This window comes from Mus musculus, chromosome 1 (assembly GCF_000001635.26).
Source record: "Mus musculus strain C57BL/6J chromosome 1, GRCm38.p6 C57BL/6J".
Lineage (NCBI taxonomy): Eukaryota > Metazoa > Chordata > Mammalia > Rodentia > Muridae > Mus > Mus musculus.
In genome coordinates this window covers 66,966,975-67,111,153 of record NC_000067.6, presented here as the reverse complement: position 1 = coordinate 67,111,153, position 144,179 = coordinate 66,966,975, and the positions used below count along the sequence as shown (strand labels likewise).

Here is a 144,179-nt window from a genome sequence, read left to right as displayed (position 1 = left end):
GGTAGATAGATAGATAGATAGATAGATAGATAGATAGATAGATAGATAGATAGTAGGTAAGAAGGTATGTAGACAGATAGATAGATTTCACCTTTCCTTGAGAAAACTGAGATCATGAGATATCAATGATCATGGAGAAATACTCTGTATCCTAACCATGATCTCCCCAGATCTGTGTGTAAAGGAGGAACGGCTACCGTTGTACATTTCAGAATGGAGATAGCGGTGTCATAGATATAATATAAAGTCAGTCCATAGATGCTTTTTTTTGACTGATAGTGAGTAGGCAAACACATTATACTAGTCAACAAGTAGAGGTTAGCTTTCTCGTAGCTTCATTCTCCTCTTAGCCAAGTCAATTAGTGAGCATAGAGCCTAGCTTTTCTAAAAGCTGAACAAATCTACTAGGCGACAATTGCAGTAATACAAAAGTTTCAGAGATAATGTCTATCACATCCTGTGATCTAAGGAGTAAACATAATTTATATAGAAAATGGGCAATGGGTAACAAAGCCATTACTGTTACTATACCTGAAAAATCTGGAATTGACTCTGGAGCTATATGATGGGCAGTAGTTAGAAGAGTCTAGAAGAGAAGACTAGAAAAGGCATACAGGGATTCTGGTGGAAGGCACAGATAAATGGAAGCCTTGGAACTGAGATGGCTCATCAAAAAGAGGATCCTATTGAAAATGAGGAAAAAGCTAGCCCTACATAGTTCCATACCAAATAACTTGACTGCATTGGACTCATGCCCGAAGACTCTGGAAGGCCAAACTTAAAAGCAATAGAGTACTTTTTCCACTAGAATTAGCAACCAATCACTTGGGTATAAACATGGTTATTATTTACCACGCTTAATTAGACTAGTAGTGAGCTCCAAGAGCAAGATAAAACAGAGGAGAAACATTTGAAATTTGCACAGCCTGCCTAGGGAAAGAAGGGGAAAAGGCATATTCTGGAGAATGAAGCTCTGGTCATCCCAGTGACTCATTGTGCCAAAGAAATTAGCACAGATTAAAAGGGAGTCATTAGCTAACCTTCAGTAGGACTGGAAAGGCCTCCAGTGCATTTTAGAAATCTTCAACAGAATCAGTATTGGTGCCATGCTTTTGAATCTTCTGAACCATTAGGGAAGTGATTTCATTTCCGCATAAACTGCTGTATTTTGTTACAGTAACAGAAAACAGTATTACATGAGGATTTCATTGTATTAAGAGAGTTACTAAAGTCACGCTCCATATTGTATGTGATTATAAACACTATAATACTATAAATACTACACAAGGAAATGCATAGTAGAAGGAGTGAAATTTATATGAGTGGCTAGAGGCATATGGAGTGGGGTGGGACATAATAATTAAATGGGTATTGTGGAAAGGAAATCACTCCAGCTAGAAGGAAAATCGTGTGTAAAGGGGGTTTGAACTGAAAATTGATGGCACCTTCCAGGAACTGTTTGATGGGACAGAAGATGTCAAACAAAGCAGGCAATGTTATCAGGATATCTCTGAGAGGAGTCAATCCCAGGTCCTAGAGGGACTGGTGGGATACAGTTAAGAGGTTGATACGTCATTCAGAGTATAGTAAGAAGATATGGAAGGATTTTAGCTTGGGAAGTAAAATTCTTCTGTTTATATTATGAAATTTTAGAAAATATTAACGATGGCTGCATAGTGACGCATTGTCTGTTGTCCAGTGAGTTCATGAAAGAAGATAACTACATAAACCTGTGAGTGCTCAGCACAGATCTCTTTTCTAAGCCAATGAACTCATCCCCAAGCCACCATGAGTACTGGTGCTAAATACTCACCTACGGCACCTGTTCCCTAGAAAAGTGTTTCCTTCTTCCACTCCAAAGGCAAAAAAGGCTTAACCCCTCTACCATATGGCAAACCTTCCCTGTGATCTGTGCTCAAGATATATCCTCTGTAGACCAAGTCAAGGCCATACTTACATTGTGACTGTCAGATATTCAGGCTAAGTGATAGAGGTAGATGTCTTATTCAAGCATATGAAATATTAAACACACACACATATACACACACACCACACACACACATACACATATCACATGCCACACACACATACACATGCATACTCATGCACTACATACACACCACACATTCCACACACACACACACACAGACATAGACACACATACACACACATACACATATATACCACACACATACCACACACATACATACACCATACATACAGCACACAACACACATACATACACATGTGCATACATACACACACCACATGCACACAAGCACATATACAGATACATGCATGTACACACATATTCACTCATATACACACACACATGCACACACATACACACACCATATATACCACATACATACTACACACCACATAGACTCACACCATACACACACAACACACATACATGTACAGTTACTGTTGGGAGCCGCCCTCACATTTGCCATTATAAGATGGCGCTGACAGCTGTGTTCTAAGTGGTAAACATAATCTGCACACGTGCAGGGGCAGTTTTCCTGCCATGTGTTCTGCCTTTCTCGTGATGACAACTGGGCCGATGGGCTGCAGCCAATCAGGGAGTAATACGTCCTAGGCGGAGGATAATTCTCCTTAAAAGGGACGGGGTTTTGCCATGCTTTTTCTCTCTCTCTTGTTCTTGCTTTTTCTCTCTCTTGTTCTTGCTTTTTCTCTCTCTTGTTCTTGCTTTTTCTCTCTCTTGTTCTTGCTTTTTCTCTCTCTTGCTCTTGTTGTTCTTCTTGCTCTTGTTCTTTTTCTTTCTCTTGCTTTCTTGTTCTTTCTCTTGCTTTCTTGTTCTTGTTCTTTTTCTCTCTCTTGCTCTTGCTCTTGCACTCTTGCTCTCTGGCTCTCTGGCTCTCTGGCTCTCTTGCTCCTAAAGATGTAAGCAATAAAGTTTTGCCGCAGAAGATTCCGGTTTGTTGCGTTCTTCCTGGCCGGTCGCGAGAACGCGTGTAAGAGTTGGTGCCGAAACCCGGGACGGGACGAGAAGACCTGGGACGAGAAGACCTGGGACGAGAAGACCTGGGACGAGAAGACCCGGGACGAGAAGACCTGGGACGAGAAGACCTGGGACGAGAAAACCCGGGACGAGAAGACCTGGGACGAGAAGACCTGGGACGAGAAGACCCAGGACGAGAAGACCTGGGACGAGAAGACCTGGGACGAGAAAACCCAGGACAAGAAGACCTGGGACAAGAAAACCTGGGACGGTTACCATCACCGGTGCAAGGAAGATCCCTCATTCCGGAACCAGAACTGCGGGTCATGGTAATGAAGTGTTCCCGTAAAACAGACTGTTGAGAAGGATTCAACTGCGTGAATTCAGAACTCTTCAGCTGAGGAACGGTGGTAATAAAGTGTTCCCACAACACAGACTGTTGAGAAGGATTCAACTGCGTGAATTCAGAACTCTTCAGCTGGGGAACAGGGTACCCGTAAGTATAGCTTTACAAGGTAAGTCTGGTCTTGAACTTTCTAACGAAATTCAAGACAGTCTATCAGAAGTAAAGTGGGAAATAGCTTTACAAGGTAAGTCTGGCCTTGAACTTTCTAACGAAATTCAAGACAGTCTATCAGAAGTAAAGTGGGAAATAGCTTTACAAGGTATGTTTGGCCTTGAACTTTTTCTAGTGTTAGGAGCCTTTTTGTTCCTTTTCACGTGTTATCAAGTGGTTAAGGCAGGGCTGAAAATTCTGGATGAAATTCAGGGCAATCTATCAGAAGTAAAGCGGGGAGAGAGAGTAGGAGCAAAGAGGAAATATGGTACACAAAATAAGTATACAGGCCTTTCCACGGGTCTTGAACCTGAGGAAAAGTTTAGGTCAGGTAAGAATACCTGGGGAGAGATTAGAAGGAAGGAAAAGAAAAAAGATCAATTAGCGGAGGTCTCTAGGAGAAGGAGACTATACTCATCACTAGATGAGCTCAAGGAGCCAGTTTTTAATAGTTCTGAATCAGATGAAAAGGCTATTAGGGCCTGGAAGGCGCTTTCCCAAGCAGGTGAAGCCACTGGACAACTAACAAAGATCGTCCAGAGACCACAGGAGTCATTCTCAGATTTTGTGGCCAGAATGACAGAGGCAGCAGAGCGTATTTTTGGAGATTCAGAGCAAGCCGCACCTCTGGTAGAATAGCTCATTTATGAGCAAGCCACACAGGAGTGCCAAGCGGCCATAGCCCCAAGAAAGAACAAAGGTTTACAAGACTGGCTCAGGGTTTGTCGGGAGCTTGGTGGACCTCTTACCAATGCAGGCTTAGCGGCCGCCATCCTCCGATCCCAAAAACGCTCCATGGGCAGAAATGAATCAACGCATAGATCTTGTCCAGGAACAAGTAGATGTATTATGGCAAATAGCTCAGCTGGGATGTGAACAAAAGTTTCCGGGATTGTGCGTTACTTCCATTCAGTATGAGAAATTTACTAGGGCAGCTAATTTGTCAAAAAGTCTTTCTCAGTATATGTTACAGAATTGGACGGCTGAATTTGAACAGACCCTTCGGGAATTGAGACTTGCCATCATTCAGGTCAACTCCACGCGCTTGGACCTGTCCCTGACCAAAGGATTACCCAATTGGATCTCCTCAGCATTTTCCTTCTTTAAAGAATGGGTGGGATTGATATTATTTGGAGATATACTTTGCTGTGGATTAGTGTTGCTTCTTTGGTTGGTCTGTAAGCTTAAGGCCTAAACTAAGAAAGACAAGGTGGTTATTGCCCAGGCACTTGCAGCTCTAGAACATGGTGCTTCCCCTGATATATGGTTACCTATGCTTAAGCAATAGGTCGCTGGCCATTCAGCTCTTGCACCCCACGAGGCTAGTCTCATTGCACGGGATAGAGTGAGTGTGCTTCAGCAGCCCGAGAGAGTTGCACGGCTAAGCACTGCAGTAGAAGGGCTCTGCGGCATATATGAGCCTATTCTAGGGAGACATGTCATTTTTCAAGAAGGTTGAGTGTCCAAGTGTCCTTCTTCCCAGGAAAAACGACACGGGAGCAGGTCAGGGTTGCTCTGGGTAAAAGCCTGTGAGCCTAAGAGCTAATCCTGTACATGGCTCCTTTACCTGCACACTGGGGATTTGACCTCTATCTCCACTCTCATTAATATGGGTGTCCTATTGCTCTTATTTTCTTATTAAAAGAAAAGGGGGACACAGACACACACATAAATATATACAAACACATGCACACACACATACATATATACACACATGTACATACACTCCAAGATGTTTTGATGAAAAAGGCAGTTATAAATTAGAATCTGGATGAGAATCAAGCCAGGCAGGTTTTATTTCTTGCTATCTGTTGGTTTGGTTTTACTTGGGTTTGGAGACTAGGGCTGTGTTTTGAGATGGGAGACAATGAACAAATATCTGGATATTTACCTGGAAAGTGGAGTTGTAAATTTTTATGATAGAAAGGGTATAACCAAGGAGTAAAGACTCAAAGAGTGGCCAAAGGGGGGATATGAAGAAGATGGAAAGTAAGTCATTTCTGATCTGCCAGACATACTTCCACTAGTATAACTGGAAGGCAGAAGGACTAGACAACCTTTCCTTCCTGCAAGTTGATAAATTCAGTAGTGTAAAGAGTAGAGCACAGCCATCTCATGACTTCCATTTTTCAGTGATGTGGGGTGCAGTTTTTCACTGAAGGTTGCAAGGATGCAAACCCTTTAAAGGATTTGACCTGTGATAGGCTGCCCATGACCCAGTAGATGCCCTGTACCTATGCTCATACTGGCAGCACTAAGTAAACTCAGTGAGTTTAAAAAACAAAACGAAATATAAAGCTTTGGGAGGGAGGGGATGGTGGTGGGCAGGAAGGAGGAGTTGGAGAGGGGAGAATGGAAGGAGACTAGATCAAAACATGTTATGTGCCTGAATGAATTCTCAAACAGTAACAAAAGAAAACTCCTTAGGAGTAAACTAGATCAAAACATGTTATGTGCATTCATGAATTCCCAAACAGTAACAAAAGAAAAGTCTCAGGAAACTAGGGCCATGTTCTCCTTACAGTAAGATCCTCAGTAGTATCAGATTTTCACCCGCGATAGCAATGGTGAATTCATATGACATCAGAATGTACATGAATATGGCTTTCTCCAGCTATTTTCAAAAACAAGTGTGCAGCCTAGCAGGTGGCATATTACTCACCGAGAGTTCAAGCATTACCTAGCAATATAGGAAGAAATGGGGTGTGAAATATGAGACTCTAGAAAGAAATAACTACAATAGTAGACCCTAAATTCTAAGACAAATGAAAAGATTGCTCAAAAGTGAGGAGATGTCTCAGTCAGTGGTGGCACATACCTTTAATCCCAGCACCCTAGAGGCAGGGGAATCTCTGAGTTCGAGGACAGACAAGTAAGTCTCCAGAGCAAGTTCTGGGACAGCCAAGGCTACACAGAGAATCCCTGACACATGCATGTGCACATATGTACCTACGTGTACACACCACACACACACACACACACACACACACACACACACAAAAATCACAGCTCTAAAAACTACTGAGGCAGATTCTGAAAGATCCATACAGTAAATATATGAATTCAAAAAATAGGAAAAAAGATGAGAAAACTAAGACATTTGGATTTTAAAGGTGGCTCTGTTTCTGATAAAGATCATCTGGGAGTTGGGGGGGGCATAATTAAGCTGTTACGCTGACAATCTTTTTTCATTTCACACAATTCTACCTCTCTGTGGTCAACCAACACAGTCCAAATACTATGAATCCTGTTTATAAGGCATAACCACCATCAATATGAGAAAATCATAATAAACAAAGCAAATTTCTTTCCTTTCTTTAGGCAAAATTGAACATCACAGAAATATTAGTATAAATAAAGTTCTAAGAGTAATCTTTGTTGAGATTTTCTTTTTTCATTTTACAGGGTTAATAGCACTCATGTGGCCTTGAACCTCTCTATGCCAGTACAATTGATCAATCAGCATTTCACCGATTGCTTCACTCCTCCTTCTCCCCATAAGAGGAGAGAAACCCTTGCAAAACGTGTTTGTTCTGTTTGTTATTCTGGATAAAGCCGATAACGAGTTGCAGCTGCTGAACAGGGTGTACTGCTTGCCGAGGCCACGGCTGTAACTTATAGATAGAACAGAGCAGCCAAAGATGTGCCTCGGGCTGGAGCCAGCTCTGCAAATAGGCCACACTCTGGGCTATGATACATGCATTTCATTAGCTGACAATTTACTCCTGGAGAAGCTTGATTGGCGACAGACTCAAAAAGAGAGAATTTGAAATATCACTCCTCAGCTCAAAGTGTTTTTCTCTGTTTCTGACCTGAAGGATTGGCTTATGTCAGTCTCAATCAAGATGCCTTTAGTAGTACTTGAGGCTGACTTGGAACAATATGGGTCCCTCTGGACAGAGTGTACACCTGATGATTCGTGTCTTGGGGCAATGCCTGAGGCCGCACAGTCCCTAGTGCTGAAACTGAGCTCACGCCCAACTCAACTGAGTTTTGTGCCTCTTCCCTGTGTACTTAAGGGCTGTGGGCCAAAAAGACATGCAGCCAACAATCTGCCCTGAACCATTAAACAGCTCTCTAAACCGAGCTGATGGGGAACAGAGTATCATTGTCCATTATTTATAATGTGATCTTCTACTTTTATCCTCAATTATTAAGACACAAGGAAAACAAGAACAGTCAACATTATAAGGATTGGGTCAAAATGAATACATGCTTTGAGCATAAACCAGAATCAAGATAACTCTTGTGCTTGCTTGAAAAAAGTTTTCAAGCCTTCATCCTTTAGCAAGTTGCTCTGACTCCTCAGACCTCTGTTTGTTCACAGGTAGAATGGGAATGATCCTCACAGCTGTGGAGGGTTATCCAGAGACTTCTGATAAAGTAAGTTATATGAAATGTCTACCATTAGCAAGGAATACTCTAAAGTTGTCTAGCAGAAATGACGAGCAGGTTCAGCCAGTCAAGGTTCCTGTCACCAAGCCTGAAGACTAACTTCATCCCCGGGATCCACATAATGGAAGGAGAGTGAGAACCCCACAGTTGTCCTCTACATACACACACGCACATACACCACAAAATAAGATGTAATAAAATATGTTCTAATGCAATTTTTCATTATATAGTGGAATATCAATTGTGTATATCCTATAGTAATTGTACTTTTCAATATGTAACTTAAAGAGATACAAAAATGTGTGCAAAAATTATATATGTTTTTACAATAAGAATATATATATATACACACTGTGCCATTAATGAATCAAGCCAAATAACATTTTAATGTATTAGTGTTCTTTTCTGTTTTGAAAGTCATCTTACTGGCCTTGCCCGCTTATATGTTTGAACTCCTTTTGGATTATTGTAACTGGAAAACAATGTGAGGTCTGGGATCCAGATAAAAAGACTCCCTGAGGCAGATTACTCCACACACCTAAGTATCACATGGCTGAACCAGTATCCAGTACCACACTCAGTGAACAGACTGAGCAGCAAACAAGGCGCTGAGGGCCAATACAGGGCCCCCAACAATTCATCCCTCTGCAGAAATCATGGATGGTCCAGAGCACACCACTGGTCCCTACCACCTTTCCCCTCTCTACCACCCAATCAATCACATGAGCTAAACAACTGTCTTGAATTGGAATGGCGAGCCAGTTCCCTAAATGGAGGGCTTGGACCGCAGAGCTGCACCTAAGAAGAGAATTTAGCTCGTTAAATGAAAGATGTGTTTCCAGTCAATGAAATAGATCAGGTTAATTATTTAAAAATCTCCAGCTTCATTGCACATGTGAGTCGACTGCAGGGAATTCGAAACCTTGCTGCAAAGTAATCAATAGAGATATTTCTAGGCAAAAAAAAAAAAAGTATGTTGGTGAGCATGGTGGCACACGCCTTTAATCCCAGCAGTCAGGAGGCAAGTGGAGCCATGAGTGCGAGGCCAGCCTGATCTACAGAGTGAGTTCTGGGACAGCCAGGACTACACAGAGACACCATCTCAAAAAATAATAATAATAACAACAATAATAATAAAAGTATTTGGACCACAGGCTGCACGTCTCTCTCACAAGATCAGAGTGACCTGGCACAGTGTCACTGCATAACAGCTCTGGTCTGAGGGTTTCAAAGACATTAACTGGTATCATGCATAATGCAAGATAGATGCTGTTGTTCTTTCCATTACACATATAAGGGAACTGAAGCAGAGACTCCCTTAAGTTGTCTTCTCAAGGTTTCCCTATTTATTTATGATGGGGCTTAAATTGAAAAAGTCCTAAGGCACACAGATGTGTCTTTTTTTTAAGCAATTATACAGAGCAATGCATCTCTTCAAACGTTAGTAATGCAGACACATGCCGGCATTTCATAGTTTCATTAGCAAATGACTAGGACAAAATCTAAAGAAATATTGTAAAGTTCATCATGATGCTTCCCTCTGCACTTAAAAATATTATCACTTCATAGGGAGGTTTGTTTTTAAGTTTATCTCTGATAATTTAATTATCTCACTTTGGAAATATGGCAATGTACTGCTCATTTGACTAAAATTGGATAAAATAAATGAAGCTAAGAAGGATGGTATGGTAATATTAGCAATAGTTTGTACTTTATTTGAAATACGTTTGTATTATAGAAATAAAAGTAAACATGGGGAAGTATGTTAGATGCTGTTGAAAAACAGTGCCACATTGTTTCCCTAACATTCCCAGTGATTGTCAAAGAGCTGCTTTCTAATTATAGAATAGTATTTAAATAGGGACCAATGACATTCTAAAGAACACTAATAGAAAGTAGTTATTATTCTCCTGTATTTCTTTAATAATAATAGCTACTTTCTATTAGTGTTCTTTAGAATAGAACCTTGGTTGAGTGGTTACTCTGGTCAGTCTACCCTTGATTTTCTGTCTTGGATGAGTTTGCGTTGTGTGTCTACAAAAAAATCTCACAAACAGCAGCATATGAGGAATCACATTAAAACTTCTTTGAAAAAAGAAAGTATTTATTATAAGCAACATAATTTCCATTGAAAAGTAAAAGAATGGAAAGTCAATTTCTAAAATTAAATACATAAGGATAACTCACTTCAATAAATTGAGTAAGTTTTGCAATTATAGAATTATATTTTCCTAAATTCTCATGAAGAAGTAAACATCTGTAATTCCAGAACTTGGGAAGCTAAACCAAGAAAATCATGAGTTTGGAGCTAACCTGAACTTCATAGTCACCCTGACTCAAAACAAAAGTTCTGATTCCTGATAAAGAGCAATTTGATACTCATTCTATATGGGTTCTATTATGCAATCTTTAATATACAAAACAGAATACTTTAAAATGACATTATTATTGTGAATTGATGGAAAAAATAGACAAAGCTTTATTATAAAATTAAATATAAGTTTGTATGAAATTCATAATGTCCTTTAAAATGTGAATGACATATTAGAAAAAAAGTCACCTTATCAACTGTGAATCTAATTTTATATATAGTTACATTATCTTTATAACTGTTTTAAGTCCTGTCAGAAAAAAATGTATAATTAATGAAAGATGATGACTGACAGCACCATCTCTCAGATCAGGAAAACCAGCTCAGATGAAATGAGAAAAGAATACAATGTTCACTACCAAAAAATCTATATCAGGTAGTTTATTTATTTAGATTTTTAACATTGTTCCTGGTCTATATATCAAGGTGATGCAGATAGATAGATAGATAGATAGATAGATAGATAGATAGATAGATAGATGATTAATAGATGATAAATACATAGATACATAGATGACTGGTAAAGATGACAGATAATAGATAGATGGATAGATATATGATAGACAAGATAGATGTATGATAGATGAATAGATAAAATTAGATAGAAGATAGATAGATGATAGATAGATAGATAGATAGATAGATAGATAGATGATAGATAGATAGATAGATAGATAGATAGATAGATAGATAGATATGAGTGTTACTCTTTCAGACAGAAAATAGGAGGAGTTCTGAGGAGCAGTGCAGAAGAAGAAACAGCAGCTGTTTGATAGGTGAGTAAATTGCTTTAGTTCCCATACAAGGCCAGACTCAGTATAAGTACATCATCTGCAAACAGTAGCTATCAGTTACATAAATTCTGACTTTAAAATAATTTAATAATTCCAGTATAAAATGCCACACTATTTAGGGAAGTGTGGCAGCTTGCCACAAGTTGGAGACATAGACCCACATCTTTAAATCGGGTATCATATTTTATTAAGACTGCGGTTGAACAGCAATTGAACAATGATGCTGTAACACCTAGAGAACAGTTTGATGTGCCAACGCTCAGGGTTTTCAAGTGCTGCTTTGGCAGGTGTTATTTGTGTTCCTTATATGTGGCAGACAGCACTGGTGGAACATGACAGTTCCTTTGACAAGAGGCCTACCAGCCTAAACATCCAGCTTTTACCTATCATTCCATCCAGACTGAACTAGGAAACTGCCATCCCTCTAGAATACATAGAAAACGTGAAAGAAAAATTATTCACATGAAAAGACTTTTAACGGTTATAATTGCTTTTCTTTTTCCTTTTAACACTAACCTTTCTTGCCACTCATTGGTTTGAAAATTAACCCCTTAGCAAAGTACTATAATTGAACCTTTTGGTGACTTGAGGAAATAAAAATCCAAAACTGGTATTTGCCTTTAGATAACAGATAATGCACCTTAGCAACTTATCAGCAGTTCAAAGGTCAAAAGCTGAAGAAATTCCCACCAAAATGCTTCTGGTATGACTAGCAAGGATAGTGAATGCTGGAGTTTTCTGTTTTCTAGCATGCTCATCAATATGATTTAAATTTATCACATACTTTCAACCACCATTATTTTTTGTGGTGAAATGATGAAACAGAGAACTTGCCTTATGAATGTTTCTCTTCCTGTGTTCATTTGCCTTGTGCTATTTAGCTTTAGTTTGCAGCATAATCCAAAAGTCAATTAAGGCCCCAGTCAGTGATTCATTTTTGTTTCTTTCTCTTTTACTCTTGTTTCCTTACTTGATAGACATAAAGTCTATCCAGTAAATTACTTTATTTGCTACAAAAATATTATGGCATAAAATACCCTCACTTGGGTTCCAGTACTAATAAGGGGATCACTAATTCACTGAGCTTACATCATATCACTATTTAACCCTAAATATATATACATATATTTAAATTGAGGTTCTTAGTACTAAAGAATAATTTTTCTTTTAAATTTTGAAAGGTATATGCAGTTTAAAGACTGTGTGTGTATAAGACCCTGGTGTGGAAATGCATCCTTCCTGGGATATATTCAGGAAGTCTTTGGTTAATTCCATTCAGAAGGGACACAGAATTACAATGGGAATGATAACATAGTTTCGGCAGGTAAGAAAACCTTGGACAAATCAGTTTTCTCTACTTCTTTTAGGAAGTAGAGACTATAACAGCCTACCCTAGATAATCTATAGCAGGGCAGACCTAAGCCAATAATGAAGAAGTTTCGATGTCATCAAGAAATGAAAAAACGGGGCCTGGGTTCAGTGGGCAAGAACACTTACTAATCAAGCATGAAGAGTTAACTTCGGACCCCCAGCCCCCATGTATTAAAAGAAAAGAATCTATAACTCCAGTGCTCGGTGCACAGGTGAGGAGGACTGCGGGACTTACTGGCTTCCCGACTAATCAAAGGATGGTGAGCTCCAGATTCCCTGAGGAATTCTGTCTCCAAGGAGTAGGATGGGAAGCCATAGAGGAAGATATCCTGGATCTCCTCTGACCACACACACACATGTGCACAGAAAAGGAAAACAGGGAGCGTCTCAATTGTTATTAAGTGTGTGCAGTAAAAAATCATAGTAATAAATTCTTTATAGCTGAATACTATTTTTTAAAGAGTAACAAATGTGCTCTAGTCCCAGTGAGGACCGTGTTTCGTAATCTACCCATTGGATGAAATAGCAACAATACGTATTTCCTGGAGACAGTAAATGCAGCCAAGAGCCACACTGTCGTGTCACAGCTTTGACATTAAAATCTGACTCTTTAAAACCAGTGACTAAGATAAAAGTGTAGAAAGCAAGACTTTCAGGTATTATAAAAAAATGGGTTTGTAAATTCCAATTGGCCAGAACTCGGATGACTTAGTATGGTGTTTTAAAGCATTAAACTTGAAGCAAGAAGAAAAGGGGATATAATCCAACCCTTAAAACTACATAAAAGTCCTTGTACAGAGAGCCAGGATAACGTTGGTATAAGAAAGTTAAGAGATTGGGTATATTGGATTATGCTAATGTGGGCAGATACTGACTACTGTACACACATCTGCCCTTCCCATGTTGGAAGACATCTCAAACACTTAGAGGAATCGAATACTTTGTATCCCAGTACAGCCCAGAAGGCACTGAGGGCTCTTAGGAAAGCTGTTCATTTGACACAGCTTCAGAGCAATGTTGTGTGAAAGCCGTCATGGTGTTGGGAAGATCCTGAAATGCTGAGCTAGGAGATGCTTCTTGGAGGTCCAGAGTTCACTTTCTACACCAAAAACAAGCACATATTCCCGAGTCCCCTTAAGAAAAAGCAAGAGGGTATTCAGAGGGTGAGTCTACAAAAGACAGCCAGAGTTTGGGCATGAGGTGCTAGACATCTAGACCAGAGACCAAGCCAAGTTCATATGCACAAAACTACCAAATGCTGCCTAAAAAGCTGAATGGATGCTCTGTGGTTCAATAAAGTTTAAAAAAAAAAGTCAGAGGAGGCAGAAAGAACAGCACACTCTCCCAAACGCAAGTGTGGCCTGGAAAGTGACAATGTGTGTCTCCTCTAAAGACTGTCAAAGGACAAAGAAGAAAGCTTAGCATGTGCCTGGACAAATTGAAAGTAACTAAATAAAGTCACACTAGCAAGAGGAACTATTTTCAGCCCAGCAGGCAGAGAGGGAAATGAGTGAGGTTCAATGATAGTTTCTCTTACATAGCAATGAGTTAGATCTGTAAATTCAAAAGCCAATGTGACATCTCGCTACATCAGGCAACTTCATCCACTAAAATCTTAGTATCCCACCTTCCTAGATACTCACAAGTGAACAAAAGCATATAGTCAAGTCATATACCAGAGTCAATAATTGCCATTGTGAAATAGTACTAGAAATGTACACATTCATTCTACAGGATGAAGTGAAGGTCTAAGGTAGTTGCTACAAGAGTGGGCACTCACATGCCCTTCAAGAATGAGTATGCACTGAACGACGAGAGATGCAATGATTACTACAGCTCTTCGCCTTCCAAAGGTGCCCTTGGTTCCTCTCCCAGCACCAGTGAAAGTACATCTGGAGGGAGCTGAGTGCCCATCAATCACTCCCAGGCTGGCTGTGTGCCTAAGCAACATGTGTAACGGCAGGCAGCCCCTCCATGAGCAGCCTATTTGCAATAAAAACATGGCTTATTTCCCCTACAGGATATCATGATGCTCCTTTTAAGTGGCGGTGTGACAACATCAACATGCTCACTCAACAGAACGTGTGGCAGCAACATCCAACATGGCTCGCCCACTCAACTTACACTTTGACTGGTGGAGGAGCTGCTAGGAAAGGTCAGCAGAGGGCAGGAAATGAATTGAAAAGTCACCAGCTGATCAAACCACGGGGAGCAGGGGAAAAATGTTAGCTAGCTGCCTGTTCTTCAATAGCTCTCCTTAATGAACGAGAGGGACAAATGATCACTTCCTGAAAAAAGATAGCTTCCTGTGAATTCTTTAATAATAATTTCACTGATCTCCCTGGCCAAGCCCTTATCTGTCCCAAGACCCCTGAGCTCTCTTCTTAGAAGTAAATGCATACGGAGCATCCAAGAAACCCCCACATTTCAAGCTAGAGTCTTTTTTTTTTAAGATTAGAACTTATTTTATCGAGAGTTGATACAAAACCTGTTCTGACATGACCACGGTTGTGAATGCAGAAGGGCAAAAAGTTAATTGATCCATACTTAAGAAACTTGATCTGGGAGATGGCTGTCAAAAAAGTGCTTGCTGTGTGAGCATGAGGTGGTCCTGAATTTGAATCTTCACACAATGATTGGTTGTGGACACATGCCTATAATCTCAGTGTTCAGTAGGCAGAACTAGGAGGATCCCTCAGGATTCCTGGCTAGCTAACATAGCTGAATCAGCAAGCTCTGGAATCAGTGGGAAACACTAAAAAGTAAAGTGCAGGATATTTGATCATGCTTGCTAGTTTTATGTCAACCTGACACAAGCTAGAGTCACTGGAGAAGAGGGAGTCTCAATTGAGGAGTTGCCTTCATTCAACTGGGCTACAGGCAAGCCTGTAGGATATTTTCTTAATTAGTGATTGATGTGAGAGGACATGGTCCATTGTGTGTGTGGTACCCCTTGAAGTGGTGGTCCTGGGTTCTATGAGATACCAGGCAGAGCAAGACAGGGTGATTAAACCAATAAGCAGCACCTACCATGGCCTCTATGTCAGCTCCTCTGTGTCAGGTTCCTACCCTGTCTGAGATCATGTCCTAACATCCTTCCTTGATGAACACTGATGTGGAAGTGTTGAATAAACATTTTCCTTGCCAAGTTTCTTTGGTCATGGTGTTTTATCACAGTAATAGTAACCCTAACTAAGGCAGCAAGACAGATATCTCCCATCAATATCTGGCCTCCACACAAGATGTGCAAACACATCTTCATGCATGTGCACACATTCCCATGTGCATGTACTAACATACCACATACACACAGTGAGAGGGAGAGGGAGAGAGGGAGAGAGGGAGAGAGAGGGGAAAAGAGAGAGAAAGAGAGAGAGAATGTAGCCTCACTATCTAGTTCATATCCTGGTTCACCCATTTATTAAATATGTGAACTTAGAAAATTTGGCTAATGTCCTTTAGTATACCTGATCCATATAACTAAAATAAGAACTTATTTACATCCAGGTCTCAATGAAGATGGGTGAGAGACATCTGCATAGCCTGACACAGCTCTGCCTACCTTGCAGGAAATCCCATGGGCACCATAGCTTCTCTTTAGCATTATTATTGTTAGTGTTTCCATTTTCAAAACTCTTTGTTCATGAGATTTCAGTTTTTCAACCTCATATCTAACTCTCAGCATTTGGAAAGCTGAATAATTTGCCATGACTTAGGGGGCTCACCATTTATACAGAATACTGTGGGGGAGATGTCACCAGTGGTGTGAGAGCTGGAGGCCAGTTCTGTCTTTCACGGTTAGTAGTTCTCCAAAGAATCCTGACAACCATAAGTGACTTTCTTCTCCTCTTTGCATTGCTCTTCAAGCTTTTCTCAATTTAATTGGCCACTTGCTCTTACACTTGTTCTACACATTAGCCCGATGATAGCAAAGATTGTTCTTAAGGCTAAAGATTTATAAATCACCACCAGAAAAGGAGTTCTTACAATTTGCTAAACACATGAAACTCAAGAAGAATGAAGACTGAAGTGTGGAAACCATGCCCCTCCCTAGAATTGGGAACAAAACACCCATGGAAGGAGTTACAGAGACAAAGTTTGGAGCTGTGACGAAAGGATGGACCATCTAGAGACTGCCATATCCAGGGATCCACCCCATAATCAGCTTCCAAACGCTGACACCATTGCACACACTAGCAAGATTTTGCTGAAAGGACCCTGATATAGCTGTCTCTTGTGAGACTATGCCGGGGCCTAGCAAACACAGAAGTGGATGCTCACAGTCAGCTAGTGGATGGATCACAGGGCCCCCAATGGAGGAGCTAGAGAAAGTACCCAAGGAGCTAAAGGGAACTGCAACCCTATAGGTGGAACAACATTATGAACTAACCAGTACCCCCCCCCCCGGAGCTCCTGACTCTAGCTGCATATGTATCAAAAGATGGCCTAGTCGGCCATCAGTGGAAAGAGAGGCCCATTGGTCATGAAAACTTTATATGCCCCAGTACAGGGGAATGCCAGGGCCAAAAAAAAAAAAATGGGAATGGGTGGGTAGGGAAGTGGGGGGGAGGGTATGGGGGACTTTGGGGATAGCATTGGAAATGTAATTGAGGAAAATATGTAATAAAAAAAAAAAAGATGAGTCCTGGGGGCAGAGGGATGACTCGGCCAGGAATGCACGTGGCTTCTAAGCATGAAAACCTGAATTTCACATACCCCTCTCCAAAACCTAGGTAACAAAGGCCAGGAATTGTGGCACATATTTATGATCCCAGAAAGTGGACACAGGAGAATTCCTGGGGCTTACCTGCTAGCCTAGCCTAAGCACTTTTCCCCAGGTCCCAGTGAGCAACCCTAGCTCAAAAGAAGTAATTGATTGAGTTCTCAAGGATGATAACCTCTAGTCTCCACATGCATGTACACTCACACACACACACACACACACACACACACACACACACACACACAAACTGTGACCTTTATCCTACCCAATGCATCATCTCTCTTCCAGTTTGTACTGCAAGTTAACATGTGATCAATACTCTTTGCCAAATAGAAGGCACCATAAATAGGGATTGTTTCATTAACATTAAATTCCCTGGAAAATATATATGTTTTAGTGTTATTTTCTAGACCAAAGTTTTAAGTAGTTTTTTTGTTCAACTTTAAGCAGTAATTCTTTATTCTGTAGAACAATATAACATTATAAATATCAGAATTATGAGCATATGTATGTATGTATGTTTAAAAACATAACTGGGTAGTAAAGTGATAAATTAATTAATGGAAAGGGAAAAAAGAATCTTAAGCATTTGGATTTTTTTTGACCTAGCAACATTCAATCCTAAATGGCCAACGTAACTACCATCATGCTCAAGCATTCCTTAAAATTATTGCCTTAGTTTTAAGAGGAGATAGTGGAGGAAGACAGAAAAGTCTATCCATACTACATAATTACTTCACAACTATTTCAGAATAAGAAACTAATTCAGAACCAAAAAACACTACATGTAAAGGTTTTTACTTAGAATTTTACCCAGATATCTCCTTATTCTTTATATTTTTAATCTAATACTTTCAAAGTAACATCTTGCCTTCTAAATGACTCCAGAGTCCAAAAAGTAAGAATAATACTTAACCTTTTCACTTGAATTTGGGCAATAGTACAGATCTTGTTACCTCACATGTAAGTCTGAAGCTGTCTTTTATCATTCCCTAAAATTATTTCAACACTCACTAAATGGCCTTAGAGTTCTTTGTGACCACGACACTATGGGTGAAATGCTTGTGCTTTCATACAAGAGGTTCTCTACAGAAGGAGCAAAGCAGAGATGTCGAGACAATGTGGGGCTTAGCTACAAAAGACTCCTAAAGGCTTGTGGGATTGGCAGTGTCCACAGAAGCACACACTACCTTTGGAATGAGTTCAGTGGGAAGCAACAAGAAAACCATCTTTTCACTAGCTTATGAACTGAAAACTGCTAAATCAACATGGAGGTACACATTTCCCATTAAATAAATAAAAAAGGTTAAACCTGGTATGTCCCTTTCACAATCACTATGCACTCTAGAGAGCCCCATGCCAGGAAAGGAAAGGGAAAACTAGGTTACAGCTATCTTCTTCTGCATAAATTCTAATGTTTGAGCAATCTTTCACTTTTGCAGACATGTTACCACATTGTTCCCAAATTATTTTTGTTGTTGAATTATGAAGAACCTAAGGAAGTTACCTGTTTGAGGACTGCTGTATCTCAGACTTCTACCCCACAAACAACCTGTTTTCTGTGCTGGGGGTGTAGTTCTGTGAGAAAACACTTGCTTTTTGGTTAAGCCACGTGAACTAGAGCTTATAGGCATAACCTCTTCAAATTTGAACAAGTAATTGAAAGCAAAGCTTTAGGTTAGATCACCTCATTAAAATGTTCCCAATTGATTAGTTTTATTGTTCACATTCTCAGTAGGCACAGAATGATAAGTACCAAAGAAATAGGAATCCTAAAATAACTAGGAAATCACTTGACAATTGAGAGACCATTTGACAATGCTAAATAGAAACTGGGTGCTGACGGCTGGCAGAAGAGTGATGTTCAAGTTTATAAACTGATCAGAGAATGATGTGTTTTGCAGAGTTTGTAGTTTTTTCCCCTACTCTGTCTTTTCCCACTGTGGCTAAAACTGATTCCCTAGGACTTTCAGCCCCAAGGCCATGATCTTTCAACCTGCAGATAACTTATTCCTTTTGTCATCTGTCCTCCTGAAACAGAAACCCAAAAATGGAAATCACTTCCCAGAGAGTTCCCAGGCCTCATAGCTTTGTTACATGGTTGACATGAGAAGCATCTATGGGAGAACTTTATCAGTTATGTTTTTAAGCATACATACCAGACTTTCTCATGAACAGTTTCCTGATAGTAACAAAGGCAGCTCTAGTTCAAAAACTTACTGTATACATAATAGCTACAAGGAATGCTTGTTAGAAATGTAAAATTCTTGGGCCATGCATCAACGTTACTGACTCTAAACTACAACAATTAGTCAAGAATCTGCTCTTTTCTGTTGTTTCCTTGAGACAGGATTTCATGGCAGAGCCCAGTCTGCATTTGAACAAGAGATCATCTATCTCATTCTTCTAGATTCTCAGATTAGAGGCATAAGACACAAAGACTGACTTGGGGCTCTAAGTTTTTAGCAAAAAATAAAAATAAATATCCAGTTTTGATCCCAAAAGAGGTAGCTGTTAACTACATATTCAAGAGCTAGAAACTGAATAGAGATTAGACTACCAACAAAGAGATACAGTATTTGGGACAATGATTATTTGTCTGAGTCACCATGAATTACCTATATGAAGCTTCTGTGAGCTAGCCCTGTCTGTGTACTTCCTTATAAAAATCCAGCTTTAGAAAGGGCCTGGCTGGCTGGGCAGTGGTGGTGCACACCTTTAATCTCAGCACTTGGGAAGCAGAAGCAGGCGGATTTCTGAGTTTGAGGTCAGCCTAGTCTAGTCTACAGAGTGAGTTCCTGGACAATCAGGGCTACACAGAGAAAGCCTGTCTCAAAAAGAAAGAAAGAAAGAAAGAAAGAAAGAAAGAAAGAAAGAAAGAAAGAAAGAAAGAAAGAAAGAAAGAAGGAAGGAAGGAAGGAAGGAAGGAAGGAAGGAAGGAAGGAAGGAAGGAAGGAAGGAAGGAAGGAAGGAAGGAAGGAAGGAAGGAAGGAAGGAAGGAAGGAAAGAAAGAAAGAAAGAAAGAAAGAAAGAAAGAAAGAAAGAAAGAAAGAAAGAAAGAAAGAAAGAAAGAAAGGAAAAAAGAAAGGAAGGAAGAAAAGAGGAGAGGAGAAGAAAGGAGAAGAGGGGAGGGCAGGGGAGGGGAGGGGAGGGGAGGGGAGGGGAGGGAAGGGGAGGGGAGGAAAGGGAAGGGAAGGGAAGGGAAGGAAGGGAAGGGAAGGGAAGGGAAGGAAGGGAAGAGAAGAGAAGAGAAGAGAAGAGAAGAGAAGAGAAGAGAAGAGAAGAAGAGCCTGCCTAAGTCATAAGTCAGTTCAGTCAAAATCTCCCATTCTTGATCTCCCTTACTACCTGATTATGTTGGCCATTCTCCCCCAATCCCAGGCGACATTGTGTGATGCTGACTTATCTTAGGAGGTTCCTCTTGGGTCCCTATAGCCAGAAACCCCTTCTACTCCCCAGATTTTCATATGGATTTTCTAGACTCAGTATTGCACACTGCTCCTCACCTATAAGGTCCTACTTGCTCATGATAGTGTTAAAGTTGAGCACTGTCTTTGACTTCCACTACAAGACCTCTTTGAGATGGCCCCAATAGGTAGCTCAATGGTAAATAACACAGTCTTCCTCACTGTGCTTTAACAATTATCACTAGGTCATTGTGGGGTTATTGGGTGTCCCACATCTGCTCAGGGCCCAGGCAGCTCATGGAGGCAGGGATGTGCTTACCCCAAGATGGTATCAGGCTATGTGAAGCCACTGGACACTGCCCAGGGGTGGAGAGCATAGCCTGAGGTCCCTAGGGACTGAAGGAGCAAGCTCAGGGGTCCCCAGGCCTGCAGAGAGGCCGGGGCCATCTGGTTATCAGATTCTTGGGCACCTAAACTCCGCTGGGAGCCATGGAAGAGCTGAGAACAGAGTGGGGGAGTCCTCCAGGTTGGATCTAGCCTGGGGCTGAAGGGGAAAAGAGGGGAGCTCCGGCTGGGTCCCTGGCTTGTTCAGCAGGTGGCTTGGCTTGATGGAGGCTGTGGCTGGGAGCACTGAGAGGCCTTCTGCAGCACTACATGCTGCTCTTTAGACAAAAGCCTAGTCCACTGCTCCCCATGGAAGATCCCTATGTAAAGAGACAGTCCATGGTTTTAAGGCATTAATTGGCATGGTGGAGAGTGGCGATGAGTAAAACCATACCCCACTTCCTCAGGGCTGGCCCGAGGTTAAATACCTTTTGCAGGGAGGAGTGTCTGGGAAGGGGAGTTTCTTGGCTAAGCCTCCAAGTCTCTAGGTACCTCATTGGAATGGAGATCTGTCTTGAGGCTTCATGTCCTGTGGTCACATCGCCTACCTGTGGAGGGGCTTGGGGCATTGCCCTTACATGACTGATGACCACAAAATTATGGAGAGCTGCGGCCACATGTCAGGAGCCTGGTGTCCAGGAACGTGGAAAAACACCTATCATCACTTGCAGGGTCTTCAAGGTTTCCAACCTAGCTCAATCAGAAAGCAGGCTAACTTTAACAGTCCTACAGATCATCTTTTTGTTAAAATTTGTGATCCTGCTGGATGTTTTCAGAACTTGTATCAACAGCTACCTACTCACAGCTACTGTCTTAGGTTAACTCGTGCAAGTTCCTCAGTATCAGCTTACTTACCTGGAATAACGGTTTTATGGGTTGGTTAAGATACTGAAAACTCAACAGAAGACAGATACTATAATCCTGCCACCTCCTGAAGGAAACGCCACTGACAGCAGGTCAGAACAAAATAACTTACTCTACTACAAAAACAATGATATCTATCTTCCTGCCTTCTGTTAGCAAACCCAACACAACTACTTCAGAAATGAGAGTCAATTCTGGTTTTAAAAGAGAGGCGGCAGATTCAGAGTTATGATATCTGAATTTAAATTCCAATGCCACCATTTATTTGATAAAATTAACTGATGTTTATGTCGTTTGTTTCCTTCTTTTATAAATTAAATAAAGTGATGGATGGTGGTGATGGCAGACAGCTTTAGTCCCAGCACTCAGGAGACAGAGGCAGGCAGATCTCTTGAGCTTGAGGCCAGCTTGATCTAGAGAGTGAATTTCAGAACAGCCTGGGCTATACAGAGACCTTATCTCAATTAATTAATTAATTAATTAATTAATTAATTAAAGTAAGATTTGTAGTTTCCATGAAATAGAAATTACAAACATGGATTTTATGGAATAGAGTGAATAACTTTATTTGTTTATTTGAACATAGAAGTTTTTTTTGCATTTGGGATTTTTTTGGATATTTTATTTATTTACATTTCAAATGTTATCCCCTTTCTCAGTTTCCCCTCCGAAAAGCCCCTATCCAATCCTCCCTCTCCCTGCTTCCATGAGGGTACTCCCCACCCTCCCACCCACTGCTGCTTCCCTACCCTGACATTCCCCTAGACTAGGGCATTAAACCTTCCCAGAACCAAGGGCCTCTCCTCCCATTAATGCTCAACAAGGCCATCCTCTGCTACATATGCAGCTGGAGCCATGGGTCCCTCCATGTGTACTCTTTGGTTGTTGGTTCAATCCCTGGGAGCTCGGGGAGTGGGGGTGGGGGTCTGGTTGGTTGATATGGTTGTTCTTCCTATGGGTTGCAAACCCCTTAGCTCCTCAGTCCTTTCTCTACCTCCTCCCTTGGGGAGCCCGTTCTCAGTCCAATGGTTGACTGCAAGCATCCATCTCTATATTTGTCTGGCACTGGAAGAACCTCTCAGAGACAGCTCTATCAGGCACCTGTCAGCAAGCACTTGTTGGCATCCGCAATAGAGTCTGGGTTTGGTGGTTGTATATGGGATGGATCCCCAAGTGGGGCAGTCTCTGGATGCTCTTTTCTTCAGTCTCTGTTCCACACTTTGTCACCATATTTCCTCCCTTGAGTATTTTATTACCCCTTTTAAGAAGGACTGAAGCATCTACACTTTGGTCTTCCTTCTTCTTGAGCTTCATGTGATCTGTGAATTGTATATTGGGTATTCTGAACTTTTGAACTAATACTACTTATCAGTGAGTATATACTGTGTGTATTCTTTTGTGACTGGGATACCTCACTCAGGATGATATTTTCTAATTCCATCCATTTGCCTAATAATTTTATGAATTTATTGTTTTTAGTAACTGAGTAGTACTCCATTGTGTAAATGTACCATATTTTCTGTATCCATTCCTCTGTTGAGGGACATCTGGATTCTTTCCAGCTTCTGGCTATTATAAATAAGGCTGTTATAAACATAGTGGAACATGTGTCTTTATTATATGTTGGAGCATCTTCTGGGTATATGCCCAGGAGTGGTATAGCTGGGTCTTCTATACTATATAGTATAGTGGTAGTACTATGTCCAATTTTCTTAGGAACTGACAGACTAATTTCCACAGTGGTTGGACCAGCTTGCAATCCCACCAGCAATGGAGGAGTGTTCCTCTTTCTCCACATCCTTGCCAGCATCTTCTGTCACCTGAGTTTTTGATCTTAGCCATTCTGACTGGTGTGATGTGGAATCTCAGGGTTGTTTTGATTTGCATTTCCCTGATGACTAAGGATGTTGAACATTTTTTCATGTGCTTCTCAGCCATTCAGTATTCCTCAGTTGAAAATTCTTTGTTTAGCTCTGAGCCTCATTTTTAATAGGGTTATTTGGTTCTCTGGAATCTCTTTCAATTAAATGTTTAAAGCTGAAGATAATGAGTGGTTTAAATTCACTGAACTGTAGATACCTAAGAAGCAAAGACTTAGCTGATGACAAGATCTGAAAATATTTCTGACAGAAAGTGTCTGGCACAGTATTAATATTAACGTGTATATCTCAAGCTGAAATAGAACAGAACTGAACTGACACAGAGCAATGAGCAAAAAAAAAAAATGGAGAGAAAATAAACGCAGTTAAGATGAAAACAAATCGAATCTATATTTTATCCACAATGCTGCCTCTTCTTATCAGGATGTCTGACCTAGTTCCTACTTGAAATGTGAGGAAAGACGATCCGTACATGGCTGCTGGTTAAGTATTGATTAAGCAGTGAAGAGTAAGCAAGAATATTCTGGAATGCTGTCAGTCTAAAGTTTTGTTTTTCTTTTTTGTCTACAGTCAAAGGAAAACTCAAACATCTCTCTCTCTCTCTCTCTCTCTCTCTCTCCCTCCCTCCCTCCCTCCCTCCCTCCCTCCCTCTCTCTCTCTCTCTCTCTCTCTCTCTCTCTCTCTCTCTCTCTCTCTCTCTCTCTCTCTCTCTCTCTGTTTTCTCCCAAGATGCTAATGTTAAGGTTTAAGTACCTATAATGTAGTAAGTTCTATCTCAGGGGGAAGCAAATGAAAAGACACTTTCCTAACAGCACAAATCTACCTGGGGGAAGTAAATGGTGCAGGAAAGCAAAGGTTCCTATGCCAGGTTTGTTCTGACAGAGCCTTAATAACAAAGGCAAATGCTTGAACTGGTTCCTGAAGAAAGCTTGGTTTGTCTTTAGCATTCTACTTCTTTCTTGTCTAGGTTCAATTCAACCTAATGCTACATTAATCATTCTTGCACCTACTAAGTGCTAAATCTTAAAGGACTGAAAAAATGATCGAGATGTGGTTCCTATGTTTAAAGAAATGAGGAGTCAAGGTACATAAAATTAACTACAGAAAGAGTTATTCTATCACATTGGCTGTCCCAATACCACCTTAATATTCTAGCATGTCCCAATACCATCTTAGTAGTTCATTCCTCTAAAACATGATTCCCCTTGTTATTTGAGGAGGAAGCCCCAAACCCCCCACAATAGACTCATGTGTTTGAACAGTTAGTCTCCAGCTGTTTGGGAAAGTTGTGTCTGGATATAGGAAGAGCGTTCCTAGGTCCAGGTCATGAGATTTTTTTGAGTCTGGCCCCACTTCCTGTTTTCTCCCTCTGCTTCCTGAGTGTAGATGAAATGTGACGAGCCAGCCTCCTGCTCCTGACACCTTCCCTGACTAATTCTGTAACTTCTCTGTCATAATAAACTGCATTCACTCCTAACTGTAAGCCAGAACAAACTCATTTTCCCTTAAGTTGCTTTTATCAGAGGATTTTATCGCAGAATAGAAAACTATGGTATCCCTTTAAAGAATTTTACTTACACACACAAAACACACCACCATAGTGGTAAACTCACATACATACAAAACCAAACACAAAATGATTTCATAATGATTTTATATCCATTATGTGTGTGTGTGTGTGTGTGTACTTTGTAGTTCTGATGTACTCTACTTTCCCAATCTCCCAAAGCTCCAACTAATATTTCTTTTATTCAATCCTTTTATTTCTTGGCCTTATTCAATTAGCTATTAAATCCTACCAAATATCCCTGAGGAATTTACTCCATAAAAATAGTTTCCCCTCATAGGAACTCCACAGGACAACCAACAGAGTCAACTGACCTGGACTCTTGGGAGCTCTCAGAAACTGAACCACCAACCAAAGGGCATGCATGGGCTGACCTAGGTCCCCCTGCACATATGTAGGGGATGTGCAGCTCCAGCTTCATGCAGGTCCCCCAACAACTAGAGTGGGAGCTATTCCTAAAGCCTTTGTCTGTTGGTGGATCCCATTCCTCTAGCTGTTTTACCTTGTCTGGTCTCAATGGGAGAGGAGGTGCCTAGTCCTGCAGAGATTTGATGTCCCCGGGTAGGGGGATACCCACAAGGGCCTCTACACTCTCAGAGGAGAAGGAGAGGGAGGATGGAGGGACTGTGGAGGGCTCTGTGAATGGGATGTAAAGTGAAAAAATGAATGCATGATTGAATGAATGAATGAATGAATGAGTGAATGAATGAATGAAAAAATAGTTTCCCCTTAACTCCTACTACTGACCATATCATTTTTCATATTGCCTTTATCGTCAGTAGTAAGCAAAGTGACAGAGACCTACCTCACCCACAGCCCTGCCTAGTTCACAAGCTCCTTACTCCCCACTCATGTCTCAGCATAGCGCTGCTCCCACCTGTCACTTTAGCTTGGCCTTTCCTTATTTGAAAGACTATGGTGTATTTTCAATAAATTTCTTTCTTTAATTTATTGATTTCTGTTGCTTACAGTCAAAAGAGCCCTAATGGAAGTAAATAAGATTGAGACTAAACTATGTTAAATCAGCCTATAATAAGAGGACAGAGACTAGTTCTGTAACTGTGCTGAAGGTTACTTGGTGCTTCTGAAACAATAAAAGTTTTTCCAATGGTGGGTGAGAATGGCGCTTACCACAGGCAGGGATATCAGAGCACACTTCCCTGGGGAAACTCCATTAAAGCTAGTCATCAGAGGCAACTCCTCAGTTACATGCTACAAACCTTCCTTGCCATTGCAAACTAATGTTTAATAGAACCTCAACACTTTCATGTTGAAAATCTCCCCTAGAAGGAGAGCAGTTAAGCTCAGAGGCTGATCTACATGCACCACTGACTAGGTGATCTCTCGGCCCAAGAGACCTAGGCCTTTGTTATTCTTTTTCAGTGTGTTCAATCTTACTGGAGTTCTGCAGTTAATTGGATGTCCCTGACACATCTTCATGTAAGAAAATAAGTTACAAAGAATGTGCTGTTCTATTTGAAGGAAAATAAACAACAAATTAGTCTAGGTACTTTGCTTATATAGAGTTTTGTGTACAGAGATGGATATGTAGGCAGGGCAGGGGTTGGGGGACAGTCCAGGTGTTGGGAGTAGTTTCTAAAGGGAAGAAACAAGGCAGCAAGCAACAGTGAACACCAAGAGGCTGGAAATCATTGATGAATGATGGGGCTTAAGCAAAAGCTCAGATGAGCAACCCTGATCTAACTGAAAATCTATAAAAATTGAAAACAATATTTTGGTCTTCTCCAAATAGAAATATCACAGATAAACAACAATTTTGATTGATTATGTGACAAGATCATAATAATTTACACTATTAATATTTATTCTTTTTTAATAATTTGCTTGCAATTCAGTAACATCTGATTTTTATATGAATTTGGAAACAATTCTGCTTCCCAACTTCAAAGAATCTTTATCATTACATAACTTCTCTCTTCCATGCACATCACAGGTGCATGCACATTTCGTAAGAAACCTTCAGTTTCTTGGGGTTTTGTAGGGTTATGGGTCTCTGAGTCTGCTCTGCCACAGGACACAGTCCCAGGGGAGGCTGGACGTGGGAGTTGACAGCACTTACCACAAACTATCCCCTTGCAGGTGTTGGGCTGTAAGGAAGCCCCAGGACACCACTTGGGAGTGGGTTAGCATACTCTGAGATACAGACAGCTGGAGCTACCTCAGGGGTCTCCAGACATGCAACAAGGCTGGGGCCATCTGGTTCTCAGACTCTTGGACATTCCAGTGTTCCTGGAAGCCCTGGAAGAACTGAGAATGGAGTGCACCCTCCTCTCTCACCCCCCGCAGGCTGGATCTGGCTCAGGGTGTGTGTTGGGGGGGAAGTTCCAGCTGATCCCACAGGAGGCTGGGATCAGGGGGAGGAGTCCTTGGCTTGACAGCAACAGCATAGCTGGGAGTGCAGAGAAGCCTTCTATGGGAAATTAGACAGTGGCTCTATAGGCAAAGGCCATCTCCAGGGCTCCCCATAATGAATTCCGATGAGAAGAAGCAGCTCATCATTTAAGACATTTAATAACATAAAAATGACATCAATAATAACAGGGAGCAACAATCACTATTCCTTAATATCTCTTAACATCGATGAACTTAATTCCCCAGTAAAAAGACATAGAATAACAGACTGGATATGTAAGGGACCTCATAAAATTACAAAGCTTCTGTAAGGCAAAGGATACTGTCAATAGGACAAAATGGCAACCAACGAATTGGGAAAAAATCTTTATCAACCCTCCATCTGAAAGAAGGCTAATATCCAATATATACAGAGAACTCAAGAACTTAGACTCCAGAAAATCAAATAACCCCATTAAAAAATGGGGCTCAGAACTGAACAAAGAATTCTCACCTGAGGAATACCGAATGGCAGAGAAGCACCTGAAAAAATGTTCAACATCCTTAATCATCAGGGAAATGCAAATCAAAACAACCCTGAGATTCCACCTCACACCAGTCAGAATGGCTAAGATGAAAAATTCAGGTGACAGCAGATGCTGGCGTGGATGTGGAGAAAGAGGAACACTCCTCCATTGTTGGTGGGATTGCAGGCTTGTACAACCACTCTGGAAATCAGTCTGGCGGTTCCTCCGAAAATTGGACATAGTACTACCGGAGGATCCAGCAATACCTCTCCTGGGCATATATCCAGAAGATGCCCCAACTGGTAAGAAGGACACATGCTCCACTATGTTCATAGCAGCCCTATTTATAATAGCCAGAAGCTGGAAAGAACCCAGATGCCCCTCAACAGAGGAATGGATACAGAAAATGTGGTACATCTACACAATGGAGTACTACTCAGCTATTAAAAAGAATGAATTTATGAAATTCCTAGCCAAATGGATGGACCTGGAGGGCATCATCCTGAGTGAGGTAACACATTCACAAAGGAACTCACACAATATGTACTCACTGATAAGTGGATATTAGCCCAAAACCTAGTATACCCAAGATATAAGATACAATTTCCTAAACACATGAAACTCAAGAAAAATGAAGACTGAAGTGTGGACACTATGCCCCTCCTTAGAAGTGGGAACAAAACACCCTTGGAAGGAGTTACAGAGACAAAGTTTGGAGCTGAGATGAAAGGATGGACCATGTAGAGACTGTCATATCCAGGGATCCACCCCATAATCAGCATCCAAACGCTGACACCATTGCATACACTAGCAACATTTTATCGAAAGGACCCAGATGTAGCTGTCTCTTGTGTGACTATGCCGGGGCCTAGCAAACACAGAAGTGGATGCTCACAGTCAGCTAATGGATGGATCACAGGGCTCCCAATGGAGGAGCTAGAGAAAGTACCCAAGGAGCTAACGGAATCTGCAACCCTATAGGTGGAACAACATTATGAACTAACCAGTACCCCGGAGCTCTTGACTCTAGCTGCATATGTATCAAAAGATGGCCTAGTCGGCCATCACTGGAAAGAGAGGCCCATTGGACACGCAAATTTTATATGCCCCAGTACAGGGGAATGCCAGGGCCAAAAAGGGGGAGTGGGTGGGTAGGGGAGTGGGGGTGGGTGGGTATGGGGGACTTTTGGTATAGCATTGGAAATGTAAATGAGCTAAATACCTAATAAAAAATTAAAAAAAAAAAGAAATGAACAATAAAAAAAAAAGAAATGTAAAATTCTTGGGCCATGCATCAACGTTACTGACTCTAAACTACAACAATTAGTCAAGAATCTGCTCTTTTCTGTTGTTTCCTTGAGACAGGCAGGATTTCATGGCAGAGCCCAGTCTGCATTTGAACAAGAGATCATCTATCTCATTCTTCTAGATTCTCAGATTAGAGGCATAAGACACAAAGACTGACTTGGGGCTCTAAGTTTTTAGCAAAAAATAAAAATAAATATCCAGTTTTGATCCCAAAAGAGGTAGCTGTTAACTACATATTCAAGAGCTAGAAACTGAATAGAGATTAGACTACCAACAAAGAGATACAGCATTTGGGACAATGATTCTTTGTCTGAGTCACCATGAATTACCTATATGAAGCTACTGTGAGCTAGCCCTGTCTGTGTACTTCCTTATAAAAATCCAGCTTTAGAAAGGGCCTGGCTGGCTGGGCAGTGGTGGTGCACACCTTTAATCTCAGCACTTGGGAAGCAGAAGCAGGCAGATTTCTGAGTTTGAGGTCAGCCTAGTCTAGTCTACAGAGTGAGTTCCTGGACAATCAGGGCTACACAGAGAAAGCCTGTCTCAAAAAAAAAAAAAGAAAGAAAGAAAAAAAAAGAAAGAAAGAAAGAAAAAGAAAAGAAAAAGAAAAATGAAGGAAGAAAAGAGGAGAGGAGAAGAAAGGAGAAGAGGGGAGGGGAGGGAAGGGAAGGGAAGGGAAGGGAAGGGAAGGGAAGGGAAGGGAAGAAGAAGAAGGGAAGAGAAGGGAAGAGAAGGGAAGAGAAGAGAAGAGAATAAGAGCCTGCCTAAGTCATAAGTCAGTTCAGTCAAAATCTCCCATTCTTGATCTCCCTTACTACCTGATTATGTTGGCCATTCTCCCCCAATCCCAGGCGACATTGTGTGATGCTGACTTATCTTAGGAAGTTCCTCTTGGGTCCCTATAGCCAGAAACCCCTCCTACTCCCCAGATTTTCATATGGATTTTCTAGACTCAGTATTGCACACTGCTCCTCACCTATAAGGTCCTACTTGCTCATGATAGTGTTAAAGTTGGGCACTGTCTTTGACTTCTACTACAAGACCTCTTTGAGATGGCCCCAATAGGTAGCTCAATGGTAAATAACACAGTCTTCCTCACTGTGCTTTAACAATTATCACTAGGTCATTGTGGGGTTATTGGGTGTCCCACATTTGCTCAGGGCCCAGGCAGCTCATGGAGGCAGGGATGTGCTTACCCCAAGATGGTATCAGGCTATGTGAAGCCACTGGACACTGCCCAGGGGTGGATATCTTTTTATGGTTCCACAGGGTTTGTGATGGATTTTCAGGGTGTGAGGTTTGGAAGAAGGAGGACAGGTAAAAGCCCTTGATTTCTGCTGTGTGGTAGGTACTGTGCTAAGTGCTTTTGATTCAAAAGTCCATTTAGTCCTCTCAGTGACAGTAAGATGAGGTTTCTGCCACCTTCTCTTTTGTGTAGATAAGAACAGAGGTACGTCTCTTTCTTGGATTCACAGAGGCAAAGCTTCCGTTTTCACACAGGAGAGCAAGATGACAATGTTCCTTCTGGGTTTTTCTGTCTACCTGTTTCCTATGTCTGTCTCACCCAAGCCTCTTAGTGGACTTCACCCTAATCCTGTCAGCTATAGTGTGCTACTTGTTACAGGACAACATAACCCCCCCCACCCCAGCCTTCTTCTGTTTTTTTTTTCTTTTCTTTCTTCCTTTTCCTTTTCCTCTCCCTCCTTCCTTCTCTCTTGTTCTTATTCTTGCCTCTTCTCTGACCCTGTTTTTTTCCCATGTTGTTTCTTCCTCCTTCTTTATAACCTGCTCTTTTCCTTCCTTTCTTTCCTCCTCCCTCTATGATTTGGTATGTGCCATTACTGGTCACCTGTATAGTAAGCAAATTCCCACATCCTCCCAAAGGTCCAACCCAGCCGTTCTCTCCTTTTGTAGTCCATGTCTGACATGACATTCTCCAAATAGACTCAGATCTTTTCTATTGTTATGTTGTCATGGTTCTTGTCGAGTTCATCACTGCCCTGTTGCTTAGCCACTAGCTTACTTAATCTTCCCTTTCTCCAACCCAAAATGTACTCCTGTAGAACAATAACTAAATGGAGTTTCCCTTTGTCTTTTCAGAGTCTCATAGAGAATTTGGAATGGATCAGACACTTACTAAATTCATACTAAATGGAAGAATGGGTTCATTGTTCCTCAGAGTTTAATGTAGCAATCCAGAGCAACTTAAGAGACAGGTGGGAGAACAAGACAGAATGGACATGAGTTTGCCCTCTGTTCATGAACGATAACAGAGGCTTTAAGATAAGTTAACTGTCTGAGGGAGGCTTTGCATCAGAGTAATCAGCCCGATGGTACAAAGTCTCCCAGGCATAATACAGACTTACATACAGTAGGCTTTGCACGTTGCACCTGTAGAAGCGAACCTTAGCTCCCTGATAACCAGTCTCTCTAACGATCTTCTTATCCCTGGCATAGAACAAAGGCGGCCACAGTGGACACCTCAGAAACTGGCTACTGGTTCTCAGCCACGGAATCATAGAGGGGAATCCCCACTAAAGTTTCAATTTAATTTCTTACAAGCCCAGTGGATAAAAGGATAAGACAGTTGACTTGGAGAAATAAAGAAATGCTATGCTCTTTCCTTTGCCAAATTTAATGTATTAGAATAACTGGATTCCAGCCAACACAAAATTACACTTAAAATAACTTGCAAGAAACAGTGAAGATTTTGCATACAAGGAGTAGCCAAGGAAAGAGGCCTTTGGAACAAATAAGGACAAATGAGTCCCTGAGGACTAGGTGGCAGGAGTCAATGGCCTTTGTCAAAGAGCCATCTTTGAGTTGAACATAGTCCAATTATATTCAGTTTTCCTGAGAGTCTGATTGGACAAGCATGATCAGGTGTCTACAAGTTGGCAAAGAGAACGAGATTGGAGTAAGATCAAAGACTGTCCCACCAAGACATCAGTCAAACAGGGTAGCAAGTTTCCCACAAAATATCAGGATACAGGAATTAGAAAATGACGATGCATAAGATTTGGAGATACCATATCCATTATTCATTCATGGTCCCTACATTTCATTATAACATTTACAATACAAGTTCAGTGGAGGCAGAAAATTTTGTGTTGTTCCTTACTGTGCCCTTAGTCTTTCGTAGATTATAATAATCACTCATAGAACATTAGAAAGGCTAGGAATCAGCTCAGTGACAGAACAGTTACCTAGTCTGTGTGAGACATGAGGTTGATTCCTTAACACTATAATGAGTAAGTAAAGTTTAGTTACCTTATTACTTTGTCTCCAAATAAAGTCAGTGTGGTTATGATAGACATGTGTAAGTCCAAGAAGGAAAAGAAGCAGTTGGTAAATTTTATGTAAAGAAAAAGCTTACAAAAGAATCAAAGTCTGAAGCAGAATATAATTAAAAACATTAACTGTACAGAATACCATTGAATGGTTCTAGAGACTTACAATTGCTAAATAGCCATGCAGAAGAAGGCACAGAATGGCTGCTGTGAGGGAGGATGATAAAATGTCTACTTAGGGCAGCTGTTGTAAGCACTTTTGCATCTGCTGTCTCATTAAAATGGTGTGCCAAAACTCCAAGAAATATATAAAAAGTAATGATTATCACAGAATATGGACTTCTTTTGCTTCATAATCATGTTACAAGAGGCCCTTGACCTGAGGTACCCTCCACTAAATACACATTTGATTTGCACAGTGGGGTCATTGGCTCTGGCAAACAGCAGTGTCAACATTGCTAATCTGAAACAACAATCTCTCATGCCCCTCTCTGCCCCACCTTCAAACACACCCACAGCAAGTTCTGACAAACACTTTATATGTGCCGAACTGAGCATTCTTTATCACTTGAGTAGACATGACAACCAGCTAACCTTGCAGGAACGTCCCTCTCTCCTGGCTTCTTTCTAGTGAGAATGGAATCCAGCTCACCTTATCCTAAAATACTTGGTGTAGAACATGAAATTGTTTTGGAGTTTTCTTCATATATATTTAGATCTAGATAGAGCCCATGCTTATCTTAAGTTAACGAAAGAGAAATTCAAATTAAAACAAAAAAAAAAACAAACAAACAAACAATTGCTCAATCCCTCACACTTGTTAGCTCTGGGCCTGGTCTTTAACCCCGGTTTTCCATTTCTACTTTAGTTCTTTTCTCAGTCAGCAGGGTTTGCTAAGATTCATGCTTGCTTTACATTTTCTACAAAAGCCCAGAGACTGAAACCATGTGTTTTAAGTGGTTTTAACTCAAAATGTTCTTTTTTGCTTGTTGAGAACTCATAACCCAACTTGATAGAATGTTCTTTCTAATTATAAAGTATTGTAATGAGGTCCCTGTATCCAAGAAGCACCATTTAATGTCCGCTCTGATCTCTGAGGGTTTTATTTTTACATCAATCCAGTTCTGACCACCCAGACATGAAAGTGCCTTGGTCACTGAGCCAGCAGCACCCTCCAGTTGGCAAAAGCAAGGTCATGAGAAATGGTGACAAATTTCAGAGCTTCTTACTCCTCATTTGGATTCAAAGTCCCTAAAATGGAAATATAATTCTTTTACCACTTCTTGAACTACTCTATCAGGCAGGGTTCAAAAAATAAAATCCACTTTGAGAGTTTCTTTAAATAGTAACACCCTTAATAATATCAAAACATGATTTGCATAATTGCACTCTATTAACTAATATGAGTGTATTTCTTGTGAATAGTTATGTTGAAAAGACGTTCTTGGAAGCATCAAAAATATTAACTAAAATATTTAAAGAATGATTTAAGCTCCATCAAAATTTTAAAATGTTTACTCAAAAGATACTGTTAAGAAAGTGAAAAATAAGGCATAGACTTAAAAGCAAATATTCACAAATGATATTATTGGTAAAAAAAAAAAAAATTGTATCCAGGCCAGATCAAGAGCTTTTAGAAGTAGATAGCAAGATGAATGAGCCAACTTAAAATAAGCAGAATAGGAGCTGGAAAATGCTCAGTGGGAAAATGCTTGCTATGCAAACATGAGGATCAGATCTCAGATACCCAACACCCCTATAGCTCACAGCCAACAATTGGACTGAGCTCCAGGGGACCTGGATGGAGGAGATGGAGAAGGGATTGAAGGAGCTAGGGGTTTGCAGCCCCATGGAGGGAGCAAGAAGTGTCAACAGGCCAGATACCCTAGAGCTTCCAGGGACTGGATCAACCACCAAAGAATACACATGGAGCAGCCCATGGCGCTGGCCACATATGTGGCAGAAGATGGCCTGGTTGAACATCAGTGAGAGGAGAGGCCCTTGGGCCTGAAGGTGTTCAATGTCCCAGTGTAGGAGAATGCCAGGGAGGGAGAATGGGAGTGAGGGAGTCGGGGAGCACCCTCATAGAGGCATGGGAGGGGGAATGGGATAGGGGGTTCCGAAGAAGAGACCTGGAAAGGGGGAAACATTTGAAATGTAAACAAACAAACAAACAAACAAAAAGCTATTGCAGTAACACAAGCCTCTAGTTCCAGCACTGGGACATCAGGTGGGGCTGGGGTGGAGGACTTGCGAATATCTGACGTTTCCTCAGATCCAGCTAGTTCAACTGAGAGCTTCTGTTAATCAAGGCAAACATCGGCAGTTGGTCTACACACACACAGGTACAAAGATGCCACAGGTACATATACAAAACAAATAAATAGAATCAAATACTTAAAGTCTCCTAAATTATACAATATGTTTGTATAGCTTTATCACAAAAGAAAATATACTGGAGGCTAAAAGTCACAAAAAGAAAAGAATGTCTGACACCAGAAAGCACTACAGAATTGCACATTAAGCTGTAACAGGAAGCCTTCTAATGCCCATTATAAGAGTTGTAATAATGAGGCTAGGGAGAGAGGGCTCCATATGTTAAGTGTTAGCCATCCCACAGGCAAGAACAAATCCCTGACACTCTTAATGATACCTGGTTATGCTTGTAGACAGGAGCCTAGCATAACTGTCCCCTGAGAGGCTCCAACCAGCAGCCAATGGAACAGATGAGGAGACCCACAGCCAAGCATTAGATGGAGCTCAGGGAGTCTTGCAAAAGAGTTGGGAGACCTGAGGGACCCAAAGCAAATTGGGACTCCACAAGACCAACAGTCAACTAACTTGGACTCTTGGGGGCTCCCAGAGAGTGAACCACCAACCAAAGAGCACCTAGCACCACCACCACCCCGGCGTGTATGTAGCAAGTGTGCAGCTCGGTCTTCATGTGGGTCCTTCAACAACTGGAGCCAGCGCTGTTCCTGAATCTGTTGCCTGCCTGTTCCCTTACTTGGCCGCCTTGTCTGGCCTCAGCAGAGAGGATGTTCCAAGTCCTGAGGTGACTTGATGTCCCAGGTTGGGGTAATACCCAAGGGGTTCTCCCCTTTCTCAAAGGGGAATGGAAGGGGTATCTGGAAAGGGATTTGTGAGTAGAAGACAAAAGGGGTACTGCGATTGATTGATTGATTGATTAATTAATTAATTAATGAAAAAAGAGTGTTTACTACTGCTCTCCCAAAGTACCCAGTGTCAGTTCCCTGCTCCTACATTATGAAGCTCACAGACACTGTAATTCCGACTCCGGGGCAAGGGACAGGAATTCTACACACACAGCATGTGTGCGTGTGTGCATGTGTGCATGTGTGCATGTGCGTGCTTGTGTGTGTGTGTGTGTGTGTGTGTGTGTAATTTAAGCAAAAATCTTTATTTTTGACAAAAGAAAGACTATAATCAAAAATTAATAATAAGAAGCATTGGTGAGAAATTGGAAACGTTATACATTGCTACTGAGATGGTAACATAGTGCAGATTCTTTAAAATCTTTTTGCCAGTTTCTTAAAATGTAAATATAAATTTCTCACATGATTCAAAATTCTACCCTTATTTACTTGAAAAGTGAAATTCACAAATTATGTTCTCACAAAGATTTATATGTGTGTATCACAGAAACATTAATAAAATCAAGATAGAATTAAGCCAAATGTTTATAATAGGAACATAGATAAACAAAATATAGTAGATTAGTACAGAAGGCTATGACTCAGTAGTCATAAAAAAAAAAAAGGAAGAAGAAAAGAAATGGATAAACCTGGGAACCAAAATCCATCCTGACATAATGGAACCAGATACAAAAGGCCTACATATTACCTGATCCAGTTCAATAAAAATGTTTAGAATGGAGGCTAAAGTGTTAATTCAGTTAAGAACACTGCCTATTCTTCCAGAGGACTTGGGTTTGAGTCCCAACACCCATCAGGCATGCAGGTGGTTCGCAGACAAAAAAAAAATGCAAGCAAAGCATTTTTATACATTTTTTAAAGTTTAGAGTGGCAATTCCATGTAGAGTAAAATTCATAAGCCATCCAGGCTGGAAGGAAGCATATAATCTTTGGGAACTGATGGGAATACCCTAAACTCCAGATGCCAATGGTTGTGAAAATATGAGGATTTGCAAAAACAAAACAAAACAAACAAACAAACAAACAAAAAACACTGGACTATGCATTTGAAATGATAGATGTTATGATGTGCAAACTACAACTTCAAATGCATAGGACAAAGGGTAAGATCTCCCTTGTTCATTGAGAGTTAGAGGGACCATCTTCCCATGTGAAGTATCACCTAGAAATTATATAAGAGAATCAGCTTCTTTCAGTGTTTGATTAAACAGCTAGTGGTGACATCACAGACCTGATACAATGAGGCAGTCTTGAGCTCATCTCATCTTCATGGCTTGACTTTCAACCTTTGTCTCAGAGAAAAGGGACTGAGTCCAGTGGAGTAGCTGAATCTCAGATGTAGACGCTGAGGGCACAAAAGACAAACACATATTCTAATATCGAATAAAACCGACTTCCAACCCAAACTTATCAAAAAAGACAAGGAGGGGCACTTCATACTCATCAAAGGTAAAATCTACCAAGATGAACTCTCAATTCTAAATATCTATGCTCCAAATGCAAGGGCAGCCACATTCATTAAAGAAACTTTAGTAAAGCTCAAAGCACACACTTCACCTCAAACAATAATAGTGGGAGACTTCAACACCCCACTCTCACCAATGGACAGATCTTGGAAACAGAAACTAAACAGAGACACATGGACACTAACAGAAGTTATGAAACAAATGGATTTAGCAGATATCTACAGAACATTTTATCCTAAAACAAAAGGATATATCTTTTTCTCAGGACCTCATGGTACCTTCTCCAAAATTGACCATATAATTGGTCACAAAAAAGGCCTCAACAGACACAAAAATATTAAAATTATCCATGCATCCTATCAGATCACCATGGGACAAGGCTGATCTTCAGTAACAGCATAAATAATAGAAAGCCAACATTCACATAGAAACTGAACAGCACTCTACTCAATGATACCTTGGTCAAGGAAGAAAGAAAGAGAGAAAAGAAAGAAAGAAAGAAAGAAAGAAAGAAAGAAAGAAAGAAAGAAAGAAAGAAAGAAAGAAAGAAAGAAAGAAAGAAAGAAAGAAAGAAGTTAAAGACTTTTTAGAGTTTAATGAAAATGAAGCCACAACATACCCAAACTTATGGAACACAATGAAAGCAGTCCTAAGAGGAAAACTCATAGCCCTGAGTGCCTCCAAAAAGAAACTAGAGAGAGCATACACTAGGAGTCTGACAGCACACCTAGAAGCTCTAGAACGAAAAGGAAGCAAATTCACTCAAGAGGAGTAGACAGCAGGAAATAAACAAACTTAGGGCAGAAATCAACCAAGTGGAAACAAAAAGAACTATGCAAAGAATCAAGCAAACCAGGAGCTGGTTCTTTGAAAAAGTCAACAAGATAGATAAACCCTTAGCCAGACTAAATAGAGGGCACAGGGACAGTATCCTAATCAACAAAATCAGAAATGAAAAAGGAGACGTAACAACAGATCCTGAGGAAATCCAAAACATCATCAGATCCTACTACAAAAGGCTATACTCAAGAAAACTGGAAAGCCTGGATGAAATGGACAACTTCCTAGACAGATACCAAGTACCAAAGTTAAATCAGGGTCAGATTAACGATATTAACAGACCCATTTCCCCTAAAGAAATAGAAGCAGTCATTAATTGTCTCCCAACCAAAAAAAGCCCAGGACCAGATGGGTTTAGTGCAGAGTTCTATCAGACCTTCAAAGAAAACCTAATTCCAACTCTCCTCAAACTGTTCCACATAGAAACAAAAGGTACTCTATCCAATTCATTCTATGAAGCCACAATTACTCTGATACCTAAATCACACAAAGATCCAACAAAGAAAGAGAACTTCAAACCAATTTCCCTTATGAATATTGATGCAAAAATACTCAATAAAATCCTCGCAAACCGAATCCAAGAACACATCAAAACGATCATCCATCATGACCAAGTAGGCTTCATCCCAGGAATGGTTTAATATATAGAAATCCACCAACGTAATCCACTATATAAACAAAGTCAAAGACAAAAATCACATGATCATCTCTTTAGATGCTGAGAAAGCATTTGACAAAATCCAACACCCCCTCATGATAAAAGTCATGGAAAGATCAGGAATTCAAGGCCCATACCTAAACATAATAAAAAGTAATGTACAGCAAACCAGTAGCCAACATCAAAGTAAATGGAGAGAAGCTGGAAGCAATCCCACTAAAATCAGGAACTAGACAAAGCTGCCCACTTTCTCCCTACCTATTCAATTAGTACTTGAAGTCCTAGCCAGAGCAATTTGAGAACAAAAGGAGATCAAGGCGATACAAATTGGAAAAGAAGATGTCAAAATATCACTATTTGCAGGTGATATAATAGTATATATAAGTGACCCTAAAAATTCCACCAGAGAACACTTAAACCTGATAAACAGCATCAGCGCAATACTTGGATATAAAATTAACTCAAACAAATCAATTGCCTTTCTCTACACAAAGGATAAACAGGATGAGAAAGAAATTAGGGAAACAACATCCTTCACAATAGTCACAAATAATATAAAATACCTGGTGTGACTCTAACTAAGGAAGTGAGAGATCTGTATGAGAAGAACTTCAAGTCTCTGAAGAAAGAAATTGAAGAAAATCTCAGAAGATGGAACGATCTCCCATGCTCATGGATTGGCAGGATCAATATAGTAAAAATGGCTATCTTGCCAAAAGCAAGCTACAGATTCAATGCAATCCCCATCAAAATTCCAACTCAATTCTTCATCAAATTAGAAAGGGCAATTTGCAAATTCATCTGGAATAACAAAAAACCTAGAATAGCAAAAACTTTTCTCAACAATAAAAGAACCTCTGGGAGAATCACCATGCCTGACCTAAAGCTGTACTACAGAGCAATTGTGATAAAAACTTCATGGTACTGGTATAGCAACAGACAGGTAGACCAATGGAATAGAACTGAAGACCCAGAAATGAACCCACACACCTCTGGTCACGTGATCTTTGACAAGGGAGCTAAAGCCATCCAGTGGAAAAAAAGACAGCATCTTCAACAAATGGTGCTGGCACAACTGGCGGTTATCATGTAGAAGAATGCGAATTGATCCATTCTTATCTCCTTGTACAAAGCTCAAGTCTAAGTGGATCAAAGAATTCCACATAAAACCAGAGACACTGAAATTTATAGAGGAGAAAGTGGGGAAAACCTTCAAAGATATGGGCACAGGGGGAAAATTCCTAAACAGAACATCAATGGCCTGTGCTGGAAGATCAAGAATCGACAAATGGGTCCCCATAAAATTGCAAAGCTTCTGTAGGGCAAAAGATACTGTCAATAAGAAAAAAAGGCCACCACCAGGTTGGGAAAGAATTTTTACCAATCCTAAATCTGATAGGGGACTAATATCCAATATATACAAAGAGCTCAAGAGGCTGAACTCCAGAAATTCAAATAATCCCATTAAAAATGGGGTACAGAGCTAAACAAAGAATTTTCAACTGAGGAATACTGAATGGCTGAGAAGCACCTGAAAAAATGTGCAACATCCTTAGAAATGCAGGTAAATGCAAATTAAAACAACCCTGAGATTCCACCTCACACCAGTCAGAATGGCTAAGATCAAAAACTCAGGTGACAGAAGACGCTGGCAAGGATGTGAAGAAACAGGAACACTCCTCCATTGCTGGTGGGATTGCAAGCTTGTACAACTACTCTGGAAATCAGTCTGGCGGTTCCTCAGAAAACTGGACATAGTACTACCGGTAGATCCAGCAATACCTCTCTTGGGGAAGATTTTCCAACTGGTAATAAGGACACATGCTCCACTATGTTCATAGCAGCCCTATTTATGATAGCCAGAAGCTTGAAAGAACCCAGATGTTCCTCAACAGAGGAATGGATACAGAAAATGTGGTACATTTACACAATGGAGTACTACTCAGTTATTAAATACAATGTATTTATGAAATTCTTGGGCAAATGGATGTATCTGGAGGCTATCATCCTGAGTGAGATAACCCAATCACAAAAGAATTCACTTGATATGCACTCACTGATAAGTGGATATTAGCCCAGAAACCTAGAATACCCAAGATACAACTTCTAAAATACAAGAAAAGCAAGAAGGAAGACCAACTCATGGATACTTCATTCCTCCCTAGAATAGGGAATAAAATATCCGTGGAAGGAGTTGCAGAGACAAAGTTTGGAGCTAAGACGAAAGGATGGACCATCCAGAGACTGCCCCAACCGGGGATCCATCCCATAATCAGCTACCAAATGCAGACACTATTGCATATGCCAGCAAGATTTTGCTGAAACAACCCTGATATAGCTGTCTCGTGTGAGGCTATCCCAGTGCCTGGCAAACACAGAAGTGGATGCTCACAGTCATCTCTAGAACATTATAACCATTTTAAGTATGATGTCATATACATACATACATACATACATACATACATACATACATACACTTGTACGTATGTGTGTGTGTGACCAAACTTTTGAAGGTGAATATTATAATATCTGATGTTTAAGATGTACAACAAACTGGGTGTCACAGAATAAAATACCAATGAGTTCAAGAGTTTGAGGATTTAACTCAGTGGTAGAATAACTATTACAGCATGAAAGAAGGAAAGAAAGAAAGGGAGGGAGGGAGGGAGGGAGGGAGGGAGGGAGGGAGGGAGGGAGGAAGGAAGGAAGGAAGGAAGGAAGGAAGGAAGGAAGGAAGGAAGGAAGGAAGGAAGGAAGGAAGGAAAAAGGAAATCAAATAGTTCAACTCATTGTAGAAAGCAACTGAAACTACTAAAAATGAAAATGTAGAATAAAAAAAGTTTTAAAGAAATTATTAAAACACCAGTGAATCCCTCCCAGCCAGGGGCAAAGAGACATCTTATTGGTGGTGGTGTTTGTACATCAATCACGGGCAGAGAAGATGGCAGTCCTTTGTTCATCATAGCTTGATGGTAGGTTTGGTGGCTGTGAAAGTTTGTATATACTTGGCCCAGGGAGTGGCCCTATTAGGAGGTATAGTCTTGTTGGAGTGGGTGTGTCACTGTGCGTGTGGGCTTAAGACCCTCATCCTAGCTGCACGGAAGTCAGTATTGTGCTATCAGCCTTCAGATGGAGATGTAGAACCCTCAGCTCCTCCTGCATCATCTCTGCCTGGATGCTGCCATGCTCCCACCTTGATGATACTGGACTGAACCTCTGAACCTATAAGCCAGACCCAATTAAATGTTGTCCTTTATAAGACTTATCTTGGTCATGGTGTCTGTTCACAGCAATAAAATCCTAACTAAGACAGTGGCCAAAGCTGACTCATAAAAATCAAATCAGATCAAATCAAATGCAGGCAACACAGCACGGGAGGGATACAGAGATCTGTGGACTGCAATGCAATGTCACCCAACAGACCTGCTCTTCTGCAATCAGAACATACAGGCCAGGGGTGCCCACTTGCCTTCACATCATGCAAAAGGATAGATGTCACCCAGAGCCACCACAATGTGCATAATGTTCAGATGGGAGAGAAAGAGAAGTGGAGCAGCTTAAGCATTATGAAGAGAGATGGAACTGGAGACTTGAGAGTGGAGAGGAGGAACCTGCTGTGAGTGGCCAGTCTTTCCACCTGGGGCCATGGTGAGGTCCCAGCCCAACTTGCCACTGAGGGCCAAGCCTGATCCCACAGCTATGCAGTAGCTATTCAGTAGCAGGAGTTGTTGCCAATGTCCATGGCTCATATTATCACTAAACAATACAGGGATGTTCCTAGTTGGGGCAGCCACTGGGGATCACCTAGCTCTTCAGAAACTGTGCATAGCTGGCCCTGCCTCTCACTGTACAGCACTTCTGGAGAGCTAGCCCCATCTCTCATCACTGGCAGCACTTGGGAAAGTGGAACCTGCCCCTGCCCAAGCAGCACCGTGGACCTGGTCTTAGTGACAGGGGTGTGGGTGAGCTGGCCCCAAGGGTATAGATGTGGGAGAGCTGTACCTGCCCCTTGTCTGCTGTGATGTGGCAGAGGGCACAGAGATGATACTTTCCCACCTCTCACCATTTCTGACAGTCGGGAAGCCTGCCCATAGGGTCATAATCTCGGACCTGCAGCACTCAGGAGAGTTGATCCTGCACCTGTCCTGGACAACATAGCACAGCTGACCCTGGAAGTGGGGTACAGGTGAGTCAGTCCCAAGGCTGAGAGCATGGGAGAGCTAGCCCAACCACTTGCCTACCATGAGGGGACATGGATGCAGGGGTGATTCCCCACCTCCCACTCCTGCCCCTCAGCACCTGCAGCAGTAGAGTGCAGGTGAGCCAGCCCTAAGGGCAGGAGAGCAGGAGAGCTGAAGCTGCCTCCTTCTGATTGACCCAGGGCTCTGAATTGCCCCACTCCAAAATCTATATTATCTGATGTGGTTGGGATGTGTGAAAGGGCCAATCCTGCAGTTCCAAATTCAGGATCTCCATGACACAGGGCAGGAACAGGATAACTGGGAGGAGCCCTGATGAGGATCTGATATTGATGGTGTCACAGAACCCAGAGATCTCCAAACAGACCAATGACTCATTGCAATGAACATTTGCAAGTGAAGATATGTGGACAGAGGGATCTACTGTGGGACACACTGTGACACACCACAGCTTCCACGTTGAGATGTTTTCTATGCTTTGTTTGTTTGATGTTGTTGTTGTGTATGCTTGTGTTTTATTTGGTGGGTGAAGGTCACAAGGGTGAAAGGCAAATATGAGGGGACAGGGAAATGAGCAAGACTTCGGTGCATGACATGAAACTCACAAAGGATCAATACAAAGTTAAAAAAAAATTAGTAAATCATTAGAAAGTTCAAATGGTCTGATATAGAAGTATTTGTAATCCCCAAAGAGAAAAGAGCATGAAAAATAGAAAAATAATGGATAAGATATTCTAAATTTAGTACAGACTATAAGACCATAATTAAAGTAATTTCAACAATACACAAACAAAACACAAGAAAGCCCTACCAAGGCACATTAATTACTCAGACTTAGTGACAAAGAGGAAAGCCACTGGAATAAAAAGAAGCACCGGAGAGAAAAAGATGGCCAAAAGTGTCTTCTGAAAACAGCGTAAACACAGCAACATGTTTAAACTGCTGGAAAAAAAATAAATCTGTCAACCTGAAATTCTACAACACAGGTGCAGACTCCAAAAAGCACTCTTTGGAGAAATACAAGCTATAACTACAGCAAGCTGGTACTAAGGTGGCTGAAATTACAGTCAAATACAGTCAAGAGCTTGGAAGGGCTGGAAGCCATGTGTTCCTATTGGTCACGTAGACTACTGCAGTCAGTCCGGTGAACGCTTCAGAGTTGAACAAGAATTGTATGTAGTGTGCGCTTAATCACACGAACTACTCATTCAATTTCTTGAGTTTTACTCACAAGAAATAATATGTCCATATGGAGAAGTAAAAGCTATAGTTATTAGAAGCTCGTTTTTTAAACACCAGAACTTGGAAACACATCTAAATGACCTTGATAGTCACATCAGGGAATGATCAAAAGAAACTGTAGACTATCTATACGTTAGAACACGACCCCAGTAATGAGAAGACGTATGCTGTTGATTGCATACACCACAGTATGAATGAACCTGAACATAATTATACTTGTGAAAGAGGCTACACAAAAAAGAAGTCATAGTGTATATAATTCACCTTTATAAAATGCCATAAACTCAACTAATTCATAATGTCTGCGACAGTCAGCTTTATATTGCTATAATGAAATATTTGGGGAAGGATAATCTTATAAAGAAAAACTTACTTAGTTCATTTCATTGTGGAAAATAAAGAGGAGAGCACATACTGAGAGTAGCTACCACTTAGCATAAGTGTCTAAGACAAATGGCTCTGAAGTAGCATCTCTGCCACTTGAGACAGAAAGTGAACAGCATGACTAGAGAGATCATGTGACTGCAGCCTAATTGACCAAGCAGGAACGCCTTCACAGTCTTCAGTACATTACGCATCATTATTGACAAACAACTTACAAGACACACAGGTCACAGTCTATCAGAAAGTCAGAGTAATGCCTGTGACAAACTATCACAGCATGACTTCAGACCTTCTATCGGTTCACCCACTTTGTTCGTGGGCAAATGAACAGGCACCTGTCACAGGATATCATGTGCTGTCCTGGTGCTGACATTTAATTGTGTTATGAAGTTGACAAGGTGCCTTAATACCAAGCTCTCTACTTAGTCAAGTAGCTGTTAACTAACAAAATACACAATAGCCACAGTGAGATTCAGCAGATAAATTATTAAAGAACTTCTTCAAAAGCCTTATGTTTTTATTAGTCAGATACGAAAACTAAAAGAGAATTGGGAGAAACATCAATGAGGAGGAAAAAGGCTAAAGTGTGTAAATGGAATAAATGCTATCATTTTTCTTTGCCATTACCTTGGCAATAAACGGTTTCTATGGAAGCTCCTGATTTATGGCCCTTTCAAGGCAGTCACCGATGAACAAAGCCACATTGATTTCCCAAGATCCAAGGTGGGGCAGGTCAAGGCCTCTAACAATTGCAATTCACACTTCTATAGGTTGATATCTAGGAATTAAGCCTGACCCAGACCAAATTTATGAATGGGGCTGATCTTGGCCTACCCGTCTTATCACCAACAAATGGAAACTTTTACCTTACAGTAAGTCATGCACAGAAGGCACTCTGGACCTGTGAGCCAAGCCTGTGCAAGCACTCTGAAGAGGGGACCTTAAGACTCCCTTTGAAGATTATGCACCAATAAAGTGCATTAATCTTTGATAAAGATGAACCTTCAACGGCTGAGAACAAAGCTATCACAGTGAGACTAACAAAAGAACCACACAGAAAAAGTCCAATGTGTTTCTACTTGGTTTTCCTTATATGAGTTAAGTATTAAAATTGGTTTTGGAATATTTCTCCTTCATGGGACATTATAAGGTAAATATGCAAGTAAGATAAATAGATAAGAGACGAGAGCAAAAGTATGCCATATATATATATGTGCATGAAGAATAGAAAAAGAGAACACTAAACAGAGTGAAAAATCACTATTTCAGTAGGAAGAAAAGCCTGATCAAATAAAAAAAAATGGGGAAAAATGAAACACGGTGGGCAAGCTGAAAAAAATCTGTCTTAAGTGTACAGTTGGCATGGGCCATTATCAAGCTTTCTAGAGTAAGAGACTAGAGTGAGTTTGAACAGAAAAGTCCCAGGTAGCACAGAGGACAACTGTAAAGTGTCTTACAGCAGTAAACTGCCATGTGTTCTTTGAGCTCACTGAGAATCTGGCTCTGAAACTGAGATCGCACCCCCCTCCACACACACACACACACACACACTTCCCCATTTCAGACCTAAGTGCATTGCTTCAATATGTTTTCCAAGTCTACTTGCTTAGGGATAAGCTTTCCCCACCCAACCCAATTACAGGAAGGGAAGAGAATGACAGAAGAACCCAAGAGTAGAAGCAGTGTGCTTTTTGGAAACACCTAGAAGGTAAGCCATTTCCAACAGATGGTACTACTGTTTCTTCCACCGTGTAAAAGTGGAAGCTAGCAGCTCTGCCTTGGGAAACCCACCCATGGAGAGAAAGCTCAACCAGGAACTCATGGAAGCTGATGATGCCTCAACTCCCTCAGCTGATTGCTTCATTTAGGGTTATTAGCCCTGACTGTCTCAACAAAGCTTCCCTAGTCAATTTCTGTGAGGTGTTTTGAGCCTCAGTTTGATGGTTTGCCATCCATCCATCCCTTGCTATATATTGGCATTGGCTTTCTGTATACTCAGTAAGCCCACTCATTCAAAACTCCAAGTATGACTCTCATACATACCAGACAGAACAGTGCAAATGAAGACAGGAAGGTAAGCCTACAAGTCCAGGTGGGGAGCTGTATTCAGTAGGTAAGGTGGGTTTACAAAGGGAGCCAGGATGAAACCTCAGGGCTCTCCAGGGGAAGGTAGAGTTTCATTTTACCCTGAAAGCTCAGTTTAGCTGCTGAGAAATAATATCAGGTGTGCATCTTAGCAAAACCAATATACCAGAGGAGGTTATGTAGGAATGCGGTGAGAGAGGCAACCAGAAAGACAAAATTGATGGGACGTCACAACAGTTGAACTTATTGACATTTGAAAGGACAACATATAATGGGGTCCAAAAGCATTAGGCAATAGAGACTGTGGGCCTGGGGCAGCTGGCTTAATTTTCTCTGAAATATAGTCACTAGGAGAAAAAAAGAGGGCAGATGGAGAATTCCACTTTTATGATATTAGAATTGAAGAGTCTGTAGATGATCTGCTTAGGCAGAAAACTGAGTGAAGCATCGGAAGATTTTTCATTGGTGAGGCGGTGCCTCACACAGATTGAACTCTCTAACTGGAGTATTACACTGATATGAATATATCTGATGAAAATAGTTGAAACCAGAGGCCTTCAGCAAGTGCATACCACTCAAGGTTTAGTGTTGTCTCTGGTCCTTCTCATTAGGGAACTGCCAATGGCCCACGGCATTGTGAATCCAGGAGGAGCTTCTCTGACAGCCCTTCTAAGTTGCTCCACTGTTCTCTTTACCCATTAGGTTTAGACTACAGTGAGAGGTGAGCTTTGTTCTAACTTTTCAGTTTTGCTCTCTTTTTTTTCTGACTGTAGAACTCTCAGAGCCTGGGTAAGTGAACAAGTGTCTTTATTGTCGGAGCCCCATTGGCAAAACTGAATTTCCCTAGTCATCATTCAGTGAAAGAAATACTGTTGCCCATTTTCCTCATGCCAATATCGCATAAATAATATTAAGACCCTCCTCTCCTAGGCAGAGTAAAGGGCGGACTCTTCTGGTCTCTTGTTGGCTAAAGGGCCTAGGGCATAGCTAGTGGGAAACGTTCCTACATACCATATCTCAGGTTTGCCTATGTGCTGACCCCTTCCATGGCGCCGTTTAGATATAAGAAAATCATAAAATGTAGACATTGGCCATCCTCCTGAATTGCTAGCTCCCTAAGCACATTTATGATTGAACAGACATTGGACAATGTCAGTCACAGTAAGGAAGGCTGTTCTCCTCTCTTGATTGTGTCACCAGTAAGATGCATGTGTGTAGCAGTACACTTAGCTCCTGCAGAATGGTGAAGAACAGGGTTTGGAGCATTGCTCAGTCTTACACCAGAAGAAATACAACTGCATGAAAAATAGCCACACCCATTCCCAATGAGTATTCAAGAAGGGACTCTTATATTTAGTTCTGTATGACTTCAATGCATAACTCTTGGAATCAGGATGACTTCATTAAATTACCTGGACTGAGACCTTATGAGCTGTTAGACCTTGAGCAATTTAGTTAACCCTGTTTGTCGACAGTTTTCTCATCTGTAGATTGAAAATAATTGTAGGATTAAACTCGTGTCATGGAGGTGAGGATGGAGTGTCATGACACATCAAGAGTTTAATGCATAGCCTGCAGTAAGGTCTTGGCATACACTAAGAATTCAGTAAACCTTAGCCACGGGTACTGAAAAAGCTTCTTTCCTATATTTTGCTTGCTTTTCACATGGCTGAGGACTTGAGGATTTGGTGAGCTGTCTGTTTTCTTTTGGACTAATGACGATTAGAAATGGCTGCAGCCAGATGGAGAATGCCAAGGAGCAAACAAGGGATGTTCACACGTGGACACACACCTGTTTTGATCCAGTGTTCCAGGCAGTGACCCACCAGTAAATGTCACTAGGGAAGAGGAAAGCACCATGGAGCAGCCTGACAGCAAGAAAGTGGCATCTGCCTGGACCACATGCAAGGAGGGTATGGAATCTTTGAAAGAAAGAAAAAAAAAGAGGAAAAAACACATCTTCCTGTTTTGACAGTTCTAAGAGTTCAGAGAGGAAAGTCAACTTTGTAGAATAAAGCAATATGTGTGCCTTGAGACCTCCCAAGAAAAAGGAGAGAGAGGCAGCTTGTTACTGTGTGTGTGCTAAGAGCTTTGGCCCTCATCTGCACTGTGCTATACAGAGAGGATTTGAGTTGTTTTTTTCCTGATGTGGCATACAATTCTTCCTTCCTTCTTGGACTTGCCTTGTGCTGCTTCAGATACTAAGAACAAACATAGCATCGTCGAGCAGCAGTCCTGAACAATAATGCTCCATTTTACCCTGAATATCCTCCCCCTTCAAAGAATGTTGAGTTGGAGTCAAACATACAAATTCCTGAAAATTATAGCAACCACGGAGGTAACAGAATAAAAATGAACTCACCAATGCATTATACTGCCCATTATAAATAATAGTTACAGCAGAAACTGAAATAGGCAAAGGCAGGGGATGTACCAATAAGGAGTAAGAGAGAACACACCTGCCAGAGGAGAGAAGAAAGATGAGAACTGATATTTATGCAGAGGGTTCACCTCTCTCCCTTCAGACGCAAGAACGCTTATTTAATGAGTCTCTCTCTATCAACTTGTCAAGCAAAACAGCTGCACCTTATGAGTTAAAGTGACATGTCTCCACAAAGCTTCCCAAACAGAGCTTCAAGCTTACTGCACAGTGTAAAGGGAAACCCCACACAACCGTGCTCTCCCGCCTCCTAAGAATTGCCTGTGCCATCTAGTGGCAGCGTGTGATATAGCATCCAACTGGTTAAAGGATCCACTTCACCTTACTGCAGTTTACTGCAGAGTGTAGGAGGGAATTTTCACCGGTTCTCACCACTAGATAAAGAAATAAAGGCACCTAAGGGCTGCTTGGATATGTATATCCCAGCATACCTATGTGTGTTCCAATAATAAAGAAAAAGTGCTTATCAACTAGAGAATGGACCAAGAAACATGAAAGAGGCTGGAGCCAGAGAGCCTAGGAGTTAAAGGGAGAACAAAGAAAGGGGAAAGTGACATGATTCTATTTTAATTAAAATGCGTTTTAAAAAGACTTCAGTGTTCCACCTCATCACAGAATGTCTTCTGGAAAAACCTTACCTGATTATGGAACCAGTGGTCTCCTCTCTGTACAAAGGAATCATGTTGAGAGAGTTTTAAAATAGATCAATGCTGGATTTTTGTAAAACACACATCCCATCAGAATTTCTAGGACTCAGGCTCAAGGAATTGGTTAGTTTCTGTTAATTAATTTTGTTTTGTTTTAATTGGGGGAGGGGTTCTTCAGAGCATTTAGGTCCTCAACCTGTGGGTTGCAACCCCTTTGGGGCCCAACCAACATCTTAGAGGGGTCAGATATCTCATATATTACATATCAGATTGTAGGAGGAACAGCATGGCCACCTATGAATAAATGTCAGGGACCACACAGCTGCAAAGGCATCTCCTGCAGGAGGACCTAATTGAGGACTGCCTGAGAGACCAAGAATCGCTGACACTGACAGTCCCAGTCAAGTGGGAACTGCTGTTTAGAATAGATGCTTTCTTGGGACCAATGGGGTGTGGGTGGATGGTATTAAAGGAACTTGCACACCATTCAGATGAGCTTGCTGTGGTGTTTCTCAGCTGCTCCTATAGTCAGTGCCACTGATTCTGCACTATGTCACCTCCAACCCCCACGGGCAAGGGTCAACCCCAAGGGTCGGACAGCGGGTGGTCCATGGCACATGCAACATCATATATGTACACTGTGATTCATAATAGTAACAAAATTACAGTTATGAGGTAGCAACAGAAATAATGTTATGGTCAGGGGTCACCACATCCTGAGAAACTGTGTATGTTGAAGGGTCACAGCGTTAGGAAGGTTGAGAATCCCCTGCTTTAGAGCAGTCTGAGCTTTGAGAAAACAAAGCTAACTCAAGTCTTCCTTTTAAAAGTAGAGTAAGCATGGTAGAAGCAAAGGGACCCAAGATGTACTTCCCCCAAGGATGTAACACTCCTTTCCTTAAAACTCAACTGTAAAGTTGCTCAAACAAAAGCAACAAATGCAAGCTGTAGGCTTGGAAAGATGCTTTTTTATAATGAAACATTTGATCTTCCAAAGATAAATAGAATTTTTGCTATTTTTACTATATCTCATTTATTGAGGCAGTTATTAAACTTTTACTCTATGCTCTCAGATGTTCCCAGCATTAAGAGCTGAATTTTCTTTACCACTTGCCTTACTTTTTAAAAGATGTAAAACAAAAGTAGAGATAAAACAATAAAACTTTGTATAGGGTCTTGATTCAGAGCGAAAAATAAAAATAATCAAATAGTGCTGCATGTAATTTTAAAGGCCATGCTACCTCCTTGTCTAGGCCGCAGCCAGCACTCTTGGCTTAGCTCTGCCAATGGTGAGCTGGCGCCTTTCCCGGGGAGCTGCCCTAGCCCCTCCAGGCTAGCTTCACCGAGCAGCCAGCTATCGCCCACCTTAGGCCCTCGGAAGAAAAACACTAGACCACTTTATTATTTTAAAACTTGCCAGATAACACAATTGCTGAGCATAGAAATCTCTCACCCTCAACTTATCAGCTATCTTATATCAGCCATCTACGGTGATAGAGGACACTGGTTCTGGTTGCCCTAAGACCTTACATAGTTGTGCATCTTATTCTATTCGTTCCAAAGCCTGACTCAAAGAGCTCCCCTTCCCCCACTACACCCCCCACCCCACCCCCACCCCCGCAGCTGTTCTTGTTCCTCCTGGACCTGGAAGTCCCACCTTTTTCCTTTTGCCCAGCAATTGGCTTCCACCTTCTTTAATGACCAAATCAAGAACCAATGTGGGAAACAACACTTCCCCCTACAAAAGAGAAAGGTAAAATTAGAAAGACTTACCAGAGAGGAATGGATTCCTTATTATAGCCCACACAAATGTTGCTACACTGAAGAGAGCTAATGAATAGAGATGGAGAGATGATCAGTTACAAGATCTCTACTTCCTTTTGGTCAGTTGCTCAGAAGAAGAAGGATTTTCTTTGGTAGAAAGTAAGTAAGATAAACAAGCTACATTGTATCAAATGGTGACCCGCTCTGGGCTAAGAAAATGAAGCAAATGAGCAGGGGACATAGAGGTTAAGTATTAGGCTAGGAAAAAAAAAATGTTCCTGGGAAGATATAACCTGAGCCATGTCTTCTTGGAATCAGGCATCCTGAAGACACAGAATAGCAAACTCCTGAGGATAGCTTGTGCCTGTCATGTTGGAGGAACAGTAAAAAGTTAAATTAAATTAAAAAGCTAGTTTGAGAGTAGTTGCAACTAAGGTATAGTGTAAACGTAATTTCTATTCACCTGATGTAATTGTCTCCTCCGAGTCTTACTACTGAATAAACTCACCCTTTCTGGTTCTTTCTGACATCTGGCTGGCTGGTTCAACTCAGCTGTTTTGTCCTAATCTCTTCTCTAATCTGATTCAAACTGGCTTCTCTAAGCTTCTCACCGAATTGCTCTGCTTAGCCTCAAACCAACTCTGGCAATTTGTTCTAACCTTCTGGCCCCTTCTCCTTCCCTGGCTCATTCTGTCTTCACCTATTACTTGTTCTCTCTGCATCCTATCTCGATAAGACTGCCCCTGTGAAAACTGCCTCTGAACCCCAGGAATGGAAACCACTGCACTGCACTGCACTGCCTCTCAACTCACTGACTCAACTGGACTGACTGGACTTATCTGATTGCATCCCAATTAGATGTCACTATCAAACATGGCTGATCCTTCTACAAATTCACTTTAACTACGCTGTTTGGGATTAAAGGTGTGTACTAAAAGCCTGTCTGCATTCTAGTCAGAAGGGTTAAAGACGCGTCGTTCCAGCCACATCACACAGACCTAGGAGGTCTTTGGATGTGATCATTTTCCAGAGCATGTTTCTGGATTAAAATTCCTCTACAGTTAAGTCTTACTTAGATTATGTTACTTCTCTGTTCAGGATGCTCCAGCGCTTCCTGTCTCCTTCTGAGGAAGCAGCAAAGCCATTGCAATCATCTACAGCATCCTACAATATCGGCTTCCAAGAACCCTTACTTTGTGTAGTGCCAATGACTCATGAACACCGACATTCAGATGTGTCTTATACAGAGGAGCCTGGAGCTAAATTCCTGGCCAGTGTGAGAGGGGGGGTTCATTTAAGGGCCTGTTAGGAACAGAAACAAAACGTGTTGCTACAGTGTGGTGACTCCTCCTACAATAAGGTCTCAGCGATGCTAGAAGAGATAGGGGAAGGAGAAGATGCAAAAACACACAAACTCATCTTAAAGTCTTGAGTAGCTAATTATGGAACGGGAAAGTTGAATATTGTCTTATACAGTCATAGGTCCAAGGAGATGCCACGGGCTCTCCCGATGCATTCACACGAGGTTGAATGTTTCAATGATAAACTTGTATGAAAAATAATTGAGAGCTTCTTGGTTTGAGGACAGGACATAGTGACAGCAGAATCTAAACATCAGAGAAATGATAAAACTGTAAGGTGTTTGCCACCAATTTGTCTTTATTTTTCAAAAATAAAGAGGGAAGAAGAAGGAAGGAATTTATTTAGGGAGAAATAATTTATCTACTACATGCACATACACATGTATTCTTACACACACACACACACACACACACACACACACACCAGGAAGGTAGTGAATCTGTACACAATATACAGAGAAAGCAAAATAGAAAGTCACTTCCTTAACACTTTTTATATATTCGGGGTTTCTTTGTTTCTTTCTTTGTCTGAGTTTGAATTGATTGGCGTGCAGAAAGTAAAGAAGACTGCTGAATAGATCAACTATGCAAGACAGAAACATGAGAGGAGAAAAGGTTCCCTGCATGTATCTAAGATCTGCCCCCAACCAGGAAGTGTGTTGTCTGCATGTCTGGATTTTGGTGACTTTACACTATTACATGATTTGTATGATTCCTGAATTTAATGGCATCTCTAAGTCCAGATCTTAGTTCCTAAATGGGAGTACATAACAGAAAGAGAACAATGCTCCACCATATAAACTACACCACTGAAGACAGAGTGCCATGCTAACGGAATACTGGCATCTCACCAGAGAGATGATCTAAAATAAGAAATTTCTCTGATCCTCAAAAGTTTCAGTGTAAGAACTTTGAGCTCCAAAGAATGATTATTTATAGTAAAGTCACACTGAGTACTTTCAACACAAGCCAGACAGACCCCTGTCCACCCGCAGGATGTTCTAAATCAATTAATGGAATGTTAAGTCCCCATATTATTCTATTAGGTCATCAGTGCCAAAAGCCATTCCTTGAGCTATTCAGCATTAGTTCCACCTGCCATGGAAATTCTAAGAATTGGACTCAACTACTTCCCAGCCTTCCCTTCTTACACACCTTCAGAGTAAACTTCACAGATGTAAAAAAAAAAATTTAAAAAATGGAGCTCATGTTGAACACTAGAGAACATGGAGATATATTTTGCATATCAAATTTAAGAATTCTTCTTTAGGGGACCATAAAAGTACCTAAGTATGATTGCATCTCTGTGTGATCATTTTATTCAACTTCAATAAATAAACTTTTGTCAACACAAAAGTTAGAAAATAAACACATTTTCAAAATAAGAGGACACACAAAAAACTACATTTTAATGAAGTTAACCTATTATCATAGCTTGAGTATTTTCTCTGTGTATTTTAAATACCACGTGATAACAGGGGACATGGAGACATGCTTGTTTCTTAAGCTTAGAAATAAGTCCTTGTTCTCTATTTCATGTTGGCATGAGCCTGGGTTAGATTGACTTCCGTTTCCAAGACACTTAATATCTAGCTAACTATTGTTAGTTCAGTATTCTGTAGAACTGCAATGGCCCAGGATTACAGAAATGGTCTAGGAGAGAGTTTCAACACCAAATACCTCAGATGAGGATAGCAGAAGATATCTCTCTCCCCTGGAGCTACGAAGCTTACTGGCTCATTACCAGCCCCAGTAGGAATTTGTTACCCTGACAGTTATCAGGCTTCACTCCTTTCTTGGCCTTATAAGGTTTTTCCTCTGGACCATACAGCCCCCTGAGTATGCAAATGAAGCATCTTTCAACACCCCTGTCCTGACCAATTGTATGCATCCACCTAGACCTTGCCCCACAGATCCTGCCACCTCCCCATAAGTACACCTTCATCCCCCTCCCCCTATGCTCCATTAAACTAAATCAGTTCTCCCAAGGTGTTCCCAGGTCTGCATGTTCTTTGCCTGTCCTGATGAATTGTAGAAGGTCGCACAAACCTTGCCCCACCTCCCATAAAGACCTCTTTATCTCCACCCCCAATAAAACTGAACCAGTTCTTGGAAGCTGTTCCCGTTGTGCATGTTCTTTGCCCTTGGACTCACTGCCAACCACGATCCTGCCTGCACTCACCCAACCCCAGCTAAACTTCTCTCCTTCCAGTCCATCCCGGTGCGCTACCCTGAGGGACAAGCAGACATGGCCCGCAGTATTCAGCACCATGACACCATGATGAGAACACCTGTGAACCGGTTTACAACTTCAGACAGCTTTATTAACCCATCTGTTCGCTCATACGAATGAAATCATTCCTCTATAAACTACAAATGGCTATCACCTTAAATGACAGCAGCACAAATGAGAAGTTCAACCAGAAAGGGTATTCGCGCACCCTGGGGAAATGTGGCTGCCAGTGTAAGTAGAACCAAGAGCAAACGGAAAAGAACGACTTTCGACCTTTGTCAATTGAGACCTACAACTGACTGACAATAGTGAAGGGATCGGCCCATCTCTGTGATTGTGATGACTGAAAAGTGTCTGATTGAAAAAGCCAACAGCATCTCTTTGTACATGACCCAACTGGAAACACACACACACACACACACACACACACACACACACACACACACACACACCACTCCACCATGGGCACTAGTTTCCTTTGTTTTAAATAGCCTATCTACCGGGCTAATGCATTTTAACATCCATAATTAATGCAGTCATTTAAAGGCCATGTCAGTGTCACCAATGGTTACAACTAAAGGAATTGCTCCTATGACTTAGCCCAAGCACCTGATTTGGAGAACGAATGCTTGGGAAGCCAGATGAGAAGTTTATCCCTTTACAATTTGATCAGGATGTACCCAGCTTGCCTTCGCACCTACCCCATCTTCTATTGAACAAACCCACCAGCTCACCCCAGTTTTGAAGCTCCTATTTGAACAACAGCTTGGCGAAGCAACTGGTGAAGGATGATTTGAAAACCCAACAAAATAGTTCTAAGCTTTGAGCTCACAGAGAGCAGGTGGAGAAGTGGATTCTAAGGGACCATGTATGTGAATGGGGGGGGGGCAGTACCATCTATTTTAAGTAACATTTAGCCATTTTTAATAATCATTCTAACATAAATGCAAGAACTCAACCTTAGTAGTGTTATCTATGTGTGCAATTTCAAGGTAGAATTTACCTATATTTAAATTTCTCATTGCAGTGGTGCACATGCTGGGGGAGGGGGAGGAAATGTATGATTTATTTGGCTTTAGAATGATTATGTGATGGAATTCTGCAACCCTAGAACACATACTATTCTGTTGCAACATTTTAAATTATTATACAATATTTCAGTGTGTTGGGATTTTCTTTCCTTTTATTTTATATTGTACATTTCAAAGCATTGTTCTCAGAAGAGATAGATGGGTTTCACTACAGTGCCAATCATGATAGGAAAGGGCAAGAAATTTAAAAGTTACCTTTTCTCTTCTAGTAACTGGTGGTTAGATTTTTATGTGACTTCGAGACGTAATTTTTCTCATGGAAGTTTGTTTGTGAAGGCAGATATCCTGAACACTTCGTTCCAGGTAACACATTCAAAGCTACTTTCTGCAAATGGTCAAACAGCAAGAACATGGAATACTTTCATTTGTATGTCTTAGAGAAAGAAAAGAAACATTCCAGTGTACACTGAAGGTAGTCATCCTAATTCTAACGTGTTCAGTGCCTTGCTCAAGGACTATAGCTATTGGCTTAGCCTTTAGGAGATACTTCTTCCCTATATGTACAGAGCATAAAGATATATATATATATATATATATCTTTATACATATATATACATATATATATACACACACATACAAACACACACTATATATGCATATAGTATGTGTGTATGTATGTATATATAATATATGTATGTATATATAATATATAACATATAACATATATAACATATATAATATATATATATATATATGCCGTATAACTATGCCCAAGAGTTCTCCAGCTATTGCTTATAATGTCTTTCCACATGATGAATGTTATGACATCATAAAGTGGCATCATGCAGAAAATGACTTCTGTCAGAGTAAAGAATCCTTGTCTCTTGCAGGCCTGCTAGCCTCAGACTGAATGCTTACCCATCACCTTGTTTACCATAAGTTCCAGCACCACTTTCTTCTGCATCTGTTGTCCCCACCCATGTTGGCTGCTGCCAGTGTCTCACTGACACTTTACCCAGCTTCACCGTGTCCACGCTTGTCAATGAAACCTCTGTTAAGTTAGGAAGAGAAACCCCTTGCTGCTTCTCAAGTTAGCAGGCTTAAGGGAAGCCCTGATTGGCCAGCCAGTGTGAGACAGAAGACATCTAAAAGACTGGTAACTGAAACTCCTCATTGCTACCAGAAATCTCAAGGATCATACTGTTGGGTTTCAAACCCAGCACAATGGCATAGGTGCCTGTTTAACATATCCATGTGGACCTGGACACCAGGTTCTCCCTGCATCCCTCAGTCCCTGTTACAGGGTATAGCCAGCATCCTACCACGAACTCTCCAGTCCAAGGCACTGACAGGGCTGCCTTTCCCTATATAATTCAACCATTTTGGTCACCCACTCTCTTTGTATCTTTGAGCCTCCTGGCTTCTGCTCCTGGTTCCCCTCTCTCCCCTCTTCCTTCTCTTCCTCCTTTCTTCAAGTTGCTCCAGGTCATGTCCACTCTGAATTTTCCCAGGTGCCCCTGCCTCTGGCTATGCCTCCCTTTTATCTATAAGTTTCTCCTCTACCATAGGAGCAGGCATGTTTCTTTTCCTTTTTATTTATGTTTCATTTATCCACTGCCCAAACTCAAGCCAGTTATGTGGTTTCCTTTTCTTTTTCTTCTTTTTTTTTTTTCATTCACTTACAATTTCTTATGAAGAAAGAAGTATCTACTAGAAGCCTTAATCATAGATGTAAGCTGGTAAAGTCAAAGGTGGTCTATGACAACTTCCCATTGTCGGGAGACACTTAGACCACCACAGAGGACCAACTGAATCCAGGGAGATCCAAGCGTGTTTTTAATCAACCACATAACTCAGAATAGCCAATCCTGAAATCATGCCTGCAGGAACTCAACACAAGCAGTAATTAACACCTTCTGAAGAAACAAAACAAAAACACGTTTTCTTACAGTCAATTAAACACACTCAAGTCAATTATTCTAACGGTTCCTGCCAATATACAATTCAACCCTTCATTTCAAAAGAATTTGTTTGCAGGCCTAGTAATTGCCTCCAGATATTAGGAAGCAGGAGTTTGAAGGAACTTCTCTAACACCAGAGACTCATAAGGCAAAGACAAATCTAGACTCTGGTCTTAGTTTTGTTTCATGTTGCTAGGGAAAAATACTGACCAAAGTAACTTAATGGAAAGGGGGGTTATTTTGGATCCCAGCTCCACAGCATAGTCCATCATCAAGAGGCAGTCAAGGTAACAAGAACGTGAAGCAGCATGTAGCATTATGTCCACAATTGGAAAGCCAATCGTAATAAGTGCATAATGCTGTGGGCTCAATTTATACAGTGCAAGACTGAAGCCAGCAAATGATGCCACCCATAATGGGTACGTAGGTCTTCCCATCTTTATTAATGTAATCAAATCCAGAGGTCTACCACCCAAGTGATTATAGATTCTGTTGGGCTGACCATCACTGCTCCCAAGTGAGACTCTGTGGGCAGTATTGTTATCATACATATTAAGAAGAGGGAAAGGTTAAAAAGAAATGGTTTGCATTAATACTTGAAGAATTTCAAGATGTATATTTTTGGGGGAACACAAAGATTAAATGAAAGTTTGATAGAAAAAAAAAGGAGTAGTACTACTTTCTGTTTTCCAAGAAGTCGAGTCTTTTCAAGTTGTAGCCAGGGCTTGTTGGGTTCAGGGTGGAAGTGGAGAAAACATAAAGAAGCTTAAGAATTAAAGCTTTATTTTCTGAATGCTCAGGGAGATGGCCAGTTCGAGATCTGAATCAAGTCCCTGAAGGGAGATTATTCAACATTTTTATAGGATGGGAACACAAAGCAAGGGGGAGCGGGGTGGTTGCACTGACCAATCATATTTTGACACAAGGGATTGACCAAGGACGTTAACTCTGGTGACTGGGTCTCATCCAAGTCACCTGGTTTCTGTGTCTTTGATTCAGCTTTTGCAGTTAGGACACTGGCCTGGAATTTTAGAAGGATAGGGGAACAAAGGAGTTGGCAAGCAGCATGTGGCCAGTTAAATCAAGACAGACAGCACACGTATGAGCTGCACATTGTCTAAGTTTAGACAATGGGATAACATCATCTTCCCTCTTCACATCCTTGACTGGTTAACCGACAAACATGAAATATCTGAAGAAGCAGGACAAAAGTTGGGTTCCAGGACCTGGAAACATGAACTCAGTTTTTAATTCTTGCCAGCAAGGTGGAACTCGTTCCTGGGATAGATGAACTCAGGAAACTACTCCTAATGGGCTCACCATGAAAGAGTCTTCTACGTCTATCTTTAGTTTGTACTATCATCAATAACTAAATCAGTAATTTCACGTTTTCCTCTCCACAAGTATTCTAGAATCTTCTCTTGGCAGATGCAATGTTATTCTAAAATCAGTTAGGGCATAATTCTTGGGTTATTTATTAGACATGTATTAGATGTAAAATTGCTTTACACAACCAGTGTTGGAATTGATATTCTAAGGGAGTCACATAGATCTACATATATAAACCTACTGTGGATGAGCATGAAAGGAAAGAAAACCATATAGACAATACTAATCTATGATACGAGTCTATAAGCATTTAGATTGGTAAGATTATAGGAATATACACATATACATATGTATGTATATGTATCAGATTTATAAGCATCTATATGCCTCCGTAGACTTAGAGAATATTCTTAATGGCAATAAAGCTCTGGCTGTAGATTTCCTGAGTGGTGTCACTTAGTAACCACAGGTAATCCTGCTCATCATGAAATGCTCAATAACAGCTATGAAGCCACACACAAAGTGTAATGTCTCCCCTCTTTTTTCCTTATCTATTTTGTCCTCCCTCCTGTCTTCTTTTTCTCCTCTCCGCTTTCCTCTTTCTCACCCATTCCTGAGAGAGCATCATAAAAGTTTTACTATTGCAGTCAGGTAACTGCTTGGTAATGCCCGTCTCTCTATACTATAGTGTTGAGTTTAAATATATGTGTCTTTTAATGATCTCTACCTCACGTTGTAAACGTGCTCCTGCAACTACCAAACTGAAGATCTCAGAGAACCATCAGATGCATGTATTATGAAAGAAAACCATGCCCTGCTAGGCCAAATCTGTCCTGTCTCTGAATCATTTGACTGAAGTAGAGTTGATGTCCAATGATGAAAGTATTCATTCTTGAGCTGTATCTGGAAGGGCCAACTACCACCATGAATCAAGTCAAACTTCACCTGGCAAAACATTTGCTGTATTCTCCAAAATGTTCAGTAGGCAGAAATACAAAGCAAAGTCCAAAGAAGTTGCTGATCTTCCTTGCCATCTTTTGCATCTCTAATTTCCAAGGTGTATGTTAAAATAAAGATTAGAAAGACCTGTGAAAAGGTGTGAATCTGTAGTCCACTAAGACTTCCAAACTTGATAGGAAGATTTTGGTAATCCCAATTGGTAAAACTTCTTCACATCTTTTCTTATAGCCTATAAAAGTGTCCACTGTCTTACTAATGTCTCTAGATTTGAGATTCAAGTAGACATGAAAAATTACACAGATAAGGGTCACAAGAAAAGGAAGATAGACATTAGTTATAAACATAGGGTTTGTGAGGGTTTTTTTTTTTAAGCCACCATTCCCAGAGAAAAATACTGCTTTCCCAAAAGATCTTCCCATCATTGTGCAAAAGATGGGTAGAATTTGTACAGTTGAAGATAAATACATTCATTTATTTCTACTCAGTGTATCCCTAGTCTCCAAAGGCAGTGGTTCCTGTACACACAAAACAATCACTATCACAGCAGTCGCATTGAAAGCAGACAGAAGAGACAGGCAGCATGTTAATAAGGAGACCACTGACAAACTGCAATCTGCCAAGCCCTGGAAAAGAAGTGAGACCACAAACAGGCTAAGCCTACACTGGGAGGCAGAACTTTTCCATTGTGAGTCTGATGAAAGCTGGGATCCTGTGTAAGTTATCCTTGCTCACTTTTGGCATGTGAGATGTTTTAGCTTTGGCTACAGTGCTAGAGATGTAATAATAATTTGCACTGACAAGTGGATTGTCTCTCCTCCACAGCACAGGCATGTTCTTATCCCCAATGCAAAAGTAAAATCCTTCCCATAATCTGAAATGTATGAGTCATTCCCACTCTCTTCCCTTTTAACCTTGGAAGACAGCCAGTCTGTGTAGCTAAAAAAGAATACTGCAAGCAAGCCAAAGAAAAAGGTTGTGGGGCAAACCAGATATTTAATAAAGAGAGGAAAAAGGTCATTTCGATGCAGATTCAATTAGTTTCACATCTAAAGGTTTCCCATAGGTCCCTAACACAGACCTGTATGTAGGACTGAGTGAGATGAAGATGCCCTTTTTCTGAAGAACTGGGACATGTCCCCATGGTCCACGACACAGGCAGGAAAACTGATTTAGTGGCCTAATTCCATTCTCAAAATTTGAAACTCAAGTATTGCATTGGTGCCTTCTGGGTATTTTTCTGACATTTCACCGAGGCTAAATTGTTCTCTATTTCACTTTCTACAAATTGACATGTATGGCTGGGAGCACAAACATGTGTAAAGGTAAATTTACTATCCAAACGCTTGAATGAGTAAACCCAAACTATTGAGGGAAACAATTTGTAAAAGAGGAAAATCAGATTTAGTTATAAACTAAAAGAAGAGGAGGTGTCATGTTATAACAAACAACCCCAAAAGAGTACCAAAGAGAAATTAACAATCAACCGATGTCAGCAGACAACTTGGAGAGACAGGGCTGTGATTTTCATTCATCATCACCTGCCTTCATTCCTTAATAAACACATAAATGCTTTTATATCTTAGTAAAATCTCTAGCAAATACCTGTTCAGAGAACCCTAGTGTGTACTTCATCCCAAAACAGCCCTGGCCACTCCTATTAATAAATTACTGAGCTGTCACGAAATTCAGATGACTCAGAGGATTGAGTCTTCTACATATCAGGGCCCATCAATCATGTGTACTATCTAGATATGAGACAGCAAAGCAGTTCTTCCTACTTGCCCGAGTTAGTTTCAGCTAATAAGTTATCTGTGGGAGTCTCAACTGAGAGAGGGTCCAGATCAGATTGGACTATGGCCATGTCTATAAGAGGATCTCTTGATTGATGTCCACTGTAAGCGAGCATGTCAACCGCAAGGACCTGGAAGCAAGCACAGTAAAGAAGGAAGTGGGAAGTGACAGGATGCTAGCTGGGCTTTGAGATGGGTAAATATCAAGTATGTGTGAATAGGAGGTGAAGGAGGATATCCTGGAGGCCAGCCTGGGCTTTGATATGATGTTATGATGGCACATATATATTCCAATACAGAGTGACATGTCGCTTCTTCCAGAGACAAGGGAAATGACTCCTTTTGATGGATAAGAACACTTTTCACAAGTTCCTGAGGCATGCTGGCTTTTACCTAACCACCAGAAATCCTTCTATAGCCAAACTTGAGCTAAGACAAAGCACTCAATTTTGGACCAGGTTATTGGGCCTTCCCTTTTGAGTGAGGAAGGAAGAATTGGGTACCCTTTGGACATGACAAGTGTTTATCACGGTGACAGCAAGGGAAACTAGAACACTACTGAACATCTCAATGCCTGAGGGCACACGTGCCTGTAGGCTAGCAAGGAGCAGGTAGCGAGGAGTACCATAGCTAAAGTCCTAAAAAAGGAAATACGTAGAGTGTGGTTCTGAGAAATTTACATAGTGGCCTCTTAGGAAAAGGTGAAGATTAGAAGATTGGAAGCCATTCTGAGCCATTTCTGTGTCTTTTACTGTATACAGTGTATAATTCACATAAAGGGGAAGGAGTTAAAGTAAGCAAGAAGAACTGCAGCTCTGGTGTGGTTTTATGACCGGAACCTCACTCTGAACCCCCTTCAGCTCCCTAGTCTTTAAGGTCTCTTCAGAAAACAATCCAGACTACACAGAGAAGAATATAGTGTAGAAGATGGGCAACTTATTACAGAGCAAATGGGATGCCCCAAAGGTGTAGAAATAGGCAATGAGACATTATGTCAATCTACATTAAAGGCAGGCTTACAATGTCTAAGGACTCCAGACATGAACTTTTAGTGGTTGTGTATTAGGACACTTTCATCTGGATAATTGTTCCCTAAAAGTCCATGTGTTAAAGTCTTGATGCCCAGAGCAGTGCCTGGGGGAGGCCTTTAGGTCATTAGAAATGTGCCCTAGAAGAGTATCAGTGTATCCTAGGCTCTTAATCTTTGTGCCTATGACTCTATTCATAGCATAAACAATTGGCTCTGCTACATGTTCCCACCATAAAGGTTAAGTAATTTGAAGAGATGATGGTTAAGGGGGTGGATTTAAACCCCATCCTATTTCTGAAGCACCAGGTCTAAGATGTCAACCATAATTCTTTACAAAAAGAAGATGAAAAATAAGTCTGAAATGCAGAGAAGATAGGTTGGAAATCTTCCAACAGGTGGAAAAGAATAGAAGCCATATGCATAGGTGAATTCACCAGGGACAGAGTGGGCTGGACTGAGGACAGGGTGGAGCACAATTCTGCTATCTCCGAAGGAAGCTGAGAAAAAGAGGCGATTCCTCAAATCAAAATCTCAAGTCCAGGAACAGAATTGTGAGTTATTTGTCAAGAAGGCCCCAGAGTCCCTCAAATCAGCACATGCTATTGCCATTCCTCTTGGTTGCCTGCCAAAAGTAGATTGTAAAACCATATTGTTGAATATACCACATTCTTTGGTTGTGGAACAGAAAAATTAATACCAAGCATGGACCAGGAAACTCTCATTGCTGGTTAGATTTCATAGTGCAGGAAGATGCTATACAGAATTTATGATACATAAATGCTCTTTCCCAGTGTTGACCCAATTATGCCATATCACTGACCTGCAAGAAGTGCCCACTGGTAACTAACAGCCTTCTGATTGGATTCAAGGCTTGCTCCCTTGGCTGGAGAAGTCCTGGGTCCTAGGGAGAGTCTACCATTGTTTTCTTAAATGGCCATGTGGTCAAACTACCTTATATTTATGTTTATACCAAGAGATTTGTGCTGTTACTGGCTTACATCAGGGAAGCTTCTTTTTGCAGCAGGCAATAGTTAAAGCAGACTCATAACTGGCCAGAGTGCTGAGAATAGATGACTGTGAGTGCTCACACATGGATAGGGCATCTATATTAGCACCACATGTCTACGGGCTCAGGAGACACCTGAATAAGAATGCTATAAAGTACTGTCTTCTGGACATGACATATCACACTTATAAACTCAAAGCAGCTGTGCTTGTCTATAGAAAACCAAGCCAACTAAAACTCCAGCATAGATGGGGAAGAAACCTTGAGCCCCAGACCCTATCAGAGGAGCTATTGGCAGTTGATGGCTGCTTGGAAAATAGAGACCTTTTCTTTGGGAGTGTGGACAGTCACACTCCATGCACAAATGAGTTGTGCAGCTAAACTCAGACAGTTATCTAAAACTAACCCCCAACACACACACACAAAATAACCCATACAGTTGTTAAGGACGTAGTTTGGGAGAGTCCACAGGTAATAGAGGGTAGATAAAACCAAAACACGTTGAATACATGCATAAAATTTTCAAAGAATAAATAACACTGTTCACTATATATTATATTATATATGTTATTACATATTATACTATGTATTGTATTATATTGCGTATCATTGCATCATGTTATATATTATATAGTATATCATTGTTATATAATGTATATTAAATAATACATTATATATTATATGATGTGTATGTAAATAGATAATATAATGTAGATGCACATATACATGCATATATTATATAATATGTAATATATAATGTGTATATAATATATAAAACTATATTTATATATTATACAAATATATCAATGTATATGTATGTATGAAAATCAGTGAGAAAGAAGAAAAGGAACCAGGAATCTAAAGGGAGAGAGAGAGAGAGAGAGAGAGAGAGAGAGAGAGAGAGAGAGAGAGCTGTCTCCAAGAAACAAAAGCATGTAACTTCTTCTCAGCCTCATTCCTGCCTTTATGCTCTCAACAATGCTTAAGGAAAGGCATCATTGCTATACGCTGTAGTCACATGATAAGTGAGATCTTCTCTTGCTTCCAAGGACTTGAGGACCTAAGATTAACAGAAATAAATGCAAAAGCAGGTAGCAATTTCTGCAACAAAAGTAGGTCCAATTTCAGAGTTGAGGTTTAGAGAAAATGGCTAGATTAGAAGGGTTAGGGACTCGTTCCTATTGGAAGTCCATGTGTTCCCACTCACAGGTATCCCAATGTAATTATTCTACTTCAGTGCTAAGGACTAGGAAATTTAAAACTCCTGGATAATTCCTATGTGCAAGAAAAATTGACCACGACCACATCAGTGAGTAGTTGCTTTAATGAATCTGAAATAGCTACACATGGGGCTGTTTTAATGATGGCCACAAGTGGTTTACACAGAGTGCTTGGCATATAGACAAGGTCCTGTGAACACAAGCTGTTGTTATTAAGAAGGGGCCATGGACTATATCCCCTTCTTGGCCTTTTCATGTGCCTGCCAACCACAATGAATGCTCTGGAAGGTTTATGAGTGTTTGTATAAAGAGTGACAGCAAGCCTCCTGCTTCCCTCCCCAGCAACCTCTGGTTTGGCAGCAAAGAGATGTATTATGGGGCTCCAGTTCCACAATGGAAATGTGTGAAGTAGACTTGTTCTGCCTGGTGTCTAGAGAAAGCCACAGGACTCCTGGAAGACTTGTCCTGACTAGTTCTTCTCCACCCTGCTACAGACATGTTTGAACATATGGTTGAGAGACATGCTACATTGACGAGAGAAGTCCTGGGAAAGTGCAGGAGGGGTTAAAATTTACTTGATTGCCAAAAAAGAAAAGACAAGACAAGAAAAAGAAAAAGAAAAGAAAAAAAGAAAAAGAAAAAGAGGAATAGCCCATTTGGATAGTATCTAGGTAAAATATCCAAAATACTGCCTAGAAGCACAGGCTGGCTTAGGTCAAAGTAAGAATACAGGACCTTTCCCCCTCCCTTTATCCCTCCCTCCTTTCTCTCTCTGTCTCTCTCTCTCTCTCTGTCTGTCTCACTGTCTCTGCCCCTCTGTCTCTGCATCTCTCTCTCTCTCTCTCTCTCTCTCTCTCTCTCTCTCTCTCTCTCTCTCTCTCTCTCTCCACCCCACTCTGGTGCCTTCTCTTCAGGTCTTTTTCTTAGCTTTAGTCTAGAGCAGTGGTTCTCAACCTTCCTAATGCTAAGACCCTTTAATACAGTTCCTCATGTTGTGATAACACCCAACCATCATTTTTTATTGCTATGTTGTAACTGTATTTTTGCTACTGTTATGAATCATAACATAAATATCTGTGTCATGCAATGATCTTAGGTGACCTCTGTGAAACGGTCATTCCATCCCAGGTTGAGAACCATTGGTCCAGAGAATTATCTGAGGGACTGTGACATACCAGATGTAAGCTAGAAATCAATAATTCCCAGAATTCCAGCCATGGTTTTTAAATATTCGCACTATATTCTTTCATTGTCTTTTCTTCTCTAGAAGCAACCATACCAAACTCTAGACAGCAAGAGAATCACATAGCTATCTATCCAATTCTACAATTTTTGCCTACAAGAGATTCATATGAAGCTTTTCATTATGCAGAGCCAGCCCAATTTCCCTAAGACAGAGTGCTTGGCAGGAAATGGGGAAGTTTGTATTAACATGCGCTCCAGTGGTGACAATATGAGGGAGTCAGTCTTTGAGAAGAGCAAGTCTTGCATGATTCTTTGGAGTTCCGGTCCTCTCCTTTCCTTGGCCTGCCCAGAGCACAACCTTCATGCCAGGCTTTGTGGCTCAGCCCAGGCAATGTGTTGATAAGGGAGGAAGGACTTTCTGAAGCCCAGACCTGAGGGCCCTCACAGTCAGACAGAGACACTAAGTGTTCAAAACCAATGTGACAAGGTGGTAACAAGGTAACTAGTAGATTCTTAGGCCTCCTCCCTGGTCTAGGAGCTCTAATTCCAGATGTGTGTGGCCGTACTGAGGGACTGTCTTTGCCTTCTCGCTGTAAACCTTTGTGTTCCACAGTTACTCACCTTGACTTTGACCTCTCATTTCTCCCAGCAAAAAGAAAACATATATATATATATGAAGCATAAATAACACAGTTATTGGGAAAGCTGGGAATTTTTAATATTTTCCTTTTAATAACTTAAACTACCTATTGTGAGACAAATCTGTATATGACATGAGCATTGTAAATACTGGCACCTCCTTGTCAGGCAGTGGAACAGGCTGGTGGGAATCCCAAACTGGGGCAAACAAGGGTGAGTGTGTATCATCTCACTACATGCACTAGTGTATGCTTTGCGGCTGGGTGAGGACAGAAGCAAATGTAATTCATCTCATTAGGCATTTCTGGCGGCCCAAGATGTGGCTCAGTGAGTAAAGGCACTGCCAAACCTGACATCCGAGTTCAATCCCTAGGACCCACACAGTAGAAGTAGAAATTGTCCTGTAAGCTCCACACACAGCACATTCACCCCATAGCTAAATACAACAAAAAATTAAAATATATTCTTAAATGAAATGCTTTCTGACTTTGAACAGGATCCCAGATATAGGTGCAAGGACATGAGGTTTTTTATTGCTGACTTGCTTATAGATACCATGCACATAGGCAACAAGGATCTATGTAATCTTCACAATAGAGCGTAGGCCCACATTCTCAAAAACAAAAGAAAAAACCTCTCTTCTTGCTCCTAAAGACATGGGCTGTTGTGTTGATCAAGATCTATTCTCAAGGGTTAGAAGGAAATCGAGAAACCTGTTTAAATGTTTGAACATCTTTGACCAACTTTCTGTGCTTGAAATCTTTCTCATCTCCCAGAGAACGCCAGCACAGCTATAACGGGAGCATTTGCCCAGCAGTTACAGGTACCAAGAAATCTGTCAGCACACTAATAACAGTCCTGACAAGGCAAGGAGGTGGTGTCGTCTGTACCACAGCAAACACTGTCTCTAGGAAATTAAAAGTGAACCGCACTGTGTTTGGTGAATGTCTGTTTGCACGTCCGTTTCCTCTGCTGCCAAAGGCACTCCCAACCAGTGGGGTCAATACCATGGGCGAAACAGGAAATTGCTTCAGTTGTACATAGCCCCAACTGGATGTTAAACCAACAGGACAGTGACAGTAAAATCAGACTTAGACAGCTGCTACTTTATAACTTTTGTGCTGCAAAGAAAATAGGCTACTCTGAGTAGAAGGGGAAAAAATAAATAAATCAAAGTCATAGACTGCATGTGCTTTAGAGAAGATGTTTTTGGAATAATATAGAATCTCATGGTCTCTCTCCTCCCTAGTACAATGGCAGGATTAACAAAGTTCAAGAGGATTCACCATAAGCAGCAATGGTGCATTCAAGGAGGTCAGAGGCAAAGTGGGAACCTGTGTCCCCCTTATGCTAGCACACAGGTACTATCAGTTACTAGAACTTCCACGATGCATAGGAAGGAGACCACTACCCACCAAACCAGTTCACTCCTTCAGACATCAAAAACACACAGATTGGACCAGAAGATGACCTCATTTCATCCTCCTTGTGGCTTAATGGTCACAGCCATGTGGCTTAATTCTCACCAGTGGACATGTGAGGGAAGTGATGGATTCCTGTACCAGCCTGTGCATGCCTGAGTTTGCCTGGCTCCACAACTCCCTCAAGTCTGGGCACAGATGTACCTCTGATAGAGAGCCATGGTCATTGTGACCAGAGTAACACCCTGAGGAATGGAAGAGATCTACAATCCTGAAAGGTGATGAGGAACAAAGCTAACCTCGACTAAAAGAAGTGCTTTTCTCTCTGTTTCCACAATGTGCTTTAGGCCTCTTGGTGGCTGTGACCTCGCTGTCACCTCCCACATGCTCTGGCATTTGTAGATTGCCTTCTGCAAACCCAGAAACGGATAACAGAAAAACAAAAAGTAAATGCTACCAGCATCTCAGACTTTGGAACCTCCAGAACTGTCCGAAATCTAACTTTGTGTTGTCTCTTCTTCTTGGCAAGGGTGGGCTGTAGTGGCAGCTTTGGGGCATCCTCCTTGCAGCCTGTTAGTGGATAGACACACATAGCTTGAAGCCAAGTGTTTGAACCTTGATAACAAAATTGTGTAGGTTCTATTTAGATGAAAATTAGCAGGCAGGAAAATGTGGTCCTAATATCTGAAGCCAGAACTTCATAGCTGGAATGTACCTGCCAGGAGACCAAGAAAACCTGTCAACCGACAAGAAAATCATGCAAAAACAAACACAAAAATGAACATCCAAAGGTAACGCCCTGTTGTTTGGCACGTGTCTGAACAAAAGCCCAACACTATTCTCAACAAAACTTAAAAATAAAAATAAAAGTGTTTCAACATCTATGGAAATTTTATGCCATTCATTAACATGGTAAATTTAGAATACTAGACAATAAATGCTGGGCAGGAGGTGAGAACAAAAACTGATAGGTCCCAACAGAAAGGAGATAAACTAGTGCAGTGCTCCTAGAAAGCAGTGTAACAGTATTGGGGAATTAATAGTGAGGGAATTAATTTTGAGAATGTCCTATGATCCAGCAGTTGGCTTCTGGTATATATAAAATGGCTATATATAAAATAGGTAGATAGATAGATAGATAGATAGATAGATAGATAGATAGATAGATAGATAGATAGATAGACAGATAGACAGATCATGTGCCTTGGCCTGGAGAGATATCTGTGTGTGTAAGAGCTTACTGTAGAAGTATGAAGTGCTGAGTTCAGATCTCCAGCCCCCACATAAAAGCCAGATGTAATAGAAACCATAAACCCAGGTCTGAGGAGGACAGAGACAGGAGAATCACTGGGACTTAGCTTACTCCAGCCACGGAGAAAAACAGCAATGTCCAGGCTCACTGAGACACTGTGTCTGGAACAAGACAGATAGAGGACACCACAGACGCCTCTGACTTGCCTACACTTGTGCCTCTGTTCCCAATAGGAGCTCAGCATCTCATTATACTGTCCACATGGCACATCCTTCTCAGGTTTTTCAGCCACCAGCATGCTGCTTTCAAACTTCCAGACTTCCTCCATCCTGTGCTCCCCCCTACCCCTACCCCTGCCCTCCTGCCCCATCCTCCATCTTCCTGTCCACAGTCATCTGGTCAAGCATCATTGTCTGGTTAAGGTGAGTGTTCCACTATGCTCCCCCGAGTCGTTCCTTCCATACATCGTTAGTGTATTTAGGTATCACAGGAACTTCAATTGCTCATGGAAAGCCTGTGAGGGGACATCATGACACTGGGCTTGCAATAATAACATAATATGATTACAATAATACAATTATTATAAAATGCCTCTCACTCCTTTCCTTTCGTCTCTTCTGAGATGCTCCTCCACACCTCCATGTTTTCAGCTTCATAGTCACTAAAGACCTCTACTAACTCTGCATGAATATGCTGTGAGAACGGAACTAATGAATTTTCTGGGAGAACAAATGTTATTATAAAAAAACAAAAACAAACAAACAAACAAAAAAACCCCAGAACTTTTATGTTAGTCTAAAGCAACTTCTCAGGAGAGAACTGGGGTCAACATGATGAAGAGGGGGTTCAGGGGGAGCAGGAGGCCAGGAGTGGGTGTCTGAAGTATGTGCCCCTTAATCAAGAGAAAGGTGAAACGAACTGACATTTTATGATTTTTATTTTATTCATTCTGTCTCTCTCCTTCTCTTCTCCCCTCCCCTCTCCCTCCTTCCCTCTTTCCCTCCTGTGTGTGTGTGTGTGTGTGTGTGTGTGTGTGTGTGTGTGTGTGTGTGTGTGTGTGTTTGGGGTCGGGGTGTTTATGGACACCAGAAGACAGCATTGAATCAGCTGGAATTATGCTGATTGTAAGCAGCTCAAGGGTGCTGGGAATCAAACTCTGGACCTCCTGGAGAGCAGCAGGAGCTCTCAGCCCCTAGGCATCTCTCCTGCCCTTGACAGATGTGAACTAGACCCCCTATATTCTTTGAACAGAGAGGTCCCAATGCATCCCGGGTAGGATTTAATTTCCAACATAAAATTTTCAAACAAGAAGACTGTAAACACTGAAATGGCTCTCCAATCTTTGTCCTTTTTTTTTTTTTTTTTTAAGGGTTCAATATGTAGTATCAGAGTCTAATTTAGGCTACTGAGCGGACTAAATTTCCTAAGGGTTCTTTTGAGTTTTTGCATAGTTTCCCTGATGTTTTTATCATTTGGTGCCTTGCCCACACCCTCCTGAGCACCTTGAAGTAAAAAATGTCCCCAAAGTAGTTAGCATATTCTGTTTTTTGTAATGGTAGTGTGTTGGAGCTCACAGAGTCTGGTGGGGTTTGTTTGTTCTTTGAAACAGGGTTTCTGGTTTCTCAATAAAACTCTGGCTGTCCTGGAACTTACTCTGTAGACTAAGCTGACATTGAACTCAGAGATCTGCCTCCCTCTGCCTGGTCTTCCAAATGCTGAAATTAAAGTCTTGAACCACCACCACCACCAAACCCACGTGGCCAGCCAGGTGGTGGTGGTTGGGTTTGTTGTTTCCGTCACTGTCATTTCTGTGTCTCTTTTTCCCTCCTTTTAGAAACGTAATTAGAAGATGTAAAGGCAAACACACCCCCTACCCCCACCCCCTACACACACCAATTTCATTTTGTCAGTTAAGACTTCAGTGTGTAATTTCAGTTTGTAGTTAAGACTTCGGTGTGTAGACTTGAAAACGGTCCTTTCCCTTTGCAGGGAAAGGGGACTTCGAACTCCTGGAATCTAGAACTGAACTTTCTTTAACAAGGTGTTTATAAACGAGTGTCGGAAACCTGGAGCCCCACCACCGCTGCCCACCGGGAAAGCATCAGAAAGTGCGTTGTGTCTTTAAGAACTTGAAGGTGGGAGGCGGGCCTCTGCCTTCTCGTGCCCGTTGATTGGCCAGGCCTACAGGAAGTGGGCGGTAAACGCGCCGCATCTGTTATTGTCGCCGCTGCGCGGTTTGCGGAGCCGCTGGAGAGGCGTGCGGGTTCCATCATCTCCGTGTGCTCCCCACTCGTGGGCGTGGGACGTGGGTGAACAACGGGCTCCCTTCCTCCCGCGGGGCTCCGAGCAGCGGCCGCTGTCCCGCGCGCTTGCGGAGCGGCTGCCAGCCGGGGACCGCTCGGAGGGAAGGGGCTGTCAAAGGGCCTTCAGTCGCGTCCCAACCCCAGGTCCCAGCCCCCCTTGAGATCTCTCTTTCCCCTGTTCTGCAGGTTCGCTTGCGGCGTCATGGCTCAGAGGGCCTTTCCGAATCCTTATGCCGATTATAACAAGTCGCTGGCCGAAAACTACTTTGATTCTACTGGGAGGGTGAGTTGAGGCTTGCCTACCTACCCTCTCTCCCCCAGCTCCAGGGCTCCGAAGGACATCACTTCTGCCTAGATGATGGGGACGCCCATCTGTCCCCCGCCAAAGATGTGTGATTAGATCAGACTTACATAAGTATCTAAGTTGGGATACACTGCGTCCTAACATATTGGATAGAGAATAAAACCCATTGTCAACATCACTAACAGTGATGTCAGTTATAAAAATTGTCTTCCAAGTTCACTCCCTAAGTGGCATTAAGGGAGATGAGGAGCCAAGTTGTCTTCATAGGTGCCATGTTTTTCATTAGTGAGTGTGCGCAAGTTAGGACAGAGTCATGAGTGCAAACTAGAGCGTGGAGAGGACCACGTTAAAGGCATGGTGCTGACAGAAATGTATCCAACAGGCCCAAAATCATTTGTGATTTTACCATTTTTCGAAGCCTATAAAGCTGAGAGCGGTGAGCCAACGATTAGAAAAACCATTTGTACTTACACTGGTTTGCCCACCACCAGGCACTTAGAGAGGAGAGCCTGGAGGTGTGGCACCAGGGACCTGTTTTCTCATGCCTTCTGGGGAGTAGGATTATTATTATTGGAATAGAAACCTGGTTTTTGAGCCCTGAGAGAGAAACTAAAAAGTGTGCACTCACTGTGTAGCCCAGGCTGACCTTGAAATCACTATCCTCCTGCCTCAGCCTCCCCAGCACTGGGCGTAAAAGTGTATGCCAGTGGCCATACATTTTATCAACTTGTTTCTTTGAAATGCTATGACTGTGCAAAAAAAAGAAAGAAAGAAAGAAAGAAAGAAAGAAAGAAAGAAAGAAAGAAAGAAAGAAAGAAAGAAAGAAAAAAAGAAAAAAAGAAAAAAGAAAAGTGTTTTTAGGTAGCTGTGAAGAGTTCACAAATATGTCTGGCTTATGTGGTGTCAGCTCACCCCTGAAAACACCTTAGTTGGTCATGCAGTAGCAGGGAGGGACAGTGGAGGTGCAGTGTGGAAGGGTATCAAAGTGTATGGCCTCCTGGGACAAAGCTTTGTGTAATTGGAGCCCCAGGGTCCTTCTTGTCATCATGAGGGCCTGTGTTCTGCCTACCTCAGCAGATCTGAAGGTTTGAGTCAGTCCTGTGATCAGAGGGAGAGAGGAAGGTGTGCCTGCCACTTTGTGCTGACTTGGCAGAAGTGTCCTAATGATGGAACTTCAGTCTTAGGCTGTAGGATGCTCAGTTTACACAGTTAATTCTTATTCTTCTTATTATTATTATTATCTTTAGTTATTACCTTTTATTGCTTCAAAAAATTAATTTATACACTTCATGTGGGTGATGTGCAAGCCTGTACATGTTACGGCTGTGTAGAGTCCTTTCTTGCCTTGCCTTGTCGAGGCGCAGTCTATTTCTGCTACTATGCGGTGTACTCCAGGCTAGCTGGCCCACAGCCTGGGTGACTCTGCTCTCTGCCTGACATTTAGCTGTAGGAGCACTGGCATTAACATGTGTGTTGCTACATGCAGCTTTCTACATGCTCTGAGATCATGGCTGGGTAGTCATGTTTCACAACTAATACTTTTGTGTGCTGACACGTCTTGGCCTGCTTTCTTTGGGTTTTTGAAACGCTAACTAAAGCCCACACTGGCTGGCCTTTAGCTCCAAGTAATCTTCTTGCCTCAGCCTCCTGAGTACTAATACTATAGGTGTGAGCCACCATACCCAGCTGTCAAAATCAATCATCCATTCATTTCTTTTTTTTCTCAAGGCAGTGTCTCACCTTGTAGCTCTAGCTGGCTAGGAACTCACTCTGAAGTCCAGGGTACCCTCAAACTCAGCAGGCTCTGTCTTTGCCACCAGACCGGGTATAACTTTAATTCATTTCTAAGGGACAAAAAAAAGGACACCAATGCAAACTCTGATCCCAGATAACAAGGTGGTGTATGGTAGAACAGAGTTTGGAAATTGTACAGAGAAAGTGGCATCCATTTTTAAATCCTCTTGTTGAACCTGAAAGGTCAAGTCCTGGAGACCTGGCTGTGCTGCCTCCACATTCTCCACATTAAGGCAGCAATACAGAAGGAGCGTGTCTGTCTCCTGGCATCTTCCAGCACTCTTCACACTTCAGTGATGTGGTCTGCCACAAGCAGTCAGTATTCTCAGGCAGGTCACCTTTGTAAACATGTGTACCTAGCAGAAAGTGACTCCTGTCCCAGGGCTGAGGCACTCTCACTGTGGCCTCCTGATGTCAGGCCACCCAGGGCTGTGCATTACATGTGGCCTCTGTGCAGAAGATGGCCTGTGGCCATGTCGAGCTACTCCCCAAGTTCTGTGAGGCTTACAGACCTTTTTATATTAATATTGAAGTCCATCATATCTTACTAAATGCATCTCAAGTCACGTTGAAGACCTGACCTTCTGTCAGAGACTGTTAAATCCCAGGCGGCTGTCAAGCTGTGGATTCTGCATGGTGCTCAGTGCTGCAGTGGCCACAGTCCTCAGAGGGATGCTCCTCAGAGGTGAATCTTGGAACATTATTAGCGTTAGAACTTACGACACTGCCTTCTTCCAGTCTTACGTGCCTCTTTGCATGTGTGTGTAGGAGACATGCATGTGTGTCAGCGTCAAGGATAGTGTCCATTGCTCCCTGGGTGCTGTCTTTGTTTTCCAGACAAGACTTTCTGGCATGGAACTTGACAAGTAGGCCCAAGACTGGCTGTCCACCAAGCCCCAGGGATTGGCCTGTTTTTTCCTCCACAGCTCTAAGATAATAAGCACATGCCAGCATGTCCCCCTGTAAGCATGTGCCAGCTTGCCCCACTATAAGAACATGCCAGCTTGCCCCCCTATAAGCACAAGCCAATGTACCCCTCTTTTTAATATACTGGTTTAGAGGTCAAACTCAAGTTTCCTGCTTGCAAAGCAGGCACTTTACTATCAGAGCCATTTCCCTAACCTAAAGTGTTCCTCTTAAAAATGAGATTCTAGTGCTGTTGAGATGGCTCATCGGATGAATGCACTTGCAGGCCGGCTGGGGACGGAAGCGGAAGGAGAGAACGGACTCCTGACAGTTGACCTCTAACCTCTACCCAGGTGCCAGCAATGCATGCATGAGCAGACACTCACACAGACAGACTCTAGGGATGGCCAGTGTAGGCTTGAGAGTGCAGTCTTTTCATGATGAAACACCTGTCTGCACATGTGGTGGTCCTCAGCCCTGGGTGGAAATCTCATTGTGTTTTTGGAATTACAGTTTGGAGTTATAGCATGCTCCTGAAGAGTTGGTACGTTGATACCAGTCTTTAATACACGCAGTCATTTAGAGTGTACAGTGCTTGAAAACTACTTTACAGTTGCTTTATAAAGAGTATGACATGGCGGGGAGGGAGGCAGAAGACATGGCTACAATTGAGAGAACTTGTGCTTCACAGGACTGAAGTTGTATTCCCAGTACCCACATGGTAGCTCACAGCTGTCTATAACTCCAGTTTGAGGGGACCAGAATCCCGTTTTGGCCTCCCAAGGCACCAAACACACACATAGTACACAGACATACAAGCCATCAAAACACCCATACATAAAATAATAAAAAGGAAAAGAGATTTTCAAAGTAGTAATAGGATTATGACCTGTGGCCCTCATCTTGCCCATCGGTTTCATAAGCTATCACATGGGTGTCACTAACCTCAGGGTCTCAGCCTTAAGTGTACCCCTATGGCACAGAGTGGGTTTGACTTTAAGAAACCGTGGGGCAGGTGTTACTCTCCACTTCCAGGAAGGCAGCTGCAATATAAAGAAGTGGAGTTAATCTGGGCAGTGGTGGCCCACACCTTTATTTCCAGCACTTAGGAGGCAGAGGCAGGCCAATCTCTAGAGTTTGAAGACAGCCTGATACTCAGTTCAAGTTTCTGGACAGCCACGGATACACAGAGAAACCTTGTTTAAAATACCAGAAAGGAAGAAAATTACTTTCTTTTCTATTGAGACTAGGTCTGACTGTGTAGCCTAGGCTAGCCTCAAAAGTAGCAACCTCCTGCACCAGCCTCCCAAATGTTGGGATCAGAAGCGTGCACCACTATAACTTGGCTCACAGTAACTTTTTGAAATAAATGTGTTGTTTTAAATAGTGTGAGTTCCATATGTGGTTTCTGAAAAGCTACTTTAAGTTTTACATGATAATATCTTGTTTCCATGAATAAAAAAATGCCATTATAAGGTACTATTGATTGACTATTTACTCTTCGTAAAAATATTTTTTCTTAATTTCTGCAGCTGACTCCTGAGTTCTCACATCGCTTGACCAATAAGATCCGAGAGCTCCTTCAGCAAATGGAGAGAGGCCTAAAGTCTGCAGACCCTCGGGATGGCACTGGGTACACTGGCTGGGCAGGTACAGTGCACTGACTGAGCTAGCATACACACTGCTGAGAGTCAGGGCAGGACCTTTCCAGAACTGTGAGGTGTGAGTGCGTTCTGGGAGTGTGCAGCCCACGGGCAAGCACACTGTGGGTATTCATGCCTGGCGCTGGGCGTTTACTGTGAGGAGAAAGATTGTTTTCAGCATGATGTAGTTGATTGGAAGAGTTCCTGGAACAGAGGCAAAGACACTTCATCTTCATGGAATAAAACAAGTCTGTAAATGTTACCTAAAGCACCCATCCCAAAGCGTTGCTCTGTAAGGATCACAGTTAGTGCCAGTGTGAACGAACCTCCTCTGCTCTCCTTGCTGGTTGGTTTTCAAATGCTGTCTACCAGGCTCTACTGCTGATAGCCTGGAGGGGAAGAACTAGCCGCTGCTCTGGAGGGAAGAGAGGGGTGGGGAGGCTGAAGGAAGGCAGTTAGCCTCCTACTGCAGACGAGAGAGCACAGTCAGAATACTGAGGAAAGTGGTCTAGGGGCACAGAGTTTCCTTCACACGTGGATAGTTGAAGGCTCCATTTTGAGCTTCCAGACCTTGCAGGTTCCTGGGGCCCACAGCTGAGTTGCTTAGTGACTCATAAGCAGAATTCAGGAATAAGCATTTCACAAACAAACGTGGAAGCTAATCTGTGGGCTGCCGGGGAAGGAAAGCTGCCGTGTGAGAAAGACTGTCTGAGAGTAGGCTCCAGCCCTCTGCATGTGAGAACGCACATTTCCTCACGAGGTTCCATGTGAAATCTCTAGCATAATTGCAGGGGGAACAGGAAACCAATTTTTTTTTTCCTGACACATGGCCTCACTATGTAGCCTTGGTTGGCCTCGAACTCACTAAATAGATCAGGCTGTCTACAAACTCACAGTGATCCTCCACCTTCCAAGTGCTAGGATTAGGCAAGCTAACATTGGTTTGTACTTCTTAGAGTTGAGTTTTAAGTCTTACACGTATTTTAGAAGCTGACCATAAGAAACAGAAGAGGAAATGAAAAGGAAGCATTTGTGTCAAGAGGGAAGTAATCAGAGCGTCCTTTATTACCTACTGTAATTTCAGCTGTAGTGTAATGGACAGACTCATTAGTAACGAACCTTGCCGTCTTTATTTAAATTAACACCATTTGGAGAAAGCAGAACAAGTACTTACGCATGTCTTTCCCTGACAGGTTTTCCTTACAGAAGGCCTAGGCTTGGATCCCATCCTAAGACATTTGAAGTCTCTATTATTTTGCTACCTCTGACCAGAGAAAGAGGCACAGGCTGACCTGAGACACATGGCTAGCTAGTTCCAGAGCAGATTTCAAAGAGGGACTTACATCCCTAAGTCACCCATTCAGATAGACTCATGGTGTTATAGCGAACAGTGCTTGAGGCTGGGGGAGAAACGGCTTTAGATTCGAACGACTGACTTTACAATGTCAGGAAAAGCTGTCAAACAGCCTGAATTGCTAGCTAGCCGAGAAGCTAAAAGGCATACTCTCAGAGAAATGTTTACTCTAAGGTGAAGTGCACCTGGTGTAAGCTTTCTGGCTTCAGTCTATCTCTGGCACCATCTCCTTCAGCTGCCGGTACCTTACCCTTGAGCAGCTCGCTTCCAATGCTGGCTCTGTGTGGAGAGCAACTCCATGGCAGTTGTCTAAGGCCGACTGGCAGGCACACCGATCAGTTGAGGGTGTCTTCATTTGCTCTATGTTTCTGAAGAAGCTTAAAATCCTGTAGAAAAATTAGCTAATAGCTTTCGAGGCAAGGTTCCTAATATCCTCTCTTAAATGCTGTTAAAAGTGCCATTGTTTATGCATTAAATAAACTGTCTCTTTCAGCGATCTAATTCTTAAAAGACTGTCGTGGGCCAGTATTCAGTCAAAAAAACGTAAAGCTCTGAGTCCACTAAGCTAGAACGCTGATTCAGCCATAGGAAATCAAAACCTGTGAGCCTTCAGTAGCCTTACAACTTCATGACAGCTGCCATTTCATTATGAAGCACTGCATCCAGGAAGATCACAGTGGAATACCTGCTACCATGTGCCAAAGCAGTGGCTGCCTGACAGCTGGGACCTCTGTATGTAATTTGTGTACACCCAGGTAGCTTCCTAAAAAATTAATGTTTTTCTAAAAAAACAACGTACTTTCCTTTGGCTTTGCTCAGTATGAAATTTGGAGTTTGTGAACTTACCTTTACAAAGACTACCTTCTTCTTGCTCTTTTTGCTAATTTATCTGCTACTTTAGGAGATGCTATTTTGCTGTAGAAGACCTGTAAAGCTCCTTCCACACTGACATCTAGTGAGCATTTGTTGTCAGTGGATAGTGAAAGCTGTCACAACTTGTCGCTAGCTTACAGTGCGGTCTGTGTGAACCAAGGCTGTGATTACAGTTAATTAGAACTTTTAAGTTGGTAACTTCTTCCCCAGTAGAAATGTGGCTGATAGCCAGTGCTGATTCAGGGAGAATTAGGATTTGGAATGGAATCGCTTCATTAGTTTAAATAGCATAGTTTATGTTTCTCTCACAGCAGAGGCCTGGAGGGACAGCTGAAGGCTGACGTGGATGCCTTGGCCGGCAGCAGAGGCTCAGGTTCTCTTACTGCATTTTCAGTCCTCAGCACTAGTTCTAGCCCTCGGTCAAGATGGCTGCTAACAGCCAGCTATTATTTCAACAAGAGAAAGGTGTGTTCCCTTCCTTTAGAAAGACCTTGTGGATGCCTCACTCCGTGGTCAAGTTTCGGTCAGTGTATGTTGACTGTCACACAGTCACATGGTCACTGCTGTTACAAAGAAAGGGTGGGTCATGCAGTCCATTAGCTGGAGTTTCATTACTACAGAGCATGGACTTTCACATCAAGCCTATTAGTATCTCAGAGCTCCTATCTACAAGCAAAACTATCTTAATTCAGTGTTGTACAGCCAGTTGGTCATTTTTCCCCATCTATAAATTTTCTCTAATGTCTGTCCACTTGGGTCAGGATTTTTATAAGACTGAAGCCCTTTGCTAGGCTCTTAAAATATTTTTAAATCATGTAAGCTATATTTTTTCCTTTGTTCATTTCCAAAGGAACTCAAAACATTATTTTTTCTTTTTGAAAACAAAGTCTCATCTCACACATAGTGGGTTTTCCATGAAACCAGTTATGGAAAACTATTTCAGAACACAAAATCCTGGCCTGCCTGGTGCTCAGTGCACCTCCCCTCCAGGAGAGACCATAGCTGGTTCTGCACATGCTCCTGCCTTCTCTAACTGTTAACCTAGTTCTCCACTGTCTCCTTCTTGTCCTTCAAACCCCTGTTGGCTTTGAATGCCTTTGCTGGTGCTGTTCATACATTTGTCAGACATCACTAAACCCCACAGTCACACTATGTGCCCTCCATGATTCTGAAGGTTTACAGCTCCAGAATGAGGCTGCCAACTCCACGATGCCTGGTGTGTGCTGTCCACTTGCTCTGCTCATGGGGAAGATGCAAGGGTTTGGTGACGACAGTACCAAGTGTTTAGTGCTATCTGTGTACTTGTATGCAAACACATGGATACTGTAGCTTTTTCCAATCTCAGAGTTTCAGCTAAACCTGAGACTAATGGGGTCAAGGCACTTTGACTTCCTTCCCCGAGTGCCTCTATGTGATGCGTGCTTTGCAAGGTAACTATTGCAATTAGAAGTTTACCATCTGATTGATTATGTTTTTTTCACCCTAATAGTTATGTCTGGTAGTTACTTCTGGCTCAGATAAGAGTAAACTTTGACATAACCACATGTGTACAAAATATGTTATTAATAAGAGTTAATGTGTACATGGCTAAACAAGACTTAAAGTAAATAAGTGGCTGGCAAGATGGCTTAGGGTAGAGAGCTTACTACCCAGGTATGAGCACTGGAGTTCCCTAACACCCAGATAGAAACTGGGAGAGCTCAGCAGACCTCCTGTAATCCCGAACCCAGCACTCTCTTGTAATCCTAGCACAATGGCTGGCTAAACTAGCCAAGTCTGGGAACTTCAGGTTTAGCAAGAGTCCCTGTTAACAAGTACGGTATAAATTGAGCAAGGAAAACACCCAGCATCAGACACTGGCCTCCACATACGTAGGTCTCCATGTATGTGAACACATGCACACTACACACACAGGCACACTGCTCTGCAACAGGACCTATCTTGGTTTATTTTTCAGTAGCACTTGAGGATATTTTACAGAATGAGAGTGGTAATTGTGTGCTTTCAGTAGAATCTAAATGTGACACCTATGAGATGCTATCATTAGGCCTCGTACCCCTGGTATTTATCCTTTTACACCTGTGATGGATAAGCAGAATTCCGTGTTCCTGAGCAGAAAAGAGTACAGGTGACAGCACTGTCCATTAACAATCACTCTGATGTCCTTGTGACAGGAGTGAGTGTGTGTGCATGGACACCAGTGACTAGTGGGGAAGGCACACACCACGCTCAGTGCTTTCCTCTCATTTACTCCTCTGTGCCTCAGAACAATGCCGTAGTGTGGGGTCTACCCAGTTCCGTGTCTGTGTCTGTGTCACGGCTGAGAAACAGAAGCAGAGCAAGGCTTGAGTTCTTAGGTGACACAACCAGCAGGTGGGGACAGAAGGCCTCTGTCCAGCAAGCCTGGCTCCTGAGTCATGTCCTTTAGGTTTTGAGTGAGTCTGTGTGCATTCCTACTAACTACTGTATTTGTGTCTGTTGTCTATGTTTTGTAAGTGAAGATTTTCTTAAGATCTCTGATCTGGATACCTGTACTGTAAACATTTTAGAATTGCATATGGCCAATCAGAGTTCAGCATTTTTTGTAATTATAAAAAGAATGTAAAAAATGGAGAACTAAGCCTTAATCCCAAGACAGCAGAGGGAGGGGTGACTGCTGTGTGGCCTGGGAGGAGCTTGCTTAGGATTGAACACAAAGTAAATCCTGGAAGGTGTACTCAGCATTGCAGTCAGAAAACAGAGCTCTCTGGGATTCCTTTGGAAGAATTTGTTTTCTCATTTCCTGATCCTATAGTTACATTCAGGGTAGGTTCAGAATAAAACAGGGAGATTCTTCTCATAATGGCTCGCTGTGGAAAAGGGTTGGTGAGCTTCTTCTCAAGTGAGTTTTCATCCGTCATCATCTAAGGTCAGTTGGCAGCTGTTAGAAAGTGATAGTTCATATAAGCAGCCTCCGTTCCTTCACCAGAACCCACCTATACAATGTATTACAATGTAGGGCAATGCACAGCGATTACCCAGAGGCGCGTGCCTGCTGTGGCATTGCGTTCTTTGTCTACAGTCTCCATCCCTTCCCGGCAGATCAACAGGAGTTTGCGCTTACAGTTTTAGGACCAAGAGAAGCAGTCAGGTTACTTAGATACAGAAAACAATAGCAGTGGAGCCTTACAACCAATTCTGTGGCCAGCTGCTGGCTCTGTGATGGGTCCGGTGATGTACAGGACACTCTAGGGACTAGTGCTACCTGTCACTAAGCTGGGCTGCCTTTTGTTCTTAGGATGGCGTCCAGAGGTGAAGTCACAAAAGATGAGTAAGGAGTTATTGCTATAATTGGTTAATGGGCAAGGAAGTGTCTTTGTGTAAGTGTTTACTAGGAAACACTGCTTCTGACAGGTAACAGCAGAGAGAAATAAGCCTGAGGGAGGACTCCTCTCTGGTGTCTCTAGTGTGAGGAAAACTGCTAGCCTCCATGTTTCTCCACTCTACTGTGCTGACTCCTCAGAGAAATGGTGATCAACTTACACTTTAAAAGAGAAAAAGCCATGTGTATAAAGGGCTCAAGGGGATTCAGCTCTGAAAGACATGACCTAAGCTCTGGTAGCTAACTCAGGAAGTTAACGAGGCTAAGATTGGCATGCACGTCCTTTTCTCAAGTATTAGATAACGTTTTAAATAAGAAGAGCTACAGTGTGATCCCTAGAGTAATATTAACTTGGGCTCTAAATGCATGTCATTAGTGCTTCAAGATGCTATTCTCTGATCTGCCAAATGTATAGCTGTTAGCTGCCACATTAGTATGTGGGTCTCAGTTACTGCTGACACTAGATTTACTTGGAAGAAATCATTCTGGCCAGTTGTCTTCTCTTTGCAGTTCAGTCTCTCTTTATAAGAAGCTCCTGTTCTGGCGCCAGCATTTCAGTGTCTAATTTGAGCCCTGAGCAGATGTCCTCTTCACCTTCAGGAGAAACACCCATCCCTCCAAGCCTGCTTGGATGTGGACAGTGGGTTCCATGGAGCCCTTCTTAGCATCTACGGGAGAGATAACTATGCCAGGAGCTCTGTCTGCTCTCTTTCTGAGCTATACATCAAAGCATATGACGTTGAAGTCATTATATGTAGGCTATGTTACTAAAGTATGGGGTTTAGATTCCCGGAGTGTGCTTAGATGAAGCACAGAGAGCAGAAGGCAGTGTCTGTAAGCAGACAAGAACAAATGGTAGGAGGGAAACTGAGGAGATAGCTCAGTTGAGTAAAGTACTTGCCATACAAGGATGAGAAGAAGAGTTCAGATCCCTAGCACCCATGTAAATTCTGAGCTTGTGTGGTAGCTGCTGTAGAATGTATTCCAGCATTCTAAATGTATACACAAGATCTCCAAACCCAGGTAACTAGACTAGTTATGGGTTCAGTTAAGAAGTTCTGACTTCATGGTATGCATGTGTGCGCGCGATACACACACACAGAGAGACACACACACACACACACACACACACACACACACACACAGAAGAAATAGTAGAAAGGAAGTCAGACTGACCTAAGCAATGACCTTTACAGACACCACCAAAAGGCTGCAGCTGGACTTGGCATTCCCCTTCCAAATAACTTCTACTCAGCAGAATGTCATATGTATATCTGAAGGGCCTTTTGAACCTCTTTGTTTGGGGCTATATTAAATGGAAGGTGAAGAATCGGGCCTGCTTTCCTCCCAGATTGCCTGTGGAAAGCTGTGAGGGACTTGTGCAGTCAGCAGTCCACAGTAGACAGCTGTGAGCTCACAGCTGAGCAGATACCACCATGAGGGCTGGCCTGAAACCTCGGCTGGATGGGTTGAGCTGTGCACTGTAAAGTCATCACCAGGAAGAAACTGCTGCCCTAATGGTATCTAATTCTGTGGATGAAACGTGTGTGCATGTCCAGTTATTGACATAAGACTGAGGAATAGTTCTGCAATTATAGTAGAAAGCACCAACTTGATGCAGAAAGGCGGATGGGGGATGGGCATGGGAGTTCAGGGACTTTCAGGGACATTCCCCAGATTTGAAAGGAAGAAAGTATAGTAATTGATGCTGAGCTTTTAAAGTCTCAGCAAAGCAGCAGTCTTCACTTAGGTTGCAATTCTCCCTCCCCTCCCCTCTGCTTTAGTGATTCTGACATTCTAAACTCCTGGGTGCTTGTGGACCACCTCTCTGGTAGCTCCCTAATGGTCTACATTCTTAATGTGGCGCTGCCATAGCACCTGTGTCTTTGAGAAACCCTAGCCTGCAGGGAGCTGACGTCCTCCGACAAAGGTACCACTGCTGACCCATTATTGAATAAACAAAGCACTCTCGAGCATTACAGAGACACATGGAAGACTTTGGAAGGCCCATGTGTCTGGAGATTTTATCATCTCCGTATCCATTTGAAACATAGTGCAGTCCTGATTGGTCAAGAAGAATAGAACTAATGATCCCTCAGAAATGAGGGACTTAGTATTAATTACTTCCCCCAGCTGGCTGTCCTCACAGCAGTGCTGCGGATGGATCAGTAGCTGAGTAAGGAGATTGCAGATTTAGAAGTGTCCCTGGACAGTTGCCCTCTCTCCTCAGGGCCCTAGAGAGAAACTGCAGAGCAGGCCTGGGTTGGGTGCCTTGAAGAGAAGCTTTTTTGGCCTCACAGTGTTTTCTTGTCTTGTCTTTTCTTTGTTCTTAAAGTAAATTAGTTACAAACATGCAAATCCATGTTTACTCTGTGAGTTTGAGGCAGCCCCAGCCTTGCTCAGCTCCTTATACAGAGGAACATTGCTGTCACTTCGGCAGCCACCGGCCCAATGTAGTTGTTGAACATTTTGAGTGTAGGGGTGTAACTGAAACTTTGTTTCATGTTAATGAGTGTAAGTGTCTATAGTTGAGAGCAGAGACTGGCATCAGACGCTGTAGACAAGGCTGAGAGAACAGGTTTCTGGAGTGCTAATGTCACATGCTGCGTTTCTCTGGCCTCCCAGACCACATAGACTATAGCAAGTCCATTTGTTTTGCTTTGTTCTAAGGAAAGGCAACTCTCCAGTATTCTCCACTGCTCTTGACCCACACTGGAAATAATTGCCAACTTCGGTTACACAAAACTAAGATGTTTCCCCAAATGCTTACTGATCACATTTTATGACTAGGATTTACAAATAAATGTGTCTAACTACATCTTGCTTTTTCCACTTCTCTGAGTATGCCCTTCTCTTGGATTACACTCTCCTTTAAGATATTCACATGTTTTAGCCATTTATATGAGCAAAGCTAAAAAATATTACAAGCCAGAGACCTTACTTAACGACACTAGTTAAGGGTAGACCCACCATGTTAGAAATTGGTTCTACTTACCTTAAATGTTAGTGTTAACGTTGGCCCGGGAGATGGCACAGTGAGTGAAGGTGCTCGCCGCCAGGCCTCAGAACCTGATTGCCATCGCCTGGACCCACACGGGATAAGCAAGAAAGAACAGATGCCCACAAGTCACCCTCTGGCTCCACATATATGCCATGGCATACACTCACACTCAGACAAACAAAATGTGATTTTTTTTAAAAGAAAAAATGTTGAGATTTTTAAAGTTTTTTGTTTCATGAAAATGTCAAAATTTATCTGGATTCATGAAAAGAAGGCTTTTATATTTTTAAATAAAATATTTCTAAAATAGAAAAGGTACATGAGGCTTATTTTTCCAATTAAATACAATCAAAACTTAAATAATGTTTAAATATTTCCTTGCATGGTACAGAAAGTTAAAAGATAGAAAATGGAAGCATATCTCTGTTTTTGTAGCCCTTGCTTAGCAAATAGGGTGCAAAGTTCAGGCATAAACCAAAGAGCACACTTAATTACAAATGGCTGTTGTCTTATTTTAAAGAAGTGGTGTGTTCTATGATAGGTTTAAATTCTGACAGACACCACTCTGAACATCAGTTACTGACTGTACTGGCTAGCTTTGTGTCAACTTGACACAGCTGGAGTTATCACAGAGAAAGGAGCTTCAGTTGAGGAAATGCCTCCATGAGATCCAACTGTAAGGCATTTTCTCAATTAGTGATCAAGGGGGAGGGCCCTTGTGGGTGGGACCATCTCTGGGCTGGTAGTCTTGGGTTCTATAAGAGAGCAGGCTAAGCATGTCGGGGGAAGCAAGCCAGTAAGGAACATCCCTCCATGGCTTCTGCATCAGCTCCTGCTCCCTGACCTGCTTGAGTTCCAGTCCTGACTTCTTTCAGTGATGAACAGCAATGTGGAAATGTGAGCTGAATAAACCCTTTCCTCCCCAACTGCTTCATGATGTTTGTGCAGGAATAGAAACCCTGACCAAGACACTGACCAAGCCCCTTGCTCAGCTGTGTTAGCACACAAGCATTTTCCTGCTGAAATTCAGTGCCTTTTAAAGACCAGCAGTGTATTTAAAGATGGGTCTCTCTGTGGACACAGTGGTGTTCTGCCCTGAGAACCTGGCAGTTGCCTGTGCTGCCATGCTGCTGGTGCCCACAGAGCTGTGGACCTGGAACATGGAGGAGCCAGCAGGGTGTGTGCCTGTCACCCATCCACCACCACGTCCTACTGGGTTACCCCAGGCAGGTTCATTGCCACGGGGTCTCTGCTGCCCTGTTCTCACTCCTGCTCTTGTTGCACCCTCTAACTATCCTCTGGTGTCCACTGTTCCAACCGCAACAGGGCAGTGATAGTGATGTTTTTTTAAAAATACCATTATGTTGCTCTCTGCTCAAAATGATACATTTCGATTTGCATTTCTCTGATGACTAAGGATGTTGGAACATTTCTTTAGGTGCTTCTTGGCCATTCAGTATTCCTCAGTTGAAAATTCTTTGTTTAGCTCTGTACCCCATTTTTAATAGGGTTATTTGGTTCTCTGGAGTCTAACTTCTTGAGCTCTTTGTATATATTGGATAGTAGCCCTCTATTGGATATAGGATTGGTAAAGATCTTTTCCCCATCTGTTGGTTGCCTTTTTGTCCTCTTGACGGTGTCCTTTGCCTTACAGAACTTTGTAATTTTATGAGGTCCCATTTGTCAATTCTTGATCTTACAGCACAAGCCATTGCTGTTCTGTTCAGGAATTTTTCCCCTGTGCCCATGTGTTCGAGGCTCTTCCCCACTTTCTCCTGTATAAGTTTCAGTGTCTCTGGTTTTATGTGGAGGTCCTGGATCTACTTGGACTTGAGCTTTGTACAAGGAGCTAAGAATGGATCCTTTTGCATTCTTCTACTTGCTGACTGCCAGCTGAACCAGCACCGTTTGTTGAAAATGTTTTTTTCCACTGGATGGTTTTAGCTCCTTAGTCAAAGATCAAGTGACCATAGGTGTGTGGGTTCATTTCCGGATCTTCAATTCTGTTCCATTGATCTTCCTGCCTGTCTCTGTGCCAGTACCATGCAGTCTTTATCACTGTTGCTCTGCAGTACAGCCTGAGGTTATGGATGGTGATTCCCCCAGAGGTTCTTTTATTGTTGGCAGTAGTTTCCACTATCCTGAAACCACCACCACCAACTGACTAAACCTGAGCTTTGCTACTACCTCTCTAGCTTTACAAAGAGCTTTATTCTCTAGGACTGGTCTTAAGAGCATGTGGCAGTATACTTACATAGCAGTGGATTTTATAAGGCGTTTTCTCTCTCTTGTGTTAGTAGACAGCCTGGGGTCTGCCATGGCTGTAAGTTAGCTCTCAGGGGACTGGACTACCATCTCCGAGCATCACCAGCGTCCTATTGGCTTTCCCTTAGAAACTGGGAGGTAGGGAGTCAAACAGGAGATGACATCATTAAATGTAACCACCTTTGCAATGCAGGAGTAGGCAGAGGAAGGAGCCCAGTCTGTATGTACAGCCTTTCAGTGTTCTAAGATTTCCACTGTGCAGCCAAGGCCAGGCCTGATTGCCTGATCAGCAGGACTGCAGGCTACATCTTGGTTTCTACCTTCCCGACTATCTTTGAGTCTCTGATATCTGTGCAAAGAGGAAGGTATGTGTGCATTATCAGGGTTGGGGGAGGGGGGCTCTGAAGATTGGGCTCAGGACTTTAAGCCAGGGGTAGTTCATTTCCCCACTTTTTCTGTTACTGAATTTAAACATGTTGGTGAGAAATGAAATGTGTGTGACCTAAGCGTTTTGTCTATTCTCCTGCCCGAGCTGGGTTGTAAGGAGGTCCAAGGATATTGGCAGCAACATTCAGCACGTGAAGCCCTTTCCTTCCACGGTGCTTTGTGCAGGAAGAAATCGCACTCAGGGAACAGACTGCCTAATCAAAATATGGCATCAAGGCCCAGAACAGGAGGAAGAGGGAAATGGGCCTTGGGCCTATGGACTTCAGGAAGCTCAAGACATAGCTCTGTGCTCATCAGAAAAGAGCCAACCAAAAGATTCTACAGTTTTCACTAGGACTGTGTGAGGTCTTATAATTGTGAGACATAATAGGTTTTTGTTAACCGCTTAAGACAAAAGGAATTGTTGATCATGAGAGACAGGGAGGGGTCCAAAAGGGAGAGCTTCACTGGACTTGTAAGTAATCACACTCTGTTTTCCCAGATACGAATCGTGTCATCATCTGGCTTTGGTGCTAACATCACTTAATTGGGGGGTTGCAGCAGCAGTGGGAACAGGAGGGAAGTGGAAGGGCAGCAGTTTAAGTGGATTACCGGCAGGTGCGTGATGTGGGTGGCGATGAAGCCCATTAGGGAAGTAATTCTGGGAGAAGCTCTTGATGTTGATCATTTGTGAAAAGGAGGGCTTTCTTCCCCCGCCACGCACACGGTTCTGTACACTTGTCTACAAACCTTGAGCGTCCTTACATCTGCTCATCAACTTCTGGAATTACTAACACCACGAGCTTTGAAAGAGCAGACAAGGTTATTAACTTTGGCAAGAAATGAAAACTTGGCCTTAATATACATGTGAAATTGAATTGTCTGTAACACAAAGCTTTGGAGATTACCCATGCAAAATGAGAAAAGTATCTGAATTTAAAATTGTCCTCAGTACATTGAGAAGTAATTCTGCAGACGGCATTTTTAGTGCATTGAAATCCATGAAGAGATTGGCTCTATTAATTTAGATTTAAACATAGGCTCTGTGTCTCCTAAAAATGGTAAATGAGATGGAAAATTTACTTTACAGGAAAAAGTGTTTCTGGAAATGCTTTAGGCAGACAGACTTCTCCACATCTTTGGCTGCTTCCCACTGAGCTGGCTTCAGAGGGAGAGCTCTGTCCCCTGTGAGAGGCATTTGTATTAAGGATTTGCACACACTGCCTCAGTTACTGCCTAGGCTTTAGGGGAGGACAAGTTTCTAGGTGAGTAGGGACCACAGCAAAGTCATTGGCAGCTCTTACGTTAGTCTCCAAAGTAGTGCATTGGGAAGGGGGTGTCCTCGACAGGGGACCAGAGTCTAGGACTCAGTAACACAAACTAGCCTCTCACGGACAAAAAAGTTTACCTTTTGTTGAAAGAGAAGTTACCTTTTTCATCTGAATTGTTTTATGTCACAAAGATAATTATTCATTGTTCATTATTAATTAACAGAACAGCCATCGACCAAAAACACATTAGTTATAGCCAGTGTGTCTGTGTTTCTGCCTCGGCTAAGTCTTCAAAAGTCTTCACTACTTAACAGAGTTTTAACAGTGAGAAATACAAGGAAAAGTAAAGATTCTCTCTGCCTCATTCTTAGAGCTGAGGCTAGAAGAAAAGTCACTGGACCTTGCAGATGATATCACACAGCTCACAAACCTCAGCCCAGATATAAGACAATGACCCAGATGACTGAGTGAGTGGCCTGTCCTCATCCCCACGCCCTCTCTGCTTACATTCCAGGCATCGCTGTGCTTTACCTCCACCTCCACAATGTGTTTGGGGACCCAGCCTATCTACAGATGGCGCACAGCTATGTAAAGCAAAGCCTCAACTGTCTGAGCAGGCGTTCCATCACCTTCCTGTGTGGCGATGCGGGCCCCCTGGCTGTGGCTGCTGTGCTGTACCACAAGATGAACAGTGAGAAGCAGGCCGAGGAGTGCATCACACGGTAACCATGGTTGCTTATGAGGGTCGTTGCCTAGACATCGTTGCCTAGGATTCTGCATTACGTTAACACAAGAGCGTTTGACTGAGTTTGCTTTCCTCTCAGGGGTAAATCAGTCTCCTGCTTTTGGTCAGTTCTCATGTTCCTCTTATAGTTAAGGAATCGCCTTGTAATCCTTATCTTAGTACACAGTAGACCACACTGGTGTGGTCCAGATCAAATATCAATTCCCTGGGATCAAAGCCTTGATCATGGCATGACTTCGTGCTTCCCAGAATCCACATTTGGAAAGGAAGTGCCTCTTTGTAAACCAGGGACCAAAAATGTGAGGCTGCTATTCTAGCTGGGTTGGGGACACACCTGAAATCCCCCTTTGTAAGTTATTGAGCACTCTTTTGATCTCCTAAGAAGTTGGACTGGTATGCAGCCCCACAGAGGCTCATTCAGAGTCCTCACTGAGAACCTGTGTCAGCAGGTGGAGTTGCATTTCTAACATGATTGTCCCAGAGTCTCCTGTGGTTTTATATTCTCATTCTTCTTTCCTATAATTGCTGCGAGAAATGCATAGTTATCAATTTAGTTAGTTGAAGAATTCCTTCATTAATATATATTGTCCTTCCATACCCATGGGTTTCCATCCAGAGACTCAATCAACAATAACACAAAAGTGTTGGGCAAAAAGTTTGTGTTATTCCCTAAACACTGTGACTATATTTACAGAGCACTTTAAGTATAACCTGCTTCAAAGCATAAGTGAAGATATCTGTGGGTTTCATGTTAATCACCCATTTTATATGATGGATGTGGTTGTCACTATCTTTTAGTATCTTTGGGGTGCTAGAACCAGTCTCATGGATGCCTAACAAAAATTCTGGTCTGTGTGTGTAGTGCATCAGTAGGCTCTTTGTGCTGTTCAAGTTGTGCTTATGCTACAAAGAAGGAATTATTCATTCCTGTGTTGCTTGGTGGATGTATAACTTGCACATGTATGCACACAGAAGTTCTCCATTCTCCCCAGATTTTGTCCCATAAACTAGTACTTTCTCATTATAACAATTTTTTTTCCTATTGGAAATTATAACCACAGAAAGGAAGCGAAAGAATCTTTTGTTGTACCTATAACATTTTGTGAATCAATATAATAAATAATTTTCTGCATTGACATTTTTAATATAACTTTGCTTATATCTGTCAGAAGCCACAAATTATATAGTCCAACTTCAAATGAAAAGCCACATTATCTAGTATGTATAGAAAAAAAAAGAAACTTTGGTCAAGAATGACTTAATATAAAGCTACACAAGCTTTCTGCATTCTGGCTAGTCCTCATAGTGCTGGAAGATGCTGCTAGGAGGGGGTGACATTACGCAGCTATGAACCCTGTAGTTTGTACTACTGACCTCGGAGCAGGATATGCCCACTGGTGCAGTACAGGCAGGACTAATAGGGTAACCAACTGTTTCCTTACTGATTTGAGACCACTCATCAGGAGGAATTTTATGTCTGGTACTGTAAGCCTGGTCAGAAGCCCATGGCAGAAGAGGTCATATGCCCTGCTGGGGAAGCTACTGCTGTTGTCTTGCTAAAAGGACACGATGCACCTGTCAGATTACACCCAATTATTTATGTTGATGCCCACAGGTCAGTGCTATTGTCAGTTTTTGTCAGAAAAGCTGCTTTCTGCACTGGATGGCAGCTACTATACAGGCTTAAAACTGATCTAAGCATTGAAAATAAGTTCCTGTTAAGCATTTAGCCCTGAGAAGGCTTCATGTCACCCCTCCAGTCTCAGACAATATCAAGAGAACTAGAAAGGAGAGGTTAGGGAACCGCTGGAATCCTACCCTGTGGGTGTGGCATCCTACCCTGTGGGTGTGGCATAGCCATTGCTCCCTTGAACTCTTAGCAGCTGTGATTACCTACGAGAGCCCTGCACATCAGTCTTGCCAGCATCCTTTCATGGAGAGGGAAGGAGTAACAGGCTGCAGCAGCCCTGATCATCTTCTCAGTGGTCAATGGCTGCAGAGGGTGGGGGACAGCAGCTGATAAGATTCCCATGCATTTGTGACAACCAAGCCCATGTTCTTGAACCTTCATTAAACTCATGGGTGTACAAAAAATACAATTAAAATATGAATTTTAAAGAACTGTCACCAAGCTTGTTCAGAATGGTAGAGGATACAAAGCAATTATTTCTCTAAAAGTCTATGCAAAGTAAGTTTCTTCCATTGCAGTTTGCTGATACATGATTGGCCAGTGCAGAACTGTTGGATGCTTACTTAAGCCTGAAACATAGAACCTACCTTTCTTATGTGTTAAAGCCAGTTGGCATCTGAGCTCTCTAAGGCGGTATTCTTCAGTCTCACTCTGAATTCCTATCAGATACATAGTGGTTCCAGTATGTCACACACAAGGTCATCTTCCCTGAAATACAATGGCCAGGTAGTAACCTGCTTTGTTAAGAATTTTAATGGTATTTGGTGGAAATAAGGTGTTGAAACAGATTGGAGTTTGTGCTCGATACTGGTTACACAAATTTCCATGCATGCCTCTCCCTGTTTGCACATAGTCTCAGGAGCATGTGTGAAGGAATCCTACATCCTAGGCCAGAGCCATGTTCTCTTTCTAGTCATGTCAGCCTTCTCCTCTTATCCAAGGACCTGTCCTAAGAAACACTCCGGGAAATGGTAACAGAGGCCATGATTGCTTTATTAAAATTAAAATACTCCGAAGAGTAAGCTAAGACTTAGTTATTGTGTATTTGATACCTTGGTTATAAATACCTTTTGTGATGTACATATTTTTAAATATTTTTATGACACTTCAAGAATATTTTATTTATGGCCAGCAAGCTTGTTATGTACAGTTAAAATATAGAAGGTGAGATCAGGCATGACTCCCATCCATGATTCTAACACTTGGAAAGTTGAGGGAGGAGGATTTCTATAGATTCAAGGCCAATCTGGGCCATGTAGTAAGCTCTAGGCCAGGCTGGTCTATAGAGTAAGATTGTCTCAAAACAAAAGAGGTGTGTGTGTTTGTGGGGGGGTTATGCTTCTAGTCACGTGTATGTGAATATGCGTGTGAAAGGGACTTTGGGTCCCAGTTTTGACTGCCTAGCTTCTTTGTTTCATGGGCTCTGTTGGGAACTGCAGTGTTTGCTTAACCTTCTGCATCTCCTCCTCCTTTGTGGCAAAAATTCCTTTAGTTTCACTTTATACCATCAGATTGAGTGAGTGTGCTTGCTTACTCTGCTGCTTAATGAGCCATCGCCCTGTTGGCTCACACTCATTTCCTTCAGCAGTGTCTTTGTTGTGTCCCGGGGCCACACCACCCATTTTCCTTTCCAGCGTTTTTTGTTTTTTTTTTGTTTTTTTTGTTTTTTTTTTTGTTTTGTTTTTTGGTGGAATAGACTCTCAAAATCAGAATTTTGAGTTTGAAAGAGCAAACATGTTGTGGGAAATGTTAAAAAAAAAAAAAAAAAAAGGAACCGACGGGCTTCCTGTGCTACCACCAGCGACCAGCGGACCACATGGCTCCAGCTGGGTGATCTCAACTGGGCCGTCTCTCTATTGGCCGGAGCTCCTGGGTTCCTTGGCAGATCTTTGCCGCCAGGCCCACACAGTGTCCATCCACTCCATGGTCAGCCATCACAACATCCATTTACCTAGTAGAATCAGAACTCTTAAAACTTAAAACAAACCAATCGGATTTATGTACCAATAAATTTTCTATTTACAGGATGCCAATACAATAATTTCAGAGCCAGTTTGTCATAGTCAGGGTTTCTATTCCTGCACAAACATCATGACCAAGAAGCAAGTTGGGGAGGAAAGGGTTTATTCAGCTTATACTTCCATACTGCTGTTCATCACCAAGGAAGTCAGGACTGGAACTCAAGCAGGTCAGGGAGCAGGAGCTGATGCAGAGGCCATGGAGGAATGTTCATTACTGGCTTGCCTCCCCTGACTTGCTCAGCCTGCTCTCTTATAGAACCAAGACTACCAGCCCAGAGATGGTCCCACCCACAAGGGGCCTTTCCCCCTTGATCACTAATTGAGAAAATGCCTTACAGCTGGATCTCATGGAGGCATTTCCTCAACTGAAGCTCCTTTTTCTATGATAACACCAGCTGTGTCAAGTTGACACAAAACTAGCCAGTACACAGTTGATAATGATAAAAGTTTTATCCCAATTATTCTAACCTTATGATACCATATCTACCTGTGGGTGGTTCAAGCCACACTGATTCATGTCTGCCTCCATTCTCCCCCTCTTCAGAAGCTGTCTCTGCAACACTTAGCTCCGCCTCCCTTTTCCCTGTCCAATCACAGGCCTCCTCCTCACTAATGTACTTGGACAGGGAAATCCTTTGACTAATCATCCTTTCTGTTTAATTAAATTAAAAAAAAAAAACTTTTCTCTCAAAATATAAATTGAGCACAGCTATTACCATGTTGTAACGTATAAGGTATAAGATAGACCTAACACCCAGTCCAACATTTTTGTCAATAAAATAAAACCCTGTCCTCTATTCTAACTTAAAAGACTATAATTCTGCACCTGACTTCTGTCTTGATTTCAGATTGAATGCCATCTGAAAACTATGCTCTCAAATCTGTTCTCTCAAAGTAAATAGCCTGGGTTGGCTATGAGACTGTAAGTAGTTTTTCAACCCCGTCAGAAATCTGAGAAGGACCAACATATCTGAAGATATAGGAAGCCTAGCGCAGCTTCCAGAACTGAGACAAATTGCAGAGCCAGCTGCCCACCTATACAGCCCCAGTAAGTCAGGAAGTTGGAGCATCTGTCTGTCTTCAGCCTTCTGGCCCAGGATCATCTGACAGACCTTAGAGATAAAGGAATATTAAAGACTAGCCTACTCTGTCTCGGCAAAACTAAGCTGCTCTAACCCGTAAATTGTCTCCTTTCAAGAACAGTACAGGTCTGCAGGAGAGATTGGCAATTTTTTGCCCAGTGGCGACCTAGCCATAAATGTACAGCCTCACCTGGAGGTAAGATGCTCAGTTGTTTCTTTGAGTCTGGCTAGCTCAGTCAGTAGAGCATGGGTTTGTGCCTTGGCCCCATCTGTTGCAGAAAATATTTAAAAAAAGAACCGGCAGGCTTTCCGCACTACCACTGGCAACTGGACGGACCACATTGCTCCAGCCAGGTGATCTCAACTTGGCCATCTCACTCTTAGCTGGAGCTCCTGGGTCCATTGGTGGATCTTTGCCTTAAATATTAAAAAATAATAACAATGTTTTTATTAATAATAAAGAAACCAGCCAGGCATGGTGGCACACGCCTTTAATACCAGCACTCGGGAGGCAGAGTCAGGCAGATTTCAGAGTTCGAGGCCAGCCTGGTCTACAAAGTGAGTTCCAGGACAGCCAGGGCTACGCAGAGAAACTCTGTCTTGAAAAGCAAAAAAAAAAAAAAAAAGAAAGAAAGAAAGAAACAAAGAAAGAAAGAAACAAAGAAAGAAAGAAAGAAAGAAACCAGAATCCAAAGAAATCGATTTCCTTTAGATTTCCTAACCTTGCCTCTGGGGATCTTTAGCTTCCAGAAGTAGATTCATTTCAAGACATTCAAGACACTTTCAGAATGGATAGGACTTATACTTTTCAAATGGAGGCTAGAGGTCTCTAACTTCCACACGGGTGGAGAGATGAACGAGAACAGTGAGTACGAATGGCCTGCGTGGACGACAGAACTCTCACTGCTGCTCTCTGCTGTCTGGTAAATCCAGGTGAGCCTGCAGAGAGTTCTTGGTGTCTAAACGCACTTCTAAGGCATCACCTGTCTGCCACAGTAGGTGACCAGCCTGGCAGACAGAGCAGACCTTGGAGGCTGGTGGTTAGGGTGAGAAGGAGCTGTGTGTTTGGACAGAGAATGAGATGTGTGTTGTACTGAGATGAATTAGAAAAAGACTTCCCCGTTATAAGTCTTTGGACATAATCCAAGACAGAAGGTTCCATTAATGCCCTGGGGAAGTGTCAGTGTGTGCCTAGCAGGGCACTCTGGTCATTGTGTGTCTTTATTCTTCCTCAGTGACATTCGCTGATACACTGCTCTCTTCTAACAACGTGTTTCTATTAATGTCCCACCTAACAGATAAATGGAGCAGGGGAATACACTGCTGGTTTGAGAGTTTCCAAAAGGATACAAAACAACCTTTAGGATTTTCAAATGCACTTGTTATTTTAACTCCAGAATGTAGCATGTGAAGTGCCCGGCTGAGCCCCACCTTTAGTAAGTAGAAACACTAATAAGTGCTGATGAATTCTGATCTAGAATAGAAACGCCATGTTCCTTCTTAGCCTAAACTCTGCTGTTGGGAGATACTGGCTCTGCACAGCGTGTGTCTATAAACATTTAAACTGTATTCCATATTCTGCTATGACCAGCCCTAGTGCAAATGACTTTGGTTTAAAAATGTTAATTGTATATCACCACCTAGTGGTAGTGTAGGTGAAAACATTGTAGTTAAACTTTTTTGATAAGATCTTCATTGAACTGAATGCAATAATTGTTCATAATTATGTTTCCTAAGGCAGAAATGACACCAAAGTCTTCCTTTTTAAATAGTCCCTTCAGTTTCTTTGCAAAAGTAAATCAAGTTCATTTTGTTTCCAAAATCTGTAGGGTTGATGCATTTGTATTAATACTTGATTAACAATTCTTATCTGACCTTGAGGCAAGGGTTCTGGTCACTGCAGTTGCTAAGCTTGTATATAGTGGACAGATTTGTTTTTCTTAGCCCCAGTGTTACCTAGATACAAGTTATGTCATAAGGGAAAAAACAGAAGTATGGTTTTCTTAGCAAATATTTTTAAGTTCTTTGAAAATGAGGGGCTGACCAAGTTCCTCTGCCTGGGGCCATGTCGATTGCTCTTCCAGATCCTCTCAGAAGCACCTCTGAGAGCTGAAGGCTCTTCTGTGTGAAGTCTTCAGTTTCTGTAAATGTGTTTCAAAAGGAGAGTCTTCTGTAGCCCAAAATGACCAGGAACTGATCCTGCCTGCACCTCCCAGGTGCTAGCAGTGTATCTAGTGTGTTCCAGCTTGCTCGGCTTCTGTGACACCTCTTACTCCATGAAGAGTCTTGAACTGCCTGGTTACTCAGCATAGGTCATTGTAGCAAAACAAGGCACAAAAATCTTTATAGCACCCTTTGTAGAATCAGTCTGGAAAATGATTTAGAGTACATGTGCCGTCATTTGCATTCCTCAAAGACCTGCATATACTGAAAAACAACTGGATCAAAATTGTTGGATCACAAGGCATGTAAGACATCTTAGATTTCCCTCTAGAAGTAGTTTACCCTCCAAGAAACAGAAAACATTATATATAATTAAGTATATAATACATATTTTAAATAAAATATATATACATGAATATATGTGCGCATATATACATATATATGTGTATATATGTATGTATACATATCATCCCTTACAGCCTCGCCAATGCCAGTATTTACAGTATTAACCTGATTCAGTAGCCCCAAAGTGCAGTATCATTTTTTGATTTTAGTTTGTTACCACCAGGATTGACCTTGACTATAAAAGAAAAATTTATATTTATTAGCTACCTTTAATCCTAGCACTTGAGAGGCAAGGCAGGCAGATCTCCGTGAGTTTGAGGCCAGCCTGGTCTACAGAGCAAGTTCCAGAACAACCAGGACTACACAGGGAAACCCTTTCTTGAGAATAACAAAATAAAAACTAATAAGTGCTGCCATTTGTGACTTCTTTGAGTACAGGAGTAATTGGGGGCTGAGGATGTAAGTCAGAGTGGTCACTTGAGCATCCTGCCCATGACACTGTGGCCATTCTAGCCCTGCAACAATAGATGACAAGGAGGGAGGGAGTGTGAAAAATGACCATACCATGATATGCCATTCACACAGCCTGGTGGCATGAACGAAGCTTAAACAGAGTATTACAAGTAGATAAATGTCTGCCATGGTGACCCTGACCCTGAGACACTGTTTCGTTGCCAGCGTGTGTCCTGTCGTTGTGAAGGGGAATGAAGAAGGTGGGAGCTAGCCTTTACATACTTGGCTAATTGAGGTGCACCAGTCACTTGCAGCATGTCATTCTTCTATAAGCCTCTCTTTCTACCAAGGAGCAAGCAACCATAAAATACCCTTTATTCCATAAGTGGAGAGAGGGCCTGGGGATTAAGAGCAGAGCACTAATTGCTCTTGCAGAGGACCTAGGTTCAATTCCCAGCATCCACATGGTGACTCACAACCTCCATGTCTCCAGTTCCAGGGGATTCCAAACCTTCTCCCTGACCACTGCAGGACCAGGCACAGGTGTGCTGCAGTGCATCACTAAATGAAACACTCATGTAAAATATACAAAGAATAAATCTAGTTTTAAAATGTGTTTCATTTTTAAAAACAGGAATCCCTTACCTTTCCTCAGCCCTTGTTGCCTGTCCATCAGCTACTTTAAACACAGAGTCCTCTCATTCTGCTTACAGGAACAGGTCTTCATTTTAGGCACCAAGTGTGCCTCCCTCCCAGTAGATGATAGACCCGAGGTAGAGAAGGGAATGTGAGAGGAATATTTCCTTTCTCACAAATGCTATTCTGCCTAACTAGATCCTCTTTGCTGTGTGCACTGGTGTGCAGCTGGCCTGTTGGAACAGTTACCATGGTTTTGTGTGTCTGAGTTTCTTGTGGTTTTGATCTGGGTAAATACTCTTGGCCTGCAGGGGTTATGGCTATATGCTACCTTAGCTATGTGTGTTAAATAAAAGTATGGACAATGGCCTAGTTCTACCAAATGGGCAAATGTTTACTAGAAATAAGACCACATATGATGTGTTTCATAGCCTGCTCTTGTAGCTTAGAGAAAGCCCAAGGAAGGTGGTACACAGTCCACACCTGCAACCCTGTCAGCTCATTCCACCACGAAAGCCCTTTCCTGAAATTCCTTACTGCTTTTATTAACCAGTTCTTGGGATGGATTTTAGTAGAAAGTGTAAGTCACTGTACCTATTGATTCCATCCATCCTGTGTAATGCTGCCCATGCTGTTCAGCCATAGGCTGATGGTCCAATGCTGTTCAGCCATAGGCTGATGGTCCAAAAAGGAGTTTTCAGCCTGACAGCAAACAGGATTTTACAGTCAGAATTCATTCTTAGAGATGGGACATGGAGCTTAGTATATTGTAAAATACCAGAGAACATTTGGTTTTGTAGAAGGTCCCTGGGTTTTTATACTAAATATCACTTTATAAAATCTTGACCAAATGTGAAGTGTTTTAATAACTTACATGGGAATCTCATTGAAGTTCATAGACGATTTAGAGAAAATTGAGGTGCGTGTTTGAAACTCCATGTGATTAAAAAAATCTAAAACAGCATGAACACCACCACCCCCCAACCGAAAAAACAAAAAACAAAACAAAACAACTCACACAAACTCATTCTTGGAGCTTGGCTGCCTAGTCTGTGTGTTCTCTTGCAAGTGTCCTCCCCTAGGCCCACCCCCACTTTCTGGTTGCCTGGGGTTCTGTTGCTCAGCTATCCATGTTTTAGCCCTGTGCCTTTGTCTGGGCTAAGTGACACAGAAGTTAGGTAAGCAGCAGGGTTTACCCGTCCCATGGAACCACAGGGCAGACGGTGCCTCTAGTCTCTGAGGAAGATCTCCAGTGTCTCCTTACAGAGCTGGCTCCTGTGTGTCCTGTTGCAGTTGCTTCTGCTTGGGGCTTTTGCTCCCTGGCTTGTGAGGGGAGAGAGAGAGATCGGAGAGAAAAGGAGAGAGAGAGGAAGGGAGAGAGGAAGGGAGAGAGGGGAAGGGAGGGGAGAGAGAGGGGGGAGAGAGAGAGGGGAGAGAGAGAAGGGAGGGGAGAGAGAGGAGAAAGAAAACAAACTCAGTCTATTTTTTTAAATAAGGGCCTTCCTTTCTCTTCACCCTTGAGACAGAACTTCTTCTGGGGGCATTGTCAGCCCCCAGGTACCCACTTCTGTGTTTTGGCCTGTACTGAGGTCAGGCCAAAGGAATATTGGAAGAGGAAAAGAACCCTCCAATTTAGTATGCCAGATTCTGCCCCACTATTAGCTGTCATTTCCTTTCCAGAGTGCTCAGATAGCTACCATGTATATCCTGTCCAGGTTGTTGGCACTGTATTTATTGGGAGAGGGAAGGGTGGAGTCCACTTTGTGCTGCTTAACTGGAAACAGAACCCATAGAAACTTTGAAAAAGCTGCACTGCATACAGCAATGAGATTCTAATAAATTATAATGCTCAGTTCCACAGGATATTGTTTTGCCACTTACAAAGAATGCATGCTCGATAGGTCTTGAAAGGTATCGCGGTACTGTGCTAGAATAAATTTATACTTATATATACATGTATTTGTTCTTATATGTACATAGATCTAGAAATAGGCCGATTGCATATATTACCTTGTAGCCAGCCAACCAGGCTGCAGTGAAGACAAGTAGGATGCAGCAAGCATTTCATTAAAGCCAGTAGCTCTCTGAGCATCATTGATTAGCTGGGCTAAATGCTGTGAGGCAGCACTTAGCTAGCTCTCCCATCCTCACTGCTTAAGCACAAGTCTTAAAGCCAACATATGTGAGACGCTAGGGAGAATCGGGGAACCTAGGTCTTACTTGTGCATTCTCCTGGTGTTTGACCAGTTCCATTGTGAACTCAATATGGGGCTAATTTTAACTGTGATTTTAGTTATGTATGCTTATGTGTTGGTGTTTATATTTTTTTAATGGACCACTTGATATGCCAGTGTCTGAGCCCTGTCAGGTGATCATAGACACATGTTTCTATTCCTAGGCTCATTCACCTAAATAAGATTGATCCCCACGTACCAAATGAAATGCTCTATGGCCGCATAGGCTACATCTTTGCTCTGCTTTTTGTCAATAAGAACTTTGGAGAGGAGAAGATTCCTCAGAGCCATATTCAGCAGGTAATACAGTGCTGTGGGGTTTAGGAGTGTTTTAGGCAGCTGCTTATGTACTCTTTGTCTCGTCACTTAGTATGTCCCATAGAGGAAGACCATGGGTTTGACCCCTCTAGGTGAGGCACAAGTCAGAGAGCCACAGCCTCATACTCGGTCTGTGAGAAGCCCTGGCAGGAGCTAAGGGAGTCAGGAGGCCATCCTGCTCTAGTTGATGGTTCAAGGCCCTTCTGGGGCAGATGAAGACCAAATCTCATCTCTCAGACACAAGTATCTCCTTCAGTGCCAGGAGGAGTTTGTGCTTTTCATCAAAAGATGTGTGGATTCTTAAAGTGCTAATAAAGAGAGTTGGGGGTCCTCCCCAGCCTCAGTCTGCTAAGACAGCATGCATTCACAGGTCTCAGAGGGAACTGTTCTTCCTGGTGGAAGATAGTATCTGATTCCCTTCCAGTAATTCAGTACTTCTTAACAAAAAGTCCCTTGCCTCTACCAAGAATTCTTCTTGTCTAACCATCTTGTTCTTTTGCTTGGCTTTCTCCCTGTAGATTTGTGAAAACATCTTAACCTCTGGGGAAAACCTATCTAGAAAGAGAAACTTGGCGGCAAAGTCTCCACTGATGTATGAGTGGTACCAGGAATATTACGTGGGGGCTGCTCATGGCTTGGCAGGCATTTATTACTACCTGATGCAGGTAAGGGATGCTTAAGGTGAGACTGTAAGCTGTCGGCTGGGGAGCAGATCCTGGTACTGTCTTCCTGTCTGTCACCCACTGAGTCACACTCCCTGCAGTCATCTGGCCTCAGCAGAGGTGCAGTAGCCAGGGTGCTCTTCAAGTGCGACAGCCTGAAGACACTGTCCTGGGAATGCTGCTTGAACCATGTGACATGCACTCCCAGTGTGCCCTGGAGCAGGATCATGACCTCTAATTCTCTGTGTCGTGCTCTTTGCTCTTCTCTCTCAGAAAATGCCTTGAGTTATAAGTATTATTCACTATTATAAAGAAAACAAACTTTAGGAGTAAAAACAAGAATCAATAAAGAAAAAGGAGCACACACTGCCTAAGGCTCACTGGGAGAGCAAAGCCAGGAAGACTGCCCGTGGATTCTGTGCTATGCCCCATAGTTCTCAGGTTCTGACTGTAGCGAGAGGCATCACCCAAAGTTAGAAAGACAGAAGGCAAATAGAACTCTAATAAACTTGATTTGGGGAAGGTCAGAAAGAGAACTCAGAGAGTGCCGAGTTCTGAGGCAACAATTGGTACTTGCAAATGAGAATTTATGGCAGAGGAAATGGGTTCTTTATGGCAGCAGAGGCAAGCGCCTCTTTAAAAATCACAGTGTCACATAAAGGAAGGTATGTTACTCGTGTGTCCAGCATGGTGCATGGATGTATATGTCACCTTCTAGCTGCAAGAATACAAAACCATGCCATATCTCTTCTCAACCCGTGATTGCTGTAGAACAGAGTCACAGTTTGGGAGCAGTGATGAGAGGCCATTCATTCATTCATTCATTCACTTACTCTATTTTCTATTAGAAGTTATATAATTAGCATTTTTGACAACCAAGATTTAAATTCATTTTTCTGGAATGTTCCCTTGGTGACCCTTATTTCTAGAACTACATGTAGATTCTTAAACATCTTTCATGAAAAGAGGGTTTATGTCTTTTAACGTTGAGGATAAGTTAAAATTGTACACCTCAGTGAATGGTTAGCCTTTTTGACCTGTCATTAAATCTGATAGTCAAGAGATAGCTACCCTGCCTCTTTTTGCTAGCTCTAAAATATGAAAAACATAGTATTGATTTTTTAATTTCCAAGTTGTTATCTACTTGAAATGATGAAGGTTTTAGCAATAAAAATCTGTTCGTGACCATGCTTAGCTATCAACATTGAACAGTATTATTTCTAGGCCATGTTGGATAACTCCCGAGGAAGACTCACTCCGCTTTAATACTTTGTATTGAATAATCTTCATGTAAAGTACTATTCTTACATGCCTTGAAGAACACAGAATGCTAAGAACATACTACATCTTGTCATTTCCAGCACCATCCACTGACTGTGCACCCCTCACTCCGCATGTCCTGTCCCCCGTGTCCTTTACACTTTTTTTTTGTTTGTTTCCGAGACAGGGTTTCTCTGTATAGCCCTGGCTGTCCTGGAACTCACTTTGTAGACCAGGCTGACCTCGAACTCAGAAATCCGCCTGCCTCTGTGTCTTAAATAATGAACAGGCCCTGAATTAAAAACAGTATCAAAAATAAATGAGTTTATATCCCAAGTATCATTCATGTGCCTTGTATCACCATGACTTATAAATCTCTTATGTCCTAGTATCAGAATAATCCAGCATACAAGACATTCCCAATCAGGTGTTGGGCACACTGTACCTCTGCATCAGGTCTCAGGTCCCCCAGTCCTGTGTGTCCTTCTCTGTTACAGACAGCACCCACCACCTCTCTGTCTTAAAGCAGGAGCCAGGCTTGGTGGTCAGTGCATCTCTGCACTCAGCAAACATCTATCACACCCTTGTTTGCAAGTATTGACTTGGAAAGAGTTCCTATGACTATGTCCATAACAGCAATTGTTGGAAATAAAACAAAAGGTACAGAAGACCTTTTGAGTTCAATAATGGCCCAACCGTAGTTTGTCCCATTTCTTTAAAGTCATAAAACAAGATAAAATTGAGACTATCTAGCAAGCAGATGAGGAAATCGGGAGAGATGTGAAGCCTTTTAATGACTTCACATTTTCTTTTTAGGCATGATTTTTTTTTCTTTTTTCTGGTTTGGTTTTCAACTCATTTTGAGTTTTAGGAATGTCATTTTTTTCAGCAGAACTAATAATGTTGTTTCTCCTTTTTAGCCCAGCCTTCAGGTGAACCAAGGAAAGTTGCATAGTTTGGTGAAGCCCAGTGTAGACTTTGTCTGCCGGCTGAAGTTTCCTTCCGGCAATTACCCTCCATGTTTGGATGATACCAGAGACCTGCTTGTCCATTGGTGCCACGGTGCTCCTGGGGTCATCTATATGCTCATCCAAGCATACAAGGTACCTCATGTTCTCTTGTTTAACAACAACAACAAAATAGCAGACACTTGTATACCTTAACCCTATTCTTAATCATGAAAGGATTATGAACAGCTTTTGGAGCTAAGGTCATTGTGCTGATGGTTAGCATCCATTCTCCCAGTGTCCATCGCACCACAGTGGACACCATCCTCATAACACAGGAAGCTGCTTCACTGACAGAGTAGCCAAGATGATAACAGAAGTGGCAGAGCCAAGATAAATACCCCAGAAGCATGACTGAAAGCAGAATCCTTACACATTGCTTCAGCAATGTGAAATGATACAGCTGCCATGCAGAAAGACTGCTGGTTCTTAAACAAATCAAGCCCTTGACGTACAACCTAGCAGTTCCACTCTAGACCAACCCCCCCCCCCCAATGACTATCCATAACAGCTCTGCTTGAAGCCAAATGTGAAAAAGTATCTGAGCATCTGCTATCCATCAACAGATGAATATATAGGTAAACTATGGTGTGCACATGCCATGGAATAGTATCTACTTATAAAGGGGATGGAATTCTAATGTACACTGTAATACTCACAAACTTTGAAAACATCTAAGCAAAATAAGCAGACACCCAGAAATGCAATACAGAAGAGGAAATTGCATGCATATGGAGTGATGGCTAGTGGGAATTATCTAGACTAGGGAAATTACAGACAGAAAATAGAAGGTGTCAGGGTCAGAAGTGGAAAACAGGGAATGCTGCTTAATATGTAGTTGTAAGAATGGAAGTGATGCTGGGTGTGCAACTTCATGACTGTGATGCCACTGCATTGTATACATAAAGATGCAATCCCAGTGGTAGAGCTGGACACAGGAAGGGCCCTAGAGCTACCTGGTCAGCTAGGATTGCCCAGTCCTTGTGCTCCAGGGTAAGAGAGACACTATCCTAACAAATAGTTGGAAAAGCAATTAGTGAAAACACCTGATCTGGATCTTTGGCCTCCAAAGGTACTACACACATGTGCACACATAAGAACACATACACAAACACACAAAAATACAACAGCTCATAGATTCTTCCCTAGTGTGTAAAGCCATTCTAATAGTGAAGGGTGTCAGTTACTCAAGTTGTATGGCAAGTGTGTTCTTTAGAGGGAATTGGTGATAAGAGCAAGTGGCCAGTTTAGTATTGCTGCTGCATCTGTCTCTGTCTGTCTGTCTGTCTGTCTGTCTCTCTCTGTCTCTCTCGCTCTCTGTCTCTCTGTCTCTCTGTCTCTCTCTCTCTCTCTCTCTCTCTCTCTCTCTCTCACACACACACACACACACACACAGCTTAGACCAAGCATACATGATCAGGCCCAGTTATTTTATAAAACAAAGCTAGTTACATTAGTTTGCTTTTGCTATGATAATACACTGACTAAGAGCAGCTTGGAGTAGGGAGGGAAAGAAAGGTTAGTCCAGCGTGAAGGGAAGCCAGGGCAGGAACCTGAGGCAGGAAGTGAAGGAGACTCCATGGATGGATTCTAGTTACTAGTTCCCTTCCCCTGCCTTGCTCATCCTTCTTTCTGATACAACCCAAGACTACCTGCCAGGTGATTGCACCCCCAACAGTGGACTAGGCCCTCCTCCTACATCGATCAACAATCAAGGAAACACCCCACAGATATGCCCACAGGCCAGTCTGATGAGGACAGTTTCTCAGTGGAGGTTCCCTCCTCCCAAGTGTGCCTAGTCTTGTGTCAAGGTGACAAAACCTATGATACAAGTCAGTGGTAAGGGTTTGTCTGTTGTTGGAAGTACTGCACTTCCTGTTGCTGCGATCCTTACTTCTCAGCCTGCCTCCTCCTCTTCTTCTCCACCTTGCCTTCTCAGGTAGGAAGAGCTTTGTAGCCCCAATGACAGAACTCGCATATGTCCCTTGACTCTGCAGGTGTTCAAAGAAGAGCGTTACCTGTGTGATGCCCAGCAGTGTGCTGACGTGATCTGGCAGTACGGGCTACTGAAGAAGGGCTACGGGCTGTGCCATGGTGCTGCAGGGAATGCCTACGCTTTCCTGGCACTCTACAACCTCACACAGGATCTGAAGTATCTGTACAGGGCCTGCAAGGTAAGAGCCAGGCTGGGCGTGGAGAAGCAGCTCCTTGGGAGGCTGAAAAGGCCCTGAGCTTAGAGTTAACACACATGTAGTTTAAGGGAAACCTCGAGAACTATTCAGGACGGTTAACATCCCTTTAAAGGGTAGATTCTGCTTGGACCTTTGTAGGACCAAAGGCTGAAGGGTGGAGGGTTATTTTGTTTTGGTACCCTTGGCAACAGTGTTCTTACTGCTCACTAAACTCCTCCCAAGCCATGCAGCTGCCTCCAAACCTTCTCCTTGTCTCTCACTTATAGTTTGGGAATTATTCAAAGTAACGCAGGCAGTTTTTGTGAGTTCCTAGAATTCGGAAGAAATAACTACAGTAATTGAACTCGGTCTCATTTTCAGTTTGCTGAGTGGTGCTTAGACTACGGGGAGCACGGATGCAGGACAGCGGACACCCCCTTCTCCCTCTTTGAAGGTATTTTTCACACATGACTTAGCTCCTAAGATCATCAGCTACCATTCTGCTTGGTGATAATCAGGTGTAACCACAATCTGATTCTTATAGTCCATTCTTAAACATGTACCACCTTATTTCCTGAAATGTCAGGTCGGTGAGCAAGGCTGGGGGTGTAGCTCAGTTGTTACAGTTGCTTAGTCTACCCAAAGCCCTGAGTTCATCTTCCACACCACATAAACTAGGCATATTGGCATATACCCACATCTCTATAATCCCAGCACTCAAGGGGTGGAAACAGTAGAGACCGGAAGATCAGCAATTCAACTAGGCCATTTACTTGTTTAAGGCCAGCCTGGACTGTGTGAAACCTGGTGCCTAAATAAATAAATAAATAAATAAATTAGTCAGTGAGCATTTACCTCAGACTATAATATTAGTAGCTGTCATGGTGGCCACCATTTATGAACCCAGGCATATGCTGAGTCATAGATACAGAGCCTCTGGGAGGTAAGTGGCCACGAGGCAGTGCTGAAGGAGCTGGCATGTGGCCAGGTGACAGGAAGTGAGTGGCTAGAATAAGTAGCTTGACTGTGCTTGCCTCCATTCTGTCTCCTGTCTTCCTCTGGATAAAAAGAAAGCCAAGAACCCCCGAGGGGCCTCTGATGTTGAATGCAGGGTATGAATTACAGGATGCTTCCCATGACCAAAAGTCAATAAAAAATAAAAAAATAAAAATAAATGAGCCTTAGGAAATGGAGCCATTTGGTGTAGTAACGTGTGCTTCTTTCTGTTCCTCTAGGGATGGCTGGAACAATATATTTCTTGGCTGACCTGTTAGTCCCCACAAAGGCCAAGTTCCCTGCATTTGAACTCTGAAAAGAAAGCATGTCTCCTGCCGCTTACAGCATGACTCTGTGTATTACTCTGGGCTACATATTGCCCTTGCTTTTGAAGGAAGCAGAATGAAACTGTGTACTTTGAAGTGGTCGAGTTTTTATTTCCATAATTTGTCTTTAGCAGTTCAGCACCTTTTATTATTTACTTTTTATTTATAAGTGTACTTGAAGCCATCTTAATTCCCTTCCAGAGGGAAGGATGGATGACAGTACAGTATCTTCTGATCATTCGCATGGTTCCCAGACATGCAGGAAATGTTCCTCTTACTACTTATCCATCAATGTGATCCATGCCTGGGAGCATGTTATCCCATCTCCTGGGGAGAGAGGCAGGAGGATCACAAGTTCAAGGCCAACCTAGGCAACTTAGTGAGACCCGTTTTCAAGGTAAAGAGCAGGAGAGATCTGGCACGTAGCTGAGTGGTAGAACACTCCTAGCATGGAGAAGAGCCCTGGGCCCTGCCCCAACACAGATACACACAGTGCACACAGTGCACACACGAGCTCAGTGCAGGTGGACACATTACATGTGATGGCTGTTGCTGGGTACTGCCTTCCAGCTCTTCTGTTGAGCATTCTGCCTCCACAGAGAGTAGTAGTTCTGGGACTGGGTTCTCTCAAGTGGTGAGCAAAGGGGACCAAAAAATGTAGCCCGTGCTTCTGGAAGAAAAACTGCAAGAGTTATAGACTAGATTTTTGGGCCTAAATGTCATTTTTTTAAATTCCTAGTTTCTGTCTGAACTAGAAATCCCACTTCATGAGCCACACAGGCCCTATCTAGCAGCAACAGGATCAAAACTTAAATGGTTGGGATGCACATTCTGATCTGAAAGTTTACTCACAAATAACAGTTCCTTGGCTTGTGTTAGATTTCAGAAATGTTTGTTTTAAAAGTTGTCTGTCCTTTAGTACTCAGATGAGATCTAGAAGTAGATTGTCTGTGTGAATTTGCTGAGACAGGGTCCCACCTGACCTTTGGCTGACCTTGAGACGTTTGGCTCAGCTTTGCCTTGCTTTTCGCTGACTGTGCCTGAGTGAGTGCCACATGTCATCACCTTCTGTCAATTGACTTGAACATTGATCTCGTCACTAACTAGTACAAACTCTAACTCTGCTTACAAAGAGTGTGGAAAGGGAGCTGCTCTGACCAGTAGCTTCTAAGAAAACACGGCTCTTGGCTGGAATGGGATGTGACTGCCTTCATGCGTGTAACAAATGGCGGTTTGCATATCCCAAGAGCAAGTGTCCTTCACATTCCGAGACCACCTCGGAGTCAGGTTTGTTTGTACACGAAGACTCCCCCGTGTTTCGACCTCTGAACAAACGCCTATTGACTCTTTAGCTCCTCCCTTCTTTCCTCGATATCAAAGGCCTAACCAGACTCTAACCTACGTGGTAACATTTTCCAGCTTTAAAACAACAGGGTCTAAGAATATTTAATGTGCTATTTGTGGCTCTTTTGGTCATTCAGTTTTTATTGGAGATCAAATCCCCATGGAGTGTATCCTGGTTGCTATGAGGAGTAATCTCCTGTTATTTTCTATTTGGTACCAAGATAGCTAATATTACGTGAAATTTTCTGGCCCTTTTAAGGGTGCCTACAGTAGGATCCAAAGAGCAGCCCAGCACTCGATTTCTAGGATTGAATTGGTCCTTCTGTGACCCCTGTGCATCCTCAGAAGTTGTGTGTAGACTGTGCCAGGTGAAGGCTTTGTATCAATATTTATAAGTCACTCTTAGACAGTAAAGTGCAGCTGTTTGGCTGGGTGTCCAGCTTTAGAAAAGAAAGCCCACTTTGTTTAGTTAAATGGCTTATTATATTCTGTCTGCACTTTACTATAGATACTTATTAAAGAAAAAGAGGAAGTGTTTTGATCAGCCAGTAGACTTGGTCACAGTGCTTCCCCAGGCATCCTGATGAGTGTTGCCTCCTGCATATTGTCACCCATGAACAGACTCATGAACACCATTCAGCTCTCTTCACTGTAGCATTTTAGAAACTCACTACACTGACAGTGTTTATGCCGCTGTTGACTAATGTTTAAGAGCTAGGAGAGTTTTCTAAGGATCTTAAACTCACATAGAGTAAAGGCTGACACCAACGCCCCTCCTCGGGTAGAGGCTGCAAGAACCATTTCCATTCAGGTGTCGTGCAGACATGGTTGGTTTTATTCTTATGCATTTTTCCTTCAGAGGTTTTAATTCCTAGTTTCAAAACCTTCCAGTGGCTGCTTTGGAAAACTCAGTGGCATTGTTCATCTCCATCCAGAGACTGGGCAGTAAGGGGTTCTGAGCCTGCCAGGCAGTCTATTTATCCCCTTGTGCTTTTCAGCCCTAAACTTGAATCGTGTAACATGTCAGCATTGACATGGCCGTCTCCATAGATCCCACCAGGGAGTTCATTTCATCCCAGCTGTCGGTCTCCCATCCTCAGGGTCATCTGGTTCCCTTATCCTCATCATGCCCTGCCTGTATCAACGCAGAAAGCCCCCATGTAGATAGACTTAGATTGAAGAGGATCTACGAGTATTTTTTTCTCCTTCCCTGTTTCTCTAAGTAACAGAATTGCAGCACTCTATTCCTGTGTCCTCAGGTCAATTTGTATCTAGATTACTGGGCCTAATCTTGAAGTAAGTAGTGTAAGTGGGATCTTTCACTTCTCTCCTCCTTAGGCTCCAAGAACTCAGGTGTAGTCCCCGGCTTACTTGACATTAATTCCAGTTCCTCTTGCTTCCTCAAAACCGGTCAGACCAGGTTTCTGGGGGCTCCATACTGCTGGGCCATAGAAAACTGTTTACATCTGGTGAACAGGAGTCAGTGTGGGGGGCATTGAGCAATCACCCCAAGGTTCATTGCCACTAAACTGGGAAAGGCTGGTTTCATATGTGTATGTTATGGGAGGGATTGAACCCACTGGTCTTCAATAAAATGTTATTAGGCCTGAGTATCGGGTACTGTTGTTTGCTTCAGTTTGAATTTGAAAAGTATTTCTCCTTAATGATAAATAGTGGCCTTTTCTGTGTAAACTCACTAAGATTTGTTCCTAGCTATTCCTTCATTGTTAGTTCCACTCCTTTATGCAATAACAGATTTATAAAAGGAAAATGCTCTCATCTGTGATAATGGTAGATTTAGAAGAATCTTCAAGGTTTCAAATCATGCAATGCATCACCTCTCATGTTTATCAGAGTCTACCATGTGGTCATTGACCAACAGCCTGGTTCTAGGAATTCTCCCTGCTCACAGTTCTCACAGGGGCTTAGAAGTGAGGTCACTGAGTAAGGTATAATTATGGGGAAGGAAGTCTGCCCAGTCACCCAGGAGATGGCATCAATCTCTTGTGACGTGGTAAGCCAGCGCATGAGAAGTGCCCCAGTGATACCAGGAGCTACATATATTTACATGGCCTTCCTTCCTTTCCTCTGTTGATCGAATAATTGTAACAGCAAGGAGGGGATGAGTGTTTTTCTCTCTTTTAAGTGAAATGGCAGTATGCATGTGTCAAGTCTGTATATCAGGCAGACAGATATGGAGGGACAAAACTCTCCAGTAACTCCATAGCAACCCTGTACTGTCTTCACTTCTCGCCAGCAGAATGAAAATACGCAATTGTCACTGCAGTAATAATAATAATAACAAACAACCTTTAAGTAATTTGGCTCTTTCCATTTACCCATAACTTCTTCGTCAATATGTTTTTTTAAAAAATCCTGTGTCCCTCTCATACTCCCGAATCATTAGAAAGTGGTAATTTATGTCATTTTTCCTTCCTACCATAACCCTGAGTGTGGATTCAGTGCCCCAGAGGCCTCCTGTTCTTATCACTGCAAGCATTGGGTAAACTTACACTGTAAGAAAATTTGCCGTTTCGTTCTCATTCGAATCCACGTGCTCTCTTTCCCAAAGCCTTGGTCAGAGGCTTCTTCCAAAGCAGAACGCCGACTTTCTTAGCACCGGTGAGCACGCTGGCTTCACGGTTCTGTTCTGCAAACTGATAAGCAGTTTTCTAGGAGTCTGGTAATGCATCCTTGGGGACATATTTTACAATTTCCTTAGTAATGAGAGAAAGCACAAACACAGTTAGCCAAACCATGGGCTAATGAGGATAGAGAAATGGATCTTAGCAGGGCCACTCCTCCTAGTCAGCCAGCATCATTTCCGATCTATACGACATGTTAACTTTCTATCAACATGCAAATTACAACCATGGTGACATTAAGTCTGCAGCTAATGTTCTGTCACTCTACAAATAAGTGTTGGGGACAGCCTTTGTGTGGCATTTAGTGGTTATAGAGGGCAAGGGGGAACTTCTGATTAATCACTGTCAAAATTGCCTAATTTCTCTGGCAGACCTGGCTCCAAAGGAAAGCATTTGCAATCTGAAAGTGCTGATGGGGACTTGCTGTTAGCGTATAGCTAATGCTGGCTGATTCTCAGGGACTGGCGTTTAGCAATTGACACGCACCCATGCAGATACTTTTTACACTGCTGGTGCTAGTGGTTATATGCTGTAGACATGCCCATTCTAGTGGTTGCTGTGAGCAGTGCTCAGACTTTATCTCTTGCTTGTGCCTGACTTGTCTGTGTGTGTGCAAGGTAAGTTCTACATGCACAAAGCAGGCCCTTGGCTCTGGCAACTCAGTCTAAAGAACACAGGGAATTAGCCAAGCAATGACAAAATGCCTTCTGATATTTACACTGGCACCAACTGTTCTTTCCCTTGTTTAATGAAGCCCAATACAAGCCTGGCTCTCTTGTGCTCTGTATTTTTTTTATATTTATGAAAATGCTGAAATTTGATGCCTTTATAGGGTGAAGACAAAACTCAGACTAGAAAGCATTTGCCATTAGTGCATTTGGACAGCCCTGGTAATGGGCAAGGTGGAGGGAAATCGGAAGGCATGAAGCCACTTACTTTTCCAAATCCTCTCATACGGTCAGCTTCTAGGAAATCCCAGGTATCAGCATCATTAATAAGTTGGGTTTTTCCCATGACCCCCTCCTCCCACATACACACCAAGATCAAGCAAGTCAAAATCGAAGCATGGAGAGGGAGAGAGATGGCTGCTGCAGGAGTCAGATAAGTCAGACTCCCTCCAGTGGATGCCACACCCATGCGTATAGATGCAGCACAAATTGGACTCAGTGGGCTAACTTTTTTTTTTAGTACAATAGATGGAGGAAAGATGGGAGATGGGTCAGCCAAGAGTTAGGAAAGCAGTGGTACATGTGATCAATATACATTGTGCCCATGAAACTGTCAATAATAAAAATTAAAGGTAAATCCCTTCCCTTGAGTGATTTCAGTGTGAAATGGGACTGGGCATAGCCTGTAGTAAGGAAGAAGCATGAAGTGAGGCATGTGAGAGTCAAGGACACTGGTGGTAAAACCTAAAGGCGTGGCTTTGACCAGTCCTGTGTGAGTGCGAGTTGCTTAGGGATCTCATTCAGGTGCTCCTAAACGAGTGATGTAATCCATCATGAATCTCAGGTAGAGAAAAATGAGTCAGAAATGGGCTGGTGGGTTTCAAGAGTTGACCACATGTGAAGGGTAGGAGACAGCAGGAATGAATAGAGTTTGATTTCTGTCATGGTTCTGTAGAATAGAACGTGTAGGGATGCAGTCTTGCAATGAGCAGTGTTGGTGGTTTTTCAGCTGATGAAAGCAAAGAACTTGGTGAAAATACTTAATATGGATGGAAAAGTCAAGATTTTTTTTTAAGTTGAAGTATCACAAGAAAATACCCAGAGCAAAGGATTAATTTGAGTCATCTAGACTCAGGAGCTTATGGGAGGAAAGTAGCCATCTTTGTGCCTCCATCACAGGTCATAAGGAGTCAACATTCTCCATACTTAGTGATACTATTGAACACAGACCAATCATATTCCTTTCCCAAAGCCTGGCTTCTTCATGGTGTTATAAGTAAATGTAGTATAGAGCTGCTGCTGGCCTTCTGACATTTGATGTGATTCCAGCGTCAGAATTTCATAAAGTGATGTGGGTTTGGGAGTTTCAGAAGCCATCTTCCAGAGCCATGTACAAACCTAAAAGCAAAGCTGATGTAGGAGACTTGCAAACCTAATTAGAAACATGGAAGTGGTATTTTCTCCTAAATTGAAAGTCTGATACAAATGAGTATGGTCACGAATGCCCCTTATTCCTGTCCACACGACCATGTTCCCCAGGCAGTCAGCAGTAAGTACTGATCCACATTTGAATGACTTTGCAACCAGTGTATTTTCTACTACTTACAATAGTGATTGCTCAGCATGTTTGGTTTTTAATCCTCACCTGCCCAGTTAAAACTGAGTTTGCTGTAATGACATCTTAAGGTGGTAAAACGCAAGTCCATCCCTTCTGTTTACTTTTGTGAGTCACAAGTACAGGAGCTAGAAGAGCTTCTGAGAATTCCAGACTCTAAGAAGGTGGCATGCACTAGGTAAACAGAGACACTCCTCTCAGGACTCAATAGAAACACAGGCTGTATGTGTGGCACTCAAGACTCTGGAGGACTTCCTGAGAAGCTGCTGATCTGCTGCTGGTACAGGCAAGAAACTGGCATACTAGATGTCTAGTACCCACTCCGGGAAAGGGGTGAGTAGAACAGGTTGCTATTGCAGAACCTAAGCATATGCCACACATCTGGGCATGGTGGTGCACATCTGGGTGTAGTGGTGTGTATCTGGGCAAGATGCGCATCTAGACATGATGCTGCACACCTGTAATCCTGTAAACTCAGAAGGTGGAACATCAGGAGGTCAGGGTCATCCCTAGGTATGTAGCAAATCCAAGGCCAACGCAGCATTATATGAGATCTTGTTTCAAAACAGCAAAAGCAGAAACAAGCCCAATTAGAATGCAGAAGACAGACACCAGAGGGACCAAGATATTACAAACTGCTGAAACAGAATCTGGCAAGCATATCTAATTGAGAAATTAAAGTCACAGAGAAGTTAAAGTCCCCTAAATTATGGTTTCATAGCTCCCCTCCCCCCAACCCCCACCTGCTTCTAGCTGGGCTTAGCATTGAGCATATTCCCTTGTAGAAAGCCCAGTGCAAACACTGGGACGAGAGCAGATGCTTGCTTTCTTCTTGCTCTGTAATGTAAGAAACAACTCTATGCTATATATATATACATATATATATATATATATATATATATATATATAATTCAACATATGTATGTCATGTGTAATAAGAGTAGCAGGCGTTTCTGTCTCTTCTACCATCCTTACATATTAATAATTTCTTATTCTTCCAAGTCATTTTGAAATAACCGTTGGTAACTGTGCTGGACAAACCAGTAGTGAGTCCTCCACTTTGTATTGCCCTTCCTGGACCTCAGCCCACTCTCCTCTTGCATGTGTCCCCCAGTTTCCAGTGACCACTCCTTTTTATGCTTCAGTCCTAACCCGATTTATAAGTTACATAAAAAAAAAAAGTGTGTCCCCATGTATCTGCAGAGCAATCCCAAAGAAACAAGAGGTGGGATCTGCCTGATTTTTGAGATTAAGAAAATGTTATAATGTAGAAAAAAAATGAGGATGCTAGCAGAGAGGCAGAAAAGATAATGAGGATGCTAGCAGAGAGGCAGAAAAGATAAAGGAGAGAAAAAGAATATAAAAGGAGAATCTGGGGAGTGAAAACACAGCTAAAATGACCAAAAAAAAAAAAATCAGCAAAAAGAGTTCAATAAAGGTGGAAGAATCATTGAGTTGAATTATAAATCTTTTGAAGCCATCCAGTCCAAGAGAAAATGATCGTGATGAGGAAAGGAACGAGAAAAGCTGTAAGGTTGTATGTGACACTTTCAGGAGAGTCACACATGTACTATGGGAGCTTCAGAACAAAACTGGGAACAAAAAACAGTTAAAAGAAAAATGACTTAAAATGCCCCAAATATGAAAAAGAAACGTAACATCCAAGTGAACCCAATCCAGTCTGTACTAGGACGTTAGGACCAAACCGTCAAAATCATAAGTGAAACTTGTGAAAGCAGCAAAAGAAAGGTGAGTTTGAAAAAATTTCAAGTTGAAATAAAAGGGCATTCAACAGAATATAGAAGGACTTAAGCACAGAAAACTAAAATAAATAAATGAGGAGACAAGAACAGGACAATTTGGTAAAGATGACCTAGGAGTTGTTCTGATTCTGGTATAAAAAAATAAAACACAAGACACTGATACATAATATAAAGGAGAGTGGTTTCTGAAAATAAGTGTGGGCAAAGTAAAAGTCCAGGACACTTCTGTGAATTGACACTGAGTTGTTACTGACTTAACCCATTGTTAAACGGCAACAAGGTGCTTTAGATAATCATGGTATGTACTGAAAAGCATATACTCCTATGGAAGACACACAAGAAAATGAGAAAAAAGGCATTGCTACATCAGTAAATGAAGCATTAAAAGAGACACCAAGAGAAAAGAAGCAGCTAACAGACCTCAGTTAGCAAAAAGGCAAGATGAAGTCTATGCAACAATGATGTTTAGCATGGATTAACATTGCAACAAAAGACATAACATTACTGAATGGAATTAAAAAATAAAAATAAAACAAGATCCAATGATGTATTGTCTATATGAGATTCATTTTATATTTAAAGGCCCCAAACAATGAGAAGGAAGATACTTTGTATGTAAATGGTAATTCTACGAAGTTTCCATGTTTGCTAGATCACACAACGTTGACTGTGTCAAAATGTGTCAAGGAAAAGACATAATTTAATGACAAAAGGACCAAATCCCCCATGAATTTGTAGCTATTACAAATACATTTGCATCAACTTGGCATGACCAAATATATGAAGCAAACAGTAGCAGGATGAGGTGAGAAACAGATGCAGTAGAATGATAGGTGTCAGTGTCCCACTTCTGAGGATGGAGAGAGCATCAAGACAGCAGAGTCGATCTCATTGGATGCAGTAGGAGTAGTACTCAGAGGAACCTCATAATGATGAAAAGGAGGAGAGAGCTAACACAGTACTGTACTGTGAACTAGGAAAAGAACTACCTAATCCCACAATTGATACACATGGAAGTCTCCAGGATAGACCACATGCTAGGTAGGTAACAAATACCCTCAGAATTTGAGATCTTACCAGCCACAATGAGAGGAAAAGGGAAGCTAGAAATTTCAAAATGCCTAGAAATCAACACACTTCTGAATTTGTAGGTCAGAGAAGAAATTGAGAGAAAACACGCCTTCCCTCTTCCCTGCTGCCTTGGATTGCATGTGCACCCAACTTTTTCATGGTTTGGTTCTGTCTTCGCTCTATTGTAGGACTTTTAAGAAATCATAAACTCTATCACATTATCTCAAATATAGTCAACTGCATGCAAAGGTCACTTTAGTTTTATTTAACATTTTATAATGTATTTTAAAGAACATTTTGAAACTGCAATATCAATTCTTGCCGTGTCTGAAAAAAAAGTAATTTAACACATTTAGCAATTTGGTTGTGATTTCTTTTATCCAGGAACTTTTAAAAAGTCGAGGGATCTTACATAAAATATAGAACTACTGATTTTGGTGGGGTCTGTGGTGGGTGAACTTGTATGTATGTGTGCAGGCACACATCTGTAGAAGCCAGAGGAAGGCATAGTGCATTTTTCTCTACTACTTTCTGTTTTCTTCTCTGCCTGAGACAGGGCATTTCACTAAACCTGCAACTTACCTTGCTTGGCTAAGATGGCTGGCCAACAAGCTCCCAAGATCTGCCTGTCTCCATCCCCAATCCTGGGGTCAGAGACCTGTACAGCTGTGCTTGGTTTTTATGTAGATGCTAGGGACTTGAACTCAGGTCTTCATGCTTGCATAGAAAGCACTCTTAACCTACTGATAAAGCTCTCTAGACCCTATTTATCTTTTTTAATCGGGATTCCACAGATGACCCAGCCAGCCAGAAGTTGGGATTGAGTGTTTCATCAGAACAAAGACTGTGATGGAGAAAAAAGCAAAAATAAAAGCAAAACTATGACAGGAATCTCTATTTAAAAAAAAAAAAAAAAGCCTAAAGAATAATGAAAAGTTAGTAAAGTTAATATAAAAGCTAACTTCATTATTGTATTTTAGACTCCCCATCTATACTGGTAAGTCCATGGGTGCGCTGGGAGGGGGGGGGGTGTTCTAAATGGAAGATACTGCATCTTTGCAATTTCCTCCATGAAGATGTCCTTGAAATGATGCAGGCAGCACTATGCTCAACTGTCAAGAAGACCAGTGTGGACATAGCACTTCCCAGAGGATCTGCTCACCAGCTGAACCAGTCCCTTAGGAGAGGAGACCCTGCTGTGACTTGGAGCCAGTCAGTCTCAACTGCCACTAAGCCTCAAGGGAGGCACAAAAATGTGGCTTAAGCCACTAAGCTGAACTGAGGCTTTGCCAGGTAGAAAAACAGACTTGGAAACTGCTCTAGGACTTATTATAGACTAATGCAGTGTCTCATGCTTGGCTTGGCTCTACTTTCTATTTCTCTTGACAGAGCTTTGTTCCTGAGCTAATAATCACCAAGTCACAAACCCAGGTTTTGTCCAGCAGATGTCAGTAGAACTCAGTTCAATAATGTCTGTTAAATGAACTTGAAAAAGCAACAGGAGAGAATGGAGAAATATTAGTTGCACCAAGAATAGCTTTTTTTGGGTTGGCCTTTGAGGAAGTGGCATGGCATGAAAATTCACACAATTAAGCATGTTGGAAACACTTCAAGATCGACTATAACAAACACGATTCTGGCGCTAATATCTTCCACTTAAAAGTTCAAAGTAGTTTTAACCAGATGTCAAGTTCTAAGTCAGAGTCCAAGTCATGGCTGACATAGAAAGTGAAGGCCTGAGGATGTGGGCTCAGGTGCGGGTTATAATGCTAGATGAGGCTATTTACAAGTCGGGGGGGGGGGGTGCACGTCATCAAGTACACCAGCAGAGACAAAAGGTTGCCGTGGGGGGTCTTCCTCTGTTCTCTACCTCATTATCCTTTGAGACAGAGTCTCTCACTGAACCTGGAGTTCACTTCTTAGTGAGATCAAGGATGATCAGTCCTTCTGTCTCCATGCCCTCGGAGCTGGGATTACAGATGTGTACCACCACACCCAGCTTTTTCCAGGAATTTGGGGAATCGAGCCCAGGTGTTGAGATTTGGTCTATTGCTATATATGCTAACGCTCAATTCTCTACAGGCCTACGAGTGACTTCTCGGGTTCACGAGCTTTCGTTGTGCAAACCTTACTCCTTGATTTAAACCTAGTGGTTAGAGCAAATTGGCCTCAGCCAGTTGCTGGAGGGATTAGAGGTGGATGGATTTGGAGTGGTTGGAGAACAGAGACTAAGGGGAGAAGGAGGAAGAAGAAGGATGTGAAGAAGTCGCCATGATGGGAGATGGACTACGAGCACATGACCAGGGAAAATAGCAAGTATCTGGGGTACACTGCTGGGGAGGCAGCTAGGCTTGCAGTTAGAAGAGTAGATTAGGGGTGATCCCCAGTAATTGTCAAAGCCAAATAAAATAACCATAGTCTGAGTCTCGTTTATCTTTAAGCTAGTCAGGGATAATCTTAAATTGCCTGTATTACACCCAGGTTGTCCTGATAACAATATGAAACTTTATACACTGAGCCCTCTGCCCAACCTCTAAAACAGTTTTCTGGAGGCCACAATATTACTTTACCAATTGTTTAGGTTTCTTTTTTCTAGGGTGATATTAAACTATCCTTTAGATATAGAAATTTCATATTTCTTTTCACAACCTTAAGTTAAAAGGGAGAAAGCAAAAAATTAAAGCAAAACCTATTTTTTTCAATTGTGGGAAAATTTACATGGGGAGAGATAGAGAGATTGAGAGAGAGAGAGAGAGAGCAAGCCCAAATTGTTTTTTATAAACACTCATGAAATCTTCATGTCTAATACAAAAAGAATAATAGTGATAATAGTAGTGATAGATTTTTTCTAGTTCTGAATGTTTAATCATCTGCTTTTAATTATGTGTGTGTGTGTGTGTGTGTGTGTGTGTGTGTGTGTGTGTGTGTGTGTGTGTGTGTGTAAAATGTTCTTTTCAGTAAGCCTTAAAGAACTGGCCTGCATCTGTTAGATGTCATGGAATCAGACCTTCTGTCTTATGACTGATCCCCATCAGGATTCTCTTTTCTCTCAGCACATCTTCCTTTCAGTTGTGGGCGACAGAGACAGAGCCCTCACAGAGGTCCTTATGGATAGTTTCTGTGTTGTTCTCTGCCAGCTCCAGCACATTTTGAGAACTGATAAGGAGGGAAAGAAATCATCAGGCCAAAGGAGAACGGCTATGTGTGAAGAAAAGAGGTCCTCCCAGCTGGTTGGCTATTATAGCAGCTCTTCCAAGTTTAATTTTTATTTTCAGGTAGAAATAAGCCAAATGGTCCTTTGGATACTCAGACTTCCCCAACAAACACACACACACACACACACACACACACACACACACACACACACACACACCAAAACTCAAAGGTCTGATCCGATCCTCCTGCCCTCTTAACCTCTCTATATGCAGTCTCACCAGGATGTGGATCCCACACATCATCCAGGAGTCCCTGGGAGATCATTCACAGTGGACAGGTACTTTCCCAAAGATCATCTTCCTATGGAGGGGCCCATTTGATGTACTATTAAATTACTATTACCAAACCATAATGGGGAGATAGGAAATTTATATCCTCAGTAATGCTCGAGGATTTAAAAAAAAAAAAGAAAGAAAGAAAGAAAGGACAAGAAGGAACTGGCTTTTATTAATAACATCCCTGGAAAGTGGCAAGGCAACATCTGGAATACTGATGACCCATTTGGCATGCCATTCGTCTGCACAGCGAAGATTCAACATGACAAGCGCTGTCAAAAGGAAATAAGCTCCATCTAGTTAAATTAGAATGATTAGGGCCATTTAGACAGGGGAAGTTTAATTTGTATGGATCTAGAAATTTTATACAAACTGGGATACCTAAGTATTTAATCTTCCCTGAAGCTCAATTTAAAATTGAAAGAGACTGTTGCACAGATCTATAATGAGATGAGACATATTAGAAATTAACTTAACCATTACAACGCTGGGAACATGTAGCCCAAAGAACAAAAGAATATTTCATTTGCAGTTTGCGCAGAACAGGAGAAGCAAATGTTCTGATACAATTCATTAACCAGCCTGTTGTTTCATGAGTTCTTTAAATAGTATTCAGCTTGGATTTATTTTTTTCTACATCTGAAAAACTCTCCTCTCAAACTTAAGTTACAGAGTAAATGTAGAAGTAAATTGAACCAAATTCTGTCCTAACCTTATATTCTAAGCGGGGATTCTTAACTTTCCTTGTGCCTCAGAGCCCTGTAGGGTCCCACTGAATGTTCATGGACCCTTCTCAGAGCAGTATTTTAAACACACACACACGCACGCGCACACACGCACACAAAAGTGCATATGACTTTTGTTTTAGGTAAACATATAACATTTTTAATGTGCAGAAATGTAAAGGAAATTACCTTTGTTGAAATATGAGATATGTAGCAGATATGTGCTACTTTTTGTGTATCTAATACCAAAATGTAATAGTGTATTTGATAACTACTGTCATTTTGAAACACTTTTAAAGATTTATTTCTATTTTATGGATTCTTGTCTGGGTGCATGTATATATATCATGTGTGTATAATGTCCATGGGGACTAAAAGAGGGCATCAGAAGCCCTGATACTGCCATGTGGGTGCTAGGAAACAAACTAGGGTACTCTACAAGAGCGCCAAGTACTTTAATCTCTGAGCCATCTCTCCAATTCTTTGAAATAAATTTTAATAGAAAGTATCCCTTGAGTCTGATATACAAGTACAGATGATTTCTGTCAGTGATTAAGTCTTGGGTACTAAAAATATAACACTTTTGCTTGTAATCATTGAAGGAAGTGTTTCTTTCATTTTAGTCAAAATTTTGTGATTTTCCATACACTCTCATAGACTAGCACTTTTTTATTCCATAGCTACCACCGAAGGCTGATTTAGTAGGCTGGCTCTACAGCTAACACTATAGCTGAGAAGGCTATGGGTGGATACAGTGGCTGTGGACAGGGAAATTGGCTAGGCCAGTCATCCCTTGGTCAGTTAATGGCCGCACAGAGGACAGGGCTGAGGTACCAGTCAGCTGATCCAAAAAGCTGCTAAATTTCTGGCTTTCCTGTGACGCAGCTAGAGGGTTTAAGCTTGTTCCGGATTCATGGAGGATAGTGGTTTGAATTGCCTGGTTTAAATAAGTAAGATCTATAGGTTTTTGGGCTTGCTACATCTCTTAAGCCAGTCTCGTCTTTAAAATATCCTTTTTCCATCTACAACGCCCAAGTAATAAATCTTGACATGTTCTTGGAAACTCCTTAACACTTTCTTTAGTGTAAAGAGCTGATATTTCTTCTGGGAAATAGTGTTTGTTTCAGCATTGGGTATTAAACGCTACTCTGTGCAGGATATCAGGAGGACTAGGTGCTGAGGAGAAAAGCTGACTAAGGCCATGGAATGCATGAGCTGCTGAGAGGATCAGATTAGTAAATCACGAATTACTGCACCAAGTAGTAAAATCGATATACCACAGACACTGCTGGACTTACAACATTCCTTCTGCGGCTAGAAGAAGAGGGGAGACCCTGACCAAGGGAGCCAGGAAGTAATCTATAAAGTTTTATTTTTTAAAAAGTGGAGAGATAAGGACTGGAAGGCTTGTGTTTGCAGAGGTTGTGCCAAGGTATGATAAAGTAGAGCATCTTAGACAAAAGGACCGAGCTATACCAGAGGTGCAAGGACCTAACTATGAAACGGTATTTTTCATCTTCAGCAGTCTGGATACAATTTTGTCGGCCCCTAAACTCAGCATTCTTGGGGCTTCCTAGAAGGGCTCTTTGTCAGACTCCCAACCCAGACCAACTGTCTCTGAAGCACAGGGTGGAACCTAGACAACCACTTTAGCGAATCCTCCAGCTGTTCGCGGACACTAAGGAGCAGGAACCATTGACCAATGATGGCTTGATAGAAAAACTGAGCATGCGCACAGAAACCAGTCTCTTCCTTTAGAAGAGAGAATGATGAACTTCTATTTCCAAAGGAAAGAATTGCTTGTGCGTGTGAAAGATAGGATACGAAAGGAGAGGTGAATACGGAAAGACAGTTAGGAAACTATGCCCTGTGCCAAGGAAACCCTGGAAAAAATAAAGACAAGGAAAATGGCAGTCAGGATGGCAGGACGGGCAGACTTGTGAGACTGCGCTGACAGATGTTGCAGCTGCGTGTAGCAGGCAACGGAGAGATAATGTCCAGGGTGACCTATTATGTAGCAGTTGCCTTGTTAGTATTGCTCAGATGAGCTTCTGCAGGCCAGCACACCCAGCCTTTGAGAGTTATGCGCACTTCCCCATTAGGGTGCTTTTGTGACTGTGCTTTAGAAAAGGTCACAAGGGCCCTTTGCTAGTGACTGATAAAACACACGCGCACGCGCGCGCGCACACACACACACACACACACACACACACACACACACACACACAGTATGTGAGCGCTTTCTGCAAATGACCCATGCAAGACCCAGGATTTTAAGAACAAAGAAAACACACTAATCAGAAAGACCTGCTATCAGGCTTCTAGGTGGGGGCTGCGATCCTGGGGCAGACAGGAAATATACAAGCACGGAACTTCCTGGGTTGCTATGCAATTTAAAAAACAAAATGCTCAGAGGAGAAAAACTGATAAGAACACATTAGAGTAACCCAGGCAACCGCCTGGAGGAAAGAAATGGATAACCGTGTAGGGCAGCGCTTTAGAAGGATAGCAGCCATAAACATGTGATTTCACTCTTTACAAAAGACCCCTGCATGCGCCCCAATCATTAGCGTTAAAGGCAGATGCAAAGACTGCCTCAAACAGGAAGATACTGAGGGGCAGCAGGACGTAATGCAGTTGGGAGTCTGAGTCAGATCCTAAAACATAAATACACTAGAGATGAAAATGTGCCCCAAACTTGGTAAATCTGAAATAAAGACTGTAACCTAATTAATAGTGTTATAAGAATGCTCACCTCTAAAGCTTCAATGAGGTACATTGCCAGATGCTAACATTACAGCAACCTGGCTGCAAAGCTGACTGAAGTGTATAGACACTTTGGGTAAATATTGTTTGCAACTCTTCGATGAGTCTGATGTCATTCAAAATAAAATTTCTAGAGAAAATAATTGTCTTCATAGGAAAACTTCCCGTCCATGGACTGCTCCCAGAGGGTGATCTAGTGACTGTCATTCTTAGAATTGTCTTGGGCCTTGGAACCATTCTCTGTGTACCTTAATTCTCTAGACTTAATAGAGAATTAATAGACAGATCTTAATAGACAGATCTATTTATATTCAAGCTTTATGGAGCGTAAGCTTCAGAGCTGTCCCCTTTTGTACACCCACTGAATGGTGAACATTGCTAGAAACTAGAGAATATTCTGATTACTTGAGGAGAAACCAAGTTTTGAAGGGAAGTGTGTATATGTGTGTGTGTGTGCACATGCGTGTGCGTGCGTGCGCCGGCCATTCCGACACACTGCCTAAGGGAAGCTCTAAATTAAACCTCTAAGCCACCACTCACATGTTATTTCCTGTTTCATTCAAAACATCGTTGCTTCTGAATGTCCTCGTTGCCTCTGATTTTATGTTTACAATTATATTTTAAGGGGCACCTTGGACTGTACAGATTCACGCTCACCTGACCTGCCCAACTGTAAGTGCAGAGCACACTCTTCAACGATGAAGTCCCTAGAAAACTCATTCCAGACTCTAAAACATAATCCATACTCATTACTCACAACTAAGTTTGACCATGCTAATTTGCATGCTTCTCTGGGATAACAATTTTTTCTATGGCACATTTAAGGGTTCCCTCCATCTATACAGAAAGGATATTAGCACTCAGTAGGACTCTTAGAGACCTTCCACACACTCTTTATTGTAATGAGCAAAATGTCAGTTCTCAAATAGTTGGGTATCAATGGCCCTTGAATTTTGACAACTTTATTCCAGACTCTTTCTTTTTTCTTTCTTTTTTTTTTCCTCTACTATTTTATTTTATTTTATTTATTATTTTATTTAACTTTGGTCGGTATGGGTATCCCACTCAGAAGAAACCATGCTTGCCATTTTGAGTCTGGATCTTCCCTTGAGCTAGTGAGTCATTCACTGTACCACACTCTCTCAAGATGCCGGAAAAAAAAAAGCTGGGAGCTGCGGCCAGCTGCTCAGTCAGGAGAGTACACGACAGATTCTCTATGGTATCCTGTGTTGTCAAATGATGACATTAGCTCTGTTCAGTGTCGAAATAATTGTTTTATTGGGAGTATTTCCAACCTACACTGTGTTTAAGCTCCCCTTATGAGCTGAAGAACACCTACAGTTCAAGAACATGTTTCCTGAAGGCAGAACAAGTAAGGACTGGGGCTCAGACCTGTGTAGATTTTGGAATCTCCTCTGACCTCAGAGGAGAGTTGTTGGGTATTATATATACTGCCCCCTTGAATAAACCTTCTAATTTGTTTCTCTTATTGGCAATCTAAAGTAGCAACAAAAAGCTTTGTCTCTTTTTGTACCCAGTACAGAAATGTGTGAAAGTTTTAAAGGGATAATAATTACATGTTATTCCAGCTTTGTATACATTAAGCAATTTCTAAGAGCCTTTTAAGTTTAGGCAAGCATGCTTCTGTATTGCAGAATAAAGCAGAGGGATATAGGTAGGATTTGGGACTGTTGGAATTGGGCTTGCAGTAATGTCCCCTCAGGGCTAGGACATCTCTTCAAAGCAGGCATGTGCTCCTGAGAAAACTTGATGCTTGAAGACTTTGCAGTGACTGCAGTCTTCACCCTTACACGGTGGCTCCAGGCTGAAATTGAGCCCACTGTTAGCCCATCCCCTACGGTCTGGAGCCAAGCCTAGAAATAGCTCTGTTGCTGCCTTAATGGCATCTCGGACAGGAGCAAATGTTCTCCACGGTGGCGCCTGCTGGCTCTAATCAGATAAATTAAGGGGCTGAGCATGTTTCCACCATTTGGTTTAGTTTTATTTTAGTCCCCAAGTCCCTTTGCTCCCATTTCAAGGCCGGCATTCTCTCACTGTGGAGGCCACCCCTGCTTTATCACTGAAGAAGCTTCGAGTAGATGTACCACCTGTCTCACCCATGCTGAGATGCAACATTTCCAGCAGACCACTGCACAACTACACTTTGCTGTCACAAAGGCCAACTCTTTGTCTCACTGGACATGCTTCAAATCCTTCCCTTCACAAAGAAATGGATTCTCACTAGGCCTGGTAGCATATGCTTTTAATCCCAGCACGAGGGAGGCAGAGGCTAGAGAAACTCTGTGACTTGCACCTCAGTCTGGTTTACATATCAAGTTCAAGGCCAGCCAATAAGCCAAGACCACACAGTTAAGCAGAGAGAGACTCCCCCAGAGAGTAAGATATGTGAGCTCTACTAATACAAAAGGTCCTTTACAAAATGGGAATATAATGCATCTGTAGATAGACTATGGCTTTGTTTATAGAAACAGCATAAGGCTTAGAGTGAAACAATATGCAATTTCGTCTCTAAAGATAAGGACTACACAAATCATATTTTCTCTTAATCCAGTGCTTACTATCTATTTACATCATATTACTTTTCTGACCCTATCCTAGTTTTACCCATGAAAGCTGCAATTTTGCATCATTGAAACACATATCTATTATCTCGAGATAACTGGTCCAACTCTCTTCTTTACTTCTCTGTAGATATCCTCCTGTCAGCTGAAGACATCCCATAGCCTCAGCAGCTACAAGGGCTACTGTCCTGGGCTTAAGGAGCTGAGCATGTTTGCACCATTTGGTTTAGTTCTATTTACTAGTCCCCAAGTTCATTTTTTACTAGCTGAGGCAGAGCCAACAGATGAAACCTTCTCTGTGCATGTTCATAAATTTCTCCTTAAAAAAAAAAATACAAGAAATGTTAAAACAAGCAGATAAGGAGAAAAAGGAAAGGCCGGCAGAGCTGATAGTCCTTCTTTGACTGATCTACTAAACTCCCTGTAAATTGTCAATAAACTAATGATTAGAGAAACGTTGTACTAATCCAGTGATTTCACAAATGATCCATTAAAGGCTCTTTATATCCGGGGATCGAAATAAACTGCACTCAAAGGCAATGATCAATGCAAAAACAGTAGCGTTATTGAAAAGCTTGCATTACTGTTTGATGCAGAATTAAAGAACAGCACTTTTGCCCAGGGCCTTGAGCCCCTAGTCTGTGGCTGTGGCAATATTTTCACCTATTCTCACCTCTACTTGTCATCTAGGTGGCCTCTTTCTTCCTCATTTAATGTAACTTCACATGTGATGACATGCAGTTGTACAGTTTTCGTACACAGCTCCAGTTGTTTCTGAAGATGCTGACTCATATGGCCAGCAGTGTGAAAAGTAGGAAATCAATAAACATTTATAGAATTAATGTGGAAAAGACAAGGTTTTTTTCCCCTACAAAGCATTTGAGTGACTTATTTTATTTATTAACCCCTGAACTCATCCAGTACAGTATGATATGGAAATTCTCACCACTTGTGAAAGTTTACACCTGAGGAAATGGAATATTTGCCTTAACAATTGTTATATTCTAAGCATATACAGTGTTCCTATGGCTGAGAAAACACTGAACTGTTATTCTTTTTAAATTTTATTTATTATTATTTTTTTACTTATTAACTTTTCGTCTCACTCACTGCCCCCTCCCTGTCATCCCCTCCCACAATCCTTCCCCTATCCCTCCTCCCCTTCCTCTCTGAGAAGGGGATCCCCCTAGGTATGCCCCCACCCTGCACTTCAAGTCTCTGTGAGGCTAGACACATCCTCTCCCACTGAAGTCAGACAAGTCAGCCCAGTTGAAAAACAGATCCCAAGTATAGGCAACAGCTTTTGGGAGAGCCCCCACTCCAGTTTGAACCATTATTCTTAATCCTACTGCCCTGCCCCACTACACCAATAGATCTTGATAAGATAACTATGTAAACTGCCTTCCAAATTGAGATACTTTGACTGTGAAAATGCAGAACATCCGGGACATGTAATCACCTAACTCAGTGTGTCCATCTTGAGGAGAGAAAAGCCAATAAATATGTTAGCCTTTATAGTTGACATGGGATGATGTCATCCCAATAAGAAGTACACTGGGAAATGGGTCAACACAATGTACTTCCGATTTTTACTATATCCTTCCAATATTCTCATGTCTTCTACCGCATGTTTCTACCCTAGGTAGAAGGCTTGAGAAGAGTGCTTTACTCTCACATTAATAAGTACTTATTAATCTTTGATATCTCTGTCTGTATTAGTGTGCATGTATGTGTGTGTGTGTTTTCGTGTGCACACCAGAAGGTAATGAAAGAACCTAGTGGGGAACCCCCCCCCACTCAGCTCCCGATTCGGCGTGCACCCAAGAATCACGAATAGAACACAACACCTTGATGTAACAACACAAGGTATTTTAATGGAGGAGCTCCAGGTCAAAATGTATCTCACACAGGAGACAGTGGATTCGACCATGAGGCTTGGAAGCTAGGGGTTTTTATAGAAAAGGAGTGGGGCTGGGGGAGGAATTGTCGAGGTTTCACATGATTGGTCCATTTAAACATCAGCAGCCTGTAACATTTAACTTAGGTCAGAGGGGTGGGAGATAGGGAGGCGATGGGCCTGCCTGGGCATGTCCTGGTCTGTTCTGCTATGTTCTCAGCCCCAGGTTTCAAAGCTCACAAACAACTCTTTGGGCTATTTGACATACATTACATGAATCACAGTTCTCAAGTTTTATTTCCTTTCAGTAACATTGGGTGTTTTCCTTAGTCATTCACCGCATTGTGTTTTGAGACAGGTTCTTACACTGAACCTTCAGATCTCTGATTTGACTAAGTTGACTGGCAAGTGAGCTTCAGGAATGCACCTGCCTCTTTCACCCCACTACTGGAGCTATAAGTGCACACCACCATGGCCAGATTTTTACATGGGTATAAGGGATATGAGTTTAAGTCCTCATGCTAACCCAACAAACCCTTTACTGACAGAGCCATTTCCTAGCCCCCTTACCTTATGTATATTTTGATAATTTTGTCCCAGTTCATTTATAGATCTTTCTTGAAACAGGATCTCATTTATTGCCCAGGCTGGCCTGAAACCATTGTGAAACCTCAGTGGCCTTCAGCTGGCAGCAGTCTTCCTGCCTCAGCCTTCCAACTGTCAGGATTATAGAGTGAGTCATCATGCTCAACTTGACTTTATCTGTCAATGAATAACAACAAGAATTAAAACCTCCTATAGTTTCTATAACAAATCCATGTCCTTGCCCTCAGCAACTTAAAGAGCAACAACAACAAACAGAAACATGAAAACAGATTTCAACAAAGATAAGAAGCTATTTTTTTTTCTAGTTTACTTTTACTGAGCTGGAACTCATCTGTCCCTCACCACAGTGCCAAGCTCTCTCCATAAGGGGCCCTTACTCATCCTCATCATTTTCACGGAATCCCAGGTAAAATTTTTATTTTGCTGGGTTTTTTTTAATAGTTTGGCTCAAATGAATGCAGAGACAAATGCTAAAGCAGCAGGAAATGCTAATTTCTTACCATAACATCAAAGAAAGTAAGAAAAGAAATGAGATGGGAAAGGGGAAATATTTAAAGAAGAGGAGGAGGAAGGATAGAAGGAGGAAGAAGATTTTACCCCTTCTCTTTCTTCCCTTCATACACCCTGCTCTCAAAATATAATTGAATGGAGAGAGAGAGAGAGAGAGAGAGAGAGAGAGGAAGAAGAAGGAGGACGAAGAGGAGGAGAGGAGGAGGAGGAGGAGGAGGGGAGGGGAGGGGAGGAGAGGAGAGGAGAGGAGAGGAGAAAAAGAAAGAAAGAAAGAAAGAAAGAAAGAAAGAAAGAAAGAAAGAAAGAAAGAAAGAAAGAAAGAAAGAAAGAAAGAAAGAAAGAAAGAAAGAAAGAGGAAGGAAACAAAAAGACTTCCCAGGTTATGGTTAGGGAGAAAATTTATTACAAATATATGGAGAGCATAGCCAGAGGCAGATACATCCATGAGATTCCATAATGGTCATGACCCTGAACCTTGTGAGGGAAGGGGGAAGGGAAGTGAGAGGGAAGAACCAAGAACAGCAGCCAGGAGGCCAAAGATACAAAAGGAGCAAAAGAGGAGTGGATAACCAAAATGCCTGAATTATATACAGAAGAGTCTCTGGGGAAAGGGCAACCTCTGGACTGGAGAATTCAGGGTAGAGGATGGAGTATGCCATCCATACCCTGTAACAGATAGGGAATGAGGGATACTGGAAGAACCTGGCAGCCAGTCTGCTTTGACATGTTAAATAGGCACTTCAGTTAGCCTTTTGTCTCAGGCTTGAAGGTTCACAATAATAAATAAAAAATACATTTGGTGGAACATGTATTAGGAATCAGAGAGCCAAACACTGGATTCAATAGTTCGTGTGCTTCATCAAACACTAGCAATGACTCTATGAAGCTGTAAATAGAAACACCACATCCACTGTACATCTAAGAAACTTGGGGACATAGATGTCAAGAAATATTGGAGCCAAAAAATAAAATGCTTTTAAGCCATTATTTTGTTAGAAATATATATGATGCTCCAATGGAAACTTCCCATCTATAAAATAATAAATGGACTTACTTATATCTGAAGTCTTCTTTAACTTCAAAATTATGACTCCATGAAAATAATTTTTAAATAATAGGTAAACTGTATGTGAAATGTCTTAAATTACATTTGCATTCACAGAAGAAAAGGAACACACAGACCAGGCATGGTGGTGCTAGCCTGGTCTACATAATGAGTTCAAGACTGGTGGGGATTACATAGTAAGACCTTGTCTCCAAAGAGGGGGGAAAAGGAATGTACACAAGAAATCCTCAAGAATCATCAGTCAGATGTGAGAACACATAAGTTTGAGGCCAGCATGCACTATACAGGGAGAGAGTCACAGACTGAAACATTTTCCCTCCAAGAGCCTGGGGTGTAGCAGAAACAGGAAATGGTTTAAAAAGAAACAATAGCTAGACTGTGAGGTAAATCCCCAGTCCTCACCAGGTGGCTTGGACCTGAGACAGGTTGACTCCATAACCAGCTTCAAATTGGCAGGAAGCTAGGCCTAAGAACTGCGCAAGTCCAGGCAAGTTAGTTACTAGGAAAAACCTCAGGTTCAGGCAGCTCATCAGAAACTATCCTGCCATCAGAAGCTGCCCAGCCACCTGGCCTGAGCAAGAGCAATGGGTTGGCAATAGTTTCCAGGCCTCCTCAGCAACAGTTTCCAGCCCCCATTCCCAATAATAGAATGTCCCTAGAAATGGAGTAAGATAAAGGTCACACATCCCGGAACCCACTGATGTGCTTTAAAGCAGGCCTTTGAGCTCACTTGGTTGTCTCTCTATCTTGGTAATGGGAGACCCCGGCATGCTGGACTTCTGCAGAATAAAACACTCATTGCATTCATACACTATTTAAGTCTAGGGTATCATTCTTTGGTGAATTGTGGACCCTTACAGAACCTGACAAGCAAGAGAAAATTCAAGAGTATAATCCTATTTCTGGTAGGAAGCCACCAGAGCAGGAGTCAGGCCCCTGATTAAGTTGTGCCAGCAAGGTAATGGGAATGGAGAGGGGACTGAGCAAATAAAGCTTTGTCAGTGGGATTTAACAAGTGGAGGGAAGACTCAGCCTCTTGATGGCTGCAAAGTAAATCAAAGTGATGTTTGGGAGGGGGGGACTTAAGAAAGGGGGATTGTGGCTGAGTGTTTGTGTGAGTAACTGTTTATCAAACCAGAATTTCGGACATGTATTGTGTGACTAGTCATGTACTCATAGGGGTATAACATTTTCATAAGAAAAACTAGAAGCACGGCCTTTAATCTCAGCACTCAGAAGACAGAAGCAGAGGGATCCCTGTAAATTTAAGGCTAGCCTAGTCTACATAGTGAGACTCTGTCTCAAAAGAAAAATTACTGTTTTCTCTTGGACATGAAAATTTAATGGCAGAGAAAACCCATGAAGATTGGACATAATGACACACTGTAATAGTGGTTACATAGAAGCCTGGTTCTCAGAGGATAGGGTGGAAGAAGACTTCCTTTCTGCTACGTGTAGGAATAGAAGTCAGGGTGCTGAGATGGCTCAGCAGTTACTAGGAGCATAGGCTGCTTGCTCTTCTAGAGGACTCAGATTTAATTCCCAGCACCCACATGGCTATACTTCTACAATTGCCTGTACCTCCAGTTCCAGGGAATGTGATTCTGTCACTCAGACATACATGAGGGAAAACCACCAATGCACATAAAATAAAAAAGTTAGAAATTATTTAAGAGAAATGCTGAGTAAATAATACTTAAATAAAATGAGAAATAACAAAAAAGGAAGAATTATTCACAATGCACAAAGCATTAGAGAGAGATTTTTCTTTAATCAGTCTAGAATCTTCAAATGCTTAAATAACATGATTTAATGGTCTAAATCAGATTTGTTCTTTCCATGGGACACAGAGTCTCCAAATTAATTGTAGACTGATAGAATTGGTAGCCGATCATTTATCTTCTATGTGCTGGTTTATAGAGATTATATTTGTCCTAGTCAAAGACTGTTTCTAGTAGCTGGGCACACCCGCACATAAATGTAGCCCCAGCTACTGAGTCAGCTAAAGTAGGAGGGGTCACTTCAGTCCATGAGAACATCTGGGTTAACAGAGTATGAGAAAAGGGGGCAGAAGGAGACAGGGAGGAAAAGAGAAAAGGCATTTCTACATTTAGATTTGAATGTACAAATTCAAACATTTGCTCTCTTCCAGACTTCAAGTCCGTCCAGGTTTCTTCCTAAGCTCAAAGGACAGCTACCTAGCACTCCTGTACTCTGGATTCCTACTTCATCTTGAGAAAAGAGAGAGAGAGAGAGAGAGAGAGAGAGAGAGAGAGAGAGAGAGAGAGAGAGAGAGAGAGAGAGAGAGAGAGAGAGATCAGTTTTGAAACTCTACCCGCCCCCCAAGGGACTAAACTCAGAGCCTAGCACATGTGTTTATATCATCTGAGTCCAAATATTCACCACCTTTCAAAAGATCCTGGTGTGATTCAGGCGTAGAGAGTTAAAGGAAAGCTCCTCTAACTAGTCCTCCTCTTGCTCGCTGGGTGGAGTTGTTGAGGTATGGGCTGTAACCCTGAATTTTAGTCTAAAACCACATTTAGAGACAAGTTCATTTAGAGTTTAAGAATAACTTGGCTGAATTCTCCACATTTCCGACCATTTTTCCTAAACTGTTTCATCTTAGCAAGTCTTCTTAGTATTGCTAGGTGACTGAAACTGTTTCATGCTTCACTCTGTTATTGGGCCATCTAGATTTGCAGTAGGACCGTGTTCTCAGTTCCAGATGTCCTATTGCTACTGGTGTCCCCACCCTTGCCCAGTGCTGCTTCCTTCACTTATGTTATTCTGAGCTGTTTAGCAGAATAGAATATTGCTCACATAATCTCAGGGCACAAAATTCAGCTGGCCATCGTTTTAATCACATAGTTGGAGCTTTGTCCCTGTTCCCTTTCAGTCTCTCCCACAAATGAGAAGATGCACTTTTAGAACTAATTACACAAATACCAGTTTCAGCAGCATTGTCTTCTCCAACAGCTTTGGTACTGTATTCAAAGCAAATCAAAAGCTCCAATTTGAAAGATTTCTGTGCATGGGCCAGAGATCTTTCTGCTACATTTTAAATATTCATGCTTTGTACAGACCTTTAGAACTTTATGTAGAACTTAACAAATGTAGGTATTAAAAATATTTTTTCAGGGCATTTTATGATATTTAAACAATTGGGAGCATGTATTAATTATTATAAAACACCTCTATTTAGCAATATTTTGCAGAGCAAATACAAACTAATGAAAGAAAACATTCTGCAGCTGTTGAATGTAGGATCATTATGAAATTAAGAGAACACTAAGAATTCTAATCAGAAAACTGTCAACAAGGGAAGTATCAAAGATGGGTTGAGGACTTTGTTCTGAGCTGGCATTTTCACAGTGAAAGGAACTTCTAAGGTGGTTTATCCTCCTCTCCCTACATTAACCGGTCACACCGTTATTTATTCAACAGTTAAACAACCTATTACTGGTTTTAGCCCAGTTCTGACACATACGACCTAGCTTAATAATCCTACATACCAGAAGCACATGCTGTCCTTTGCAGAGTACAGTTGGTCTGACTTCAAGAGTGTTCACAGAGGGGTGACCGTCTGGATAAATACAAGTTGTAGTCACACACTTGAACTGAGGTGTTCTAGAATAAACTTTTCATCCCACGCACACTCTTAACCTCTCTCACCCCCAATCTCCCACTGAAATTATTACCTAAACTATTTTAAAAAATCTACTCTGAAAGAAAGTCAAGTTCCACTAAAAAGACGTGACATTTTTCAATTCTTTTAAGACGGGTAAGAAGAAACAGCAACCTGTTGTCGTTGTCATAGGCAGATGGGAAAATGAAGCTCCTTTTGTCCCCAGTGGTCTAACAAAAATTACTTCATCAGAGAAGGAGCTGAAGAAGAGACAAAAGGATGGTACAATAGGTAAGGACAACCCCCCACCCCCATCTCGCCCAGCTTAGTACAAAAGGCTACACCAAATATAATCTGCAACACACAGGGGAAGGTAGTGTCATAATGTATCACTGTATCCTTGGTTTGAAACTTTCATTCAAGGACATAATTCACCCAGTCAATCCAAACAGAAAGAAGGAGAAAATACATATAAATTGTACATGGATGGGGATGCCTTGGCTAATATTTAGAAATGTTTTCTGACAAAAATGCAAGGGAGTGAGTGATCGTGATTGTCTTAGTCAGGGTTTCTATTCCTGCACAAAAAAATCATGAGCAAGAAGCAAGTTGGGGAGGAAAGGGTTTATTCAGCTTGCATTTCCACACTATTCATCACCAAAAGAACTCAGGACTAGAACTCAAGTAGGTCAGGAAGCAGAAGCTGATGCAGACAGAGGCCATGGAGGGGTGTTAATTACTGGCTTGCTTCCCCTGCCTTGCTAACCTTGCTTTCTTATAGAACCCAAGAATACCAGCCCAGGGATGGCACCACCAACAATGGGCCCTCCCCTCCTACCCTTGAGCACTAATTGAGAAAATGCCTTACAGCTGGATCTCATGGTTGCATTTCCTCAACTGAAGCTCCTTTCTCTGTGATAACTCCAGCTGTGTCAAGTTGACACACAAAACCAGTCACTACAGTGCTGTACCATTCCAGATTACATCAACAAATCGAAGGAGATGAAAGGAAGGCAAGTGTGCATTTAAGTGTTCTCAGTGGGAAGATCAATAGAACCTGCATAACTGCTGAACTTGATAGTGAAATGGGTTGGAAAGTATTTTCCGAGCTAGCTGTCCAACAGCAGGTGTGAAATTGTTAAGTAACAAAGAAAAAAAGCAGGAAGGAGAATGGAAAAAAAAAGAAAATATAATAATCAACTCTCAAATCAGAGAGGTTTATGCACTTTATATTCACTTTCATAAAATTCCAGGGAGATGGATTATCCAAAGTTGTCATTGCTGGCAGTAATCTTCTACTTTAATGGGATTTTACGGGAAACAGTTAACACTACTGGGAATTGCTATACTACTGCTTTTAGAGTATTTTACAATCAAGTCACTTAGCATAGGCATGCCCGGTGAATATTAATAGCCACATTCCAAGTTGTTCATCAGCAGTGACCTTCAAGCTTGCTAAGCACTATTTGTGAAGCTCAAATTAGAAGGAAGTGATCCAGCCACCAGGGTCTGATTTCTTCATCATGACCTAGGAAGTCAGGGAAATGGAGGGCTAAGAAGACAAGAGTCTCTTCTGTGGGTTGTTCTTCTAATGCTAAATGTATTAAATCAATCACATATGAATATAGTTCACTAATATATTTCTCTCATTGAGAATAATCACTTTTCTATATAACATGATCAGTATATAAATATAGAGGCTATTCCTGGAGATTTCACAGCTATAGAAAAAGAAATCAAGAGAGTACAACAGACATTCTAGAAAAAAAGATTTTCAAATAAATAGAAGCTTTCTAAATATCTGTGTTATCAGATACCTGTTGAAAGTGGCATATTTAATACCTAGTATTGAAGCATTTTATTATCTATATGGGAAAAATTATCTATTTTATGTCACACTCAAAAGCAATTAGTACAGCGAGCAATGTAAGAATGCAGGAAAATATTTTAAAATAAAATAAAAAAGATTTCTTAACAAAAATTACTTTTTAAAAGATTTATTCAAGAGGAAGTCAAAATATCACTTTTTGCAGATGATATGATAGTATATATAAGTGACCCTAAAAATTCTACCAGAGAACTCCTAAGCCTGATAAACAGCTTCGGTGAAGTAGCTGGATATAAAATAAACTGAAACAAGTCAATGGCCTTTCTCTATACAAAGAATAAACAGGCTGAGAAAGAAATTAGGGAAACAACACCCTTCTCAATAGTCACAAATAATATAAAATATCTTGGCGTGACTCTAACTAAGGAAGTGAAAGATCTGTATGATAAAAACTTCAAATCTCTGAAGAAAGAAATTAAAGAAGATCTCAGAAGATGGAAAGATCTCCCATGCTCATGGATTGGCAGGATCAACATTGTAAAAATGGCTATCTTGCCAAAAGCAATCTACAGATTCAATGCAATCCCCATCAAAATTCCAACTCAATTCTTCAACGAATTAGAAGGAGCAATTTGCAAATTCATCTGGAATAACAAAAAACCTAGGATAGCAAAAAGGCTTCTCAAGGATAAAAGAACCTCTGGTGGAATCAACATGCCTGACCTAAAGCTTTACTACAGAGCAATTGTGATAAAAACTGCATGGTACTGGTATAGAGACAGACAGGTAGATCAATGGAATAGAATTGAAGACCCAGAAATGAACCCACACACCTATGGTCACTTGATCTTCGACAAGGGAGCTAAAACCATCCAGTGGAAGAAAGACAGCATTTTCAACAATTGGTGCTGGCACAACTGGTTGTTATCATGTAGAAGAATGCAAATCGATCCATACTTATCTCCTTGTACTAAGGTCAAATCTAAGTGGATCAAGGAACTTCACATAAAACCAGAGACACTGAAACTTATAGAGGAGAAAGTGGGGAAAAGCCTTGAAGATATGGGCACAGGGGAAAAATTCCTGAACAGAACAGTAATGGCTTGTACTGTAAGATCGAGAATTGACAAATGGGACCTAATGAAACTCCAAAGATTCTGCAAGGCAAAAGACACCGTCAGTAAGACAAAAAGACCACCAACAGATTGGGAAAGGATCATTACCTATCCTAAATCAGATAGGGGACTAATATCCAACATATATAAAGAACTCAAGAAGGTGGACTTCAGAAAATCAAATAACCCCATTAAAAAATGGGGCTCAGAACTGAACAAAGAATTCTCACCTGAGGAATACTGAATGGCAGAGAAACACCTGAAAAAATGTTCAACATCCTTAATCATCAGGGAAATGCAAATCAAAACAACCCTGAGATTCCACCTCACACCAGTCAGAATGGCTAAGATCAAAAATACAGGTGACAGCAGATGCTGGCGTGGATGTGGAGAAAGAGGAACACTCCTCCATTGTTGGTGGGATTGCAGGCTTGTACAACCACTCTGGAAATCAGTCTGGCAGTTCCTCAGAAAATTGGACATAGTACTACCGGAGGATCCAGCAATACCTCTCCTGGGCATATATCCAGAAGATGCCCCAACTGGTAAGAAGGACACATGCTCCACTATGTTCATAGCAGCCTTATTTACAATAGCCAGAAGCTGGAAAGAACCCAGATGCCCCTCAACAGAGGAATGGATACAGAAAATGTGGTACATCTACACAATGGAGTACTACTCAGCTATTAAAAAGAATGAATTTATGAAATTCCTAGCCAAATGGATGGACCTGGAGGGCATCATCCTGAGTGAGGTAACACATTCACAAAGAAACTCACACAATATGTACTCACTGATAAGTTGATATTAGCCCCAAACCTAGGATACCCAAGATATAAGATACAATTTGCTAAACACATGAAACTCAAGAAGAATAAAGACTGAAGTGTGGACACTATGCCCCTCCTTAGAGTTGGGAACAAAACACCCATGGAAGGAGCTACAGAGACAAAGTTTGGAGCAGAGATGAAAGGATGGACCATGTAGAGACTGCCATATCCAGGGATCCACCCCATAATCAGCATCCAAATGCTGACACCATTGCATACACTAGCAAGATTTTATTGAAAGGACCCAGATGTAGCTGTCTCTTGTGAGACTATGCCGGGGCCTAGCAAACACAGAAGTGGATGCTCACAGTCAGCTAATGGATGGATCACAGGGCTCCCAATGGAGGAGCTAGAGAAAGAACCCAAGGAGCTAAAGGGATCTGCAACCCTATAGGTGGAACAACATTATGAACTAACCAGTACCCCGGAGCTCTTGACTCTAGCTGCATATATATCAAAAGATGGCCTAGTCGGCCATCACTGGAAAGAGAGGCCCATTAGACTTGCAAACTTTATATGCCCCAGTACAGGGGAACACCAGGGCCAAAAAGGGGGAGTGGCTGGGCAGGGGAGTGGGGGTGGGTGGGTATGGGGGACTTTTGGTATAGCATTGGAAATGTAAATGAGCTAAATACCTAATAAAAAATGGAAAAAAAAATAAAAGATTTATTCATTTCTATATTACATGTATGTGTATATATCCCAGTATATGCACGTGGACCAAATGTATGCAACTACTAGCAGGGACCAGAAGTGGGTGCTACAACTGAAGTTGCAGATGGTTGTAAGCCATTGAACATGACTGCTGGGATCCAAACCAGGGCCTACAAGTGTTTCTAACTTCTAAGTCATCTCTCCAGTCCCCAAAAAGATTTCTCAAATATAAATCATAAAAGAAAAGATTGGATAAATTTAAGTTAAAAAATATCAGCTGGACGTGATTGTAGTCACCTACAATCCCAGCACTCAGGAGGATCACAGCTTCAATGACAGCTTGTCTTAAAACAAAACAAGACAAAATAAAACATATGGATAAAAATATGTGCCACAGGTTTCCGTATGCACCCGGAGCTGATCCTGTGCCACAGCTCTCCATACCCAAATACAGCCAGGAGAGAGCTTGTCTCCCAGTAGTACAGACTCGCCTACGAGTACAGGTAAGAGCACCACTTCTGCTCAGAGGTACCTGCCCATAACCCTAAGGACACAGAAGCTGGAAGCAGCCTGGAACAGGATCCTTCCAGGTTCTATCTGTGCCTGTAGCTGATCCTGTGCCACAGTGCTCCATACCCAAATACCATCGGGAGAGAGCTAGTCTCCCAGGAGTGATGACACCCCTATGAGCACAGGTAAGACCACCACGTCTGCTCAAATTCCTGGCCCAAGAAGGACCTGCCCAGAACCATCAGGACACAGGAACCAAAGAACAGCTGGGGGCAAGATCCTTCCCGTTTCAATCTGCATCCCTGGGCTGACCCTGTGCCACAGCTCTCCATACCCAAATTCCTCCTGAAGAGAACTGGTCTCCCAGGAGTACTGACACAAAGGCTTGCAGAGAGAACAAGCCACAGACAGAGACAGCAAGACCAGATAACATCAGAGATAAACCGATGTCGAGAGACAAGGGCAAGAACATAGCAACAGAAACCAAGGCTATTTGGCATCATCAGAACCCAGTTCTCCCACTACAGCAAGCCCTGGATAACCCAACACACCAGAAAGCAAGACTGGTTTAAAAATCACATCTCATGATGATGATAGAAGTCTTTAAGAAGGACATAAATAACTCCCTTTAAAAAATACAGGAGAACACAGGTAAACAGCTAGAAGCTCTTAAAGGGGAAACATAAAAATCCCTTAAAGAATACAGAAAAACGCAACCAAACAGGTGAAGGAATTGAAAAAAAAACATCCAGGATTTAAAAATGGAAATAGAAACAATAAAGAAATCACAAAGGGAGACAGTCCTCAAGACATAAAACAAAGGAAAGAGATCAGGAGTCATAGATGCATCACCAACAGAATACAAGAGATAGAAGAGAGAATTTCAGGTGCAGAAAATACCATAGAAAACATTGACAACATTCAAAGGAAATGCAAAATGGAAAAAGCTCCTAACCCAAAACATCCAGGAAATTCAGGACACAATGAGAAGACAAAACCTAATGATACTAGGTATAAAAGAGAGCAAAGATCCCCAACTTAGAGGGCCAATAAATATCTTCAACAAAATTATAGAAGACTTCCCTAACCTAAAGAAAGAGATGCCCATGAACATACAAGGATCCTACAGAACTCCAAACAGATCGTACCAGAAAAGAAATTCCTCCTGTCACATAATAGTCAAAACACCAAATGCACAAAACAAAGAGAGAATATTAAAAGGAGTAAGGGCAAAAGTTCAAGTAACATGTAAGGGCAGACCTATCAGAATTACACCAGACTTTTCTATAGATAGACAAGTCTATCAAGAAGAACTTTCAGTTTTGAACATCTATGCTCCAAATGCTAGGGCACCTACATTAACAAAAGAAACTTTAGTAAAGTGCAAAGCACACATTGCACCTCACACAATAATAGTGGAAGACTTCAACACCCCACTCATGAGACAGATCATGGAAAGACAAACTAAACAGAGACACACTGAAGCTAACAGAAGTTACGGACCCAATGGATTTAACAGATATCTATAGAACATTTCATCCTAAAACAAAAGAATATATACCTTATTCTCATCACCTCATAGTACCTTCTCCAAAATTAATCAGTCACAAAACAGGCTTTCACAGATGCATCCTATTATATCATCAAGGACTAAGGCTGGTCATTAATAGCAAAAAAAATAACAGAAAGCCCACATACACATGGAAGCTGAACAACATTCTACTCAATGATAAGTTGGTCAAGAAAGTAATAAAGAAATTAACGACTTTAGAGTTTAATGAAAACGAAGTCACAACATACCCAAACATATAGGACACAATGAAAGCAGTGTTAAGAGGAAAACTCATAACTTTGAGTGCCTCTAAAAAGAAACTGGAGAAAGAGTACCCTAGCAGCTTAACAGCACACCTGAAATCTCTAGAACAAAAAGAAACAAATACATGCAAGAGGAGTAGATGGCAGAAAATAATCAAACTCAGGGCTGAAATCAGCCAAGTAGAAACAAAAAGAACTATACAAAGAATCAACCAAACCAGGAGCTGTTTTATTTATTTATTATTTGTTTATTTATTTATTTATTTATTTGTTTATTTATTTTGAGAAAATCAACAAGATAGATAAACCCTTAGCCAGACCAACCAGAGGGCACAGAGACAATATCCAAATTAACAAAATCAGAAATGAAAAGGGAGACAAAATAACAGAAACTGAGGAAATTTTAAAAATCATCAGAACCTATTACAAAAGCCTATATTCAACAAATCTGGAGATTCTCAATGAAATGGACAATTTTCTAGACAGATACCAAATACCTAAGTTAAATCAGGATCAGATAAATCATCTAAACAGTCTCACAACCCCTAAAGAAATAGAAGCAGTCATTAAAAGTCCTCTAACCACTGGACATGGTGGTGCAAGCCTTTAATCCCAGCACTCGGGAGGCAGAGGCAGGCGGATTTCTGAGTTCGAGGCTAACCTGGTCTACAAAGTGAGTTCCAGGACATCCAGGGCTACCCAGAGAAACACTGTCTTGAAAAACAAACAAACAAACAAATAAACAAAACTCCTCTAACTGGGTTCCGGGACTCCGCAGAAAGTAGTCTGCACAGGTGAGAGTGCGGACTACAGAAGCTAACAGCTTCTGGGACAGGCGAGAGCCACAGAGCTTCTGAGGCAGCGCCATTTTCAGGCTCCAGACATCCGGCCACCTTCCCGGCCAGAGGACATGTGTCCGCCCGGCCCAGGAGGCTTTTGCCTCAGGATCCTCGGGAGCCATCTTGGTTCCGGGACTCCGCGGAAAGTAGTCTGCACAGGAGAGAGTGTGGACTACTGAAACAACAGCTTCTGTGACAGGCCAAAGCAACAGAGCTTCTGGGAAAGGTCCTGTTTTGGGCCTTCATCTTCGGCCAGGAGGAGGTCTAAACGGCAGATAACTGTGCAACTTCCCTATAAGAGGAGACCTTGCCTGCAGAGACTGCTCTGACAACTGAAACTCAGAGGAGAGAGCTAGTCTACCAGGTCTGCTGATAGAGGGTAACAAAATCACCAGAGGAACAAGCCCTAAACAGAGACAACTATAACGACTAACTCCAGAGATTACCAGATGGCGAAAGGTAAACGTAAGAATCTTACTAACAGAAACCAAGACCACTCACCATCATCAGAACCCAGCACTCCCACTTGCCCAGTCCAGGGCACCCCAACACACCCGAAAAGCTAGACCTGGATTTAAAAGCATATCTCATGATAATGGTAGAGGACATCAAGAAGGACTTTAATAACTCACTTAAAGAAATACAGGAGAACACTGCTAAACAGATAGAAGACATTAAAGAGGAAGCACAAAAATCCCTTAAAGAATTGCAGGAAAACACAACCAAACAGGTGATGGAATTGAATAAAACAATCCAAGACCTAGAAAGGGAAGTAGACACAATAAAGAAAACCCAAAGTGAGGCAACGCTGGAGATAGAAACCCTAGGGAAAAAATCTGGAACCATAGATGCCAGCATCAGCAACAGAATACAAGAGATGGAAGAGAGAATCTCAGGTGCAGAAGATTCCATAGAGAACATCGGCACAACTATCAAAGAAAATGGAAAATGCAAAAAGATCCTAACTCAAAACATCCAGGAAATCCAGGACACAATGAGAAGACCAAACCTATGGACAATAGGAGTGGATGAGAATGAAGATTTTCAACTCAAAGGACCAGCAAACATCTTCAACAAAATTATTGAAGAAAACTTCCCAAATCTAAAGAAAGAGATGCCCATGAACATACAGAACTCCAAATAGACTGGACCAGAAAAGAAATTCCTCCCAACACATAATAATCAGAACAACAAATGCACTAAAAAAGATAGAATACTAAAAGCAGTAAGGGAAAAAGGTCAAGTAACATATAAAGGCAGGCCTATCAGAATTACACCAGACTTTTCACCAGAGACTATGAAAGCCAGAAGAGCCTGGACAGATGTTATACAGACACTAAGAGAACACAAATTCCAGCCCAGGCTACTATAACCAGCCAAACTCTCAATTACCATAGATGGAGAAACCAAAGTATTCCACGACAAAACCAAATTCACACATTATCTTTCCACGAATCCAGCACTTCAAAGGATAATAACAGAAAAAAAACCAATACAAGGATGGAAACCACGTCCTAGAAAAAGAAAGAAGGTAATCCCTCAACAAACCTAAAAGAAGACAGCCACAAGAACAGAATGCCAACTTTAACAACAATAATAACAGGAAGCAATAATTACTTTTCCTTAATATCTCTTAATATCAATGGACTCAACTCCCCAATAAAAAGACATAGACTAACAAACTGGCTACACAAACAAGACCCAACATTTTGCTGCTTACCGGACTCGTCTCAGAGAAAAAGATAGACACTACCTCAGAATGAAAGACTGGAAAACAATTTTCTAAGGAAATGGTATGAAGAAACAAGCTGGAGTAGCCATTCTAATATCTAATAAAATCGACTTCCAACCCAAAGTCACCAAAAAAAAAAAAAAAAAAAAAAGGAGGGGCACTTCATACTCATCAAAGGTAAAATCCTCCAGGATGAACTATCAATTCTAAATATCTATGCTCCAAATACAAGGGCAGCCACATTCATTAAAGAAACTTTAATAAAGCTCAAAGCACATATTGCACCTCACACAATAATAGTGGGAGACTTCAACACACCACTTTCACCAATGAACAGATCGTGGAAACAGAAACTAAACAGGTACACAGTGAAACTAACAGAAGTTATGAAACAAATGGACTTAACAGATATCTACAGAACATTTTATCCTAAAACAAAAGGATATACCTTCTTCTTAACACCTCATGGTACCTTCTCCAAAATTGACCACATAATTGGTCACAAAACAAGCCTCAACATATACAAAAATATTGAAATTGTCCCATGCATCCTATCAGATCACCATGGAATAAGGCTGATCTTCAATAACAAAATAAATAATAGAATGAACAACACTCTTCTCAATAATACCTTGGTCAAGGAAGGAATAAAGAAAGAAATTAAGGACTTTTTGGAGTTTAATGAAAATGAAGCCACAACATACCCAAACTTATGGGACACAATGAAAGCATTTCTAAGAGGAAAACTCATAACTCTGAGTGCCTCCAAAAATAAACTAGAGAGAGCACACATTCGCAG

The 144,179-nt window shown here is 41.8% G+C and overlaps 1 protein-coding gene and 1 long non-coding RNA gene across 5 annotated transcripts; both read left to right on the top strand.

The window, feature by feature from the left end:
- The first annotated feature begins 72,262 nt into the window (after window positions 1–72,262).
- Lancl1 (LanC (bacterial lantibiotic synthetase component C)-like 1) lies at window positions 72,263–110,637 on the top strand. Of its 4 annotated transcripts, none has more exons than XM_011238435.3 (10): window positions 72,263–72,659; window positions 75,667–75,733; window positions 76,913–77,030; window positions 90,089–90,296; window positions 101,108–101,243; window positions 101,780–101,926; window positions 104,104–104,286; window positions 106,188–106,364; window positions 106,743–106,815; window positions 107,597–110,637. In XM_011238435.3, the coding sequence occupies exons 3-10, from the start codon at window positions 76,970–76,972 to the stop codon at window positions 107,671–107,673; spliced, it is 1,062 nt and encodes a 353-aa protein (XP_011236737.1). In that variant the 5' UTR covers window positions 72,263–72,659; window positions 75,667–75,733; window positions 76,913–76,969; the 3' UTR covers window positions 107,674–110,637. The 4 variants fall into 4 exon arrangements, with proteins under 4 accessions (XP_011236737.1, NP_067270.1, NP_001177914.1 ...); NM_021295.3 differs by lacking the exon at window positions 75,667–75,733 and having other exon boundaries at window positions 72,282–72,378; window positions 72,563–72,659; NM_001190984.1 differs by lacking the exon at window positions 75,667–75,733 and having other exon boundaries at window positions 72,320–72,382; window positions 72,563–72,659.
- LOC115487097 lies at window positions 90,303–100,061 on the top strand. Its single transcript, XR_003947846.1, has 2 exons — window positions 90,303–96,045; window positions 96,411–100,061. It is a non-coding gene; the product is annotated as an uncharacterized LOC115487097 (long non-coding RNA).
- Window positions 110,638–144,179: the final 33,542 nt, after the last annotated feature.

Excerpts from the sequence above, each read along its gene's own strand:
- Lancl1 (NM_021295.3), top strand. The coding sequence starts at position 72,579 with ATGGCTCAGAGGGCCTTTCCGAATCCTTATGCCGATTATAACAAGTCG. Across the intron at positions 77,031-90,088 it reads TGGGTACACTGGCTGGGCAG|GCATCGCTGTGCTTTACCTC; the intron begins GTACAGTGCACT and ends CTTACATTCCAG. Across the intron at positions 101,927-104,103 it reads TTTATTACTACCTGATGCAG|CCCAGCCTTCAGGTGAACCA; the intron begins GTAAGGGATGCT and ends TCTCCTTTTTAG.